Below are 144,179 nucleotides of genomic sequence, written 5' to 3' on the forward strand. Positions count from 1 at the left end.
CAACCACACAGGGTTGTACCTCCCTCTCAGCCTTAGCTGGAGGTGGAGTTACAGGTGTAACTGTGGACAACCAAGGGGAAGTCCTTGTTGGAAGCACTGGAGTGCTTGCTGCTGACTTTTTCCTAGGAGTGTTGGGTTGCCCCTTTGCTCCTGATCGGGCAGTTACTGCAGTGAGTTGCTCCAGTGGTAAAGGAGTGATCTCTGTCATCATCTCCTTAGATAGCCCTCACAGGGTTTTCTCTCTTGCAGGTTTTGTGAGCTCCTGTAACCTTTTACTAGGAGTTCTGGGGGTATGTGACACAACTCCAAGAGCTTTCAGTCATTACCCAACAGAACCCTCCCTGGTACTTCACATTGTACACTGACAGGTATCTTTACAGCCATATCATTACACTGGATGAGAACTGGTAACTGGGGACACATCTGCACAGGCCCTCCAGCTAACTTGGTGAGGCATTTGGGTGCCTTAGCAACATCCTCTGCCTTGTAAAATGATTCATCCACCACAGTTATGCTGGCCCCAATGTCTCTGATGGCAGGAGTCTCCTGACCATTCACCTGGACACTGTCTTTATAATACTCTTTAGTATTATCTGGGATAGAATTATACACATCTAAATTCTGTTGTTCCCACAACCCCAGAGAGACTAAAGAAACACTGGCTGAGACACCAATGGGTTCATCAGCCAGCAGTAGAAAGTTTCCACTTGCCATTGGGACTTCCTCTTCTGGAGCGAAGGCTAAGGAGGCAAGTTGGATCCCTGAAGGTTTACCCTTGCATCTGGGATCTCCTTTCACATGGTCAGTAGAGTCACAAACAAGGCATTTACCGAATGCCTTCTGGAATGGTGGCTTGTTCTGGCCTCCCTCTGGTTTGGCACCAGAGGATACACTATTCTGCTGTGGTTTCCCTTGTGGCTTACCCTTATGGTTTTGTTTGGGGCCCTCTTTGGAATTTGCAGTATTAGAATTCTCTTTGGAGTCCTTTTTAGGCTGTTTCCCCTCATCCTTTTTCTGAGTTACCCCAGAATCCTTGTGAGTGGCCCTGTTGGCAACCCACAATTCAGCAGCCTTAGCTAGTTTTTGGGAATCTAATTCCTTTGAATCAGCCAAGTGCTGCCTGAGCTCAGGAGAGCAGGCATCATAAATTGACTCCAAAATAAAAAGATTCTTCATACCCTCATAAGTGTTCACTTTGTAACCCTTAATCCATCCCTCTAAGTTTTTCAACCCTTCACTCACCCAGGTAGCCCAAGGGGTACCATCATGCTTTTTGAGGGTTTTAAACCTCTTAAGATACTGGGAAGGGGTCTTCCCAAATCTAGCTATCAGAGCTAGTTTCACACATTCATACTCTTTCCTATCCTCCTCTCCCGACTCCATTACCACATCAGTTGCAACAGGGGGAAGCCTAGAGAACAACCAGATGAGTAAGTCATTTCCTGTGATGTTCTGGAGCTCATGATTATATTCAAACAGAGACAACCAATCCAACACATCCAACTTAGGCTCATACATACCAACCAACTCTTTAGGCATCCGGGGTCTTTTAGGACTGGAACTTCTAGAGGAGCCAGAGAGAGAAGTATTTTCAACAGACAATTTCTTCATTTCTAGCTCATGCTTGAGCTACATTTCCCTTAGCCTTAGTTCTTGATTCAGTTCCTGGTGTCTGTGTGCAGCCTGAGTATTCAGTCTCTTGAACTCTAGTTCAAGTTTCATTTTTTCTAGCTCAAGATATTGAGGACTAAGTGTGGGACCTAGCAAAGGTCCAATAGGTACAGCTGGCAGAGCAGACAGAGGCCTAGGGGGGACAGTCACAGCAGCCTCACCCTCCTCTTCTGACTGTTCCTCAAGATTATCAACATTTTGATCAACATCAATTTCTATACTGTTATCTACAGTTTCTGGCATGGTAGGTTCCTCTGAACCATCATCCAGACTTTGGTTAGCTAACAACGTCTCTATCAATTCCATTTTCTTGCCTTTAGTTAGGAGATTCTTATGCTTACAGAGAACTCTTAAGCAATCAGCAGTTTTTGTAGCAAGGGACTCTTGACTATAATTTTCCATAGTTGACATGTTAGAAAGATTACTTTTTCAGTGCTAAGCTTTGTGGTTAGTTGTACTAAAGTATCCTAAAACACTCTAAAATGTATACTCAATACAAATTCCACCGCTGTACACCAGTGTTAGGCAGAAACCTCTGCAGCTCCCTTTGGGAACACTGCAAAAGATTTAGGACTACAGGTGTTAGCAGTAAACCCACTTGGTAGCAGTCTGTACCACCCAGATTTACCTGGTAGCTGTGGCTGAGCAGTCAGACTTCTTTCAAGAAGAGTTAGGCAGTATGCAAAGTATACACAATAGGCACTCGGATACAACAATACAAGCAAACACTGACCAGAGCTTTGGTATCAAAGTATATAATTATTTATTTAAAAACACACTGTTTGAAACACCCCAGCACTCTTATCGTAAAATACTCTAAACACAGTTACTATTATAATATATACAACCCTTGTTCCTTATCAGATAAGTCTTAGTTAACACCACTTATTTTCATACAGAGGTGAGTGCTTAACTATAGATGGCACTCCAACAAGTTCATGAAGAAGGGAGGGAAAAAGACAGAATATGGGAAGGTACACCACTCTAAACTTTAGGAACACTATTAGCAAGGCAGAAGAGCAAAAGTCACTTGTGAGCTACAGTCCATAGGCTGGGCCCACTTTTAGAGAGATAAGAGCACAAATGCGCCCAAGATCACACAGTTACCCTAGGCTTAGAAAGTCTTGCATGGAGTTCGAAAAGAGTTTAGAGAGGCTCAGAAAAGTTTAGCCAGGGTGTCCCAGGCTAACCCAGGTTATAAAGCCGGGGGCTAAATCTACCCCGTACAGTCGGTGGCAAGGGAAGCCGGGCGGGACACGGTACCTTAAGTGGGAAGGATCCTCCAGCGGTGGCAGTTGTTCCTGGCAGTGGGTGCAAGTCTCGTCGTCGTCCAGGGGAAGAGAAGATCTCGACTTGGAGGAAAGATGAAGGTCGTTGCACTGCCAGGGAAGAAAACAGCCGCAGAGTTTTCCGGTTAAAGGTATTACCCTTTAATTCGCGGTTGTGGTAAAACGTGGTATCCCGGTTGCCGGGGTGCTTGGCACAGGCAAGGCGGCCACGAGATACGTTGGGAAGGCGAAAAGACGGTGAAACTGGTTATCCCCACCAGTCAAAGGAAGAAGACTCTCCGGCGGGAGATCTCCTCTGTTGTTGGGAAAAGTGGTGAGACGGTCCAGCAGGGCTCCACCGGTGGTGTCGTTGTGGCAGGTTGGCTCAGCTTCTCCCTTGTCAGATTCTTAGGTCCTGTGGCGACTTCTGAAGTTCCAGTCCCCAAAGCCCTGCTTTTATGCAGAAAACCCCCATTATCTCAGCCTAGCTGTCACTCAAACAAGCTAAGTGGTGAGCCGGCTCACCACTTGGGCCAATCAGGATGGAGTGCGACTTGAGTTGCCTTGGCAACTCAGTCCAGGGTGCCTAAATCCCCCTCCACCCCTCCTAAGTACTCCAGACAGAGTGGCACCACTTTGGAGGGCTTCTGTGGAGAAGCCCGCCAAAAAGTGGAACAAAGGGCTCGACTTGGGTTGGAGTCACAGAAGAGAACACAAACGCCATTTTAGAACCGAGTTTTGGCAAAAAACACCAACCGGAGAATTAATATTAATTAAATAAACCGGCGGTATGTTCGAGGCTATTGTAATTAAATAAATAAAGATAGTAGCCTCGAACAATGGGAAAATCCCATAGAGAAATATTCGCGGTTGAATATAAAAAGTAGTATCCACTGCCACCAGCCAAAACTCGATCAGGGGGGACGGAGACGTGCCCCCTCGACTAACAGACCCCGAGGCAATCGAATTGCCCCAGCCAGTACGTCCACAATATGATGGTTTGTACTGGTTCTGTTCAGAATTTAAGACTAGTAAAGTCAATGGTGACTTTACAGACCCTGGGAGACAGTAGTCAGTCCCAGGGTATGGAGTCTATACTGGGGAGTCACTATGACACCCCTGTGTTACTGCCCGGAGGGTGCTGTGTAACACACATCACAAAAACACATGAAGCCCTATGGAGTAAAAGACCCCATAGCCCATTAAACACATCTAGAATCAAAGAAACACACTCAAATCATGTCCAAGAGTGAGGGTAAAAGAGTCTCACTCTTGGCAGGAGAAGAAAATAAACTCCAAAAATCCAGCAAAGCTGCTGGGGGACTCACTAGGTTAGGAAATTCGGCCTAAACAGAGAATTCTCCCTAACACTATACTGTCAGGCTAGAGAGAGTGATAACATGAAAGATACAAGATCAAAATCTAAAGAATCCTCGGCAACAGTAATGGAGATCAGGTCAGCCAAAATGTCACTTGAGTCTGCTCAAAGTCCAGGCAAAAATAATGTGACACCCGAACAGAGGGGTATTCCACAGTGGTTTCCGCTCTCTGCACAGATGTTTCAGACACATGATCCTAGTAATAGGGAGAGCACATTAGCCCTAGGTATTTTGGAGACAAACCCTGAGCAGGATATCAGCCTGATATGTCAGGTACGAACAATAATCAGAGACAAAATCAGGATCAAAGAAGTAATGGTCCCCACCAGACATTGGGGACACAGAGCAGATTTGACCCCAACACCATGATATATGGTAATCAGGACAGACTCCGGTGTGTGGATCGATTTACTGAAAATGGGAATCAGCATAGGGGACAATACTCACAAAATGAGAGACAGGACATGAGGCAGAATATGAACTATGCACCACATCAATACAATCAATCATCACCACCAGGGGATTTCAACCAAAGAATAGGTACACCCCACTCTCCACCACACTTGAATCAAGAGTTCAGAAACAACTCAAATAGGAATTATTCTCTGAGAGATACCAGAATTGATTTAACCATGGGGAGAATAACCAATATCGGCATAGGCCGCAGAGAGAAGATTCTAGAGGGATGGAAAGATTCCAGTGTCTCAAGGCCCAAGTAAAAATGTTGGCTGAACCAATAGGAAAGCTCTGTACGGCTCAAAAACAGTCATCAAAGTGGGGCAGACGGTCATAGTAGTGACCGGGTGGCGTCTGATAATAAGTGACTAAATATTCATGACACCTGCAATGATAAAAAGACAGATTTCCCTGATCTGGTTTTGCATAATGACTCTGAGCTGTTTAATGATTTAAAAACGAAAATACATGCAAATGACCATGAGGCAGAAATTGCAAATACATCTAATAAAAGGTTTGATTTAACCTGGAGTTAAATCAAATGTTGGAAATTTGCACAAATGAAAAAGGAAAACGAGAAAAACATGAAATTCCAAAAGACCAAAGAGACAGATTTAAGAAATACAACTCATGCATGGATAAAATAATTGATCAAGGAGTAAGTGTGGATGTTAAAAAGTTTTCCCTAGACAATCAAGATGATAATAAAATACAGTCAGAAAGAATAAGTACTAAAAAGGAGGGTACAGATCAATCACCTGAAGAGTTCTTTGAGCAACAGATTTTTGAGGAAGTTAAAAAGATTGGTACCATGTCAAATACCCACACATGCCCACAATACCCTTGAATAAACCTTTCCTTTCTATTCGAATGCCGTCTATGTGCCTGTAGAGAGCCCCAGACTTAGAACACTTTAGAGAACCCAATGAGTTTATTCTAGGCGCCACCTATAGTTTGTGGCTGATATTACTGGCTTATGTACATCCAGTAATCTCTGTGCCGGATTAGGCACCCCTTCCCATCAGCATGCAAGGAAGGAATCACTCATCACACTGCACACAACTTTTTACTTTGTAGATGTCTATTTCTGACTTTCTGGTATTTGCTATTTTAGCTACAGTGATAAATTGGTAAATACACTGCTGCACTGGTATAAACCTCCCCTCTGTACTTCACATAAATAAATAATTCACAGATGCATGAATGACACTAAAGTCTCAGTTGTTTTTTAATATACATGTTGTATTACATGCCATTTACAAGCCAAAAAATCTTACCACTTATTGTTTACAGCCATCACCTGCAAAATATAGAGAACAACAAAACAAGCATGTATTTTGCAGACACAATTTTATGTTCCCACACTTTGAACATAGAGAGAGAAATAAACATGCCATTTTTTCGAACCTCTCTGAACTACAATAAATCCTAGCAACACACATACAGCAGTCTCTTACCAAGGCCAGTAATCTGAGATTCCCGCACAACCTCTCTGTCTTTTGCAGTCCCAGTGTCAGCGCGAAACTCTTCCGTACATGTGTGGGGAGCGCCAACGGATTAGATTCAAAGTCAGCGCTCAACCTTCTGCAATAGCACCGTCCGTCTGTCTCCTGAACCCAGCACAAACTGTCAACTCCCTCTTTGTTCTTCATTAGCAGAACTCTCATTTAGCCCGCTTGTTTACGTGGCTTGTCTGCCTATAATCCCTTCCAATCAGGGTAAAAAGAATGTGCCTTGTGCCAGCCTTCGTTATCAAAACAATGAAGACTTCATGTCCATAGTAACTGTTTCGTTTTGGCTTCCTGTATCTTACATATTTTCTGTTCTCCACAAGCTGAATAAAACGCTAGTGTGCATTTCCTCACGGAAAAAATGAATTTTAAACAGTGCACCCAAAACATGGATTGTACCTCATTGTGCATAGAACACTGCATTATCATGTTAGAAATTAGCACTTTAGTAATGTTAGTAATGTTAATCAGGTATGTATTCCAATGTAAATACAGAGGGCCTCATTACGACCCGGGCGGTAAGGGATTACCGGTACCGGTAAGGGCACCACTACCGGTAATCCCTTACCGCCCTATTAAGAGTTCCCTTTGCGGGTCCTCCCTTAACGCCTGGTTTTACCAGGTTTTACCAGGCGTTAAGGACGGGACCCGCAAAGGAACTTTGGTGCTAATAACGGTACCGCAATTTGCGGTACCGTTATTAGCGCCTTCCCCATTCCCATTGAGCCCTATGGGGGCTTAAATGGGAATGGGGAAGGGCCCTGGTGAATGGGGAATTACCGCCCCGCCAACCTTGGAATGGGGCGGTAATAGCTCCATCCACCAGGGCGGAGTCGGTAAGGATTTGGAGGCAGCCATGGCACTAATAGCGCCATGGTTACCTCCAAACTCCGAATGAGGCCCAGAGTATGGGATTGTATATCAACTGTGCACTAGTGACCACTATCAGATTTTTTTGAATGATTATTGTTCCTAATTGTATTGGTACGAAAGAGAAAAAGGGATGGTTGGCTGCGGACAAAACCCCTCCCACAGAGCTTTCTACAAGGTTCTGTACATTGTAAATGATCAACAGAAACTGGGGTGGTTATCAAGGTCCGCGCTCAAACCTAAAAACATATAAAGTCCAAATAACGGCTTCAGAAATGCCGAGAAATCACTCCGATAAGAGTTCTGATGTCACAAAAGTTCTTTAATATGGTGAAAAGCGACATGTGTTTCGAGCACCGGTCGTTCTCAAGGCTGTATTAAATGTTTGACCATACATGTAGGTGTACAAATTGCATAATCAGATGATAAAATAGTATTCCATTCAGTTATTTCATAAAAAATGTGAAATGATAGTGTCCAAAATATTTTGTATGTGTGTTGGCAGAAATTGGTGGCACAAAAAGTAAGGAATGTAAATCATACCATATTTTGTCACAACACTGGATCAGGGTGAATAGGTGAGTTCAGAGTAGTGGAAGAAAAAGATAAGAAAAAAAGCAAAATAGGAAATATTTCTATGTATCCATTTCAAAAATTGGCTATCTCGAACTGGTGTCATTGAAAGTGAAAATAAATCAAATTCAGTAAATATACATCATTCTCCCGTGATAACTAGATGATTGTGGAGCAATTCCATCAAGTATCAGATATCGTAATTGAAAATCATTCTTGTATGTTCTTTGGACTGTGCTTGTTGTTAATATATATAATTTCCACACCTATAGTTTTTTGGTAATTGAGTAATTGAACTTACCAGGTAACTATTCCGTTTAGTTAAATAAACCGTTATGAATTGGGGAACATTGCTAGTTGTAATAAACTCTGCATATCGGCTTGGTCTTCCAATTAGTCAATGGTTAACTGTAAACAGAAAACCCTAATGTTAATTTAGAAGCCTCTATATTTGTTTAGAGTATCCTAAAGAAAGAGTAAAAATGGTAACCTACCAGATTTCTGTAGCTACCAGAAAAACATTCTGTTAGATAACGATCTCCTCCTTAGACCAGATTATGTGTGGCTCCCCACAGGCAAAAACAAAAATCCCAGCTGTCAATAGCTTCTATGGAAGTGCTACATAGATGATGTTTTGATTGTGTGGAAGGGTACTTTGACGACATTTGATTTGTTTGTAGTGCATACTAATACTAACTGTTTTGGTATCAATTTTACTGGTTCAGCAAGCAAAAATGCTATTGATTTCTTGGATTTACACATTTTTGTAGAAGAAGGTACAATACAGACTAGAACATATCGCAAGCCGACGGAGGTCAATTCCGTACTATATGCACAGAGTAGCCACCAGAGGGCCACAATCAGCAATATTCCAGCAGGAGAGTTCTACAGAGCCAGGAGAAATTGCAGCAAAGATGCTGACTTTCAAAAAGAATCACAGATACTTATTGAGAGGTTTACTAATAGGGGCTATTCTTTGGATGATGTAAACAAGGCAGCACGTAAATATAACGGAAAAAAAGCAGTCAGAACTATTGCAAGAGTGTGCCAAAAACAAACTGGATGAGGGTCACATATCAATCATAACACAGTTTTCACAAGACTCTCCTACCTTGTATCGTATGGTATCCAAAAACTGGCATATTCTAAGACTTGACAATGATCTTTACCCTATTTGTCAGAGAAACCCAAGTTTACATATATCAGAGCAGATACTATTAAACAGAAATTGAGTCCATCTTGAGAATGTTTTTAATGGATACATATTAATATTTCTTATTTTGCTTTTTTTCTTATCTTTATCTTCCACTACCCTGAACTCACCTTACTTTTTGTGCTACCAATTTCTGCCAACACACATACAATATATTTTGGACACTATCATTTCACATGTTTTATGAAATAACTGAATGTAATACTATTTTATCATCTGATTATGCAATTTGTACACCTAGATGTATGGTCAAACATTTAATACATCCTTGAGAACGACCGGTGGTCGAAACACGTGTTGGCTGTTTACCATATTAAAGAAATTTTGTGACCTCAGAACTGTGATCGGAGTGATTTCTCAGCATTTCTGAAGCCGTTATTTGGACTTTTTTATGTTATTAGGTTTGAGCGCAGACCTTGATAACCCCCCCAGTTTCTGTTGATTGTATTCCAATGTAGTCTTCACACATGAAGCATCCAATATAAACAATATAAATTGTGCACCTCATTATTTTAACCTGGCAGTACACTGTTTAGCCAACAGGTTCGAAAGCCGGGTGCTAAATATACCCCGTACAGTCGGTGGCAAGGGAAGCCGGGCGGGACACGGTACCTTAAGTGGGAAGGATCCTCCAGCGGTGGCAGTTGTTCCTGGCAGTGGGTGCAAGTCTCGTCGTCGTCCAGGGGAAGAGAAGATCTCGACTTGGAGGAAAGATGAAGGTCGTTGCACTGCCAGGGAAGAAAACAGCCGCAGAGTTTTCCGGTTAAAGGTATTACCCTTTAATTCGCGGTCGTGGTAAAACGTGGTATCCCGGTTGCCGGGGTGCTTGGCACAGGCAAGGCGGCCACGAGATACGTTGGGAAGGCGAAAAGACGGTGAAACTGGTTATCCCCACCAGTCAAAGGAAGAAGACTCTCCGGCGGGAGATCTCCTCTGTTGTTGGGAAAATTGGTGAGACGGTCCAGCAGGGCTCCACCGGTGGTGTCGTTGTGGCAGGTTGGCTCAGCTTCTCCCTTGTCGGATTCTTAGGTCCTGTGGCGACTTCTGAAGTTCCAGTCCCCAAAGCCCTGCTTTTATGCAGAAAACCCCCATTCACTCAGCCTAGCTGTCACTCAAACAAGCTAAGTGGTGAGCCGGCCGGCTCGCCACTTGGGCCAATCAGGATGGAGTGCGACTTGAGTTGCCTTGGCAACTCAGTCCAGGGTGCCTAAATCCCCCTCCACCCCTCCTAAGTACTCCAGACAGAGTGGCACCACTTTGGAGGGCATCTGTGGAGAAGCCCGCCAAAAAGTGGAACAAAGGGCTCGACTTGGGTTGGAGTCACAGAAGAGAACACAAACGCCATTTTAGAACCGAGTTTTGGCAAAAAACACCAACCGGAGAATTAATATTAATTAAATAAACCGGCGGTATGTTCGAGGCTATTGTAATTAAATAAATAAAGATAGTAGCCTCGAACAATGGGAAAATCCCATAGAGAAATATTCGCGGTTGAATATAAAAAGTAGTATACACTGCCACCAGCCAAAACTCGATCAGGGGGGACGGAGACGTGCCCCCTCGACTAACAGACCCCGGGGCAATCGAATTGCCCCAGCCAGTACGTCCACAATATGATGGTTTGTACTGGTTCTGTTCAGAATTTAAGACTAGTAAAGTCAATGGTGACTTTACAGACCCTGGGAGACAGTAGTCAGTCCCAGGGTATGGATTCTATACTGGGGAGTCACTATGACACCCCTGTGTTACTGCACGGAGGGTGCTGTGTAACACACATCACAAAAACACATGAAGCCCTATGGAGTAAAAGACCCCATAGCCCATTTAACACATCTAGAATCAAAGAAACACACTCAAATCATGTCCAAGAGTGAGGGTAAAAGAGTCTCACTCTTGGCAGGAGAAGAAAATAAACCCCAAAAATCCAGCAAAGCTGCTGGGGGACTCACTAGGTTAGGAAAATCAGCCTAAACAGAGAATTCTCCCTAACACTCCCCCCCCCCCAGACTAAGGGACAGGAGGATTTAATCCACTCCTGGATGAACCTCATACCTCTAGTCGATGACATACATACTAGAGAGTCCATCAGCATTTTGATGGTGACACCCTGACCTGAGCTCAATGGTGAAATCAAACCCTTGCAGGCAGATTGACCATCTCAATAGTTTTGGATTTTCTCCCTTCATTTGCATTAACCATCTCAAGGGTTGGTGGTCAGTCTGAATGACAAAAGTAGAACCATACAAGTATGGCCTAAACTTCTTCAGTGCCCACACAATAGCAAAGCATTCTCTTTCGATTGTTGCCCACCTTGTCTCAGGATCCTTCAGCTTACGGTTGATGAAGCAAATGGGGTGCTCCCTACCCTTCTCATCCAGTTGGCTTAGAACTGCACCTATACCTACATTGGAAGCATCAGTTTGTACCATGAAAGTTTGGTGGTAGTCAGGAGCTCTCAGTACTAGAGCCTGGCAAAGAGCTTTCTTCAGTTTTTCAAAGGCCTGATTGCACTCCTCATTCCATTTGACCTTTTTAGGGAATTTTGGAGAGGAGATTACATTCAGTGGAGAAGCTATGGACCCATAGTTCTCAATGAAATTCCTGTAATACCCAGTGAGGCCTAGGAAGGCTCTCACCTGGGTTTGAGTAGTATGTGTTGTCCAATTTTGCACAGCTTCCATTTTGCTGAGCAAAGGCCTTATTTCTCCACCTCCTACCTCATGCCCAAGGTAGACCACTTTACTTTGACCTATCTGGCATTTACTTGCCTCGATAGTCAAATTGGCCTGCTCGAGAGCCTGCAAAAACATGCCCTAGTTGGTTTACATGTTCCCCCCAGGAGTGGCTGAAATCTGCAATGTCATCCAAGTATGCCATGCAGAAGTCCTCCATCCCAGCTAGAACTTGATTCACCATCCTTTGGAATGTAGCAGGTGCATTTTTTAATCCAAAAGGCATGACCTTAAACTGGTACAAGCCAACTGGGGTTGAAAATGCAGTTTTCTCCTTAGCATGGTCTGTCAAGGCTATTTGCCAATAGCCTGACGTAAGGTCAAATGTGCTGAGGTACTTGGCTGCACCAAGTTTATCCACCAACTCATCTGTCCTTGTCAAAGGGTGGGCATCAGTCTTGATGACTGCATTAAGAGCTCTATAGTCCACACAGAACCTCAAGTCTTTGGATCCTGCCTTTGGTACTAACACAATGGGGCTAGACCATGGACTAGTAGAGGGCTCTATAACCCCGAGATCAAGCATCTTCTTGACCTCCCCCTTGATATGGGTTCTCACATTTTCTGACATTCTGTATCCTCTGCTTTTGACTGGCAGACAGTCACCAGTGAGTATCTCATGCTGTCCCCAAGGGGTCAAGCCTGGGGAGAGTGAGAACAGGGAGGCAAACTGATTTAACATAGATTTGCACTCCTCTTGTTGCTCAGGTGTCAGATCTGAAGAGAGATTGACTCCTTCAATTTTCTCATCTAAAGGTACATCTCTGAGGAGATCAGGGAGAGACTCACTCTCTTCTTCCTCTGCTGCTGAAGCTAGAGGCAAGGCCCCTACTTCAGGTCTGGAGACGTACGCTTTCAGTCGGTTGGTGTGGAAGACCCTAGGAGCTTCCCTGGGTCTGCCCAGATCCACCAGATAGTTGACCTCTACAAGTTTTCCCACAACTTTGAAGGGTCCCATCCATTTGTCTTGCAAGGCCCTCTGCCTTGTTGGGAGCATAACGAGAACTAGCGGGTCTTGAGTGAACTCAGCCATGTTAGCCTTTTGATCATGCCAATGCTTGACCAAAGCTTGTCCAGCTTTCAGGTTATCACTAGCTTCTGCCATCATGTGGGACATTCTCCTTCGGAGACCTATCACATAGTCAGTCACTCTGACTGGCTTGAGGGGAGGAGCACCTTCCAATCCCTCCTTAATCAGGGCCAACGGACCTCTGACTGGATGGCCATAGAGAAGTTCAAAGGGAGAATAACCTACTCCCTCCTGAGGGACTTCTCTATAAGCAAAGAGAAGGCATGGCAGTAGAAGGTCCCACTTTCTTTTCAGGGGTTCCTCTAAAGCACCTATCATGATCTTCATGGTTCGGTTAAACCTTTCTACCAACCCATTGGTCTGGGGGTGGTATGCGGTTGAGAACTTGTAAGTAACTCCGCACGTCTTCCACATGGCTTTCATGGAGTGGGACATAAAGTTTGACCCCCTGTCGGATATTACTTCCTTAGGAAACCCAACCCTGGTAAAAATACCAAGGAGGGCCTTAGCTACAGCCGGAGCTGTGACAGTCCTCATAGGAATTGCCTCAGGGTACCTAGTAGCATAGTCTACTACAACAAGGATAAACCTGTTGCCTGAGGAGGTTGGGGGATCAAGGGGACCAACAATGTCAATCCCTACCCTCTCAAATGGGACTCCCACAACTGGGAGAGGCACTAAAGGTGCCACATTCTTGGAGCCAACCTTACCAGAAGTTTGGCAGGTATGGCAGCTCTTGCAAAACTTATCTACTTCCGCCCCCATTTTTGGCCAATAGAAGTAGAGTGAGAGCCTTTCCTTGGTCTTCTTGAAATGCAAATGACCAGCCAAAGGAATCTCGTGGGCTAAGTGCAAGAACTGTTGTCTGTTTTCTTGAGGTACTACAAGGCGCTTGTAGTCTCCAGGTTCAGACTCAGTTGGTTCACTGTAGAAGAGGCCATCTTCCCAGTGCAACCTATACTTCCCAGGCTCTTGCCCATCAGCCTGAGCAGCTGCCTGGTGGCGGAGACCCTCCAGAGTTGGACATTCTCTTTGTCCCTTACGAAAAGCTGCCCTGCTGGGCCCACCTTCTGCCAGTAAAGACTGCAGCTCAGGATGGTCCTCAGGGTCCAGATCTCCAATAAGTTCTTGGCCTCCCACTAGCTCTTCTTCAGAGTCTAGTTCAACCACACAGGGTTGTACCTCCCTCTCAGCCTTAGCTGGAGGTGGAGTTACAGGTGTAACTGTGGACAACCAAGGGGAAGTCCTTGTTGGAAGCACTGGAGTGCTTGCTGCTGACTTTTTCCTAGGAGTGTTGGGTTGCCCCTTTGCTCCTGATCGGGCAGTTACTGCAGTGAGTTGCTCCAGTGGTAAAGGAGTGATCTCTGTCATCATCTCCTTAGATAGCCCTCACAGGGTTTTCTCTCTTGCAGGTTTTGTGAGCTCCTGTAACCTTTTACTAGGAGGTCTGGGGGTATGTGACACAACTCCAAGAGCTTTCAGTCATTACCCAACAGAACCCTCCCTGGTACTTCACATTGTACACTGACAGGTATCTTTACAGCCATATCATTACACTGGATGAGAACTGGTAACTGGGGACACATCTGCACAGGCCCTCCAGCTAACTTGGTGAGGCATTTGGGTGCCTTAGCAACATCCTCTGCCTTGAAAAATGATTCATCCACCACAGTTATGCTGGCCCCAATGTCTCTGATGGCAGGAGTCTCCTGACCATTCACCTGGACACTGTCTTTATAATACTCTTTAGTATTATCTGGGATAGAATTATACACATCTAAATTCTGTTGTTCCCACAACCCCAGAGAGACTAAAGAAACACTGGCTGAGACACCAATGGGTTCATCAGCCAGCAGTAGAAAGTTTCCACTTGCCATTGGGACTTCCTCTTCTGGAGCGAAGGCTAAGGAGGCAAGTTGGATCCCTGAAGGTTTACCCTTGCATCTGGGATCTCCTTTCACATGGTCAGTAGAGCCACAAACAAGGCATTTACCGAATGCCTTCTGGAATGGTGGCTTGTTCTGGCCTCCCTCTGGTTTGGCACCAGAGGATACACTATTCTGCTGTGGTTTCCCTTGTGGCTTACCCTTATGGTTTTGTTTGGGGCCCTCTTTGGAATTTGCAGTATTAGAATTCTCTTTGGAGTCCTTTTTAGGCTGTTTCCCCTCATCCTTTTTCTGAGTTACCCCAGAATCCTTGTGAGTGACCCTGTTGGCAACCCACAAGTCAGCAGCCTTAGCTAGTTTTTGGGAATCTAATTCCTTTGAATCAGCCAAGTGCTGCCTGAGCTCAGGAGAGCAGGCATCATAAATTGACTCCAACATAAAAAGATTCTTCATACCCTCATAAGTGTTCACTTTGTAACCCTTAATCCATCCCTCTAAGTTTTTCAACCCTTCACTCACCCAGGTAGCCCAAGGGGTACCATCATGCTTTTTGAGGGTTTTAAACCTCTTAAGATACTGGGAAGGGGTCTTCCCAAATCTAGCTATCAGAGCTAGTTTCACACATTCATACTCTTTCCTATCCTCCTCTCCCGACTCCATTACCACATCAGTTGCAACAGGGGGAAGCCTAGAGAACAACCAGATGAGTAAGTCATTTCCTGTGATGTTCTGGAGCTCATGATTATATTCAAACAGAGACAACCAATCCAACACATCCAACTTAGGCTCATACATACCAACCAACTCTTTAGGCATCCGGGGTCTTTTAGGACTGGAACTTCTAGAGGAGCCAGAGAGAGAAGTATTTTCAACAGACAATTTCTTCATTTCTAGCTCATGCTTGAGCTACATTTCCCTTAGCCTTAGTTCTTGATTCAGTTCCTGGTGTCTGTGTGCAGCCTGAGTATTCAGTCTCTTGAACTCTAGTTCAAGTTTCATTTTTTCTAGCTCAAGATATTGAGGACTAAGTGTGGGACCTAGCAAAGGTCCAGTAGGTACAGCTGGCAGAGCAGACAGAGGCCTAGGGGGGACAGTCACAGCAGCCTCACCCTCCTCTTCTGACTGTTCCTCAAGATTATCAACATTTTGATCAACATCAATTTCTATACTGTTATCTACAGTTTCTGGCATGGTAGGTTCCTCTGAACCATCATCCAGACTTTGGTTAGCTAACAACGTCTCTATCAATTCCATTTTCTTGCCTTTAGTTAGGAGATTCTTATGCTTACAGAGAACTCTTAAACAATCAGCAGTTTTTGTAGCAAGGGACTCTTGACTATAATTTTCCATAGTTGACATGTTAGAAAGATTACTTTTTCAGTGCTAAGCTTTGTGGTTAGTTGTACTAAAGTATCCTAAAGCACTCTAAAATGTATACTCAATACAAATCCCACCGCTGTACACCAGTGTTAGGCAGAAACCTCTGCAGCTCCCTTTGGGAACACTGCAAAAGATTTAGGACTACAGGTGTTAGCAGTAAACCCACTTGGTAGCAGTCTGTACCACCCAGATTTACCTGGTAGCTGTGGCTGAGCAGTCAGACTTCTTTCAAGAAGAGTTAGGCAGTATGCAAAGTATACACAATAGGCACTCGGATACAACAATACAAGCAAACACTGACCAGAGCTTTGGTATCAAAGTATATAATTATTTATTTAAAAACACACTGTTTGAAACACCCCAGCACTCTTATCGTAAAATACTCTAAACACAGTTACTATTATAATATATACAACCCTTGTTCCTTATCAGATAAGTCTTAGTTAACACCACTTATTTTCATACAGAGGTGAGTGCTTAACTATAGATGGCACTCCAACAAGTTCGTGAAGAAGGGAGGGAAAAAGACAGAATATGGGAAGGTACACCACTCTAAACTTTAGGAACACTATTAGCAAGGTAGAAGAGCAAAAGTCACTTGTGAGCTACAGTCCATAGGCTGGGCCCACTCTTAGAGAGATAAGAGCACAAATGCGCCCAAGATCACACAGTTACCCTAGGCTTAGAAAGTCTTGCATGGAGTTCGAAAAGAGTTTAGAGAGGCTCAGAAAAGTTTAGCCAGGGTGTCCCAGGCTAACCCAGGTTAGAAAGCCGGGGGCTAAATCTACCCCGTACAGTCGGTGGCAAGGGAAGCCGGGCGGGACACGGTACCTTAAGTGGGAAGGATCCTCCAGCGGTGGCAGTTGTTCCTGGCAGTGGGTGCAAGTCTCGTCGTCGTCCAGGGGAAGAGAAGATCTCGACTTGGAGGAAAGATGAAGGTCGTTGCACTGCCAGGGAAGAAAACAGCCGCAGAGTTTTCCGGTTAAAGGTATTACCCTTTAATTCGCGGTCGTGGTAAAACGTGGTATCCCGGTTGCCGGGGTGCTTGGCACAGGCATGGTGGCCACGAGATACGTTGGGAAGGCGAAAAGACGGTGAAACTGGTTATCCCCACCAGTCAAAGGAAGAAGACTCTCCGGCGGGAGATCTCCTCTGTTGTTGGGAAAAGTGGTGAGACGGTCCAGCAGGGCTCCACCGGTGGTGTCGTTGTGGCAGGTTGGCTCAGCTTCTCCCTTGTCGGATTCTTAGGTCCTGTGGCGACTTCTGAAGTTCCAGTCCCCAAAGCCCTGCTTTTATGCAGAAAACCCCCATTCACTCAGCCTAGCTGTCACTCAAACAAGCTAAGTGGTGAGCCAGCCGGCTCACCACTTGGGCCAATCAGGATGGAGTGCGACTTGAGTTGCCTTGGCAACTCAGTCCAGGGTGCCTAAATCCCCCTCCACCCCTCCTAAGTACTCCAGACAGAGTGGCACCACTTTGGAGGGCTTCTGTGGAGAAGCCCGCCAAAAAGTGGAACAAAGGGCTCGACTTGGGTTGGAGTCACAGAAGAGAACACAAACGCCATTTTAGAACCGAGTTTTGGCAAAAAACACCAACCGGAGAATTAATATTAATTAAATAAACCGGCGGTATGTTCGAGGCTATTGTAATTAAATAAATAAAGATAGTAGCCTCGAATAATGGGAAAATCCCATAGAGAAATATTCGCGGTTGAATATAAAAAGTAGTATCCACTGCCACCAGCCAAAACTCGATCAGGGGGGACGGAGACGTGCCCCCTCGACTAACAGACCCCGGGGCAATCGAATTGCCCCAGCCAGTACGTCCACAATATGATGGTTTGTACTGGTTCTGTTCAGAATTTAAGACTAGTAAAGTCAATGGTGACTTTACAGACCCTGGGAGACAGTAGTCAGTCCCAGGGTATGGAGTCTATACTGGGGAGTCACTATGACACCCCTGTGTTACTGCACGGAGGGTGCTGTGTAACACACATCACAAAAACACATGAAGCCCTATGGAGTAAAAGACCCCATAGCCCATTAAACACATCTAGAATCAAAGAAACACACTCAAATCATGTCCAAGAGTGAGGGTAAAAGAGTCTCACTCTTGGCAGGAGAAGAAAATAAACTCCAAAAATCCAGCAAAGCTGCTGGGGGACTCACTAGGTTAGGAAATTCAGCCTAAACAGAGAATTCTCCCTAACACTATACTGTCAGGCTAGAGAGAGTGATAACATGAAAGATACAAGATCAAAATCTAAAGAATACTCGGCAACAGTAATGGAGATCAGGTCAGCCAAAATGTCACTTGAGTCTGCTCAAAGTCCAGGCAAAAATAATGTGACACCCGAACAGAGGGGTATTCCACAGTGGTTTCCGCTCTCTGCACAGATGTTTCAGACACATGATCCTAGTAATAGGGAGAGCACATTAGCCCTAGGTATTTTGGAGACAAACCCCGAGCAGTATATCAGCCTGATATGTCAGGTACGAACAATAATCAGAGACAAAATCAGGATCAAAGAAGTAATGGTCCCCACCAGACATTGGGGACACAGAGCAGATTTGACCCCAACACCATGATATATGGTAATCAGGACAGACTCCGGTGTGTGGATCGATTTACTGAAAATGGGAATCAGCATAGGGGACAATACTCACAAAATGAGAGACAGGACATGAGGCAGAATATGAACTATGCACCACATCAATACAATCAATTATCACCACCAGGGGATTTCAACCAAAGAATAGGTACACCCCACTCTCCACCACACATGAATCAAGAGTTCAGAAACAACTCAAATAGGAATTATTCTCTGAGAGATACCAGAATTGATTTAACCATGGGGAGAATAACCAATATCGGCATAGGCCGCAGAGAGAAGATTCTAGAGAGATGGAAAGATTCCAGTGTCTCAAGGCCCAAGTAAAAATGTTGGCTGAACCAATAGGAAAGCTCTGTACGGCTCAAAAACAGTCATCAAAGTGGGGCAGAAGGTCATAGTAGTGACCGGGTGGCGTCTGATAATAAGTGACTAAATATTCATGACACCTGCAATGATAAAAAGACAGATTTCCCTGATCTGGTTTTGCATAATGACTCTGAGCTGTTTAATGATTTAAAAACGAAAATACATGCAAATGACCATGAGGCAGAAATTGCAAATACATCTAATAAAAGGTTTGATTTAACCTGGAGTTAAATCAAATGTTGGAAATTTGCACAAATGAAAAAGGAAAACGAGAAAAACATGAAATTCCAAAAGACCAAAGAGACAGATTTAAGAAATACAACTCATGCATGGATAAAATAATTGATCAAGGAGTAAGTGTGGATGTTAAAAAGCTTTCCCTAGACAATCAAGATGATAATAAAATACAGTCAGAAAGAATAAGTACTAAAAAGGAGGGTACAGATCAATCACCTGAAGAGTTCTTTGAGCAACAGATTTTTGAGGAAGTTAAAAAGATTGGTACCATGTCAAATACCCACACATGCCCACAATACCCTTGAATAAACCTTTCCTTTCTATTAGAATGCCGTCTATGTGCCTGTAGAGAGCCCCAGACTTAGAACACTTTAGAGAACCCAATGAGTTTATTCTAGGCGCCACCTATAGTTTGTGGCTGATATTACTGGCTTATGTACATCCAGTAATCTCTGTGCCGGATTAGGCACCCCTTCCCATCAGCATGCAAGGAAGGAATCACTCATCACACTGCACACAACTTTCTACTTTGTAGATGTCTATTACTGACTTTCTGGTATTTGCTATTTTAGCTACAGTGATAAATTGGTAAATACACTGCTGCACTGGTATAAACCTCCCCTCTGTAAGTCTCAGTTGTTTTTTTAATATACATGTTGTATTACATGCCATTTACAAGCCACCAAATCTTACCACTTATTGTTTACAGCCATCACCTGCAAAATATAGAGAACAACAAAACAAGCATGTATTTTGCAGACACAATTTTATGTTCCCACACTTTGAACATAGAGAGAGAAATAAACATGCTATTTTTTCTAACCTCTCTGAACTACAATAAATCCTAGCAACACACGTACAGCAGTCTCTTACCAAGGCCAGTAATCTGAGATTCCCGCACAACCTCGCTGTCTTTTGCAGTCCCAGTGTCAGCGCGAAACTGTTCCGTACATGTGTGGGGAGCGCCAACTGATTAGATTCAAAGTCAGCGCTCAACCTTCTGCAATAGCACCGTCCATCTGTCTCCTGAACCCAGCACAAATTGTCAACTCCCTCTTTTTTCTTCATTAGCAGAACTCTCATTCAGCCCGCTTGTTTACGTGGCTTGTCTGCCTATAATCCCTTCCAATCAGGGTAAAAAGAATGTGCCTTGTGCAAGCCTTCGTTTCCAAAACAATGAAGACTTCATGCCCATAGTAACTGTTTCGTTTTGGCTTCCTGTATCTTACATATTTTCTGTTCTCCACAAGCTGAATAAAACGCTAGTGTGCATTTCCTCATGGAAAAAATGAATTTTAAACAGTGCACTCAAAACATGGATTGTACCTCATTGTGCATAGAACACTGCATTATCATGTTAGAAATTAGCGCTTTAGTAATGTTAGTAATGTTAATCAGGTATCTATTCCAATGTAAATACAGAGGGCCTCATTAGGACCCGGGCGGTAAGGGATTACCGGTACCGGTAAGGGCACCACTACCGGTAATCCCTTACCGCCCTATTAAGAGTTCCCTTTGCGGGTCCTCCCTTAACGCCTGGTTTTACCAGGTTTTACCAGGCGTTAAGGACGGGACCCGCAAAGGGACTTTGGTGCTAATAACGGTACCGCAATTTGCGGTACCGTTATTAGCACCTTCCCCATTCCCATTGAGCCATATGGGGGCTTAAATGGGAATGGGGAAGGGCCCTGGTGAATGGGGAATTACCGCCCCGCCAACCTTGGAATGGGGCGGTTATAGCTCCATCCACCAGGGCGGAGTCGGTAAGGATTTGGAGGCAGCCATGGCACTAATAGCGCCATGGTTACCTCCAAACTCCGAATGAGGCCCAGAGTGTGGGATTGTATATCAACTGTGCACTAGTGACCACTATCAGATTTTTTTGAATGATTATTGTTCCTAATTGTATTGGTACGAAAGAGAAAAAGGGATGGTTGGCTGCGGACAAAACCCCTCCCACAGAGCTTTCTACAAGGTTCTGTAAATTGTAAATGATCAACAGAAACTGGGGGGGGGGTATCAAGGTCCACGCTCAAACCTAATAACATATAAAGTCCAAATAGCGGCTTCAGAAATGCCGAGAAATCACTCCGATAAGAGTTCTGATGTCACAAAAGTTCTTTAATATGGTGAAAAGCGACATGTGTTTCGAGTTTCCAGTTTCTGTTGATTTATTTTCACTGTTAATGACACCAGTTCGAGATTTTTAAAATGGATACATAGAAATATTTCTTATTTTGCTTTTTTTCTTATCTTTTTCTTCCACTACCCTGAACTCACCTATTCATCCTGATCCGGTGTTGTGACACAATATGGTATGATTTACATTCCTTACTTTTTGTGCTACCAATTTCTGCCAACACACATACAATATATTTTGGACACTATCATTTCACATGTTTTATGAAATAACTGAATGTAATACTATTTTATCATCTGATTATGCAATTTGTACACCTACATGTATGGTCAAATATTTAATACAGCCTTGAGACCGACCGGTGGTCGAAACACGTGTTGGCTGTTTACCATATTAAAGAACTTTTGTGACATCAGAACTGTGATCGGAGTGATTTCTCAGCATTTCTGAAGCCGTTATTTGGACTTTTTTATGTTATTAGGTTTGAGCGCAGACCTTGATAACCCCCCCAGTTTCTGTTGATTGTATTCCAATGTAGTCTTCACACATGAAGCATCCAATATAAACAATATAAATTGTGCACCTCATTATTTTAACCTGGCAGTACACTGTTTAGCCAACAGGTTCGAAAGCCGGGTGCTAAATATACCAATATACGACAAGCACAGTCCAAAGAACATACAAGAATGATTTTCAATTACGATATCTGATACTTGATGGCATTGCTCCACAATCATCTAGTTATAAAGGGAGAATGATGTATTTTTACTGAATTTGATTTATTTTCACTGTTAATGACACCAGTTCGAGATTTTTTAAATGGATACATAGAAATATTTCTTATTTTGCTTTTTTTCTTATCTTTTTCTTCCACTACTCTGAACTCACCTATTCACCCTGATCCGGTGTTGTGACAAAGTATGGTGTGATTTACATTCCTTACTTTTTGTGCCACCAATTTCTGCCAACACACATACAATATATTTTGGACACTATCATTTCACATTTTTTATGAAATAACTGAATGGAATACTATTTTATCATCTCATTATGCAATTTGTACACGTACATGTATGGTCAAACATTTAATACAGCCTTGAGAACGACGGGTGCTCGAAACACATGTCGCTTTTCACCATATTAAAGAACTTTTGTGACATCAGAACTCTTATCGGAGTGATTTCTCGGCATTTCTGAAGCCGCTATTTGGACTTTATATGTTATTAGGTTTGAGCGTGAACCTTGATAACCCCCCCAGTTTCTGTTGATTGTATTCCACACATGAAGCATCCAATATAAATTGTGCACCTCATTATTTTAACCTGGCAGTACACTGTTTTTTTTTTATGTGTGCTCTGAATGCCTGCAGTTTCAAACTGGGCCTGGCTGTGTTTTGTATGCTGGCAATAAAAACCCATACATGTTCTTACATTTATCAGTGCCACAAGGGCTCTGTTGTGTCTATTGAGGGTATTACACTGCATGACGTGGATGCTTGGCAATAGAGTGTCCCGCAACTTCAACACCAGAGTAGCCAGTGCCTGCCTATATGGGGGTTCTGCATTTAAACACTGTATGTGTACTTGACTCACTTTGAACTCTCGTAGTCCTCACATATTTCCCAATTAATGATCTGCATGGAGTGAAGCAAAGGTGCATAGCATTGTGAAACCTACATATGCAAAGGCTGCCAACATCGTAACCATCTTCAGATATCCCAAGTACTACACATAAAGCAGTGTAAGTGTGACAAATTCCAGGCTATTGTGATGCTTATAATACCAGAAGGGCTAGCTCAACTCATTATATACTCACCTCATGTAACTAAATACCATACCAATCTCCTACACATTGCTCCGGGTCCAACAGTAGAATCTAACAAGTGAACAAATGACATTGGGCCTCATTACGACCTTGGCGGAGGTCCATGGCGCTATTGGCACCATGGACCATGGCGCTAAGTTGCCAACTCCGCCATGGGGGTTGGCGGACTTACCGCCCCATTCCGACCTTGGCGGGGCGGTAAGTCCCCAATCCCCATTTACCCTTCCCCATTCCCATTTTTGCCCCATAGGGCATAATGGGAGTGGGGAAGGCGTTAATTTCGCCACCGTAAATTACGGTGGCGTAATTAACATCAAGGTCCCTTAGCGCCATGGATTTTTACACCTGCTAAAAGCAGGTGTTAGATCCGCCATGGCGCTAAGGGATCTCGTACTCAGGCGGTAAGGGTCGGCGATGTTTACGCTGGCGTAAACCCCTTACCGCCTGGGTCGTAATGAGGGCCATTGTCAATTAAGGACCAGAAAATGCCAAGCAATAGTTTTACGGCCACCCACAGCTGCAAAGTTGAAACCCACTGTTATGGTTCAAGTTTACTAAGCTATATTACAGGAAGAAGTCAAAACCATCTGAACCCACGAGGAGCCCTTTTAAATCAGTAACATGTCATACAAGGATGGGGATGCAGAATGTCTCTGACACCAAATAATAAGACTGACTCAGGAAGTTGGGAAAATATCTCTCCCAACTATTTTATTTTCAATTGTCTAAAACAGGGAGTTACAACAGACATCAACGGATGTCTCACAGCATAAATCCTGAAGCATTTCATAAAAAAATCACATTTATATAGTAAAAATGAGTCATACGTGACGCCATACTACGTGGCAAACTGAGAAAACCTACGGGGTGTTGTGGTTGGATTAAGCGGAACATCTAAGTATACTTTCTATAAGGGGTTGGGTTGTGATTGGGTTTCTACAATCAGGTGGACAACTTATACCCACCCCTAGTGCAAGTCATCTTCATCAGTTATTAAGTACACAGCATATTATTGGATCTCCAACTATTAGGCCCATTGTTATGTGGCCCTCTACAATTGGTTGGCATGCTCGTGCCCTTCTGGAACATTCTGATTACTAGCTGCACGTAAGCTGGTACCCCAGGTGCCAGTGGGTGGATTTCACTGTGTCTCCCCACTCAATAAGGCTATCATCTCTATTGCCGTCTGCCATTCAGATTGTCTTTGAACTTCACCTTGCAACGTGTCATTGCTCCTGAGAATAAAAGGGAGTATAGCACATCGTTACTGTAGCTCAGGTCTGCACATCCACTCATATTTCCATCCTTGACTCAGTGACAGGAGACCATAATTTGCCCTGGTTTGCAGCATTTAATTGTCTTGAATTAATAAACTTAGCACTCATGGTGTTCTTTTTTGCAACTTAACAAGTGCTGATTCAGCTTTTCATGTCCACTGTTCTTCAAGGATAGATAACTGGTTCTTGGCTGCTCCATCCTTTGACACCAGGCCAGACAGCTATTTCAGGCCTCTCCTCGATCTTCATCTGTTTTGTTACTGTGACACAGAGCCCTCCAATCCTTCTTTCTCCACGGGTGTGAGCTTACTAAATATGTGACACTGATGTCCAGAATTCTATATAATGGCAGCAGTGCCTGTAGTCTATTCACTATGTATAGCTAGTCTTTAAGATTACTTAGTCTACTTGCATTACAGCATACGTACAGTCATAAAACGGCTTGCATTTTCTGCAGTGCTCTTTACACATGCAATCTTTATCCCGCATATGAAAGTCTTCTCGATTCTTGACTTTGTCATAAGATTCTATAAGGTCTATGCATTTTCTTCTTCAGCCACTCGTCTCAGTACATTATGCTTGCTTCTTGTGACGTAACCAGCCTCTCTTTCTCTCATCTTCATATTCCTTTGGGATCTCTTCCAAGAGACTGTCATCTCAATGGATACCTTGTCTCAAAGGCTCTTCGTGGAATAGGCGCCATCACTGGCCTTGCGCATGTTGCAATTCCCAGCTTCCAATATATAGGCAGAATGGGGGCGGGACTTCCTGCAGAGGCATTCAGCTGCTCCTCTACACATCAGATTCAAAACAGAAGCTAATTAGCAAGGCATGGCTGTACTTAGAAGGGACCTCTGAAACTTATCTATATGCATCTCAGATGTCGAGATCAAATTATCTAACTGCGGCAAAGACCTTCAGGAGCCTAAACCTGAAGTACTACAGATTGTGTCTCATAAATGTTAGTGACTCACAACTACCAATATAGTCTACCACTCATGTTCAACAATCTTCCGGAAAGCATTAAGGGAGGCAATTGCAGATGCTTTATAGAGAAACTCATTCCCAGTTACCTGAAAATAAAATTCTCCAATGCTTTTGAGGTTCATAAGGCCTATTGCATTCCACCCAGAAAAGAAACCAATCAATCTCATCTGCCAAACAATATATAAGATGCTGCTGTATTATCAATTCATGCAGATAAAAAAAATCCCTCAAAGACTATTCACAAACATGCCAAGAATTTGTGATAGAAACAGTTTTGATTCAGAAGGGGTTTCTTGAGATAAAATCTATATTTTAGGACTTTGAATTCAAAGAGCATCTTATCAATAATGCCACTTTCAGTGTGTTTAACAAGGTTGGGAAATGTATTCGTTATTAAGAAATTTACATTTTTCACTAAGACTTTTATTTCTATCACTAGAGTTGCATGTGTATGTGTATAATACTTCTCACTTTAGCCTTTATTTGGTGGAACACATGGTTCATCACCAATTTACTGTATCAGTGACCCTCGTTAATTATGTGGATTTATCACTGTGTTATGTATGCTGCCACTGGTTGGAGGTTTTTTAATATTTTGGGTGCAATGGACGTATCACTGTGTTATGTATTCTGCCACTGGTTGGAAGCAGTTTTTATAGTTTGGTGCAATGGACTTATCACTGGGTATACAACTATTGTCAGACTCTCCTAGCACAGACACACATGGGAGGGATGGACCCCAAAAGTACCCCATTAATATATCATCATAGCTCCTTGTTTCAAGCTATGATTATTTGAATATGATTTCCCTAAAAGTGAAGTGCTGCTGGCAACGTTACTGGGTCATTTTTAATGTAACCACAAACAAGTTGAGGTCATCATCCCTCAAGTATCACATATAAGCAAAGAAGATGACCTCAGCCTTAGGGGCTGTTGGCTGGATCTGGTCCTGTCACCTTTGATTCTGGCCTTGAAGTTGATGTGGCTATTTTATTCACCAGGTCAAAACATTCTAAGCTTCTTAGTTTTAGTGTTGATACTGATGGCAGGATTGCTTATTCAAAGAATAAATCAAATGGTCTATTGCAAATTCCTCGAGGGTCGATGTCCTAGATATGGATTGCCCTGGGTTTTGTAATGTTTGACAATGGCATTACTGATGATTTGTAAGGGATTAGTAATTAGTGAGTATTCCAGTGTTATTGCTGACCCTGCCCATGACAGCAAGTCAAACATTTGCAGGTGTGCCTCCAATTCTCATTTAACCTTCACTGTCCTAATTAAGCATATTCATCTGATTCATTTAGACTGCACAATCCTGCCATAAAGGAGTACAACTTTTTATCTGCACCCTATAACCCATACCCTAGTCCAGACGGCCTTCTTGTTTCTTGTGACCTAGTGTAGTTCATTGCTACAAACATCAGATGCACATCAGATCAGTCTTCAACCAAATGGTGGCTGTACGTTCTAATTCAAAATGAAAAAAAGGTCTATCAAGACGTAAAGTTGAAATTGCACTTGCAGATAAGTATATTTATAATTGAGGTGAAAGCAAACACTGGCATTTTTAATCTGAATAACTTTCTTGACATGTATACCTCTACCAAAATGATGCCTATTAAGGCACATCATGAAAGGGGCACTGCAGTTGGAATAATGGTATTTCCTAATATATGAATAAATTAAACATGACAGATAATAAGGTAATACATTAACAGAGTTTAACATCTACAAATTACTTCCATTGCTAAACAACATCAACAGTAGCACACAGATCTGTGCTTTGAACACAGTTTCATTGTAACTAAATTATCAGGATTTAGAAGATGTAAAAAACAGAAAAGGCCTTGACAGGCTTCCAAAGCTTTAAATATGGTGAATCCTAGGTCACAGCCATAGCAAAGAAATAATGAGCCTTACCACATCTTGAGGTGAGACTGTTTAATCAATTTTACCCTTCCACAAGGACATAGAGACAGAAAATTGGTATCCTCTGAACACATTGACCAATTCCTTAAACAGTCCAATCTCTCTCAGCTCTGCCGGGACTCCATTCTTTCAATGAAGGCTCCACTGACTATGATTCCTGGATGAGGATCTATTGTATGCAATCATCAAGCCTGGTCTAGCCTCAATATCCAAAACACATGTTCTATTGTTCACTGGTCTCTTTGGACTTTACCTAAACTGCTCAATGTTAAATTGAATCAGTCCCTAATTTCTACCTACAGTGTTTGCCATATATGAGCATGCTTAGTCCCATTGTGTTTTCCTGATTTAAGATGTATCCTCTCATTCTAGGTTGGCAAAACTATCAAGCGAATCCTTCCAATTGTTGGAGAGATCTCAAAGAATTTTCTTTTTTAAAGTCAGCACAACAGTTTAATGATCTCCTCAAGGGCATGGAACTAGTTGTCTTTTAATAACCTGTCATGATGCCTACCCCCGGGCATCCAGCCCAAGTCCATCAACCCCGGAAGCAGGCATCATGTTACCTGGAGCAAACCCAGCAACCCCTGTTAGAGCCTATCTGGGTACAGTCCTGGCGCCATAGGCGCCAGGCTCATATGGGACATCAGTCCTGGCGCCATAGGCGCCAGGCTCATATGTTAAAACTTACCTGATGCAGACCATGCTGCAAGGGATCCAAGCATCCAAGCCCATGTGAGGCTTGAAGGGACTATTTTATCTTAGGGACTATTTTCTTACTCGGATGTGGCTGTGGAGGAATACTTACCTGGGACTACTTTGAAGGCTATTTAAACCACGCCCGAAGAGCAGCACATGCTTTGCGTTATTCTGCATCCAGCAGCGTAACGCTCACTGTGTCTGTAGTCAGCATCCAGCATTCTGCCACGCCCGCCTCGAATCCAGAGCACCTAGAAAGAAGAGAAAGAAGAAGAAAGTTTAGAACAAGAACTTTACTGGATTTCTTACCTGATTTCGGATTCAGCACATCTTCGAACCAGAAACAGACTTCATTTTAAACACGTCGCATCGTCAGCAGCAGCGCTGCGCCATACTCACCGTTCCTCGCAGCATCTCTACGATCCGGTGCTGTCTCCATCACCTGGTTGCCGCATTCCAGTGCCTAAGGGGGACAAGAAAACAACAAGGTGAGCCAAGGGAACAAACAAGGACAATCTCTTGCCACCATATGCTTACCTGATTTTACCGCAGGATGTATTATCCACCAGCATGCCAAATCTTCCTACGCTGCACCTGCAAGAAAAGAGAAAGCAGTGAGTTAAACCTTGGCATCATTTACCGGACAGTGTTACAAAACACAGACTCTTAACTGAACGCTTTCAGCTGCCACAAGACGATCATCTTTTGGGTCTAAGTTGCAAAAGAAACAAGGAATTTTACAACAGTGATTAATCGGACATTTTGAACTCATTAGAACTATATACTTACAGCCTTTCGCCCGGAGGTTTGGAGCCAAGATTTGTCCAGAACACTTCCAATATCCTCAAGCCAGTGAAGTAACTGGCCATCAACGCGCCCCTGCATTCTTCGCAGGATGGAGAGCTCATCATACAAGACTATAAGGTGAGCTTTGTGAAAGGGAATGTCAGAAGTGATAAGTGGGGACGCAGTGAGGTGTTAATACTTAAATCCACGGGTGGCTAATTCCCTGTCCCCGTCTTTAGGAGACTACTTCTACGGGTCAAGCAGACGAAGCTGGGTGGGCCAGTCCAGTCAGTCATCTCTGCACTACGCATCACGTTGGTGGAGACCGTGGCTGTCCAGTTCCGCTCGACACCCCTGTGGGAGCCAGGTGAGCGTAACATAACCACAACAATTGTAGAAGGGACCACCTGAAAGTTCAACATTCTGGCCAAGATGGCCAATGATGAAATCATCAACCAAGCCAATAAAGAAGTGCATGGGACAATTAAAACACTAAAGATTGTGAATGATATTCATTTGATCACCAGGAGGAATAGCACAAGGGAAGTGAAGGATACACTGACCAGCTTTGGATTTTCAGAAAGCTGTAGTTGTTCTTTTTTGGATTCTTTGAAAACTCCAGTCAATAATGATCCCTACACATATTTGTGCATATATCTTTGTCAATCCTACTTTCTGAGTCTTTAGTTGTTGGTAGATCCTCTGGGCATACTAACAGGGTAAACAAGGGGTGGATGAAATGGCTAAGTCTTTGAAACAAAGATTTGTGTCTAGGTGTTAAGGAGCCAGCTAAAGAGAGTATGACTACAGTGGATGAAAAAGGACAGAGTGCACTTAAGGTAAGATTAGAGCCCAGTAATCTTGTAGAAAGCCTGGCCCAAATACATGTTAGCAGTTAGACTCTTACTGACAGACTCTCTGACTTACTACTGCAGAATGGGCCAGCAAGTACATTTATGAAATGTGGATAATGAAAAGGGCAAAAAGGAATGTGCACTTATTAGGCTCTCATTATGAGTGATGCATGAAAGATAATATTTGTCAATGAGTAGAATATTGGCAATTGTTACTTCCACAATAACATTACAGCTTAACCCCCATCAAAATAGATGTCTGTATTTCCTCGAAGAACTTCATGTTTTACACCGTAAAGGCCCTCGGCCATAATCAAGATGAAACAAGATTGTTGGCTTTGGAAATCACATCACAAAGTCGTTTAGACTCCTAAATTCAAGATTGTTCAAAAGGGATGTCAACAAATGGTGAGGCCAAGTTGCTTAATTGCATAGCTGTTTCCATCGACTCTGACTGCAGAGGGCAGTGATACTGGAGTGTTGTCTTCCTTGCACACGTTTGCATGGCAGAAATCAGCACCAACGGCCCTCACAGCAAACATGGTAGCATTCTTTATCATATTGATTCATACTCGCGTCATCATTATTATTTTAGCTTTTTCCCTAGTGCTGCTAAAGTGGCCACTGGCTAGAGGAATGAAAGCTCTCTGCAGGTTCACAAAACTGATCCCTGAAAACCAATTTTAGGATTCTTTGCACATTGTGGGGGCCAGGCAGAAACTCTGGTTCAGAGTTCCAACAAGTATTTCCACCAACATTCACAGAATCAAAGAAAATGTGCTGCACCAAATTTGTTTTAGCATACTACTTCTTAGTGTCCCCCACGCCTTTACAATGGGGCTGTACAATGTTAATTGTGCTTGCTAAGCTTTTGACAGACAGGAACATTAAAATTAGAGGGATATATGGTTTCAGTAAAGCTTTTTCCCTGCAATGGACTGACAGTTGAATATTGTTGGGTCTTTTATAGATTGAGTTATAACTCTCACTACTCCACATCCCCTAATTTATTGTCCCACGATATACAATCCTACCACACATCTCTAGAACCAGAAGCAGATGTATTAGTAATAAAAAGTGTTCTTATTGACAGGGATCCTGAAACTACCTGGATTGCTACCATAACACTTGCCTGATGAACACGCAATCCCGCAGATCTGAAATATCCAGAAACAAGAAGGGCATATCCCGTGCAGTTCCGTTGACCGGCCTAGCTGATCCTAGCTGATGTGCTGTCCTTTCATGATAGACCCGATCCATTGACCAGAATCTTGACGGGCCAAAAATCTTAAATCCCAGTGGATTGTGAGTATTAACAGGACGCTAGAGAACTATTGTATACCTTACCTTATCTTGTTCTATCCTAATATCTGAACTATCCTTACTTTCATAACCAGTGACAGTGTCAAAAGCTTTAGTGCTATCTTATTCTGTCTATTTGCTAAAGCGTCATTTTCATAGTCATTTTTATTTGTGTAACTCTGATCCAAAAATCCCACTTCGAGTGTTTGGACTGGTTCCGCCGGGGAAGGCACTGGGGTTCTGTCCCTGAAGTCATGAATCAGTCTCAGAGCTTACTTCGTCCCCACCTGGTTGTCTAGCCTGCATGCTCTAGTCTTGAGTAAAAGCATAATCCATAATTTCTGGTTTTAAACTGAAGTTCTTGTCCAAATTCGTGTCTTTATTTCCGAAAAACACCTCCAACAAAAACCTCCATAACTCCCTCAGTTTTAAAGATAGAAACGAAATTTCGACTCCCTCTGATACCTAACATCCTTAGCTACATCCACAACCCTCATTGCAAAACAGAGTAGTTGACCCGTTTTTATCAAAAATCTCATAGTAAAAGTTTGCAGTGAATTTACATTTTGCAAAGGTTTTACATGTGTGAATTGTCTTTAAATTATTTCCCACTTTGCCTTTGAGATTCCAATTGTTTCCTTTTAATTAAATCATTGCTTTTGATTGCTTACATCTCTTCAAAGTGGCTCCCATAGAAATGTATAATAATTTAAGCATTTTTTACCACATTTAGCGTTTTTGCTCAGCTAGTTTCAAAGCCATTCTGACAGTTGATCAGTCAAATCCGTTTTTCTCTTGTGTTTAAGGGGGAGGGTGGTGGTGATATTCTGTTTGGCCTGTATTATTCCTGAGTACCTGCTCTCTCCTCACATCTATTTAAATTGCTATTGGTGGGTCGAGGGGTGTCGCAGGGGGAACCTCTAACCACAGTGCTATCTGTTCCAAACAATCCAAAAGTATTCATTTCTTTTCTGTATTCTTGTTCATTACCTAATTACCAGTGCAATAAAGATATTATTAATTGTCCTTGTCACCCCTGGTGATTGTTGTTACCTATTAAAAATGTATTGTGTTTTAAATTCTCAATCCATAAATAAATATTTACTGTTACAAACTAGTCTGATTCCTGGTTCAGTGTGACCGGGGGTATTTTGAGAAGTGTGTGATATGAGTGGTATATCATTCAGAATATTGAACTTATAGATGAAAATAAATAAGTGTTTCCTTTGCACACTACATGCTGAATGAGACTTGGGTGTGTGCCTGATTGAAATCCCCTTCAGTGTGCATTTCTTTGTTTTTGAATGTGGGCTTGTCTGCAGTTAATGATTAACCTGGGTCAGGTGACAGTGCTTTATTTTGTTTCCAAAACCTTTCATAGCTCCATCTGGATAATTTTATTGGAAGGCTCAGTTCAAAGTTCATATGTTATAGCAATAATCTTGATTTGATGCTGAGTGGCCTTCAGAGCAAGGTTACTTTGTAACCAGTAAGATTATTATCAGCTAAGAATACTGTGCATGAGACATTGTTGTAATTTACGTGTGTATACTTATTAGGAACATCCTCTTAAATGTGCATGGAAGCATGCCATTACCCATGGACCTTTCACAGATGTCTCTTTGTTGTATGAAACTTGAGTGTGTGCAATAACCGATGGACATGCCTGTTATTTCCCAGATGGCCTTTAACTTATTAGAATTCCAACCTTCTCAGCATTCTATCATGTATGCAGGACTCACTGGAGAGCTAATAAAAACAAGCATTGCCAAAGCTGGTTTTAGAAAAGCAATGACTTTCTATGCATTTAAACAATAATGCAAAAGGTGTGTATGTACAAACCAGTGTGTAATCACAATGGATCTCTACATGCATTCTTAAAGGCATCACATTTATTTCAAATACATATGCATTCTTGAAATGAGATGAGCTGTGAGCTGACTTACAACATGATCTTCATTTGAAATTACTTGGCAATATAATGACATTCTAAGATTGTGCACTGATATACTTCATTTTGAAACACATTTTCCAGGCAATGTAAAAATGGCCACTGTTTTTGGGGCTTTTAGTGCATGGTTTACGGTAACATTCTTAATGACTGCAGATGGTGTTATGTTATGTTGTGTTATGTTATTGGGTCCATTATCGCCATTGAGATCAACTACTCAATTCAGTACCCCACCACTGCAAAGAAGTTAATCTGACTGTGCGCACTCATTGTCCACAACTCCTATCTGGCTACCTATATGCATACGTTAAAATTCAGTGACCGACTGCAGACCAGATGGATGATGCCATATTCCTGATACCTTTCATCTGGGCAGTGATGACTTGCTGCAGCATTCTGGCTTGGCAAGTGGTCAGTGTGGTTGTCTGCACCTGTTCAATTAACTGTGCAAAGCCTAAGCTGCCCTCCAGCTAAGGTGCAGTCATAACATGTTTTAGTATTGCTGGGGTTATTGTCTCAGGCAACAGGAGATGCCTTACTGAAATACACACGAGAGATTTTGTTTTCATGTAAATGAACAGCCATTTTATCACAGAAGACTGCATTCGGAGAAAACACCAGCCCAATCACTTGGAAGGCCACACAACATATTCCTTAAATGATTAAGGTATGTGTGTGTGAGCCAGCCACAGTTAGATGGATGGAGCAACATAAGCAAAGGTTGTGGAGACTTAGATTCTGCCAGTAGTGGCTGGGTGTATTACAAAAGTACATTTTTCATTTTCCTACAGTCCTTAATGTATTTGGCACTACCAACCAGTGGAGCCACTCTCAAAGTCCTAGTACCACACTCACACACTGGAGGTTCTGCCTCAATTTATTTGGCTCTACTAACCAGTGAATCCAGTGTCCAGGTTCAAGTAGCATCCTCACAAGCTGGAGTTTCTGCCTACGTTTTTGGCTCTAACAAGCAGCAGAGCCACTAATGTCTTGTTCCATCACTCTCCTTGTGCACCATGCTCCTATTTTAATATCCTCTTGCTAAGTCATCTTGAAGAAAGTAGCATAGTACTGGAGCATGTGCTTCTCTATGGCATCTAACACTAGCTCCCCATCTAGCTGACGTTGCCTGTGTCCTGATCAAGTGGAGTCTCATGTGGCCCAAAGGATGTTGCTCTTGTCCTCATGTCAGCAAGTCTTGCTTCAGTTTGCTCTGGCATATCATTTGCCCCGCAGAAAGTTGCTCTTGTCCTCTGGTCTGCAAGTCATGCTGCTGTTTGTTGTGTTTTAGAAGCTCTTGATATTGATTTTCAATCTTCCTCAGATGGAGCTTTTCCAAGTGATGTTTGTTTTTTGTGTGGCATGTTTCAGTCACTCCATGGCTTCAGCCCATTTGAGAAAATGTCCTAGAAAGATTTTTTTATTGTGCTCTCTTCACGTGAATGAACATAAGTAAACTGTAACCTTGCCATTTAACTTTGTTTAATTCATTTAAAAAATGCTTTAATAAGCACTTTCAAACTATATACAGTAGTAATACATTTCAAAAGAATAACCAACACATCGAACATATTGCTTCAGACAATTTTCCAAATGTTGCCTCCTTCGAGTACCTGCTGTAGTGAATCGGGGTGATCATCAGTAAATGAGGGTGGTTACGGAGTCAATTTGTTGCATCCAAACCTAGACTACAATCTTGCACCAGACAAAAGAGGTATCCATGGAAAATTTGGTAGATGTGGGTTCAACAGTGTGGATTTGTATAGCGGGACAAACATACACAGAAACACACATTCAGCTTTATATATTCACATTCAGCTTCATATAGTAGATAAAATATAGTAATTTCTCAGAGAAAAGTTTATAGAAAATTCCGAAAGTAGCACTGAGTCCTCGTAGATATATTGCTTGTAAAATGTTCATTAATCATGAATGTGCTCTTTGAGATTTGCATATTTAACCGTCGAGTTTAAAGAAACAGAGAGCACAAAGCCTTCATCTTGAAAGTGCACATGACAGGATAAAAGACAACATGTATCAGTAAAAAAAACTATTTGGAGCAACTTCTATTTAATTTCGCTACCCTATTAAAAAAGAAAACACTTTTTAAAACATGTCAACCTCTTGGTATTGGTAAAAAGGGGCAATGAACTTCACATGCAGTGTGTCAATGGCAAATGATCTCCATTCAATGGTCAAAAGAGAACTAGAATTAAAAGATGGGGAACAGTTAGTTATAACGCTTATTGGCCCAAAAGGAGGATCATGTGAAAGGAAAACGTTATTTGCACCCTTGTTTCGCTTAACTATGTGCTCTTTTCCAGGTTTTTTTCTAATAGTCTCATCAGTTGGCAATACGTTTTTAAAACGCTCAAATAAAGTTGGGTTTGAATCAGTTCATTATACAAGGCCTTTATTATTTTCTAGAAAACCCAAATGCTATTACTAATTTGGTATTGGAGAGCATGGTTGCCATGTTATATTACATTAAACTATTTAACAGAAATTAATTCATGTTTAAAACTTTGCATGAGGCAAAATATTTCAAGGTGATCTAGGTGATTCAAGGTGAATTATCACTGTTTCATTAATCCAACCGAATCAAAAATAACTGTATTTGATTAACAATATGTTGAAGAAAAAGACAAGTCAATGTCAAGAAATTCTGAATTCTAGGGAAAAACTTCAATCTGAAATAAAATTAAAACTCACAGCAAAGGTTAATACAGGTGCCCACAGTAAAGCACATGCAACTGACAAGAAAAGATGATGAACCAACTGTACAGTTAGAGGTGCGCTGAGTGCAAAGGGCTGTAAGGTTATTTAGCGTGTTACAACACAGAGTACAACACAGAGTACAGCACAGAGTACAGCACTACTGCACAGGATCAATGTGTAGCATGTTTTTTATGCAGTACCACTGCATGGGTTTGGTGCATTGCTATGATGCAATTGTTTCAAGCTATGTGTTGCCAGTGTAACATGGACATATAAGTGAGGGCAGGTTATTCAGTCAAAAACGATTTTTACATATAAAATGCAAATCATTTTTTTTTCACAGTTAAAAGCACACATTTGTACATTCAAAATGCGCACTATTTTTACCTGAAATTCCTCTGTTGCAGGAGACACATTTGAGGATTAATGAACTAACCTCATTAACAAAAATCTAACACGCTAACTCATTAATAACATAATGTGTTCTCCAGTGCAAAATGAATGGAAAATGACAGGCTCCGAAAGTCATTTAAACGCACATTCAGATTTTTATTTTTTTGCTTCTATCTGCGCTCTGTCCACAGTATTTGCAGGAAGCAAAGACCTCGAATAAGCAGGAAATCAGTTTGGTTACAGTTGCAACTGTATAAGCCAAGCCATTGTGTGCAGAGGGTGGTTAGGGCATGATAGAATTTGTTTGGTTAGGATCCTTTGGTAGGAGGTAACCAGAGTTTTCTTGGATAATCTCGAGGAAGAAGCTGGGGAGAGACATCTTGACACAGCTCGAAGAAGGACTGGGTTGATAGCTGGGGATGCCTGATTTCTAAAGCAGATTCAAATTGATTGCAGAGACTGGGATTTCCAGTCAACAAGTCCAAGTTTGAGTGACAGCAAATGCTTGTCCTTGCTGGGTGAACCCCTCCAGAAGGTGACCAGCCAAAGAAGTTACATGCTGAATAAGCCTGGTAATTATCTCGCTGAAGTGTGGGGGCTGAGTGTGTGCGAAAATATTCAGTCAGTGTAGAAAAGGAGATTCCTGTGCTTTACCCACGTGTTTAATGTTGCAAATTGAATTCTTGTTCCCCGCCACTCTCTTCTCAGTGTATCACAAATAATGCTGTTACTGTGCTATTTCATTTATTTCTGTAAAAGAGTGAGATCGTGTTTAAATGCAACTTTTATAATACACAAAAATATATGAAAGCAGACGGGTGGTGTGTTTTATTTTCTCTTTCCTTTGTGCATTTACCAATACAGTGCTGATGATGTGGGGAGATGTTTAGACAGTGCAATTGTCTTTTGTAAGGTAGCTAAAAATAAGATTTGGCTGCAGCTGTGCGCACAATGTCATTCAGTATGAGCAATTATAACTAACTGTGTGTGTTGTAGTCTGCCGGAGGTCTATGAGTTGGCAGAAAGGGAGGCCCGGGACATAGTTCACTACCGTATATAAGTTAGTGAAAAATACCACATGTAGCTCATTGTTGTAGATAATTCAGTGAGAATTGCCCATGGTGGCACACTAAAAATGAAAATGTGGTGTTCCTGAAATGCAAGCCTGAGGTCTCTCTAGTGATTACACGAAGAATCTAAACAAAAATAAGGGGTTCTGGATATTGGGGCCACAAATAAAACAAAGGAATTATGCTCACCAAAAATACCACCAACCACGCATACCAACCACGCATACCAACCACGCATGTCTGTGTACTGAAATAATGCATATCCACTGTATTATTATTATACATAACCCAATCTGAATACAAGGAGTGATTGTTGCTAAATTATTTTTCGGCGGTAAGAAAATACCGCCAGGCCCCAAATCTACACAAAATACCCAACAGGGCTTTGTAGGAACAAGTAATGTGAATTTGTTAGCGGGACCTCAGACTCCTATGGAAAGTGTTTGCCAGTGTACAATTAACCTTACTAAGTACCAATCCATTAATCATTTATCTTAACCAAACTGATCTAATTTGTGATTAGAGTGGGGATAGCCCAGGCCATAGCCCACGGTGCAAACTGTGGTTGCAAACTGTAGGCACAGACAGTGGATGATGACTTAGAAAATAAAATGCATACATTGCAAACTGATCCACAGTGTGTGGACATGAGACTCAGAATGCAGTGAACTGCAGAATTCATTTTGCAAACACAACTCATTGTTTGAGCAGGAAGCACAGTAAGTTATAAGGAAAGTGTTACACATGTCATCCAGGCCTGGAGAATCCGAGCAGTACAAAGGTGATTCTCGAAGAGCTAAAATAACAGGCTTCTGGAAATGTACTGGGGGTCTGGCCACATGAGAGGAGGTGCCTGATTGATGGGTGACCTCATGGCAGGGAGTAGTGAAATAATATACGTTCTGCATGAAAGTATAAGCAAAGTGGGACTGGACGAAAAAGGCTTTAAAAGGAAGAGAGAGTGAGAAGGGGGGGCCTTCTGCTGAGAAAAGGGAGATCAAGAGGCGATTCGAGAAAGAAGAAGGACAATTGGAGAGTGTGAGGGATTGCTGTGGAAGGCGTGTGCAATGAGCTGGAACTGAGCCAGGCTTCCATGTGTGCTAAGAGTCTGCAGCAGGAAGGAGGGTGTCGGGTGGCTTTCACTGAAGTTCAATGACTGATGGGTGCACAGAGCCCATGTGCTTCGAGGAAGGGGTTTTGTTGTCAGCAGCGCATGCAGAGCACTTCTAAAGCTCCAGGTAATCATAAGTTACAACATTAGAATATAACTAAAAAGAGTGTTCTCATGCTCTTTTCATACAATGCAATATAGATGTGTGTTCTCTGTGTGCAGTTAGTGACTTGATTGCAAAATCGCCCAGATCATTCCAAAGTTGCACAGATAACTGCATTGCATGCCAATTTCTCTTGTGGGAGGTTTGGTGTAAAAGAAAGGGGATTCAGAGTGTCTTTGCATTTGCTGAGCTGTCTAGGAATGTGTAAAGTGTGAAATGTTCCATGTTCTTCTCTGTAGAAAAGAGACATCATGTGTTTTGATAAACTGTATTTTCACCCTGTCCTATTTTGAACAAATCCAGATAAAAGCCAAAAAGTGCTATTATAAAAAAAAGCGTGTGCGGCCTATCATTCTGTGAGTATTCTTTCACTATATTAAGGGGATAGTAACCAAGAGCACCCAAATATAATGGACATAACAAGAAGCTAATTCCACATGTTGCAGGAGGTAAAGGTAACCAGAGATATAAAAGATCCTACAGTTTTAAGTGACATATTGTATACATTGAACAGTTATTGATTTGAACACAGCAGCAAACAGTGAGTTGGAGAAACTGCCTGCTCAGAATGTTCATCTGAATGTGACAGCAAAGTGAACTTCTACTCAGGACCTATGTGTGCAGAGACAGCCGAAAGACAGGAAAAGCCTGGGTGCTTTGCCAAAGGGATGAGGAGCTGCATAGAATTTCATGATCATTCCCAATCCTCACCCGGCATGCTAAATAGCATTGTGTAATGAAATATTAAAAGTGAACTCCTTGAAATACCTATTCATACAAAGGGTAACATCACAAATTTATTTTTACAGGGCCGATTTTAAAGGGATTTGAAAAACAAATCCCCATTTCATGTGATGGATCATTTATGGTGATGCTGTTTGAGTGAGACTATCCTTTCTTCCAAGTTGATCGAAACCTAGAGTATGTCCTATATGAATGTGACCTCCGCACGTTTGTTTCTATAGCCACATAGAATTGCCATTAAGTCAATTATTATATGATTAGAGCAAAACCCGGATGAAATTCCATTGATTTTGGAGGCAATACCTTAATGGCAAATATATATTTGTAGCCACTTATCTTGATAAGTCACCACACACAATTTTACATAGCTTTTGCAGGCATAAGAAATGCATGGAATAATTGTTACAATACAGTCATATTTTTATCACTGGAATCACCAATAAGAGGCCTGTTCTCCTGCCAAGGAAAAGAAAGCAATGACAATCACCACAATCCCTACTCTGCCCAGTTTAAGAGATCTGTATCCAATACTGCATATGTTGCAGTAAATGTGTGATCTTGATCCATTGCATTGGCTTGCTTCCCACCTCTAGGTGAACCTGAATGTTTAAAATCTATCCCATGGGTCTTATGCTGATGTTAAGTGATTGCCTTATTAAAGAGGATCATTTGGAAATGTTGAAGTTGATGAGCTTAGATGTTGTGGTGTGGTTGTTGATTCCGATTTGTTTTCTCTTACTTGAATGAAAGTATTGAGTGCACCAAAGTGCTGAGCCCAATTTGCCTACCCATTTTTTCAGGCAATTCAGTTGCAAATTGTGCTCCATAATATCACATGCTGCCGCCATGTCAAGATGTGTCAGAACGTTATGTTGTCATGTGTTGATTGTTATAATGAGTGCGCAATGACAGTAGCTAGAGCATCTTGCATGCAGCTGAATGCAGTGAACACTTACTGATGATTATCCATCACAGAAGGTTGTAGCTATTGCTGCATTTGCCATGGAACTTTGCCCATCATAAACGTGTTCAAAATTGTTATGTAAGATATGGGGTAGTAGTTGATCATTTCTTTGGTGTTTGCCATTTGTTATTCTGAAGTGATAGTATAATCCCATTTTTCAGGTGGTTGCGAATTGAGGCATATTGAAGGATACATGCATCGTCTTAATGGTGTTAGAAGATATGATGCCTCTGTAGTTTTTAAGAATGTCATTGGAATTGTCTCATCTGAAAAGTTGGACTCGTTAATCTGCCCTACAGGATGGATTTCTTGAGGGAAGATGCATCATCAAAAAATAACTTAAATATATCAGATTCTAGGGATGATTTTATTCTTATCCGCTGGCTTTGATTGTTATGAGATGATTGCATTGACTCGAAGAAGGTTCTCAAGATTATCAACTACTTACTCAAAAATGTGGTGTTATGGTTTATAGTGTTAAAGGTTGTAGATTGGAAAGGAATAGACAGTTGTGACTGGTGGTTTCCCTTAAGAGTGACTTGGGGTGCCTTTCTGATGTTTGCAGCTGTGGTTTCAATTCCCCTCATGTAGATGAATATCTAATTCGAGGTTTTGCAAAAGATTATGATTTCATCATCAACAAGTTTATTTTGGGAATGTGCCCATGAACAACAAATGCACACATCCTTAACCAAAAACATAACCTAAGTATAGCACTGCCTGCCAAGTCCTGGAAATGAATTCGAACATTCATAAATACATACAAAACTCATCAATACATGCTTCACTTAAAATATTGAACTGTCAATATTTACATAAAGTGAAGGCCATGCTTTAAAACATCTTGACTAACACATTAGTTTCACATAATTAGAACAACTAAAATTAAATCATCTGATGGATTTAGATAAAATTATCATCATCATGAAATAGATGTTGCACATAAGGTAGATTACGAAGCAAGAAGGGTGGTCAGTCAAAAGGCCGAAAAAATAATACCGAATGACAAAAATCTCGAAAAAGAAATCTCGAAAAAAAAATCTCGAATTATTTATTTATTTATTTATTTGTGTTTTTAGGGTCAGGTAAGTAAAAAAAAGGGTTAAAATAAAAAAAAAATAGAAAAAAGGGGGGTTGGGGGGAACCCTCCCATTTCGAAAAAAACGTCATAAAAAAAAATTAGATATTTTTTTTTTCGGCCTTTTTTTTCGAGATTTTTTTTTTCGAGATTTTAAAGTTCGGTATTGTCACTATAAACCAGCAAGAAGACATAGCCACAAAGCACTTTCTCATCAGTTCATCCCTTTTGAGTTCTCAAGGATATTTCCTGCCAAACATTTTCTAAATAGAGACTGTAAAAACTGCACTGAGGCTGGAAGAAGACTTGCAAAAGTCTTTGGTTTTAATTAGTGACCAAATCTGGTAATTATTCAAGCAAGTCTTGAAATTCCATCTGCAGTAAAGATGCGGAAATTAGAACATCACATGTTGAAATGTTTCTTTGCCTCATAAAGGGCATACATCACATTTTTCTCAGTTCCATGTTTTTAAAGACAAATGTCAAAATCCCTAGACAGATATTATTAAATAATTCCCATGCAAATAGTGAAGCTATATCATCCATATAACTTTCACCACCAAAGGACGTTGAAAAGGATCTCAGTGAAGAACATCTATGTTTGAGAACCTGATGAGTTTCTTGAGACCTACTCTTATAGTTTGTTTCACCTGAGTAAAATGCTCCACTGATTGGCATGACCAGCACCATAGGGAACCAATTTTGGCTTCTCTATATCGATCTGGTTGTTGGTGCTGGCATGCAGTTTGCATGCTGTGACACCGGAACCCTGGAGCACAAAAGATTGTGCACAAAAGCATGCCAGGCTTCTAGTGCCACAGTATGCAGAGCGCCCAAGGAGGATAGAAGCAGGCAGCTGCAGGCCAGAGGCACCTGCAGGTAATGTGGGGAAGGGTGTACCATTTGGACGGGGGCACAGGGTGCCACATAGCGCCTCAGTGTTGAGAGGCAGAGGGCACTAACAAGGACCAGGAGAAGGCTGCACACAAAATGTTGCACCTGTAGAATGCTGCCTTTTGTGCTCCAATTGCGGGTCCACACTTTTGTGCGTGACCCATATACATAGGACCACTAGGGCTTGCTAAATCTTTAACCAGTATTTAACTGGTTTTAGAACTAGCTCATCCTAAATTTCATCCAAATCAACTTCCCAATGAATGATGGCACAAATGGGAGCCTTGCGTGGAAGACCCAACAGTTGTTTCAGAAATCTGCTCTCAGATATAGCCAGAGGTTTAACATTATGATGGCCCCGGATTTCAGCTCCATTTGCAGAAGCCTGTGCTGCTTTAATATGATATAATTGCAACACCAGGGCCACCAAGCAACTTTTGTGCCTCCCAACGTACCTATCCACGACAGTAAGGTGGTATTGCACATATCCCAAGTTCCTTTTGCTGAAACATGCAGTCCTAAATAATTATATGGATTTATTTCGCCAAGAGAGTGGCTGTTATTTTGCACATGAATTCCTTTACTTCCCCCCCTTTCATATCCTACACATGAAATCACGTTGTCTTACTGTGTTTAAGCCTCGACCATTAGACTCACACAAATTAGTGAATAAGCTAAGTTGTTTTTATAAGCCACGCTGTGTCTTGGCAATTACCACAGCATCATCTGCTGGTAGGAGTATACCCATGTGATCACCATTCTGTGAAGGACCATCAGCAGGCAGGTTTGCAATTGCCTCAGTAATATCATCTTTTATCTTTTACTATGTACACTTTAATTTATTTATTTCTGTCGCAACCAAGGGACCCGGAGGCATACGGGCACCAAGGACAAAGTCCCAATACAGGTGGCAATAACAAGACAGCCAGGCACGAACAAATTATCAGCCAGAGGGGAAATTTTCGGTTCCATGTAATAATGTCGCCACAAAAATCTCGCCATGCAAAAATATCGCCGAAAAAATGGCCCTTTTTTGTGGCAAAATTATTGCATGGAACATACGGGGGACACCCCTGCAACCCCCAAACTTTAAAAAAAAAAAAAAAAAAATGTTTTGCCCCTGTCCCCATATATATGGTCACCCATATAATATCGCCGCAACCTTTTCCCGGCGATATTATTTACGGCGACAATATATATGGGGATAATATTACCTGATACCAAATTTTCCTATCCAAATAGATATGCTTTTAGGTTCTTCTTGAAGATGTTGGAGGACTCACAACTTCTGTGCTCCAAGGTCAAGGCAATGCATTTTGTGGGTGCTGCTACCCAGATCGCACAATTGTTGAAAAAAACAAGTTTGGTGGAGGGAACTTCTGGTAGCTTGAGATTATTGGATGTCAGATCCCTAGCGCCTCTCTTACTGTTCAAATTATCTGCCACATAGGCCGGAAATTGACCAGCTAGGCATTTGGAAGTAATCGTAAGCAAGCAAAATTCAATTCTTGCCTCTATGGGCAGCCAGTGGAAACTTTTCCTGGCATCAGAGACATGATCACATTTCTTCAGACCAAGGATGGTGCTAACTGTACTATTCTGAATCATCTGGAGTCTCGCTGTTTCTTTCTTGGCTATGCCTACCAAGAGACTACCACAATAGTCAATCCTATAGCCAACAATGGCCCTTGCTACAGTTTCACAAGAAATTTGAGAAAGATATGGTCTAACGTGGCACAGTAGTCATATACAATATGCAGAGGCAGATACAAGGCTACTGCCCTGGGCATTCATTGAGAGGCATTGATGAAACATGACCCCAAAGGTCTTTATTTTATTTTTCAACTTAATTACACAATCTCCTATTAAAAATGGTGCATAGTCCATACTCAGCTTTTTCAATCTACGGCTAGAACATATAATCATAAATTCTGTCTTTTCACAGTTGAGTGCCAGGCCATTCAAACAGATCCAACCATGAATCAGAGTGTAGATTTAATTAATCTGATTTGTATCCTCCGCATAATCTCCTGTCGGGAGAATGAGACACTGGGTGCCAAAGGCATAGTTTGAGAAACAAATCTGATTTCTTTGCAGTAGATTGAAAAGGGGGAGTCGTAAATATGTTATACAAAATAGGCGATATACAGGCCCCATGTGGGACTCTGTAATTCAACGGGGTTGATCAGGTTTCTGCCAGATTGCTACAGGCCCTAACATTTCTTTGTCCCAGAAAAGAATCGACCCAGGCTAGAGCTTGGTCACTAAAATTGGCCACTTCCCGAAGTCTTTGACGAAGCAATGGGTGATCTTGTCTGTTAGCTTTGTTTTTGAGAATTTCTCTTGGGTAAGAGAGGTTAGACATTGGCCTGTAGCTAAGACTGCAGGGTAAACTGTCTGCTGGTAGTGAGATAGCGTACTGTCTGGCTGCTTTAGAAATGTAAGAAACCACCCTTTTTTGAGCTATACAATGCAGGGGTCTTTGTTGTCCAGTGAGGGTGTGGGAATGCATTCCTTAATGCATGATGCCAGGAATAGTTCTAGAGGTACATTGCATGCATTGATATTATTTGTTGATTTTGATCTGTTTTTTGAAATGTATAGATTTAGAATGAAGAAAGGGATGCTTTATGCAGAGAAGGATAGATGTCAGATATGTGGAATGGACTAGACAGTTTTATGTGGATCCTGAGTGACCTGGGGTGGCAGATTATGTGTTTTATGACTTCTTCCCTTGATAATTTGTTGTTTGTAGTAGGCTTAGTATTTCATGTGTGCCTTCTTCTATTTTATCCATTTCTGTGTATTTCACTTTTAGTCTAATCTGATATTGGATCTCCACCAAAGGTGTTCAATCATTGTTCGTACTTGCTATAGGGTTATGGGATCTCCTCTATGGCACTTCTTGGTTGCTTTTTTCCCTTATCTTTCATTTTCAATTTTTTAGGGGGGGTTGACTGTGTCAGTTGTCCTAGTAGTATTTTGGTTAGCATTGAGGAAAACATTTGGGTCAGTTGTATCGGTTGGCTTTAGCTTGACAGAACTGCATGTGTTTTGAAAACACATTTATTTGCTTTCCTTAGTAAATTTACTATAATGATTATTGGTTGCTGTTGATTGCAGGGCTGTGAAATTGTTGACATCCCTGGTAGACTGAAAGCTTTGTTGGTGTATTGTGTATGCATGATTTTTCTTTTGCCCCTTTGTTTTTTAAGTGACCTTACATATAGATACCGGGCACTCTACACCATTGCTCCGGCTATAGGAGTTGGAGCATTTCCTACCAGGTCAAGGTTTCTATCGTCTTCCCTCCAGGAATCTGTTTGTGTCTGCTTCAAAGTTCCCTGATGTGACTTAGCTGCTAAGTGTTGAAGGTGTGTTTGATTTTCACTAGGCAGACCTGCATCTGAGATGGTCTACGATGCTTCCCCTCTTGATAGTAATCACCACTATGTGTATGGTTTGTTTTCTCCCCTCTGTTACGTTGTGCTGTTAAGTTATTGTTGGCGGGTGTGGGTTCATGGAACTGTGCAAAGTATATTTTTGCAGTGCAAAGTCTTTGCAAAGTCAGTGTATAGTAATTTTTGCAGTACAAATAGACTTTGTACAGACTTTGCACTACAAAAATACACTTTGCAGAGTTCCATGAATTAGGGTTTGTGTCAGCAGTGCAAAGTCACTTTTCAGAAGTGCAAAGTCATTTTGAACGATGCAAGAAATTCCATGAATCGAGGTCTAAATATCCAGGGTTATTATAATGCCGGTTGATGAAGTGTGCCCAGTGTGCAGTAATTCTGTGGTATTTCCTCTTACTCCACCCACTGTTTGTCAGCCATTCCATGTTTCTGTTTACAGTATAGTGCCTTTTGCCATGAATTAACTTAACTTTAAAACCTATTACAGTCTGACGTGTGCACGCTATGTGTCTGAGAATAAGGGGAAACATTTATAAAAATAATAAAAATATCTGACAGACACACACTCAGAGCCTATAGTATGACTGAGACGACAAAGTCAGTGATGCAATAAAGCAACAAATATATTTGAGGAATGACAAATGTGGAATTTCTCTGAGACTTTGATTCCACCCAAAAAGACTCAGCAAACATTTCTGTATTCTGCAAAGAATGTCTTCTAGTTAAAATGTATGTCGCTGTATCAGATATCACAGTTTATTAATGTTTTATGGTCACCACTTTACCCCTTACAACCATCCCAAACCTCCAGTTTATTTTTTTAAATCCACTAATTTTCCAAAGAAAACTGCATTAGAAGTCTTTCACAAATTAAACGATAATTACCCTCAATCAAGTTACATCCATGAAAGGCAAGGAACAAAATTGTCATTTTTTGGGGCATCACATCTGCAGACTGGCATACCCACGCTGCATTTTTTCAGCCCTCATGCCGATAATCTTGGTAAAATGTCTTAAGTGTGCAAAATATTCATCACAGACTGATTATGACACCATTTTATGACTGATGGGGCCAGAGCACTTAGCTAGAAAAAGCCTTTACTCAATATTCCCATCACCACAATCCAAGCATTTGTAATAACATGCAGAACTTGTTCAACAAGGGCAAGAGCAACAGATCTATAACACTAAACATTAGTTATATAGTGTTATTTAAAAAACCCTGGGATAAACAACAACTAGCCATGATAGCTCACCAGATGTATCCGTCCAAAACACATATTTTATGGAGGCTTTTGAGGATGTGACCAGTAAGCCCTACAGATATCTCCTGGTTGATTTAAAAACAACCATTCTAGAGGATTATAGATTGTGCAACAATATATTCCCGTCGGAGCTACCGCTGTTTATACTCCTAAAAAGACATCTAAAAAACAACATTAATCGCAACACTGCATCAGTAGCCGGCATGTGCTTTCACAATGTCGACACGCATATGGAGAAACATGGTGCTGCTCAAAATGCTTGTATACGCCACCCCTCAACAACACAAGGTCATTCTAGCCACAGCCTTTGATGATCTGATGGCTGCTATTTCAGAGATTGCCTACAACACTTTAAAGGGGTACATGCCCCTAACACACCATCAAATAAATGTGTAGAAAAAGAAAAAAGTTGTCATCAAGAAAATGGTCAATAGACAGATATTACTACGGGCTAAAAGAAAACTGTTCTCTTAGGCCAGCGGATTCATAAAATCTTCGCAAGGCATATTCCTACTGCTAATCACCAGTTTGCTTGGGGGTAGTGATGGAGCACACCCATAAAATGTATGTGATGGACAAGCTGCAGTTAGAAAGTCTGGCGACTTCCACACCACCTGTGGATTGGGATATTGGAAGGTTGCCACCATGTGGCTCGACTCGGAAATGAAGGATTTTTTAAACAGACCTGATTTACCAGTACATGGTAAAGTGGCCTTATATACGGATGTTCTGCATAAATACTTAAACCAAGCCCAGCGCGGTGATGCAGGGACAAACAAATTGACTTTACAAAAGTGGCCTGAAGAATCTAGCAGTGTTCAGGCTCCAGCGAGGGCAGTCCCGGTTGTGGAGGATGTGGTGAATACCCTTATCCAATGATAGAAATGATGCGGCCACATGGTTTGATGGGGGGAGTTTATTTACAGAGGCAGGATTGTAAGGGGGTCAAACCTGCACAATCTAGTATGGAGTGTTATGAGTCAACAGCCCACTTCTATAGTAAATGCCTCGTTGGATAGAACAAGTTCATTTAAATATCCCAGCATCCATTGTGGGTAATATTGTCCAATCTGGAGCGGCTAAAGACTGGGGCCCCTGCTACCCCACATCAACAAAGCAGCCCTCTAGATACCCCTAATAGAAGTCCCGTGTTCCTGCAGCCCTGAAGAGTGGTGAGACACCCGATGGTTTAAACAGTCTTTACCCATCCCCTCGAGCATCTATGACACCCATACCTCCAAACCGTCTAGGACTTGTCGGAGATGTGTCCGGCCTACTTTGTTATCTGATTAATGCTAGCCACCCATTGTCTGAAAGTATATGTTTATGTTCTTTCTGTATTGAAATGTTTATGGTATTATCTTTTTCCTTTCTATATGAAATATGTCTTTTTATTTTTATAACTACATTTTGTTTTCAAATCATAAAGCAGACTGGTTCTTTTATTACGTAGCCCATTTCATTATGCATAATAACACACAACACTTGTTGATTTTTAAAAGGTTATTTTATTGATACATGTATCACTAAATAGACGCACCACATTTACATTTTTGACACACTGTAAAAAATAAAAACATTTTTTAAGATCTATACAGCATAGGTAACGTCATGTTAATGAATCTGGTCACCATTTGATCATTTTGCTTGTGATTGTTCTAATACATTTTCAAAACAACTGATAGGGATCTCCATTCAGATATTTGACTCAAAGAATATACAGTGTTGACCACCGGTAATAGCTTTAGAGTCCTGCACCAAGACAGTTGTATACCATAAATACTGTGTGATGTGTTGCACATACTGTGTTAAAACGCTGGTGTATATGAGGTGTTGCAGGAAGTGTGCCAAATTGTCAAACACTGATAGCACGACCCCCTCAAACCACAAGGCTATCCTGTGTGTTCCTCCATGAGCCTGTGGATCAGTGTTCACCACCATGCTAACTGGTCGATTCCTGGGTAGGCGTTTGTGACCTGTATCACTGGCATGCACACCATGAAATTTTTTCCCAAGCACCTCTATTCTTATGCAGAAATCATCTTATCTGTAGAGTAACCATTAAATATCAAAGAGTATGTTTCCCTATGCGTTGATCTTGAGAACGCTATCGAAAATGCTCCCCACCAGCAACAAGTGTGAAGCGGTTAGGGTTCTTTCAAACTTTACCTCTGTGTGTAGGTTCCCGCTCTTTGGGAGGTTGAAATGACCCACTGATGCGCTGCTTGGTCTTAGATTGAAGGCCAGCAATGTGTAGTCAAGAGCATACTCATTGTGTGCGATTGAAACTGGCGTATCACACATGTGCTTCTCCATGACAGCCACCAGGCCCATGTATTCCCTGCTTATGCCCAGAACTCCAAAGTTAGGCACGTAGGCTTTAGCAGGGATCATGACACCGTCCTTATGCAGTGCTGCATATTTCATGGTACAATGTTTGACCTCAAAGGGATTACGATCGTGTGCACCAATGAGCGCTATTGTTTTCACAACCCACATGAACATTATTTTTGGGAGCTGTCCCAGGAACAGGTTGTCATGATTTGCTAAATAAGGCAAAAAGCATCTGTGTTTCTGGATAGTTTCACTTTAATGTCAATGCTGTTGACCAATAGTTTATCCTGTAAGAAAATGACAGCATGTAGATGGCCTAGTAAATCGAATACACTACTGTCCCTGGCATGAAGGGTTTTCTTCGTGAACCCCTTGTTGTCGCCATCCAGGTCAGTTTTGTCAAAATGTCCATCACTGTCACAGTAAAAGAGACCTGCCGTGAGCTGTCTATTCAGGGTATTGTGGCCATAATTGAATAGGCTCTCTATATAGGCCCTGTAGGCATACATATTATCACTCTGCATTATCAGTTGGTCGCCCAAAATCATGTCCACCTGGCTGAACATACTTGGTAGATGATAGGTGATCTTGGCCATGGGTGCAGTAGCCACGACTTTGGTCCTGTCTGCCTTTGTTATTTTACAGGTTAGAAGCAGCAGATACAGGTCTGTTGACTCTGATACATAGAATTTTATGGGGGCTATCAGTGATGGAGCCACCGGAGGCGAGACCTCCATGAAGAAACTGTTATTGCTGCTGGTCTGGGTTGGGGGTACGGTGAAGAGATCGAGTTCTGATTTCACACACTCCCCTGAGGCTCCATGTGAGGAAGCCATTGTTCTTTAAAAGATATCACTTCCCTTGTGTCTTTTAGGGGTATTTCGCTTTTTATTCTTACTTGGCTGTCCACGTCAGACCCTCAGTTCGCTTTTCTTGGTGAGTTTTGGGGGGCCACGCAGCTGGGATGCTGACTTCTTCCTCTTAAAACTCCTACGTGGTATACAAATGAATCCAGATCCATCCTGGCCCTCCTTTTTCTGTTTGGTGAGACGCACTGCAACCGCCATTCTCACTTTTCCCATGATGCCTTTTACAATATGGATGGCAGCCGTTTTCACGTGCGGTTTAGCTAATTCGAAGCTGTGATATGATATGGTATGATATGATAGTTTATTTATGTAGTGCCTATACACAATGGCCCTCATTCCGCGTTGGGCGCAAAGGGATACCGGGCACCGTTAAGGTCATCGGTGCGGGTAATCCCTTTGTGCCCTATTCTGAGGTCCCTTAGCGGGTCCCTTCCTTAATGCCTGGTTTTACCAGGTGTTATGGACGGGGCCTGTTAAGGGACTTCAGAGCTAATAACGGTACCACAATTTGCGGTACTGTTATTAGCGCCTTCCCATTGATCCCTATGGGGGCTGAAATGGGAATGGGGAATGGCTTTTTCAATGGGGACTTACCGGTCCTGCAAAGGTCGGAATAGACCGGTAAGTGCCCATTGAACCAGGGTGGACTCGGTACCGGTATTGGAGGTAGTCATGGCACAAATAGCGCCATGATTACCTCCAAACTAGGAATGAGGGCCAATGTGTTTCAAAGCGCTTCAAGGCAAGGGAGGGAACAAGGGAAAATACAATGACATTCTTACAGCCATGAACAGTAAGGATGTGAAATTAACTATCGTACTCGGCCTGACGACATTTCAGATAGTGCAAGTGCTAAGACATAGACAAGGAAGGGAGGGGGGAGTCGGAAGGAAAGGGAAACAGACAGGCGACTACCGTGCTAGGCCTGACGACATTTCTGGTGGAGCCGGAGGAAAACAAAAGGTGAGGGAGAGGAGTGCAGAAGGGAGGGGTGGAACAAAACAAGCGACTATCTTACTAGGCCTGACAATGTTTCAGATAGTGCTGGAGGGGGTCAGTAAGGGGATGGGGGAGCGACAGTCGAGGTTGCTATCATACTAGATCAGGGACAATTCTGATAGAGTAAGTGCATAGAAGAAAGTAAGGGGAGGAGGGGAGGAGATAGGAAAAGGGAGAGGGGAGGGAAGGAGAGTACAGAGAGTAAGGAGTCAAAATGAGTGGAGAAGTAAGAGGGGAGAGCGAATACAATTGCAGAAGTCAGTCGTAACACATAATGTTTCAAGCCAGGATACAAGATGAAGATGGGAACAGCATGATTCAGGGCCATCATGAGTACAAGATGCAAAGCAAGTCCAGCATGAGAGTTGAGAAAGGGTGGATGGGGCTTGCTAAGTGGTAAAAAAGAGTGGCAACCAGGAAGGCATCAGGTGGGTGGGGCTTAGGCCAGGTGACCTAGATCCACTTACACCTGCTCCTGATGTAGGAAAGGCATCCCGTGTCTGAAGAGACTTCTTAAGATACCACCGAGCCCTGCTGCGTACATTACAGGGCTTCCACTAAAATATGGTTGATCATCGTAACTGGCCTGGTTCATGTAATATTCTATAAAAGCCCCATGGTCTCCATAGTTCTTGATCACAGACATTGTAACATTGTTTTATTAGTCTTTCAGCTGGAGCGGTCCAAAGCGCAACTGCAGCCAGATTTATCCATATTTAAATAATACAAACTGCCCTTGGCCGTCTCTTATCTGTATGGTGAAGGTGTTGAAATGTTTTCCACACACATGGACGTAATCGGGTTTGTTGTATTGAATGTTCACAATATCATTGTTGCTCTCTTTAATCACCATGGTTCTAAGTAGCGGGGTGTAGCTATCCCCCACCCTTTGATACTCCACAATATTGCTGTAAAACAGTAAACTATAAAGCTACATAGGCTATTAGCATGATTCCCCGGGTTTTCAAGTACATTTGATCAGCAAACACAGTAAATACTGATAGTCTCGCCTACAGCTTGGCACTCCTCACCTCAGCACACAGGGACCAGTTTATCATTATGTCCCCAGGAGGCAGGGTCACTCTCTGGCATCATAGCCGCATCCACCTGCAAAACCATAGATATCTTAAGAGCTCACATCACCCTTGAATGGTCACCCAGGCGCCACGACCAGCTGCTGCTCCATAACCACAACATTGCCATCCCAAAACTCTTCGGGTTCACAGTCAGCCATCAAATCCTGAGCATCTTCCGACCCCTCATACACCATAAGACAATCAGGGGTATATCTATCATTGGAACCCTCTGTGCTTCCGTGGGGAGGGAGGGTGTTTTGACCCCTTCGTAACTGTAGCAGTTCATAATCGTTGTTTCCTTGATGCCACTCCTGATAGCCCCTGGGAAGCTGGAAGAGCACACGTGTTTCCCATGCCTAGCACAGAAGCTATACAGCAGCATTATAAGCCCCTCCCCGGCACCATCATAGCTTTAGAACCCCCCAGACTCATTTATAGTTCAATCATTTTATATCAAACATTCTTGGGATTCTTAAACTATATAAAATGTATATTAAAAATATTGGGGTTCTTATCAAATTTATACCAACTTTATATACAAATAAGTTTATATACAAATTATAGTGGGTCAATAAAATTGATATCAGAACATTTGAGGGGGCTTATCATTTTGCTTATCATTTTGATATGTATTTTATATATATATTTTTTTAAACTTTATATCAAGTCGATATCAACGGGGTGAGTGCAGGAAAGGGGCGGGGCTTAGACTGGAAATGGTGGGAAGGGCACTTGTCAACATTTGTGAATGGAAATTAAGGGTACTCCCTTGTACTACTCACATCACCTTACAGTCCAGCTGTTTATGCTAGCATGCAGTAAATGTATGTCTCTGCCCTGCTTTAGCCTAATTCACAGAGCATTTTCCAATGGGGATTCTGTGAATTAGGCCTTAATTCATTAACTACTCCCACAGCAACATTCATTCCCCCCTCCTTTGCATGGCAGCCGCAGTTTCCATAGTTTCATCCTTGGGGATTTATGTTTTCAAATGTATTCCTCAATTAACTTATCTGTACCTTCAAGTGAGCCTTAAGACATGGTGCGGCTGTCATCTTCAGAACATTCACGTTGCTCCATAGCAATCGGTTCAAGTTAGTCTATCTTACAAATCTAGTTTCATACCCTCTACTGACATGCTCATGTTTCCCTCATCATTCTCTGAACTTTAAGATTGTTTGATACATTAGTTTGCATGCGTGAACAATCCCCCTTTTGCTTATGTGAGCATTTGCTAATTGAGATCAATTTTAGTTGAGGATAGGAGTGCAAAGTACTCACTGTCCCAGCTTCCTTCCTGGCAAGTAGAAGTGATGTAGGCATAATTTCAACACTGAGTGGGCTTGCATCAATATGCACGAGGGCTTGTAACCAGGTCGCCACAAACTAAGCAAGGTATACTTGTTTTCTTGTGTACTGTCCCCACAAGCAGGCCAGTGTTTCAACTGTTATAGCACTAGAAATATCAGATGCTACTATTACTTGACGAAATGGTGTTCATTTTATCGACTAATAGGACAAAAAGCAGAAGCGGCTCTGCCAAAATTAAAACATATGCCCATTAGTTCCATAAAAAAAAGGATATCTATCTATATGTGAATTTGGTCCAACAGTATAATTACTTTAAATGTCCTAGTTCCATCGTTGCATTCTCTGCTTCTCTTTACAATGCTCCATTGCTAGTTAGCTATGTTTGCACTTAACCCCATATACGTATGCATGGGATTTGGTGCATACATGGGATTTATATCCCATATTCAGTAAAAAAAAACTTTGTTAAAGTGTTCCAAGTAAAACCGAAAAACCCCTGAAATTCAACAGTTATGGTAAACTAAGCAACCATAACTCGTGCCACCACCGTGCATTGCTAAGACTAACACCCAGGACATCAAAGAGGACATCACAAATGTCATTGATGACATCACTGATGACATCACATGTATGGTTCCCTCTTTTTTTACTTTAGTGATATATCTTAGCCAGTAATACTTAGGAACAAAGAAATCAAAAAGTACTATATTTGTAGATTTATACTTCAACTATGTTCCTACAGTAATTAATTTGGGGTTCACTCACAGCATATGCAACATATACATAGGGAGAATACACACTTGAAAGATACCAATGCTTTCTGTGTATGAAGACAATCCGTAAAGTTATCAACACTTTCTTATCGTTCTACTGTTTTTTTATTCCTGTACTTTCTCTGGATATGCTCATATTTGTATTCACATTACTTTCTTTAGGGTGCAGTCACATCATGTGATAGTTATTCATAGGGAAGTAGTAGGTTTGAAGCAGAACACTCATTTCGCTGCATAAAGATAATCAGGTAGGTTATGAACAATTTCTGGTTCTACTGCTGCTTTTTGCGTACTTCACTTTCCCTGTATAGACTCATATTTGTATGTGTTGTTGTGTCTTTGTGTTTTGTATGTAATAATGAAATGATATAGGAAGTGGGTTTCATTAGCTATTTATTACATGTTTCACAGTACACAAATCTCTAATAAGAAAGTATTTATCATTTCACTATTCAACATGAGAAGATTATGAATATTGCACCTCCATCCTGTATGCTGCACACAATGCTTACATTTATACATGAGTAGCTTAGTATACTGTAAAGAACTTCATAATAGAATGCTATTTATATCAATGCATTGCCTAATGCACTACATAGCTCAAGACATCTATTCCAATGATCCTTGACACTTTTTTGTCAACATTATAATAAGAATCCATTGTACAGAGTTTTAATGAAAAGTAAATGCACATGTGATGTCATCAATGACTTTTGTGATGTCATCTTTGATGTTCTGGGTGTTAGTCTTAGCAATGCACAGTGGTGGCGCGAGTTAAGGTTGCTTAGCGTACCATAACTGGCGAATTTCAGGGGTTTTCTGTTTTACTTGGAACCATAACGTCCCTTTAAGAAAGTTTTTTTACTGAATTTCATAGGTTTTCTAGTAGCGCAACTTAACCATAACATCCCTTTAACAAAGTTGTTTTTACTGAATTTCATAGGTTTTTAGTAATGCAACTTAACCATAACATCCTTTTATCAAAGTTTTTTTTACTGAATATACATACTGTGAATTTGATAGATGTTTACTAGGATTCCCTTACTTTATATACATATAACATGAACCCCCTGTTAGTGATTTTGATTTCCGTGGACTGTGCGTGTGTCCGTGGATGGACGCGGACAGCATCAACAGTACCTAAAAACTCAGGGGGTATCTTAGATTGTTCTATCATGCCATATAAACACTGAACAAGTTCATAAAGCAGCACATAAACACATTATATGTAACAATAAATAAGACGGGCAACCTATATATGTAACACATCAACCATCCATTTAAATACCAGGGGCCTCATTACAATTTTAGCGGTAGCCATGCTGCTATTAGCGGCATGGCTGCTGCCAAAATCGGGTCCAGTTCCGGGTTCCCAGAATGGGGAATTACCGGGCCATTCCGAGTTCGGAGGGCTCGGTAATTCCTCCCTCCAGGAACCCGGGCCCAGACCTTCCCCATTCCCATTCAGCCCCTATAGGGCTGAATGGGAATGGGGGGGAGCAAACAACGGGCCGATTACGGGCCATTGTTTGCTCCCTCTTCTGCTCGTGGGACCTGGTAAGCACGCCTGGTTTGATAGGCGTTACTTACAGGGTCTTGCGATGAGAGCTTGTAATGAGGCAGAACGGGTTTAACAGGTCCGCCTCCTTTAGCGGGTCCCATTAACCCATTCCGCCTCACTTGTAATGAGGCCCCATGTGTACTAAAATGGAATATACCAAAACAAAAAAGATATGCTTCCAACATCATTATCTCACAGAAACTGCACAGCTAGGAGCAACAGCAGACCTACACAACAGTAAGAACACAATTTAGCAGAAACTAGTAAGTAAACTTCATTTTTCTTATATATTTCTAAACTTTCTGTATTTGGTACACTAAAAGTAATATTTTTTTTTACACAGAAATGTCTAGTACTTTGGAATGGTTTGAAGAACATTTCCCACGTGAGGAAATGTCTGAAGGCAGTGATACTAATGGTAGACACTTCTCTATATAAGAAAATTAATAATCATTACTTAACATGTGTACTTAACATATATATATATATTTAACAGACCATACAAACATTGAAAATAATACAGCAAAAGAGACATTAGAAAATACTCTACTGCACATGGAACAAAAAATGGATATGCTTATGGAAAATTTCAATCTTTTGAAACATTTTGTAGAGGACCACATAAAAGAAAAAATTAAATATCATTGTCCCACATGCACCTGTTCCCCCTCTCCATGTCCCAGTCAACTATCCCCAAACCCTCACCACCAAGAAAAATGTTATGATGAGACTTCCCTCCCTTCATCCCCTCACGTCGATCCTCTCCAAACCCCTAACTCCCCTGTCAGTCCGGAATGTCCGCAATTAACCAAAATGGGGGGTCTTGAGGACACTATACCTGTCCGTACTGTCCGCAGGCAAGATGGAACTGTTCTTAGAACACACTCGGTGTCCGGAATATCCACAACTAACCATAATGGAGGTGTCCTAAGGACACCATACCTGGCTGTACTGTCCGTAGAACATCTACGCACATGCGCACCACACCCATAAGTCCTACGAACATCATGCCAGTCTGTAACTGTCTGTCTCACGTGTGTCACACTTTTAATCAGTTTGAGGACCCGAACACTGTGCGTAGATTACCCGCATGCAGGCACAGGACTGTTCCAACGTATTTGGTGTCCTGCGGACACCCGTCCCATTCGCGGACGTTTTCCATTCATACGTTTTCTGGTTCATACAGCTTTGGTACAACATCCATGAAGCGACACCTAAGGTCGTTCCACGGTGGGGCCGTTCGCAAGGTTGTACCTTGTGATAAATGTAGTAGGTTGAGTTCCTCTACAACATCCTCCGTTTCCACTCCTGTTACCACAAGAGACACTCCTGTGGGATAGTGCATCCCTCCAGCTGCCTCACAGGCCATCCATGATGCTGTTGACCTTTCGAGGGTCACAATATTGTGTATGTACTGTGACGCAGTACTCTGCAGGATGGAGAGTCTTCGGAGTGCTTTCGAGGATATGATCACGGAGCATGAGAAGGTCTGCCCACTACCTAAATAAGGCCCACCCTACATCTTCATCTCTCCACCTGCCCTTTCTTATCCCCGTGGTTGGTGTCCCTTCTTTACCCTCCTTTCCCCTCCTTTCCTTGTGTGTTGTGTGTAAAAAATCAAAAAAAAAATAAAACAACAAAACCCCCCAAAAAAGTCTTTTTTCAGAGCCGCCTTTCACAGTTAAAAAATAGAAGTGGCAAATAAATGGAGCAGGGCCCTGTGCATTTTTTAGAAGTCCGCGGACAGTTCGCAGACATCTAAAATTTTGGGGTGCTCCCCTATCAAAACTATTGCACTTTTCTCTGGGAGGAAGTGGTGGCTCTGAAAAGAGCCTTTTGGTGGTGTTTGTTTGTGTTTGAAAAACTTAAAATGGTCAACACCTACTGCAAAATGGATGGCTGTAATTCCAAAAAAGGTCGCAATGTATTTTTTACATTTCTCAGAAAAATCTGATTGCCAGCATAAGTAAGACGGACTCCATCTCTGCGAAAAATGTATGTGCTACGAAACATAATATTTTCATTGTGAAAGGAGGACATGCCAACATCTCTTAAAAAGGCACAAACAGCCTTATTGACATTGCGCCTCGCTTTCTCCATTTGTGGACCAAATGAAGAAGAACACAGCCACATGTGTCTCTGGGCAATAAGAGAAAAAATTACTTGAGAATTTGGAAACATGTCCATGAGCTTCCCAAGTCCTCCTTTCATTGCAAATTGCAAAGAAATTCCAGGCACATGTCCTAAACTGTTCCCTCCACAATGAATTATAATTAGGTCTGGATGATGCTCTGTCTCCAAAGTAGCACAGAGAGGTACCAAGTCCAGCCACTTCATTCCACACACTCCATACCAATGCACTTCCACATAAGGGAATCCAAGATCTGCAGCTACTCCACAGCGTTCTGCATGCACCTCCAACCAATGTATCCATGAGTCTCCCAAAATCCAGACAATCTGTTTTCTGAAACACACAGCAATAACTATCTGTTCTTCTCTGAGAAAAAAGACTTTCTGACAAACTCTCTCCTTACACAACACACCCAGTAAACTTTATTGACCAATCCCTTGCTCTACTCATTCTCATTTGCATGCCTCTCCTCCCCAAAATCCCCGTATGTAATACGCGGTGTACGTAGACAACTGCCATGTCCGCAGACATATCGAAAATCTGAGCGTGGTGAATGTAAATTAAAATAGTGTGCCCCATTTCCCCTTTGAGGTTGTCTCTGAAAAGAGCAATTTTTGGGGTTTTTTTGCAGATGCTTGACAGACACCTGTTATTTTGTATTTTTATTCTTATCTTTTTTCTTACTTTACTCCTAAAATCTTCACATAACCTTCTCCAAAGCAACCCTTACATTCCAGAACAGCATGGCATTTCCCATAAAATATAACGAAATGCCATTTTCTTTAAAATAGCACACAAATACAAGAATAGCCTTCTAAAATAGTTGTAGCTGAACAAAGCACAATGACACACCACCGAATACATCCTTAACATCATACTCAGACACTCATGCACACAGCACACATACATTGCAGAACTGCCCAACTCATACCTTCTTTTTTTTCAACAGACCCCAAAGAATGCCTACCAAAAAGCAAGTCTTTAGAAAGCAACGAAGAAGTAGAGCAAATTAAAATAAAAGTGTCCAAAAATAAGCATCCATCTCTAGCAGAATTTGTACAAAAAGTTCAAACAAAAGATCTAAAAGAGACATTAAGCGAAACAAAACAAGCTTCCAGTACAAAAACTTTCCCTCCTCTTTCAAAATGTAAAACGAAACAGAAAGTGATTAACAAGAATTCAGCTAACACTACTGCTAACACTGCTGCTATAAATCTTGATGTAGTGGCAAGTAACCATACCAAAAAAAGAAGTATTTTAGAAAAGCCACAGAGTCCTTCAGAATCTTATAAAAACAGGAGAGAAATCACGCACAACCATTAAAACCTACCGTAGAAAATCTTAGAAGCTCTCATAGACAGTGTAATCCTTCTCAAAAGGAAGTTATTTATTTTAGTGTTAAACAGAATGAAACCACTAACAAAATTAACTACTAAATTACAAAAAAGACTTCTCAATAAACGGAATGTCAACAAAAATATCTTCTTAAATATCTGTGGAGGTGAATGGAGTCACACCAAGAGCACAGAACCATATTTCAATGAAAAAGCATACAAACAAAAGCAAACAAACACAATTGTCATACATAGCAGTGGATGAGGGTATGAAAAACTTAATAACACCATAATGCAACAAGAAATATTGCTTACAAAAATATCCCCTCTCGACTCAACTGAACCAGAACGTCAGGTATACAAATGGCCATGCACGTCAATGTGTAACATTGCCAAAAAATCTTTCAAATCTTTACGCCAGTTCCTCAATCAGTTTGTAAAAGTCAAAGACAAAATCAAAATTAAACTACTAAAAAAATATAGATACCTGTCCAGTGCGCAAATACACAGGACTACAAGGACATTCATTAGCCTACATTTCAGGAACTATTTGCAAAAGCACCTTCCATCACATCAAAATGATATCAACACATCATTCGACTATAAGAAATCTAGTCTATAAACTGTACTCTGCTAAAGTCCTGCTTTAGCACTAGCCAATTTAAATAACAATCTTCTACATGGTACAGCCAAAGACCTACTCGAAGAAATAGAGCATATCCAGAGAAAATATTTTGGAAGTGAAAGCCACTTACAAAATGCAATAGCTTTACAACAGACTAGCAACAATTATACAGTTGGCAACCTTCTACTACACACATACCAAAAAGAAATACTGAAACTTAAAAGTACATCCGCTGAAGTACCAAACCATGTGTGTGTGTGTTGCCGCAGAACTTTTTTTATAAAAGTAACACAAAAACTGTAGACGTAACATACAAAATAGAAGACAATGAAGATTCCAAATGGTTTGAATTAGCTCTCTACCTTATAGCAGAAAACAAATACAAAATAACTGACCCCTTAATACTTTGCACTTACTGCACTACAAAACTTGACAACAACCAAACTCCTTCACGTGCTATCACAAATAGCTTGGAATTATTCCCACTACCAAAACCCCTGCAACAACTCAATTTATATGAGAGCATCATCATTCAAACAGTGCACCCATTTCAAGCAATAATACGCCTTCAACCAAAAACAGCAAAATTACCTCCCTCTGAATTAGTGAAAGGCATTCATGGCAAAACAGCGTTTTTACCATTAGATCTGAAAGAAAATGTGCATACTCTGGCAGTGCAACGTCCAATAGAGCAATCTTTAATTGTTTTACTAAATGGTGTACCTATAAAAGACAAAACAATTTGGCAGCACCTCGTAGACTTAGATAAAGTTATACGAGCCATGCAATATCTGTAAGACAATAAAGAATACTACAAAGAAATGAATATTGAAGAAAACTTGAGGGAAACCACTGAAATATTTCAAGAGTCACCAGAAACTGGTCAATTTGAACTTCTAGATCCTGCTACAGTATCCAATATTTAAGACCATTATACAATTCATCCATTACACTCTAAAGACACCATAGATGATGCACTAGAAACGTACCAAATGCGACAAACCAAAGGATCGCCAATCAGCATATGGGAAAAAAGTATAGAAGCACATGCTTTTCCTCTACTCTTTCCTATTGGGAAAGGAGGAAGTTACAATTATAGCCCCATTCAGATAAGAGCATCAGAATACCGCTCGTTACGAATGTATTCTGAAGATCCCAGATTTAGACAAAATGTGGAATATATATTCTACCTACTCTTAGAAAGTGAACTAGCAACCCTATGCTACGGAGTTGCACACACATTGAAATCAGGTACCCACTTTCAAAATATGTCAGCTACGCAATTACTACAAAAAGTGCAAGAAAAATATGAGGTTTTACAATCAAGCATTACAAATCTGTTAGCAATCATGTGTGGTAGTAAAGAGTACTGGTTCCGACATCACAGAGATGTACGTTGCATGATAAGAAACCTTGGCCCGCCCACTTGGTTTGTTACATTAAGTTGTGCAGAATATGCATGGGAAGATTTACATGATTTCCTATGCATATCAAACAAAAACAAAACATAGAGATACTAACACCTGGAGAACTTTGCTCTCTAGATCCTGTTAATGTTTTAAGACATTTCCATCATCGCTTCATTGCTATGCTACACTTTATTTGTAATAAACTGTTCCTCCCCTCGGAGAAGTGCAACAATTCTTTTGGAGAAAAGAATACCAAGCCAGAGGAGCACCACATATCCACAAGCTTTTATGGATTAAAGATGCTCCTAAATTTGGTCAAGACAGTGATGCTACTGTTTTACAGTTTATTGAAAAATATGTCACTTGTGAAATTCCATCAGAAGCAACAAATAGTGATCTTCATGCACAATTTGTACAATTTCAAAGACACAAATGTGGGAAATATTGTTGTTGCAAATACAAAAACAACGGGCAATACTACACCAAATGCTGCTTTGGTTTCCCTAGACCAGTTACAGAAACAGGTGAAGTGAACAACTTCATGTCATCAGTTAGAAATAGTGTTAAAGTTAAATCACCTAAGAACACATATTACATAAAAAGAACAGAAGAAGCAAAATATATCAATGATTACAATGCAATCATTGCCCTCTTATGGAATGCAAACATAGATGTGCTTTACATTGCAGACAATTCCACTGCAGTTGCACGATATGTTACAGCCTACTTAACCAAAGCAGAAAAAACAGAGTTTCAAGACCTCTGGGATGACCTATCATCAGACAAAACACTGTCTCAGAAATTGTACAGCTTAGGCATAAAAAAATGCTCTCTCATAGAGAATGTGGCTGCTATGAAGCTGCAGATCATTAAACCGGTACTGCTTTGTATGGAAAATCTGAAAATATAGTATGGCTAAGTCTTGGTCCTGCTAAATCTAAAAAAAGAGTTCTCAAATCATACGACGACATAGAAACAATAGCCAAAAATGATCCTAACAGCCAAGAAATTTTGAAAAACAATTTACTAGACACATACTACCCAAACAGGAGTACCACTTTGGAAACCATGTGTATATACCACATAGCCCAAAACTTCACATACAAAAATAATATAAAACCCAATGAAAATAAAGGTAGATACAGAGTGATAAATTGTGAAGGCAGCTTAGTGAAACTTAAAAAACGAAGCTCAATTAATCATATCAAATTGTCATTAAAAACTCCTCAACATAAAAAACTATATTACATGTCCCTGCTACAACTTTTTAAACCACAGGGAAAAGTATAAGAGTTACTAGATATCTATGACTCCTATGAAGATGATTTCAAAGCAAATGAAAGCATTATAACCGGTGTAAACTTTACACAGTACAAAACAATGTTGCACAATGAACAGCAACACGAAGAAGAACTCCAGGCCCAAAAAGGTAAGACACTCCTGACAGTAGTCAGCCTTCTGTAACAGGAAGCCAAGAACCACTGGGACAACCACTAATAGCAAATGAGGCAGAATTAGTTATGACAGAAGTAGACAACACCAAACTGAACAATGAGCAGCGTAGAATTTTTCAAGAAGTAACAAAAGAATTTGCACATGGTGTACAGCATGAAAATAAAGAATGTACCTGCCAAAATTACAAACCAAAACTACTATACATCAGTGGTCAAGCTGGTTCAGGCAAAACATTCTTAATCAAAATCATCAGCAAGTTCCTTCAACAATTGACAAACAACAAACTGTCAGCTGTTGTAACTGCCCCCACAGGTTTAGCTGCCTACAAAATAGGCAGTACACCGATTACTACTTCTTCCAGTAGAACACAAAACAAATTAGAATATTACAAACTTTCTACAGAAGCTGCAAAGGAACTACGCACAGTCTTAAAACAAATGAAAATGCTACTAATAGATGAAGTGAGCATGGTCTCCAACCTAATGTTGGCTTTGATTCACCTCAGATTACAAGAAGTACTCAAAACAAACTACGAAGAGCTATTTGGAGGAAAACATATTATTGTTTTCGGAGACCTTCTTCAATTGACACCAGTGAAAGGTCAACCAATTTTTAAAACCTTAGGACACAAGCTCTGCTGTAAAACTGTTGGCAGCATAGGAAATGTTAACCTTTGGCAACATTTCCAATACAAAGAATTAACAGAAAACATGTGCCAGTCTGCAGACCTCACCTACGCCAACATTTTAAAAAGTATTAGAGATGGTGTACTATCTCAAGAAGCACAAGCAATATTAAAAACCCGGCACATGAGGCGTGGCTTGGAGCGCCATCGATGTGGTCGCTCCCTTGAGGCCGCCCGTGGGATGTCCGCCGCCGCCGTCAAATTCAAGCGGTTCTGATCGAGTATCCGAGCCACCAATGCCATCTACAGCGATCAGAACCGATGAGGCACAACCTGGCACACGATGGCCTCCGAACGCAGGAGCGTTCTCCTAGAACTTAGCGACCGAATCGCTCCCCCGTCGCCATTCGAAGAAACCAAGATGGCGGCCGCGCCGGAACTCAACAACATGCTACGAACCCGATGATGACGGGGTTCTGGGGGACCGAAGAAGAGCAGCGGACAGACCCACCAACACGGATTCAGCCGGATCGTATTGGGGTGCCCGGAGAACATGTGAGAACTTTATCGGGGGCTGCATACGGCCAGGTCGACAGGGGAAATACGGAAGCCACGAGATAAGCCCTGAGAGCTGCTCAGAGAAGCCTCGACCTCGCGGGCCATACCGCAGCGACACACCCCTCCCTCCCTCCATGCACAGATGGCCCCCCGGGTCCCTCTGAGATCCTCCATGCACTAGCTCTTCCTGGGGCGCCCCAGCTAGCGACCCAGACTACTGCGGAATCACGGCTACTCCACTGGCTTCTCACTCGCACTCCCATGCTTGAACTCTCCTGGGCGGCTGGCGCCGAAAACACTCGACCTCCCACCCCTACAACGCACTAAACTCTGCAGACCCAGAGGGGGCTGAGTGCCGTCTCCCACAGCTTTGGTCCCGCCGCAACTCTTCCAGCCAAGTCCCCCAAACACGATCATCATGTCCAGGCAAAAAAAGGTCGGCAAGGGCGCAGATATCTCCACCATGCTCACTGCAATAGATAAAAGCAAGAAGCAAGAGCCCCCCAAACTTACCCCACAGAAACAACAGGATGACGGGGGAGCCCTCGCTACCAAAGGGGATCTGATAGCCTTCATGGCGGACATCAAGTCGGAGTTTCGCTCATGCCTCTCAGAACTCACCACCAAAATCAAACAGACAGACCAAAGGGTTACGGAGGTCGAACAGAGGCTCGGAGAAATCGAAGACCACTCTCGGGATCACACTACCACTCTAGGGGAAATGCAAAGAGCCATTGACTCCCTGCATCAGAAATGCGAGATCCTGGAGTTTAAACATGAGGACCTTGAAAATAGGGCGCGCCGCAACAATCTTCGCATTCGGGAGGTCCCAACCTCCGTCCCCGACAACAAGCTAGCGGACTACGTGGGACGCTTCTTCGAGGCCCTCCTCCCGGACCTGGATAAATATCAGCTCTTGCTAGACCGGACCCACAGACTCCGCCACGCCGAGGGGCAGCCTCGGACCCCCCCCCAGATGTCATTACTAGGGTCCACTTCTTTACAACCAAGGAAGCGATTTCGGCGATTAGCCGCCAAGGGGAGGAAATTACTTTTCAGAGCACCCCACTTTAAATTTACCAGGACCTCTCACCACTCACCCTTCAGAAAAGAAGAGCGCTCCGACCCCTGGCATTGTTCCTCCAGGAGCAGCAAGTCCGCTATAGATGGCTGTTTCCAGTGGCTCTACAATTCACATATAAAGGCACCCTACGCCGGATCAGTCACTTGGAGGATGCGGAAAGGATCATGCATCCAACCTTGCCCCAGGAACTCTCGACACCAAACCCGGATGGAGCTGAGGACTCTGGGCCGCTTCTCTCCCCAAAACCTAAACGTACCCATGGTCATCAACCCAGAGGATCAACAGAAAGAGATGAACAATGGCGCCCCCGCACCCCCAGGTTTCAACAGCATCTTTCCCTGGTCTCCTCTAACCCGATCTGAACTCGGATCTGCCACATAACGCTTAGTCTGATGTGCCTTGAGGGCGGAGACGGTGGACCATACCCACGGTTCATACCCACTCCAAGGACACTTTCCAACTTTCGTTCCTTGGAAACCCACAGTACTTGATACGCGATGGGACAACCGGCCAAGGGTACGCCCGTACTTACAATGTCGGTCTACCCACCAGTTAAAGTTGCGGCCCTCCGTTGGGGCTCCGCGTTAAAACCTCAAGTGCAGGATGGTGCCACAAGATCTCACAACAAACATGGCAGCTGAACCACCGACTCATACCCCCCCCAACCCAAGAGATAGAGAATGGGACACCACTGGACCACCAAGTTCTGCGAATCCTCTCCCTAAATGTTAATGGACTGAATTCCCCTAACAAACGAAAGGCAATCTTATTAAAGCTCCAGGACGAAGACGCAGCGATAGCTATGCTTCAAGAGACCCACTTGCTGCCGGCGGACGTGATCCGGCTTCGCTCTCGATTATTCCCGCTTCAATTTTTTGCCTCCGGCCCAAGCAAAAAGGGAGGCACGGCGATCCTCTTTAGAAAAGACTTGAACCCGCAAATCCTGGAAACAAAAACATGCCCGGAAGGCCGATACACAGCAGTCAAATGCCTCCTGTTGGGAGACCTATACACCTTCATCTCAGTGTATGCCCCTAACACTGGACAATCACACTTCTACGACTTCTTAGGCACGACTCTCGCTAGTTTTGTGGAGGGTCAAACAATTGTCGGAGGGGACTTCAATGGGGTTCCCGACCCCACTAAAGACTGGTCACACCCGCGACTCCAATCGATTTCGCCCAAGCACTTAGCCTCCTCCGGCTGTTCAGGTCTTTGGAGATAATAGACACATGGCGGGTGTTTCAACCCGACGAAAGAGACTACTCCTTCTACTCGTTCGTACACCACACCTTCTCAAGGATCGACCTGTTCCTGATCTCCCCGCACACCTTCCCCTCAGTCAAAGAGGTCTCCATTGGCTCGAGAGCCATGTCTGACCACGCTCCAGTGTTCCTGGAACTCCGGGTTCAGGACCCCAACCTCAATAACCCACGCAAATGGTCCCTATATGACCCGATTCTCAATGACATGGCTACGAGAAACAAGATCGCGACGGGAATAAAAAACTTCTTTGACGAAAACCCAGCCTCGGACACTTCACTAGCGAATAACTGGGACGCCATGAAGGCAGTAATCAGGGGCTCCCTAATTGCCCAAGCAGCGGCCTACCACCGGAACAGATGCCAGACCTGGATAGCTCTAGAGGACGAGCTAAGAGAGGCAGAGGCAATCCACAAGGAAAAAGGCTGGTCCCCTAAGACGCAACGGATCATGCGAACAGCGAGGAAAAAGCTTGAAGCCCACTACACGGAACAAACCGCCCTACTGATGGCAAAAGCCAAACAATCATACTACGCGAAGGGCAACAAGGCGAACAGGTTCCTGGTGGCCAAACTAGCCAAACGGAGACGCGTCAACACGATCGCAGGTCTGCGTGATCCTGAGGGGGTCACACGGTACTCGGAGCTCGAAAAATGACAGCTCGCGACGGAATACCTGACCCAAATCATGAAGGCAACCCCTCGGAACCTACCGCAACAGGCGGAATATCTGCAGAGGGCAGCGGTACCCCATCTCGCCAACACAACGAGAGATGAATTGGAGGAGCCCATTACAGGGGAGGAGGTCGAGGAGGCCATTAAGTCGCTTAAAACACGATCCCCAGGTCCGGACGGCTTTTTGACCAGGTTCTATAAACTATTCAGGCCACAACTGACCCCCCATCTGGTGACCCTGTTCAACTCCTTCAGAGAAACAGGCTCTGTCACCCCATCGATGCAGGAATCAACCACCATCCTTCTGCCCAAACCAGGAAAGGACCCAAGGAGTCTAACCTCTTACAGACCGATTGCACTCTTAAACATTGATGCAAATATATACTCAAAAATCCTGGCAAACCGCCTGAACCGCGTCCTCCCGAAGATCAGCCACCCCGACCAAGCAGGCTTCATCCTTCACCGGTCAGCTGGTGACAACATACGGAGAACCTTGAACCTGGTGGACCTTGCTTCCCGGAACTCTCAAAAACTGGTCTTAGTGGCTCTGGACGCAGCCAAGGCATTTGATCGAGTAGATTGGCCCTTTATGAAACTCACCCTAGAGGCCTTCGGCTTTTCGGTCAACTTTTAAGACGATGGTTCTAGCCAACTATAAGAGCCCAAGTACGAGTCTAAGGATTAACGGACACAGCTCAGCTCCGATCCACCTGTCATGTGGAACCTGGCAGGGCTGCCCGCTGTCGCCCTTACTCTTCGCACTCACCATGGAGCCTTTGGCCCAAAGGATTAGGGGAAACGACCAAATCAAAGGGCTGCAGAACGGCCCCACGCAACACAAAATCGCCCTATACGCGGACGATGTCCTACTCACAATCTCAGAAGCCCAATCATCATTGAAACAGGCGATACGAGAACTTACCACCTATGGTGAGGTCTCAGGCTTCACTATAAACTTCGACAAATCCTCGGCCTTGGGCATCGGGCTCTCCCCAGCAGAACGGGAGCCACTGACTGCGATGTGCCCGATGACATGGGTGAAGAAGGCCATCCCCTACCTAGGGGTCCACATCCCGGCTAACCCAAGAGACACATACAAAGCTAACTTCCCCCGGCTACTGAGAGAACTGGAAGGTGACTTGAAATGATGGGAGACCCAAGAGATCTCACTGCTGGGGCGCATCACAGCATGTAAGATGAACCTACTGCTGAGGTTCCTGTACGCCTGCACCTCCCTCCCAGTAGCGATTCCCACACCAACCCTCACGGACATCCAAAGGAAAATGCTGAAATTCATCTGGAAAGGTAAGAGAGCGAGAATCCCTCTCAAAACGATGCTGGGGGGCTCCAAGCTAGGAGGTCTGGGGGTTCTGGACTTGCGGGCCTATAGTGTGGCAGCACAACTAGCACAGATTCAGGCATGGCAAACTATAACAAACCGCCCCAGATGGGTAGAGCTGGAACAATCACAAGTACCCCTCCCTTGCGATTTCTGCCACACATCCCGCCCCCCCTCAGAACACACTGGGGAGACCTCCTTCTATCAACTAAACACACCCTTAGCTCCTGGGACTGGGCACTAAAGCAAAAGGGAGTTCCAAGAGGACTGAGCCCACGTTCCCCGGTCTTCCATAACCCATCCTTCTCACCCGGAGCGGACCCCCGCAATTTTCGGAACTGGATAAAGGGCGGGCTGGAGACCATAGACCAGCTATATATGGGAGGGACACCCCTCACCTTCGCCCAATGTAAGGAGAAGTTCCAACTCCAGGAAAGGGACAGAATCACCTATATCCAGCTACGCCACTGGTGCTCGCACCCCCAAACTCTGCAGGCAGCAACACGTCCGCCCACCGCCCTGGAACTGACACTGGGGGACCTTCCAACCCGGGGCAGGGTATCCACCTTATATAGGCGCTTCTTAAGGGACTTTTTGTCCACAAAGACCCGCTGCATGGCTCAATGGGAGGCGGACTTAGGTCATCCGGTCCAGGACCAAACCTGGGTGGACATATGGACCAGAACACATACCTCTTCCACCTGCGTTACCAATAGGGAATGTGCGTACAAGGTGCTCCTCCGGTGGTATTACCCGCCCCTTCGACTTCACCACATGAACCCACAAGTGGATCATGCCTTCTGGAGAGGATGTGGCCACCCAGGCTCCTTCTTCCATATGTGGTGGGCTTGCCCAAAGATACGACAGTTCTGGAGGACATGCCTGGAGACCATCACACAAATTACGGGAACGGCGATTCCTCTGGAACCTGAACCAGTTTTGCTGGGAGCTCCGATCCCCGCGATCTACCTGCGCTCCGGGACCAGGTCTAAGCTATTGACACACTGCCTTCTGGCGGGGAAAACGGTGTTGGCCAGGGCCTGGAAATCCCCAGAAGGCCCTCACATAGCCCAATGGTGGTCTAAACTCTGGGACATCCTGATTGCGGAGAAGGTGACGGCAGCACAGGCGGGAACGCTCCATCGCTTCCAGAATGTTTGGAGCCCAGTGCTGGAATTCGACCAGCGCTTCCCCGCCCAGACCCGCAAACCGACCAGGGCCCGATGGATCCTGAAACACCAAGAGAACCCTGAGGAAGACATATAGACGCTAAGGCGCGAACTGGATAACCCAGAAGGGCAAATTCCGCCTCCAAACCTGAGGGGTGGAGAGGCCGGAGGGAGGTGAGAGAGAGGAAGCCCGGTGGGGGGAATGAGGACTGGGGATCAAAAACCTGAAAAAGCATTGCTTGTAATATGTTGTGATATGTGTATTTACCATCCTGCCTTGATTTAAAATAAACAAAGTTAAAAAAAAAAAAAAAAAAACGCACATCCATGCACTTTATGGCCATAACTCATGTGCTACTGGTGTCATGGAACAATTAGTACAGAAAAATGTCAATTGTATGTCCTTGATGCCAACTCTTGCAAGCTGTTCCAAATTTAATGAAACAATGTTGAAAAAAGAAATGCAACCAATAATTGAAATTTGCTCCAGAGACAAACTGGACGTACATGGTATGACACTACCCACAAGCCACAACAAGACTAAATACCTTAGAAAACTCTATCTCAAACACAGCTGGTTTAGAGAAAATATTAAAATTATATTTAAACTTTAGAGTAATGCTTAAACGTAACCTTTTTTTTTTAAAAAAGATTTTTATTTTGAAAACAAATAAACAATACAAACCAAACTTGCAGCATTATTTACAATAGACTCGTGAACATCAATTGACGCTCATTACTGCTCCCCAAATCCCCCCCCCCCTCAAGAGCTTATTTGCATTTCTCATTCTGTGTCTGCTGTGTGTGGCTGGGTATCGCTTCCTTCCGAAGCTGCGGAATCCACTACTGTGCCAAACAGTCCTGTTATTAACATTCTCCAAGCCATCAGGTTACCCACATCTTCTTCCCCGCACTTGCTACATGCCTCCTGCCACACCACCGTTTCAGCCTCCGCCCATTTTTGCAAGTCCCGCCACCATACCTCTACCCGTGGCTTGTGGCATTGCTTCCAGCCCATGGCAATCCTTCTTTTAGCAAGCACATATGCCAGGTCCCTCAGTTTCCCAAGGTGTTTAGTATTCCGTGGTCTGGGAAACCCTCCCACAGGCAGGCCCAGGCTGTATCTATGTTGAGCGTGACCCCTTTATCCGCTAGTTTCCGTGCCACTTCACCCCAAAAAGCTTCAATCACTGGGCAAGACCAGAACATGTGTGTCATATCCGCATCTTCCTCATCGCATTTTGGGCATGCTTGTCTTCCTGCATTTGCAAACTTAGATATTCTCTTCGGGGTCATATAGGCTCTATGCGTTATGTATAACTGTATCTGCTGCAATCTAGCATTTCTGGACACTTTCTTGTGGTATCCTATAGCACGTTCCCACATTCCATCGGTGATCTGTGCCCCCACCTCCGCCTCCCAGTCCAGCCTCAAATGAGTCAAATCCTTCCCCACCCGGGTCATCACCATCTCATACAGTCTAGAGATCTCGTGCCCTCCTTCTGATATGTCATATATTGTTCCCATTAGGACGTCTGGCTCCTCCGCCAGTACAATCTCTGGCCAGGTTTTGCGAATAGTCTGCACTAGCCTAAGATACGTGACATATTGGCCTCCATGCAAACCTGTCTCTTCTCCCAATTCTTCGAAATCTTTAATAATCCCTTCTTGCCATATGTCTCCCAATGTGAACAGCCCAACCGATTCCCAATAGGTCCTGATTATCATCCTGAGCTGGTTGTCTCCCCTAGCCAAGGCGACTAGTGGCACCTGTGGGGAACACGGGCATGGGTTCTCCATCAGTTGGCATACTCTGTGCCACATCTTCCACCCAAGCAGCAGCATACCCGGGTGTTCTTTCATTTCAAGTCTAGGCACGCAGATAATCTCCTTTAGGTAAAACGGGGTGCAGTCCTGCCCAAACAGCCTAGATTCAGGAGTTTCTTCCTCAGAGAGCCATTTGGTTACATATTGCAACTGTTAGCTACATAATAGGCCTCAAAGTTCGGCAGCTTAATGCCCCCTCTATCATGGAAGTTCTGCAGCTTCCATAGCGCCACTCTATTGCGAGTGCCGTGCCATAGGAAGTCCCTACACATGCTGTTCAGTTTGACAAAAAACTTTTTGGGTATCAAGTATGGTATATTACTGAAGAAATGCAACAGCCTAGGCATGACCACCATTTTGAGCATCGCCCCTCATCCCATCATCGCCAGCGGCAGCTTCTCCCAAAACTTCATGTTTGTGCGGATTTTTTTCACAGCCACCTCGGTGTTATGCAAGTGTTCCCCCTCCACAGTATGATATACATCTATTCCGAGGTAGCGGAAGGAATCAGCTGCCCAAGGTACGGACAACACTGGCAACCGTTCCAGAGGGGCTCCTATGTAGCTCCCCAATGGGAACATGCTCGATTTTTGGGGATTCACCGCTATGCCGGACAGTTCTGCATACTTTTCCATGACCTCTAGAATATACTGAAGATTTTCTTCCGGATATTTCAAATACAGTAGTAAATCGTCAGCACACAAGGATATTAGGTGTTTCTCTCCCCCTGCTTCAATACCGACCATGTCATATTGTTGTCTGAGGTACACTGCCAGGGGCTCTAGGGCTAGAATGTATACCATCGGGGACCAGGGGCACCCTTGTCTGGTGCCTCTATTGAGTTGCCACTTCTCAGATATCACCGATCCTGTGCGTACTCTGGCCAGTGGTTCACTGTACAATAATTTTGCCCACCTAACATAACCCGGCCCCATCCCGTATTCTTCCAGGGCCGCCAGCAACCATGGCCACCTCACTGAATCAAAAGCTTTGACTGCATCTAGGGACACCACCGCCATTTCCCTATCGCTCCTGTTTCCCTCTTCAATCACCCGGTGGAGTCGCCTGTGGTTGTGGGCTATATTTCTGTTGGGGACATAACCTGTCTGATCCGGGTGTATCAGTTTGCTGATAACCCTTCGCAGCCTATTGGCCAGGACCGCCGTCAAGATCTTGCTGTCCTGGTTCAACATTGACAACGGCCTATAGGAGCCGCAGCTATGCCCTGGCTTGTTGGGCTTAGGGAGCGGCACGATTAGTGCTTCTCTGAGCGATTCCGGTAGCCGACCCTTCTCAAAAGACTCATTGAGCATCTCTAGCATAGGGGGGAGCACTTCTACTTTATATATTTTGTAAAACTCACCAGGGAATCCGTCCGTGCCCGGGGTCTTGCAGGTGGGCAGCTGTTTCACCACCTCTTCTAATTCCTCCAAGGTAATCGGTGCGTCCAGCTCCTCCCTTTCTTCATCACTAATCTTAGGTAATTCCATGTCTTTTAGTGTTTCTCTAATCTCCTCCCGATTGTCCCCTCCTCTGTCCTCATATAATGTTCTATAATAGTCCAAGAATGCCTCGTGGACTCCTTCCTGGGTGTCAACCACCTCCCCGTCTTCTCTAGTTATTGTCCTAATCGGGGGCCTGGGGGTTTCGCTCTTATATAACCACGTCAACAAGCGGCCAGTTTTATCCCCACCTGCATGTTGCCTCTCAACATACTTCTTGTAGTTAAGGTTGCAGAGCCTTTCCCAAAGCTCCGCGCACCTCTGCTGCAACTCGAGTACAAGTTCCGCGTCCCCTCCTGCCCTGTTGCTTTCGCGCTCCAGTTTCTCTTCCGCTTCCTCTAGTTCCGTTAGGACCCCACCCTGTAGGCCTTTTGACTTAGCAATAGCAGCACCCCGCAACACCACCTTAAAGGCTTCCCAGAGTGTGCACGCTGAATCTACGCTGCCTGTGTTTACTTCAAAGTACTGTGAGATCTCATCCCTGATATCTTCCCTGAAGACTGGGTCTCCGAGCGCCTCCGCCCAGAGGCGCCACGTCGGTTTCCGCGCCCTGGGGCGACAGTGCTGCCAGGTCAGCACCAGAGGCGCGTGGTCCGACAGGACCCTCACTCTATATTCTATTTGGGTGGTCTCTATCATCACATCTGGCGTGGCAAAAAAATAATCCAGCCTCGTATGCAGGTGCTGCGGAGCTGAGTAGTGCAAGTACTGTGTTTCATTAGGGTGTTTCAGTCTCCAAACATCCGCCAGCCCAAAGTCATCTAGTAATGTCTGCAATACCCTGGCCGCTGGGGTGGGCCTATCAATTTTCCCATCAGATCTGTCTGCCTTTGGGTTGAGCACACAGTTGAAATCCCCTCCCCAGATAACCGCTCCTCCCATACACGCGCCCAGATGAGTACATAGGGTTCTAAGATACGTCGCAGTGTTTTGGTTGGGGGCATATGTATTTATAATGCACACCTCTTTATTCTCTACCAAAGCCTTTAATATGACCAACCTCCCCTCCGTGTCCACCACCTCTTGTGTAAGTTGGAGCGGAACATGCGGTGCCACCCAGACCAGCACTCCCCTAGCGTAGGCAGAGTACAGAGATCCCACTATAGTACCTCTCCACCTCTTCCCCACCAGTTCCAATTTTTGCTGGGTCAGATGTGTTTCCTGCAGCAACGCAATATCAAACTTCTGTCTTTTTAAGTACATCATGACTTTGTTTCTTTTTAAGTAGCTGTTAAGTCCCCTGACATTCCATGTTGCAATCCTAATGTCTTCCATGGCTCATGAGTGTCTTCTTGCCTCCCATGTAGTGACTCCCCTTTGCCCACGTGATACAGACACAGCCCTCCATCTTTGCTTGTAGCTTCTCGTACCAGCTCAAACTCCCCATAACTATGTACACGGTAAATCTCCAACTTCCCTGCCCTCCCCCCACCCGTCCCTTCCCCAACATCACACACCACAACTGCTGCCCAGCTCCATTCTCGGAACTCAGGCACCCCCACATCTAGCCCTGCAAGCACCAAATGATGCACAGAGCTAAGTAGGGTGAAGTCGCCCTAATGGCCACTTAACTAAAACTGTTGTGGGGTAGAGAGAACCGCTCTGTAAGGTTCCCGTTTATTCAAGATTAACCACAGTGCTTATAACATATAGTGCAATAGTCTGACCTTCTCTACTGAAGGCTGCGCAAGCGACTATATTCAAGTCCCACGTGTCGCGCCATCTTGCGGCACCTTCTACGTGCATCACTTATCTCTTCCGTGCTCTTTCTCCATCCGAACTTCTGACTCCTGGGGACATCCTTGCGCATCGAGCCATCCCATGGCATCCTCCGGTGTCTCAAAAAACAAAGTTTTGTGTTTATGAATGACTTTCAATTTTGCCGGATACAGTAACAAATATTTGTGGCCCGCCTCTCTCAATCTCGGCTTTACCGTCCCAAAGTTCATGCGTCTACGCTGCACAGACAGGGTGTAGTCCGGGTAGGCCGTGATGTTTGCCGCTCCTCGTGTGATCGTTCCTCCCTTACAAAAGTGTTCCAATATCCTCTCCCGATCTCGGTAATTAAGAATTTTGGCTATCACCAGCCTAGGCGAGTTCCCCGGCGGCGGCCTTCTTGTTAGAGCTCTATGTGCCCTTTCCACTGCGAATCCTTGGGATAGGGCTCCTCCGGGTATCTCTTGCAGTAGCATGGATTCAATGAACTCTGTGGGATCGTGGCCCTCAATCCCTCCGGCAGGCCCACGATGCGGATGTTTTTTCATCGGGCTCGTCCTTCCGCCTCCTCCGCTCTGCTCTCCAAGTTGCCCACTCTTTGTATCAGGGCATGCAATTCGGCTTTATGGGAGGCGCAATCCGCAGTATTCGGGCTAACTTCCTTCTCAAGGGACTCCGTGCGCTCCGCCAAGGCCCTGACATCTTGTCAGAGTAGGTTAACGTCCTCCTGCACCACTCCAACCTTGAGGTCCAGTGCCGTTTTCAGTTCAGTGATGGCTAGTTCGAGTTTAGATTCCCAGGCCGCCCTTAGGTCCGCAATCGCAGCTAGGACTTCTTGGTTAGCGCCCAAAGTCGTCATGCCACTTGCAGGCAGCTTGTCCCTGCTCTTGGTAATGTCTTGACCTGGGGACGTCTTAGCGAAGTCGTCTAAGGTGGGCTGTTTCGCCTTCGGCCTCACCGTTCTATTCGACATGACCCAGAGGACCTGTATTTTGCACAAGCGACAAATGTGCACTCAGTACGCCCCTTTCGCTAGGTGACCGTGCGGCCTGCTTCTTCCTTTGTTCCGGACATTGGTCGGCCATTTTGTATCAACTTTCGTCTCCGGCGCTCCTTATCTCTTCTGCACCGATTTCTGCCGCCGTAACTCCTGCACCATCCAGAAGTTCACCACGCGTGGCCCAATCATTCACACACCGGCATGTGTATTTTCAGCGGTCGTCGGCCCATCATCACGCACTTTTTTTGCCCGGATCATTACAGGATCTCGGGAGCTCCTCCAGATCACGTCCTCCCACATGGCCCTCATGCTTAAACGTAACCTTGATGTGGAGCAAGGAATAGTTAATGGAGCACTTGGTACAGTTGTTGGCTTTCAACATACCCACGTGACAACAACATTCAGTTTGTCAATATTCTCTTTGACAAACTATCAGAAGTAAAAAGGATCGGACGCTCAACAGCTCGATTCCTTCTTTTCAAAGACATGTACGTACGCAGAGAACAATTTTCTCTAACTCTAGCATACGCAGTCACCATTCACAAATCACAAGGATTTTACCCCAGATAAAGCATTGATAGATATTGGGAACACAGTCTTTAAAAAAGGCATGAGCTACGTAGCACTATCACGCTTACGTACACTTCACAATCTATTTCTAATCAACTTTGATGCAAGTAAAGTAAACGCTGATATTCATTGCATTTTAGAATACAATAGACTACGTTCACTATACACCCCCATCTAAAAACCTATCCTGTTGCACGAAATGCAAAACATTGTAAAAGAAAACTACTTCAAACAGAAATGCAACAGGATCTCACTGCAAATCCTCCAAAGAGAGTAAAAGGAGCTAATATTTAATCAATTACTGCAACCAAAGAAGAATCTACTACTCAAACTAAATCAGGTACTTCTTCAAAGAAGCAACACACACTCCGAAGAAATGACTTGGACACAGAACTATCTAGTCCATTCAAATTTTCAAATATAAGTGGTGTAAATTGCTATGCAAATGTAGCAAATGCAAATGTAGCAATAAATATTCTTTTTCAATTGCCACCAATTGTTGACAACATTTACTTACACAGTACAGACCAATTGTGTTTGCAAATGTTAGTCGTTCATAGAAATACAAGCAACAATGCTGACGACACATATAGTGTTCATGGAATAAGACTTGGACTACTGTGCTGGAATGGTGAAATTCACTATAAACTCACAAGAAGATCCACAAGAATTTCTACTGTACTTACTACAAATACTGGAAAACAAAAGCATACCTATAAATGAAATCTTCCAAATTTCATACATGTGGAACCATACATGCACTCTGTGCAACAATATGGCACAGGAACAAATCCCTAATGAACGCTTCCTGTATGTATCCATACCTAACTGTGAATCCGTTCCATTTCAGCAACTTGTACAAAATGCAAACCATGGCAGATTATGTATTACCTGCAATTCAGATAATCGCTCCACCTTACATATACAAACACATAGTAAATATGTAATATTAATGCTTCTATGTTACAATTTTTTTAAATTTGTTATAGTTGTATTACAACTTTCAAATTTCATTAACATATAAATAACATTTATATACAAAACAATAATTTTCAATCTTACAATAATTTTCAATCTTACAAGGCTAAAAGATAATACATTCTTACAATACCCATATTATCACATAATTATTAACAGTTCATTTCATACGCATGATCACGCCAATTCATACTATTTGCAAAGCTTCCACTTAGATGGTTACCAACCGGTTACCTAATAGCCTTATAGATAATGCATTACCCATTATACACCTCTAACCCGGGGAGCACAATTTGAAAAAATTGTACTATGGCAATCTGAATTTTCGGGCGGGTACTGGAGAACAGCTCATGCCATCTTTCGTCACTCTCCATTGGTCTTTGGACTACCTGGGTGTGTGAAAAACATCTGGTTCGTACATCGCAGAGTGCTACACATTCTACAAGCAGATGTTGAACTGTCTCTCTTTGTTCAGGCACAATACAATATCTGCAGTAGTTTTGTTCTTTTGCCAGCTTTTTCCTTTTACACAGGACATCCCTTGTGTACCATAGGTTTAACCGGAATCTTAAATATCCCATTCTTACTTTAGGAGAAGGGCTTTTCAGCAAGTAATCTGACATCAACCCATATTTTCTAATGCCAAATAAGAAGATGTCAAAGTCCTTGTATTGGGAGCACCTTGTCATATTTGCAACCCAATCAGCCAGATGTACTTTTTCCTTCGCTCTAACAGGATTTGATAGTAATAACTCTATTGTGATATCAGCATGGGCTAATTCATTATATACATGTTTCCTCCATTTAACAGCAAACGTATTTACAGATTTCAGCAAAAGATGCGCAATCACTTTCAGCATATTGTTACTTCCCTTTTCCAGGAGGCATTTGCGTAACAAGGCACACTGTTTCCAGGATACTTGAGCATACATGGATGTCAATCCCAATTCATAACGCAAAATGGCCATCGGCACAGAGTTAGGCAGGCATAAGATCTGTTTCCAGTAACCTGACTCTAAATGATCCCAGTAGCACTTTTCTCTTGGCAAAAACCCTTCAATACCATACAGCAATATCGGGAGAACTTTCATTTTATAAAATAACACAACATGTTTCATGGAAAACTTCCCATACTTCCTGATCAACAATCGTGATTGCGAAACAAGCTGTTGCATTGTTTGCTTCCTTACTAGGTCTTCAGCTTGTTTGCATACAACATTGTTGATTAACACCCCAAGGTATTTATATTAGGTCGTAGTTTAGATGCTTTCATTCTGAATTTTCCAGGAAAAGATATTACTCCTGGTGGTTTGCTGTTTTCCACACTTTAGAATTTGAGTCTTTGCGATGGTAATTTCCAACCTATTTGCTTGTACATAGAGGCCCAGCTTTGTTAACATATTTTGTAGGCCTTGTGGTGTTTGCGACAATAATACAGGATCGTCGGCATATAACAAATAAGCAATTTTTTGGCCTCCTAGTTTTGGCGGGTCACCAATACAATTATTGAATTCGAGCCCCAGGTCTAAAATAAAAAAGTTGAATAGAAAAGCCGCAAGGGAACACCCTTGCTTTAAGCCTCGCTCTGTTTTAATTACTGGAGTTAATTTGCCATCGAGGGAAATCCTGACTCTCACTGACGTGTTTGAATGAAGTAAGATTACCAATGAGAGGAGGGAGTCTGGGCAATCATGTTTCTTCAATTTTTTGTACAGCAAATTTATATCCACTGAATCAAATGCAGCTCGAAAGTCAATAAAACCCAGGTATAGTGGATTATTTTGATTCGATTGTTGGGCTTGGATCATATTTATCGCAATAATATTTGGGATAGTACCTAGCCCAGCCATGAAACCTGCTTCAAAAGGGTCAATCAGCCCTTTTTCTCTTACCCAAGTCTGTAACTGCTTAAGGATGATCTTAGCAAATAGTTTCCCCGGGATGTCTAAAAGGGAGATGGGTCTATAGCTCGAAGGTGATGCTCTCTCTCCCTTTTTATATATCGGGACTATAATTGCTTTAGTCCAAGACTCGGGTAGGGACTGAGTCGAATTCACTGTGGAAAAGATCTTAAACAGAATTGACGTCCAAATATCCGGATTCTCTTTTAGATGGAAATTGGACAACCAGTCAGGACCACTAGCTCTTGAATTGCTTGCAGATTTAATGAGGTTTAAGATTTCCAACCATTCAAATTCTAGACGGAAAGGAGGGAGTAATTTCATATTATCTATTGATATATCTCCCTTCACTGAAGCATACAGCATGCTAAAATGTTCAGCCCATAGTTGTTACGAAACCGCCGTCGATTGTCTAACTAGCTGTGGGGGAGAGATAGATTGATTTATCATCTCCCACATTCTCGCAATATTCTTGCTGGCTAGCGTTTTTAACATACTAGAACCATCCTCCTGTAACATGGAAGCTTGGTGCGACTTAAGCCAATTTCTGTAGTGCATTTTAAGGGTATTCCTTGATTGCTGATATTGGGGAAAGGCGCATTCCTCAAGTGCCTAAGATCAGCTCTGAGTTGTGCTTTACGGACCTTCATTTCAGGGTCAAAATAGTGTAGATGGACGCGCTTCGGAGTTACCTTAGCTCTGTGCTGTTTTATAGTTTGGATAGCGTCAGTGTATACATATTTCGACCTGCCTGCCCGTGTGTCCGGCTGCTCAGACATATCTCTCAGTTTGCTGTCTAATTGCGCTAACTCTGAATCTGACCATCAAAGGCGGTTCCCCCTCATATTCACCACACTAGTGCAGTGCATTAGATCTATTTTTGCCGGTTCGGCTATGCTCGTCCTCCATTCAGTAATAAACATATTATGGTTGCTTACATTTGTTCTTAATACAGAGAACTTTATCATTAAAGGCCAAAGTTCTCTGCTTACATATATGTAGTCGATAATCGACTTACTGTTACCCTTGTCCCATGTCTCAACTGGTGGTAAGTCCGGAGCTAACGCACCATTAAGCATAAACAACCCTCTCGCTTTAACTAGGGTAACCCATCTCCAATATCTCGTTTGCTTTTTGTTCTCTGGGTGCTCCATACATCTCAAATTTAGGTCACCCGCCAATATTAAGGCGCTAACCCTAAGGTCAGCTGAGACTAAATCTAGCAATGAATTTAGATCAAGGAAAAAATTGTCGTCAGACATGGCAATCGGGTTCAACTAAATGTTTAGAACAGCCACCTCGGTTTTCTCAAATTTCACTTTTGCTAGAAGCATATATTTGTTCGGGGCGGCCCAGAACTGCGAAGTTAAGCCTCTACCCATTTTCACTGCTATTAGTAGACCAGAACTAGGCCGTCCACTAGATGAATTAATGGCAGCATTTGTATGAATTTCATGATTGTCCCAAAGTGGGGTTTCTGAAAGCCACGTCTCCTGTAAGAGTACTATGTCCCAATTATTTAGATTACTTTGATCATTATTAATCAAACGTTTAAACTCTTGTGTGTTCCAACTCACAAGGGATATTTTTCCTTCTATACTTTGTTAATTCTGCATACAATGATTATTGCATACGCATGTAGTATTGTTAGGAATATTCTTTGGACCGATCTTAGTCTGAACAGGAGGCTGGCTTTCAAATCTTACCCTTCGGTTATTCATGGGTAAATCAGTTTTCTTTAATGTTTCCAATATTAGGCTGAACCCCAGTTTGGCAAGCGCTTCTTTATTCTGACAGATTAAATTTTGGACAACTCTGAAGTTAATCCAGAGCCTTACCGAGTTCAAGGACCCTTCTGTTACAAACTCGACCAATGCAAAATCAGCAGCCACAATATCCACTAATTGTGAAATCTCTGAGAATATAGCCATCACAGCTCTCCTATTTAGATCATATTGTGTGGTTGGATGGGGCTTGCAAGCTAATACCAAGGAGTACGGGGCAGGGAGTTTTTTGATTGCACTCTTTTTCATCATCTCAGCCCAATTGGGCAGGCTTATGTTGGGGGTCGGTTGCTTTGATGGCAAGTTCTTTGCTATTGCTTTACCAACAGCATTTTCAATCAAAGCAATAATGGAGTTTGAGAAATTTTTCTGAGACCCTTCACCGTCATCAAGTGAATCAGGGGCTGGTATATTCACAGCCTCATGCATAACAGGAGGTAAACCTGGCCACTGGTTCTCTCTTTCAACCCCATCAGATCTACTCAATATCTCCCTGCTTCCACAGCTTCTTTCGGGTGCAACTGCTCTACCTAGCACCTTTTTTTTATTAGCTATGGAGCATTCTGATATGTTACAATGCATATGGTACCATAAACAACTGAAAGCTGACTGGATTCACACATGGTCAAGTTTCACTTCATAAGAAAACCTTCACAACAATAGGTATAATCTACCACGCAGTAGCCACAACCAATGCAGATCACTACACTGCATATATTTTAAAAAATTGTGGATGGTTTGAATGTAACGATAGTACTATTACTCTAACGCTTATTTAATCTTCTTAAAACCAAATTTAATAACTAATCTGTACATAAATATTAACAAAACTTCAATTAGAAAACTATAAACAGTTAGAATACGCCAACAAGTATCTAACTGCCCCAAGATTCTGCAACAACCAACCAAACAAATAAATCAATACCACTACATTCTAAGAAGAAATACACAGTTAGAATACGCCAACAGGTATCTAACTGCCCCAAGATTTTGTAACAACCAAACAAATAAATCAATACCACTAAAATATAACAAGAAATAAACAGTTAGAATATGCCAACATGTATGTAACTGCCCCAAGAATCTGCAACAACCCAACAGATAAATTAGCAACTTGAGAATATAAATAAAAAAAACTAGAACCAGTTACAATTCGACAAGAGGAATCTGCAACAAGCCAACAGATAGAACATTAGCTAGAAACAAAAAGTAAACACTGAAAACAATGAAAGAAATGTACTGTACCATAACAAAAAAGTTTTTTTTTATCCAACATGGATTTTTTTTTTCACAGACCCAATGACCAACGATTTAAGTAACAAACACAGAAACTGTGCAAATTACACAGTACACTGGTTTGTAAACTACTAAATATGAGGGTCGAAATAAAGCAGAAATGTCTATTATGCAATGTAATAAGTCTTTATAAACTACCTACAGTAACATGATCTTTTCTTTTATCACAGCAATTGAAAAAGAATATCTGCTCCAGTTACCAAAGTCATGAAAAAAATATATCCAATCACAAAAAATCAAACAGTAAGTATTTTATAATACAACTCATAAATACTGCTCCATAACACAACCATTGAAGTAAACATCTAACCATACACCACAATACAAAATGTTTACTTCCATGGATATGTTATTCTGCAGTGCTTGTTACCAGACTCTACAATCTTAATGACATGACGTAGCCAAAACTTCACATACAAACTATACAAATCAAACAATACACAAACTGTAGATTTGCAAATATTTGATAGATGTTTGATTCTATGGGTGTGATCTATGGGTGTGATATGCTGCGGTGGCTGTGGCCAGGGCCTAAGGTCTTGGGTGCATGGCCTATGGCCTATGGCCTTCGGCCATGCACCCAAGACTCTAGGCCCTGGCCACAACCACCGCAGCATATCACACCCATAGTTCACACCCATAGAATCAAACATTTCAACTGGCTATATGTGGTACTGCATTGCATTTTTATGTCCGCGGACAGTCGGGGTGACCGCGGACATGATGAGCACATTAGGGGTGCCTGCCACCTAAACAAATACAGAAGTTGACCCATCTCTTACTCCCCCACCCTCCCCAAGCACTCTTACACACCAAGACACTTGCCAAATGTGTTTTTCTTCCCCATTTGTCGCCACGCTGTCCGCAGATCCAAGATGGCGAGTGCATCAAAACAATGCGACGCACCTCAAGCTTCATTCCAGCCAATCAGCGAACACGTTGCATGGCCGCGGACATGACGCAAGACGGATAGCCAATAGGTGTCCTGTCCGCGGAGCGAACAGGGAAGTGTGTCCGCGAAGCGGACATAGATATGACTAATTTTTTGTGACCTACTTTTTGGTCACTTCAAAAATAACTACTAGACGGATTTTCACCAAATTTACAAAAGCACGCTTTCGGGACCAAGTCGCTGCTCCTGCCGCAAATTTGGTGAAAATCCATCCAGCGGTTTACGGCCTTCAGCCATGCACCCAAGACTCTAGGCCCTGGCCACAACCACTGCAGCATATCACACCCATAGATCACACCCATAGAATCAAACATTTTAACTAGCTATATGGGCTACTGGATTGCATTTTTTATGTCCGCGGACAGCCGCAGTGACCACGGACACATCAGGGGTGCCTGCCACCTAAACAAATACAGCATTTGACCCATCTCTTTCTCCCCCACCCTCCCCAAGCACTCTTACACACCAACACACTTGCCAAATTTGTATTTCTTCCCCATTTGTCGCCACGCTGTCCGCGGATGTCCATGGACCCAAGATGGCAGGCGCATCAAAACAATGCAACGAACCTCACGCTTCATTCCAGCCAATCAGCGAACACGTTGCATGTCCACGGACATGACGCAAGCCGATTAGCCAATAGGTGTCCTGTCCGCGGACATAGCTATCACTAATTTTTTGTGACCTACTTTTTGGTGGGTCTAAAAAAAACTACTGGACTGATTTTCACCAAATTTACAGAAGCACACTTTCGGGACCAAGCCGCTGCTCCTGCTTTTGGTGACAATCCGTCCAGCGGTTTGGGCTGCAGGCTTGAGCAAACTTTTTTCCCCATTCAGTCTATGGGAATAAAAGACATTTTGGGCCCCCTCCTATAACTTTGCACCCCCTGGACCAAACCTCACCAAACTTTGCAAAACGAACCAGAATGGGCCATATACTTTTTTTTTGCAAAGTTTGCTGAGGATTTGTCCAGGGAAAGCGAAGTTATAAGCCACCCAAAAAGTGCTCTTCCTATGGGATTAGCAACTTAACCATAACTACACAGCCACTTTAGTGGCTGTGTAATATGCCTACATGCATGCACACATGATTTTTCTCCAGTCTCCTGTAATGGCTTCCTCAATGGATTATATTTACATGTCTAGTCTTTGATAACTTTTACAGAGAATCATTAGTTATCTAATGTCCCACACCAATCCCATCCTACGGTTTTGGACAAGAAACCGCATGTTTTAACATGCATATACAGTTTTATTAAACAATAAATCAAGAAATTAAAGGTGGTTCCCTGAATTCTAATGCTGGGGAAGCAACTCACAATATTCAACCTACATAATAGCCGGTAATCTACAGCAAAGCATATGCAACTTCCCCACTTTTGTCTCACATGTTTACAATCATAGAACACACAAACATCCATACATATAAAAAGAAACTATGAATGACTATTCTAGGAAAAATTCAGATCCTCATGACAGGGGCATGGATATCCAGGGTGTTGATGATAGAAAGGTGAAGATTTGCAAAGGCAGAGTCAGCATGGGCATCAGTGGCAGGAGGGCAATGATGTCCCAAGTGCTAATACACAAGGGCTACAATATAAATGTACACATTGACATTTATTGTTTAATTTAAAAAGACAGGACCATTCTTAAAATAGTGTTTGCAACAAAACAATTAACTTTGTTTTCACTAAAACCGTCATTAAATGTTGGCTTAAGAGAAAAATATTGGCCTAACATATGATTTACTCATTCTAGTTTTCTAAATGTTGCACCCTACTGGTTTCTAGCTAGGGCATAAATGCAAGATTGTTTTGTGGGGTCCCTGACTACAAAGTTTCTAAAGGATTGAGCTCAGGAATTATATTCCTTTCTTTCAGAAACCTGGGACAGTAATCCATAACTCCCTCACTATTCTCTAGGAATCATGTCCATCCTCTCAAACACCCAATTCAGTATGCCGATTAAGGAATACATTTAAATTACTTTATTGGTGTGCCTTGGACAGACACCAATCACACATCACACATGCACGTGATTCCACATTTCAATTTGGGATGCCTCATGCATCTCAAAATCCAATGTTGCTGGAGGCAAGCCTTATCAAAGTGAAACAAACCAGGATTTTAATTGTAATTACCAACCACAAAGCACATACTCTTCCCCCTTTCAGTGATATAGCTTATGAACAGGGATGCCTCAAAATTATTTTAATTGAATTGTACTCACTGCTAGGTTGCCTTTCAAATGCCTAGGACATGTATGGACATGAACAGACTCCCAACATAACTAACCGAATGCTGTGTCTTTCAGTCTATCCACCTGCACACAACATCTCTGTCAGGTAAGCTAGTTCTGTCTTGGGAAAAGCCTCTGCATTCACCATCATCTGTTTCTGTTTCAGTTTATTTTATTTCTAGAGTGCCTGTGCCAAGGTGCTTTACAATATATTTATGAGATGGTTCAATAAATGAAGAAGATGGCATACCAGAACAGGATACAAAAGAAAGAGAAAGAACAACAAAGAACAAACAAGATGAACAGTAATGCTGAACCAGAACACAGTCAATGTGAAGATCCAGCAAAAATGAGTTGATGCAAGACACCACAGCCTTTCCCCAACCAAAAATGTCTATGGGGAGGCAAATATTAAAAGTCAAGTCCCAGGTTCAGATTAAAAGAAAGCGGGCTTGAAAAAATAAGAAAATATTCAATTTTCTAACACACATGCCCAATCTGGTAAATCAAACTCAGGGGACCAATCTCCAGGCTACGATCTGCCAGCCCCCACCTCGGGAGGCTCCAACATCAGAGGAATGATTCCTCAGTCCATCAAGCCTCCTCTGTCGAGTCAAATGGCCCAGACAACCATCCAGTAGCAAGGGAAATGCTCCAGAAATTCCGAGGGACAATAGCATGCAGCAACCCCCCACAGAGTCCTGATCAAGGTCACACAGAAGATGCCACAAAACCCAGGCACAGACGACCCAGGCATGACCGCTCTTCCTCTGCCTCCACCTAGCCATTCCAAATTCCGATAGCGACCATCCTCAGCAGCTTAATCTAGGCACAGTGGCCAGACAGACAATAATTCCCCTACAGCTCGGTCTGGACACATCCCAGATGCAACTGCCAAACTGACATACAGCCCCAGGCTGTGGTGCCCACCATCATCGGCACCCACAGCTGCCTTCTGACAGCCCTCTGGCAGCACTCACAGCGAACATGTTTGGTTAGTTGTTATGGAAAAGACTCCCTTAAGGAGAGTCTACTTCAGCTAAAACCAGGTGAAACCGCAATCCTCTTTTCTCTTGTCAAACAGACCTTCTTTTTCTGCGTTCGTAAAACTCTCTTCCTATGTGTTTTATTTGAAACACCCAGCAAACTCCAATCATCCAGCATCATTTGACACAGATTTCTCGTATTTACGTCCCTAATAATTTTTTTTGCTATGATCCTGGCCATTACAAGAAATTACATATTTAGATAGGCATGAATATTCTGAACTTAGAGACACCCTTTATGCTTTGGTGGCTCTGTGCATAATAGCGTGATTAAATATGTGAATGAATGAATCATTCATACATTTTAATATATACTTTTATACATATGTTGTTCTAATTTTTCCCTGAATTCAGATCTATTTTTAGTTTACAAGTCAGACAAATGGTTCTAAAACTAGAGCCAATAAGGTATTTCCTTTTTGTCATTTTCAAATGCATTTTTTCAGTGCACATTTTCCTATACAATCCAGCTTCAATTCTGTGTGTGTGTGTGTGTGTGTGTGTGTTTATGAGCTTGTGGGTGTGCCTTTATCCATTTATATCAACTGAATCCATCTGCTGAGACAGATATTCTCTGAAACAAAGGGGTCATCTTAAAAAGCTGCTTTAATGAAAATGATGCATTCTACTTGTGGCTTTACTGTTCTTACAGGATGAAAGGCCAGGGCCCATTTGAGCCCTTTGCTATTAGGTATGCGCTTTACTGATCCACCAGACACTACCATTGTTGTTCTTCCAATCAGCCTTAAAAACAAGAGGACCATAAAAACTCTGGATTTCAAATTCACTTTGAATTTGTTTTGTATTTTACACACAGCTCTTTGTCATGGACACATGCAGCTGTGACAATAAATTGGATTAAATGAATGCAATGAGCCTGTGAATTAATTGTCCCAAGAAATCATACAGTTTAAATGGGTATCCAGTTAATATGTCGAAAACATTTTGTCGATTTTTTTTATATTTCACGAGTAAAAGAAAAGGGTTAAAAAGGGGGGGTTGGAGGGAACCCCCCATTGCAAATAAAAAATAACAAAAAAAAGACATTCCATTTTTTTTTTCGGTAAAATGTTTTCGAAATAGTCACTAGGAACCGTTTAAATGAATCAAAGATTACAGCTTTAGATTCATAGTATATAAACCTACATGAAATATTCTGTTAAATGTAACAGATATGTGCTATTTACCTTGTCCTTATTTACCATAAGATATAAATAATGAATTGTTCATGAATGAATGTACTAAACCTCTCATGTGATCTGCAATTTACATTGTCTATCTATATCATCTTCTGGCAGAAAACTAAAATACAAATCACACAATGTAATGTATTCTCTTGTACACAGCAGCATAAATACAGATCTCCTTTGAATTGGCTAATTTCATTTTTGAAAAACACACTTGTTATTTTTAACGTTATTTTAACATTAGTTAACATGATATATTAATGCAAAGCCATTCAAAATGCTGATTGTTTTATGAAAAGCATTACTTTCATATCCTGTGGTGCGGGTATGTTACGTATGTCCTAGCATTATTGGCACATTTCATCATAGTTTCCAAATCAATCTGTAGTTGAGTATCCAATCCTGTTTTTTGTTTTTGCCTGCTTGGGCTTGTAGTCCGAGTTTTATAATGGGAAAAGTGGAACTACAAGTCCCGGAATGCAAAGAAAAAAAACCTGGACTGGATAAGAATCTACAGATTGGAATGGGTCATGTTGGCAACTATGTTTCGTTCTGTGTTCCTGATCCGTTTATAAACATCGAACCAGAAGAACCTGCATGCAATATGATATGAGCCTAAAAGCTAAAACTCAACCCAAGAACCTTCTCACTGGGCTGCACATCTTGATAAAGTAAAATACTTGTGGTCATGTTTAAACAAAGGCATGCTACTTGCATAATGTTCATAACATGTTCAGCTCCACAAAATGGCTAAACACATTTTTGCATCAAATAAACATCTCCTGTTTCTTCTACTATTACTTACCTGTGCCAAGATCTTGGATGCTTTGACCCCTGCCCATTTATCACTGCTCGCTCTTCATCCGTTTCCATCCTTTAACTTCTGTTCTTCTCTTCCCACAGACATTGCAGATTCACTTATATCCTTGTCCTTACAAGACACATTTTTTATCTCTTTATCCTAACTACCCTTTCAGTCCTACACGCAAACCCCCACAACTGTTTTTGTGAGTTAGGGAGGAGACACTTTTCACATCTTCGTAATCACAATTGTCTCTTTTGTGCTGTTTCCTAGATCTTGCCTGTATGTCCCAGCAACATTTGGAGCTAGCCTTATTTGCTCAAATCGATATTTTGCTGGCATAAAAATCTTTATAAAATATGGATGAGACAACATGTGTTTTCTCCATTTTGTGTTACACAAGCAGCACAACTGATGCATTAGCTCGATATTTAGCACTGATCCAAGTAAAATTTTGCATAATATTAGCACTTGGGACATCATTGCCCTCCTGCCACTGATGCCCATGCTGACTCTGCCTTTGCAAATCTTCACCTTTCTATCATCAACACCCTGGATATCCATGCCCCTGTCATGAGGATCTGAATGAAGCCTGCCTCCAAGCTTAACACCTGGTATGATTCCAACCTAGTCTCTCTGAAATGCAAGTGCAGAGTGGCTGAGCGAAAGTGGTAAGCACCAGATGCATCCTCTGACAAACTGGCCTGTCACCTGCTCCAAAGGCAATACAGACTCTAAATTTGTTCGAAGAAGAGGGCTCACATCCACGCCCATATCCCCGGGGCTACTAAGAACTCTCACAAACTGTTTAAAATATGCAAGGAACTCACCAATCCTTCTGCGGTGTCCACATCTCCCTTGCCATCCTAGATCCTTGTACCTCTCTGGCCTCCCACTGCCTTTCTAAAACCAATGTCATTCTGTCCTCAATCTCCTATACTCTACTCCCTTCTCCCTCCCCAGCTGTCATGCCTCCCTTGATTCACCTCTCCCTTTCCCTACTTCTCACCTCCTTCTCTCCCATAGTACCGGATGAGGTCTCTAGACTAGTATCTCCTCCAAACAGGTACCCCACTGATCTTCCAGAACTATTAAGGACAAAATTGCCTCATTTGCACCCTCCCTGGCAAGTTTCTGTTACCACACCTTTGCCATAGGATCCTCCAATCAACCCCCTCAAGCACCCACTTGTGCAACCCCTCCTTAAATCGCCCTCTTCTGACCCCTCCTGCCCTGCTATCACCCTATCTCCATTCGCCCCTTCCGCTTGTGAGGCAAAAAGCCTTGCTGTCATCTTCGATTCCTCTCACTCCTTCTCTCCTCACATTGCGGACCTTGCCAAGAAGGACACTATTAGCGCCCCTCCTCAGAGGTATTGTCCCCTTACCTACCCCCAGAAACTCAGGTCCTAATTCACAGAGGTGTTTTATAATGGCAAACCCCCATTGGGAAACGCTCTGTGAATGAGGGCCTCAATGTCTCCAGAGCTCTTGTCCTCTCTAGGCTTGAATACTGTAACAGTCTCTTCCTCAATCTTCCTTCACCCTCCCGTCGTTCCCTTCAACTAATCCAGAATATGACTGTGAGACTTATTATTGGCCTCAAGCCCAGAGACCACATCCGTCCAGCCCTAATTTCTGTCCACTGGTTCCTGGTTGCTGTTAGGATCACATTCAAGACCCGCTGCATCATCCAAAGGCTTTTTTGGGACCCCCTAAATCCAACTCTCTCTCCCTAAATACCTCCCTGCTAGGGCCCTTTGGTTTGCTAGACCCAACTCTCTTTGAGCAAAGAATGCGGTACTGATGCCGCTCCTCCACAGGAGCCTCCCTCTGGAATGGTCTCCCTGCCCCACTCAGGCTTGAGACGGATCTCCTTAAGTTCCGGAAGCTCACTGCACTTGCGCGATTTCAAAGTCACTAGGCCTAGTACGATCGTTGTCTTTGCCGGCCCTTTGTTTCCCCTCCCTTGCCTTGTTAAACCTTGAAACACTTGTATATAGGTGCGTTATAAATATCATATAATATCCTCAATAGCCTCCTTTTCTCCTCCTCCTTCACTCTCCCCCTCCCATGCTAACACCTTCCTCTGCCTCAGTGACCGGCTGCCATGTTGCCTAGGAGTACGACAGAGCCCCAGGCGCCCAGCCCAGTCGATCCCCTTCCCTTCACTTACCTGCATTCCCTTTCACTTGCCTTCTGCCTCCCCTTCGCACTTGCACTTCACCCCTTCACCCTTTTGCCTTCCCACCTTAGCACTTTGTTTTTGAACAGACCGGCACTTCCCCCCTCACCCCTTGCGCTTCTTGTTATGCACTTGCACGATCTGAATATCACATGGCCTATTAGGACCATTATTCTATCTTTCTCCCTTGCCCATCCCCTTTTTTGGTCTTGTGGCACCTTGATACACCACGTGTTGTATAGGCGCCATTCAAATATCCAACAAATAAATAAAATAAATACATAATTTGCTGTGACATACAATTATTCATTGCAATATTTCAACTAGGGCAATGTTTTCTCCAGTGTTAATACCAAGCCAAATTGCAATTTCTCCAGAGGTAAGCACCTGCCATGAGGTCCCCGAAGGATAAAACTTCAGTAGGCAAGACGGCAGCTTGTCAAATGCTTCCGGAACAACCAGGGCTATATTCATGATATGCCCATTTTGCTATCCTCCCTGGCACGTAATATACTATATTCAGTATGATGTATTGTTCATATTACATATTACAAATGAGCATCAAGCCTACGATAGCAAATGACCTATGGAGTTTTATGCATAACATATATATCTAAGCCATGATCTCAGCATTTCAGATTGTACTCAATCGCATGAGATTAATGCTAACGAAAATTACAAAATTAGAATTAGAAAATAAAATATTCAATTTTAACGTTGCTTTGAAATAAAGCCTTAATAAACCTTATCGTACAAAACACCATAAATATATAACAGATAGGAGAAACGTTTTTCGCTTAAATAACAGGGGCTATTATTGATGTGTTATTAATACTCTGGGCAGCTCGTTGACCATACCACCAAGGTTAAGTTCCGAGCAAAGCGAGAGTCCCTTAACACATACGGCCGTGCTGTTGTCGCTCCGCCGTCCCGTTAGAATACCATTAGCCTCCGATATGACAAGGAGCAGGGGCTGCAGGCTTTGAAAACTGAAAAAAAGAAAACTTGCCTTAATGATCTGCAAAGCTGTTCATTTCAGCAGATGCCTGGTGTTGGTTAGGTTGAGGTAACAACAACTGAAAAGGGACTTTCCCTAAACAGGAGTGGTTATGCAAATAACTAAGGTGAGTTTCATTTTCTTTTCTTCTTAAAAGTGCTGTAGCACCTGCATCTTGTCATTGAGAGTACTGGCTTGACAGCAACAATGTTGGGCAAGGGCAGATATTGGTACACCGCCCCCCAGGCTGCTCAGAAGGCAGGCTTCCCTAGTGAATACAGACCACCTTCTCGCTCTGTGTGCCCATTTCAGTGTGCTAATAACCAGTTCAAAGGGGACACATTTATCAACCTTTGAATTGAAAAAGGCTGATGCAAGCCTGCTGGTTACATTGAAATCTCTACAGCAGGTACCTACTGAATTACTTAATTCAAATTCCTTGCAAATTGGGTGAGAAGGGTGGGGGCCGATGGGCATTCAAACAGGAATGCAAACACTGCTGATGGACAAGTACCCTGGGTTTGAACAAGTGTGATTGCAAAGTCTCTATTTTGGTTTTCACAGCAGAGAAGAAATGTACACACAATAAATGCATATCATTTATAGTGTACCCCTCTAGTCGGACCAATGTCTGTCTTCTGTTCTCTTGTCCTCGTGATTTCGCTTATCTTCGAAATATAGAATGGTGAGGCACATGCACTGACCTTTAGAGAGGGCTGTTCTGCCACTGCTCCCTGGCAGAGGGCGGCTTCCGAGGAGAGGAAACAGCTTGTAAACTCGGGCAATGCATTACAAGTGCCAGTGCTGTAAATTAAGTTAATAAAGCACTGGCCCAACCTGACTCACCAATGAGACACTAGAAGGCTGATGAGGTTCCAGAAGTTGGCCTGGTACCATCAGAATTTACTGCTTTAGAAAGTAGGCAGTTGTGGGTCCTCACTCCTGGTGCTGGTGGGCCGTACCCTCACTGCAGAAGCCCGTCAGAAGCACCATCGTAACCTGCAGGAGATGGTCTTATCACTAGTAGTGCCATCACCACCTGCAGCCACCACACTGATTGTGTTACCTAGCAAAGATCACAGCACCATGACAGGCTAAAGGCCTTGCTAATGTAATGACAAAATCCTCTCTTGAAACTGACACACCACAGTCCTTCCTTAGTGGATGTCTGGGGACCACAGAAGGTACCGGGATTTAACCTAAAAAGCTTTGCTTAACGGGAAAGTATGACAATTATATTGTGGCTACCTACTCACGTCTCAAACATAGTCTGGTCATTATAAAAGATGAGGTATACATCATGAAACAGTGTTAAAAATGATAATCTCATTTAATGAGTGTTACACTCTGATAGGCAGGAAATCCCTTGATTGCTTTTGACTATACATGTCATGTCATGACTTGATAAGCTGGAGCTTCTAAAACAGGATAACACTATCAATCCTAAGAGCCCACTTTGCAACAGCAATGCCAATTATAATTCTGTGAGCAAAACGTTAGGGAAAAGCAAACACAACTTCAACAACTTCCTTCCTGGCTCCTGCTATTTAAGATATACCATTTGCAACACGGTTACCGCAGTTATTGATTTATTTATAGTGTTCATGTTATATAAATTGTGGCAACACAATCTATTTTTAAATTTGCATGAGTTGCATAGACAGTACGCTGGTTATTCTCGCACCACGACGAAATCCTAAAAACTCTCCTGGTCCAACAAATCAGAACAAGAGCCTTGCTTACTTGCTTGACATGCAGCTCAATGCATAGCCACACATTCTTTTTTCTATTGTTCACTTGCCGGAGGGCATTTGATAATTAGGCAATGCTGGGTACACTGCTGCAAGCAAGAAGCTCAAATCAAGCATACAGAAATCGGTTCTTGTTCACCAGATTGAAGATACGTGTGGGATATCGCTGGCATTTGATAGGCTCCAGGTGACCTACATTGTGGCAGGCATCACCCCCGATTAGGGGATCGTAGTTTCTCAAGCTTCCTTGCTAAATAGTTTACATTGTTTACCCACCGATGCCTGAGTACGTACCCCTTAATTTATCAGCATGTCCGTGCTTAGTGCCGCTTCGTGCAGATACACGAGGCACACTTGCAAAGTCGATTATAAAGCAGAGGATTGACGCTTTGGCCAGATCAAGGCAATGCTACTGATATACTTCGTGGAGCAAAAGCAAGTGCATTACATAACACGATTGCTAAAAAGTGTTCATGCATCATAGCAAGGAATATCGCAACCATTTACCTATATGAAGAATGCTCGTGGTAATCGGAGTTGCTCTTCGTATCCAAGTTATTAAGTTAATGTTCTGCTTTTGGGTATTTCGTAATCCCACATCCGCCATTGATATGACTCTGATACCTGTTGGGCAACTGCAGAGGTTGTTGCATGTCATGGTGTAGGTCTGTAGTTAGTCCAAGTGAATAGTTCTGTAGTGCATGGGGTCTGCAACCTGCGGCTGTCCAAATGTTTTGGACCACGATTCCCAGGATCCCCCACCAACGACTATGCTGGCTTGGACTGATGGAATTTGTAGTCCAAAACATCTGGAGGGCCAAAGGTTGCAGGCCCCTGTTATAGCGGGACGGCTTCCTCTAGGCCTGCCCATCTCCTACCTCTCGTGATAGGTTGATGAGACATTTGAGCATTTGTGTGATTCCTTCTAGTTCTGTTGGGCAGGGGGTTGGGTGCCTATAGCCCCCCCTTCTTTCCTAACTTTAGGATTGTTGTGTAGATCAATGCGGGGGTGAGGTGCGTAGACTAGGCAGGATGGTCTGGTAACAAGTGGCTCAGCATATGTCTCATTCTAAATCTATGCTTTTGGCCAGGGGTGCTGTGCCCACATAGGCCTTTCTATTCCTTTTCCACATAATGTTCATGGTTTGGGCCTTTGTTGATTGAAGGTATTAGTGCAGGCAGAAAGGTTGTGCAGCCACAGGCATTCTCCCATCCTCTAACTGACTGAGTTTGATGACGTGACTGCTGCCCATGTGTGTGTGATCCTTAAAATGGACTGCCTGGCAAAGGGCTTCTCTATCCATTGGCCTCCCCCATCTACTTACTGTAGGAGTGCGTTGGTACCGTTCGGTGGTTGGTTGAGGGGAGCAGTGTGGGCAGGGGAGTTAGCTAGACATAGGTCCTTCCACGTTCCCACATGCCCCAGTGATGTATTATGATGTATGAATGCCATTCCGTATCCGAGCTCACAGAAGGGATGACCTGTGTCTAGAGGTGGTCCCATATACTGCTTGTAAGTGTGTCATAGTTTAGTCCTTAAGTGGTGTGATGGGGGTCCCTGTGGTTAGTTGTCATTGTATGGCTTCTTCGTAGACGTCATTCTTCTAGTTGTGTGTTTTAAGTGCATGCCCGTTCCCCGGGCACAGGCAGAGGGTTTTCTTTGGCCCTTGTCGTGGTGTGTTGTTGTGAATGGGTATTTGGAGCAGTGCTTGATTATTACCTTGTGTGGCAGCCTTTTTGAATGTTTTCAACAAATAATGTTGCTGTGCCAAATAGGAGCATTACACGTTTGTCCTTGAAGAAGAAAAACGTTGCATGAGTAAACCTTGTGTCAGTCAGTAATTGTTAGCAGTGAGATGGAGTTAAGAAGAACCAAATGTATTCTATCTTTGTTTTCTTTTGTAATCACATTACATTGAACCATAACAAAGAGGGCAGTTCTGTTGTATAAATATAAACAGAACAATGTGCAGCTCAGTAAAGTCAACTACATAACTGAAGCTACAAGGGCATCCATCGTTCTAAGACTTCCCAAGGAATTAGGCGACCCAACGTGAGTTTATTCTGTGTCCAGGACATTATGCACTGCATTATTAGTATTGTTATTAGGTTATTTATTTAGTATGGACCTAGCTTCAGGAAGCAACAGAGTGTTTTAAAAGCCAGAAGGGGAAGTACACAAGGAGGGAATCTGAGATAAAAGGGAGCGGGAACTAACAATGGAGAGGCGGGCGATGGGCAATTTGGCAGCAAGTGATCTACAAGCTGAAAGGGGAGAGAACAGGCCAGAGGGAATCACCCATTGTCAGATTAAGTGGGGAGTGTGCGTATAAATCTGATGGGGAGGAGTAATAGGCGGAGAAAGAGATGTTGGTGTAAAATCGCAGGGGCTCACATAACAAGAGAAAGGTGTGCCACTCAAGGATAAAACTTGTGAAGCACACATCAGATTTCATTGTATCTCTCCAGATCATTCGTTTTGGTCTTTGTAATGTTTTAGCTCTACAAAAGGATGGCAAAGCTCTGGATCCAGCCCTCCCCGGATGGTCCAGTTGTTGACTTCCAGGACTTTGAGGTCTTTCCCTTGCCCATGGTTAGTGCATGTCACCAGCAGATTCTGAAATCTTATGTGAACCTTCATCTCCAATTGGATTTACTTGGGGTCGAGCAGCAGGCTGTATCCTGAAATGATGTCCATGCAAGCAAAGATGCCAGAAATTGTGCAGGATATTGATAACCAGAAGATGGTCACTTTGGTTCCCAAGCAATCCTTACAATGGCAGAATGCATTCCACTCTAACAGTTTACATAGGAATGTCTAGGTCAACAAACAATTCAGTTGAAAGTCCAACCTCTACTGGGATCAAGGCTCAGCTGTGCACATTGTAAGTCTGAGCAGACCGTGGTCCATGTTAGTAGGCTGAAGTCGTGACCCAGTTCCCCAGATGATGAAGCATGTCGATTCTCAGAGTTGAATTACCCACAATAGTTTGGACAAGGGTGATGCAGGCAGAGATCAAGAAACTGACAAGGAAAAAAGAGTGGAGGTCCTACCAAGTGAAAAGTTGTGCCCAAAGAGAAGGACCCAAAATGTGACTGACAGCATGGCATAACATTCGTCCTCTAAGTCCCCTAGCTTACACTGAAACCTAAGGAAGTTAAAGGATAGCAAGAGCTCGTCAACCCAAGCATTTTTATAAATAAAATGCCTAGACACAAAGAGAATTTGAAAAGATATTTTTGTTATGAATCTTGAGAGCCCCCGTTTTGCCACAAAGTTATACCCATGTGAAGTATGTAATCCTCTCCCATACCTTGGAGGTCCTTGCTGCACAATCTCACACTGGAAGAAGGTGAGAAAATAAATGTGGATGGGACAGCATCCTCATGTATCATGTGAAGCCAGTTTGGCCCTTCCCCCTCAAAAGGGCATCCCCTCCCCCATAGCCACATGTTGAGACAATGCAGCATGAAAACGCTGTGATGCAGGCCACGCAGGCCACGCAAACCAAACCCCCCTTTGGTGACCTTCTTCAAAATCACTATATGTCCTGCCTTCAACCACAACACGATCTTATATCATGTTTCAATAACCTTACAAGATCTAAGTTCAATAGGCAGTGGCAAAATGCTGAAAACATAGAAAAAATAGGGATCATTTATCGGCCCCACACGCTAAGGTTCAGCCTCTCCCAAAGCCGACCCTCTGGGGCACATGTATGAAGGATCAACCGCAGAAAGGATCTTACATTCTTACAAGACTATAGATGCTCATAATCACCTGGATCTCCAGGTTCATGAAGGATTCTGTCTCCAACTTAACTAGGTTACAAGGAAGGCTTGTATCCCTTGGATCTGTTACTCACTAATGGATCAGTCCTGTGGTATACTAATATAAACCCAGGACTCGAGATGTATTTGGAAGTATACAGCTGAAAACCATCTGTTAGACAAAACTAACAAAACATCACATGTTGAGAATTTGAGTTACCCAACCAAATGTTCATTTAGGAGCACAGACTTACAATTACTGCCCTGATAAATACCCTTCAGGGCTCAAAACGCATGTTGGCTTAATAGGAAAATAACACTGAATAGTTCTAGTAGAGAAATACCTGTTTTTGATTTATATATGAAATCATTTTTTTTTACAGTTTTTTCTATGTAGAGATTGAGCAAATTGGGCCACATTCATTTCTGTTTGGATTGCAGTTGATAATGTATTGATAATGTATTCATGTAAGTGTATTATGCCCTGCCAAATTGGCAAAGAGTTTCACCGCCCATAGAATGTCACTATTCTATTTCCCACCAGAGTAGTCAGTGAAGACATTATCTGAGTCCATCGTGGGGTTGGGTTTTCATCAGATTCCCAGTAGCTCCGGCAACACCACTCCAAAGAAGTGCGAAAAGGTGAACACATGTGTATTAAAAATACCCAACAATGGCTATTGGACTGCAGGACAGGATAGAACAAGATAGAAAACACCAGGCATGGAATGGCACATACAAAAAAATGTATAACAAACAATACAGGGCAGATGCCAGTCCCCACCTGTAATTAAATAAATATGAACAAGGCAAAAAGGGAGAACTCACAAACTGGTCAACAAGAAGAGAACCTACTCCCACCTCCTCCCCCTGACCCAATATACATAAACACAGATCCAGGCCACTACACTGCATCAAGCGGCACAGACCTGATATGGTCGTTGACAGCAAATAGTTATAAAAGCCAGCGTCTAGCACTGCAACTCACTTTGCATTCATTACTGAATTTATCACCACTACCTGGAAAGTGCTAGACTTGCCTGTTTAAATTTGGCATTTAAACATTTGCAGCAATCTCTATTTGCGGTTGTCAGTGAAGTGTATCGTTTGGTTGCGTTTGTCAGATTTCCACAAGAGCGCATATGTTCATGCACAGATGTGTGGCTGTATATTGCAGTAAAGTATTGCAAAATGGTCTTGTGTTGTACAACCTCAGTGAGTTTGTGATCCCTGTGATTTTGATTGTATCTGTATGTGTTTTTTGTTTTGTGATGCTAAGATGTTTGAGCTTTGATGTGTTAATTGATGATTGGTGTGTACAGTTTCGCTATGGAGTGTGAGAGATGTGGTGAGGAGTGGGTGGCAGCGTTTTTGTACCTTTATGTGAAGTGGTGAGTGGGGAATACTGATGGTTATTGGGCTACAAGATATCTGGTGAGCATTGATTGTGATTACTTGTGTGCTTGTTGTCCAATTGTTCTCAGGTGCCAGGGCAGTGTGTGCCTGTGAAGAATGGACATATGGCAAGGGTGTAGAAGCCCTGGCCTTTTTTATAATTAATTCATAAAATGATGCAGGTAATTCCATCTCTGAAAGGGTAGTCTGCTAATCTGATTCTCCTCTCGTAAAAGCCTTTCCAAAAGCATAGTGTATACTTGTGCCATGCTGCATCAGTAGCCAGATTGTTAAAATGTAGGTTGATAGGAAATAAATGTCCATCTGACAGCTGCAGTGACAGACATGTCTCTGCATCACAGGGGCTACATTTAAGTTGTGCGCACCTATTCTGAAAACGACATAACTGTGAGAATGTTGTCCTAGTGGCACACCAAACTGTAAATATGAGCCATACCTGAGTTTACCGTATGGTGGCAAGAATCTTTCATACCTATCACAGCCACAGCAAGTTGATATCAGAAATGTGTCGGCCCTCTGAGCCCAGCTCAACTGTGAAAGGACTATAGGCCTGATTCACAGAAACATTTTATAATGGTGCAGTCCCATAGGAAAACGTTCAGTGAATCAGGCTCCATGTGTATTACTGCTTCCAGGCTGTCCCACCCACTTCCTGTATCACACAGCACTTTCAGTGTGAAATGAGAAGGCAAGGTACACTTGTTTCAAGGACAGGTGTTGACTCCTACAGCAGGCTTGCTTTTGGTCAACCACCTGTAGACTTTTGCATTCCAAAAAAAGTTTTTCCCACCACTCCTTCAATTCACTTTTGGACAAACACTTAAGGAAGTATTTACTGGACCGCTGTTGGGCAAGCTGATCTTTTCGAAGTCAGTGATGTGAAGACTGAGTGCCCAGGGCAGATTCAAGCTTTGCCCCTAGCCATCCCCAAGGACCATTGGGGGAACTGTTGCTAGGACAAGACCTGCATCTCTGCCAGACCCAATAGTACCCAAGGCCTCACCATGATAAGGGATGCCTGCAGTTATGTGCCAGCCTCTCCCGTGTCTTGGAGCCCATAAAGAAGGAATAATTTGCTACTTCAGTCCCTAGATTGTTGTTCACAACATCCTGAGAGCCAAGACAGCCAGGAGCCATGTTTCCATTGCCTCAACCCAGTCAGCCTGCTTTCAAACCGGCTTCACCATATTTCGAAACACAGGACCTGCAAGTGCTGCCTTTGGCACTCAAAAGAATTCTTCGAACCAGCATGCTTGCATCTCAAACCAGCTTGATGCCGCATTGTACCTCGTAGAGCCTGTGACCTGCTTGAATCAACTGCTGTTCTCCGGATCCCAACTCAAAAAGAGAGGGTGTCACTTGTCAACTGAAACTAGCAGTTACAGAATGATTTACCAGGCTCAACCTCGAACTGCTGTTTCGTCGAACTGCACACAGAAGAATCAGGATCACCTCTTCCAATCATGATCCACCTTCCACGCGAACCACTGGAGTGTCACTCACTGGCCCTAACCAGCAGTTACCACACATCTCAAACTCACTTGACACCGAACCGATCCTGGTGAGTGCTCCAACCTACATCACTCAAACACTGCTTTCAAACCAGCTCACCGCTTGGATCAACATGACTGGCTGCACTCAAACTTGGCTTGACTGGCTGCACTCAAACCTGGCTCAAACTACTCACGCAACCGCTCAAAGACACATTTGAACGGCAACAAACAAGATATTATTGACTGCTAATTGCCCCCATTGTCCACTTTTGAGCCTAGAGAGCTGGTTGGGTCACTTTGATCCTTTTGAACCACAGAACATTTCCTTTTAAAGAACATTGTGGTTTTCACTTGACTTTCACCCCTGATTATTTAACCTAGAGTGCTGCATCTTGCTTATTCTGTGTTCTTTCTGAAGGGGTTGGTTTTTCCAGTGTTTTCTATTGTGGTACACCAGAAGTAGGACATAATTTTCATGGATTTTATTATCATGCTTTACAATTAGTCTGTCCTCTTGGCCAGCTTCAGAACAAAAACAAACTAAAATAATGAAAGTTGGTTGATTTGAAATGCCAGGTTTCCTATTCTAAAACTAAATTTTGTCAAAAAAAAAAAGGGTATTCAAGTTAGGATTAATCAACACATAGGGCCTCATTACACGGATGGCGGAGAACCATGGCCCTATTAGCGCCATGGTTCATGCCGGTAAAATACCGGCACCGCCTTGGCGGAAAGGGGAATTACCGCCCCATTCCAAGGTTGGCGGGGCGGTAATTCCCCCTTCCACCATTGCCCTTCCCCATTCCCATTTTTGCCCCATAGGGCTCAATGGGAATGGGAAAGGCGCTAATTACGGTACCGCAAATTGCGGTACCGTAATTAGCTCCCTGGGTCCCTTTGCGGGTTGGTTTTTAATGCCTGCAAAAAGCAGGCGTTAAATCCCCCAACCTGCAAAGGGACCTCGTAGTAGGGCGGTAAGGATTTACCGGTACCGGTATTTTACCGGTACCGATCCTTACGGCCATCCGTGTAATGAGGCCCATAAAGTCCCTAGCCTAAATCCTGTACTAGCATACCACATTTAAAAATCTAACACACATAAATCTAAAGGGTTTAAGAACAAAAAAGTTGCTTGGTTGCTGCTTCTTTTCCAGGTTTTCTTCCCTGGATATAAAGTTCTTCAGGTGCCACTGTAATGGTGAAATGTTCCAAATGTAGCTCCAAATAAAATCTCTAGGTATTTCTGTCTCTTGACACCACTGCGTGCCATTTTCACTTGTTTTCCCCACTTTGGAGTGATTATGTTCCTCTCCCTGATTTCCCACACTCTTTCACTTCACTCAGGGTATTACACTCCTTCATCCGTGTTCCAGGGTGTCTTCACTCTCTTCCCCTTTTCTGGGGACTCTTGATGGCTGCTTCCCTCTCTCAGGGTATCCTCACTATCACCCCCTCTCTTGGGGTATCTTCACTCTCTTATGTTAAATCACTCACAGTAAGGGACACGTCTCTTGTGTGACTCACCCCTTTTTGCCTCTTTACTTGGAACAAAGGCAATGAGTCTTTCACGTGACTCCTCGAACTGGGCTCAACTCTTGCTGTCAAAGAGTCATCTGGCTGCCCACATTCCCTTGTTCACTGGAGAACTTTAGGTTGTCCAGTCCCTTTCACAGGTTAGCATGGGCTGCCTTTCTTCCAGCCCCTCTGGGCTCCTGGGTCAGAGGGGTGCAGGCCTCTTCTCCCGCTCTGAGTTCAGCTGAGCTCTCTCAGGTTTCCAGACTCCAGTGGAGACAACTTGCAACTGAACTGCCTCTCCTTTTATTCAGTCCTTTCTCCCCCTAGCCGACTACTGATTGGCTGACGTGTCCTACTTCACCACTTGTGGAAGTAGTGCTTAAATCATAGCTCCAGGGTAGTTCATCCCCTATTGGTCAGTTTAAATAACAGTTTTGTCAAATAGGAGTTCCAATTATCTCTACTATATAAGAGCTCTACTCCAGTTTATCTGGTTTGCTGCTCCTGGGTAGATAGTAGGTATGGCTCTCTATGTTCTTCTTGCTTTATGAAAGGTTTTATTTTGTTTGCCCATGCCTGTGTGGTTTTGTAGATATGTCATTCATTTAGATTAAGTTTACCAATGGTCCTTAATGGGAAATGAATGCAGGTCTTCTACATGTGAGGTACCAGTTCTACCACTATGCTATTTCAGCGGTGCTGCTATTATATTGTGAGGGAAGCTGAAGTCTTTTGCTTGCAGCTGATGAATGATTTTCCTCTCTCCATGCTGATAGCGCATCTCGCTGCATGTTGCTGGCTTGACCAGTCCCTCCTCTCCCTTTGCCACCACTCTGATTCTGAATTGACTGGAAGAATCCTTGCACACGCAGCTCCTAGGCATCTTCTACTGGATCCAACAGCGGCAAAACCTGCCTCCGGCAATTCCCAGTTGACGTGCGTAGTCACTTTGGAATATCGGAGTCAGGCGGTAGGTAATTGCAATGCATTCACCACCCCCTGTTCCCCTTAGAATAAACCTTGCAATATACGTTGGTTATTCCATTCCATCACTGTATGATCTAAAAGCTGTACCTGTAACATTGTTAAAGTGTCTTCTGGAACATTTTGCACCAACACAAGAACTCTTCCTACATCTGACCCCTCTCCTAAGAAGGGGTTTTGTGACTTTTGGGCGTAAGGCCCCATATGTCATAGGGAATCTGACCGGACCACTGTTAAAGGGATTCTCATTAATTCCTGATTGGATTATGGAAATGCTCTATTAACAGGAATCCTATCATTCCAATTACAAAGAATGTAAGTAACACATAATGCAGCAGTCAGACTGGTGTTTAGGATGGCAAAATCTTCCCCCATCTCTAATTTAAGGCGGGTATTAAACTGGCTAGCTGTGAAGGAACACATTGATTTTCAAATGTTCTGTTTTATGTTTAAATGCATAAACCAGCTAGCACCAAGGTATTTGTTGGACAACAAAGATTTATACCCCGGGCTGTCAATTATGCTCATCGGATGAGTTGCTGTTGCAAGTACCTCTGTCTAAATACCTGAACAAAGGGAACCAGAGGTTTAGAGTCTATGGTCCAAAACATTGGAAGAGCCTCCCGAGGGCTGAAGTGATAACACATTGAAAGATATCTGATTTATTGCTATGTGATACACCTGCGCCCAGATACGATCAACTTCATCAGGAGCACATTTACAAATAAATCAAATCAAATCAAGCATGGATATTATTCTTGTGAACTGGTTTCATTCTACTTCATCACTACTTACCTTCTTTCTAGTTGTCTAAGTTATTGTATGCATTCCTACATGCCTAAAGGTTACTGTATATATGTTTGATAAGTGAGTGTTGTGTGATATTATAACTTGCTTATTTTTATTTTTCCAGTTTGTGTTTTTGGGCATGTGTGCTTCACTTTTTGGACTCATTGTGGGCCCCTTACTAAACTCCCTTTCTCCTGAGACCTCACCACTCTGCACGCTTACCTTGATTGGGTTTCGCTAACCTCTCAGAGTTCACCTGTTCACTATAACTAGGGTGACCTCCTAAAATCAGTCAAACGGGCCAGATTCTAGAGGTCCATCTTAACAGAGGCTTAGATTAGTGGAGGTAATGGGATGAAGGTGGACTTGTGGCTGCTGCCTTAATGTAAGGGATTGGAGCACAGATTCATGGAGATACTGGGATGTGGGCGGACTTGTGGGTGGTGCCTTATTGCAGGGTATTGGGCCACAGATTAGTGGAGGTACAGGGGCAAGGATTTTTCAGTCACAGGAAAGGAGCTAAAGTAATGGAGATTGCTCCCCTGGGTCCGTGTGCAAATGTTGTTTGACAGCGATATGTTCTGTTTGCCATAGGGGATATAATGTCTTGCCTGTCTTGCCTCATGGGCAACAGACACATACCAACAATAAAGACATCCACACTGGTTGGTGTTATGGCATGATCTGCCCTTTCTTACAGTATCCTGTTACCTCGTTAACTGTGTTAACATGACCAGCCATTTGCCCCATGTTGGCTGATGTCACATGCAGCCTTTGGTCTGATGTTACATCTCCCCCAGAATAACAATTTGCTACCCCATTTCTTCTATCCATCTCCTTTGTTGTTTTATGATCCTGTGGGAACATTCCCCATTTCTTGGGCTTCCTGCTCCCTGTTCTCCTTCTCGATCAACGTTTCCCTCATTCTCCAATTATCCATCATCTCCTGTGTATCCTGATTCTTCATGTCTATATTCCTCATATTTACTTCTCTCTGTCTCATCTTGTGGGTCATTTCGTGTTACTCATGTGTCTGTATGCATAGTGATGACCATGGATCCCCTTTTTCTCATCACAATCAGTGTTAGCAGGTCAAACAGTATTGTACCTTTGTGAGTGATGGTTTGTTTGACCAGGACGCTTTCTCCTACTTGAATGTCTGACACATGGGATCTGTGATGATGGTCTGGGTACAATCTAGTTTTTTTTCGCTTCTTCATCATTTCTCCTTATGTCCTTATCGTTCTCGTCAATCTTTTGCACTGGGTGTGTTGAGCGTGAGCTTTGTGCAAATGGAACAATCAACCATTAGCTTGGCCGGAAATTCCCCTTGGAGATGTGTTGCAGTGGTTGCATACTAGCTGCTAAGTTGTCTGCTCTAAGGGCATGTGTGTAGTGTTGGATACACTCACTGCTGTCTTAATGTTGGCCATAAAACATTGAATAACTTCATTCGCTTGAGGCCACAGCGGGGTGACCTTCCTCTGGTGGAATACCATGTATTGTGCAATGTCTTTGAAGTCAGGGCTTGTGAAAGAGGGCCCATTGTCTGACTTCACTATTTTCTGGATACCATAAATTGAGAAAATCCAGTCTAGAGAGCAGAATGTCAATCTCCAGGTACCTGGAGTGTTCGTCCAGCGCCACCAGAATGTAGCTGCTTAATCAAAGGGGGCCGAAAAAGTCTACGGCCACTCTTTCTCCCAGACCTGATCTGGGAGAAAGATCTCTGCAGGGGCTATGGGAATTTGTGTGGTTGTAGTCTGAGGCAGATATGACAGGGCTTGAGAATGCCCTCGATCATGCTGTCCATGACAGGGAACCAAACATTCCCTCTTAGATGTCGTTTGGTGGAAATTACTCCTTGGTGGCCTTTGTGCACCACATCGACTGCTTGCTGCTTGCTTGCTGATGTAGGGGTAGTGGCACTACTATTCTATCCACTTTGAGGATTAGGTTGGATGGGGAGCTGGAGAGCGCGTCTTTAACTCGTGTTAACATCCTCAGGAATCTCACATCTATTGCTGGATTTGAAGATGCTGTACCTTTCGTATATCTCCCGTTCTGAATGTTGGATGCAACCAGCTCTAACGTTGGATCCTCTAATGTTCTCAGCATCAGTTGTTCTAGTGTAATCGTCGGTGGCCTTGTTTGATGGACGACATAGTTGATAAAGCCCTTGGCACGATCACTGGATGATTGAGGGCCCATGAGCGGGTCGCAGGACAAGTAGTCTTCTGGGTTGACTTCCTTACCTGGTTTGTGGATGATATTTAACCAGTATATTTGCAGGCGCAGGCCCCACTGGGCTATGCGGGGTGACATCTGAGCAGTCGGTTTGCCATAAATTGTGGCGCAGGCTTGGTGGTCTGTAATGATGATGAATGGTTTGCCATACAAGAATACGTGAACATTTTTGCAAGCTCACACAACAAGTGAACACACAAGCAAATCCCAAATGGCTACCCTTCGATGTTACAACAGCTAGGGACTTGTAATTGACCAAACAAAGTGAGATATCATCTTTATAAGCATATATCAAAAGATGAGGAAGGGTCGGGATATACAGAAATATGAAATGTATTGAAAAAACATAATAAAAACCTCAGACTACTTAGTCATAAGAATTATCAAACACAAACTCTTAAACAATCAAAAATCAACAATACATTGCATGTGTGATCATGACTCAAGCCTACCATTTATAGAGGAGAAAAATAATTTCTCTATAAATGATGGGTTATGACACTTTAGTATTTACTCCTTAATGCTGGCAATAATGACAGTGGGTTATACATATTAGAAATGTAAACCGGGAGGAGATTCAAACACTAATATTTGAATATCCCATTCTTGCTTCCCATAGCTGTCCGTTTGATGGTGAGAACTCATGGATTGATAAATGGAACCTCATTGACAGTGGATCCCTAGAAAGAAAATTTGATAGGAAGACAAACACAATTGTACATCGAAATGAAATGTGGTATAAAAAAGTTTTTACCCCTGAAGAATTTCCTTGTGAGCTGTATGAAAGTGTATTAGGAATGAAACATGTCGGGTATGGTTTGAATGCGGTATGAAAGTAAGCATAGGTGATGTTAATACAGAGTGAAATGTTTTATGGACTGTGTTGCACTGCTCTATGAGAGAGGGGAGCAAATAACAGATCCCTATGAAATTTTTATGTCAATAAAATTGTTAAAAAGTGTATTACTACATGCTATTAGATGTGCATTGTGAATTTCAAAATCATTTAGATTAATGTATGTTTGTAAAAAAAATTTGCATGGAGAACCCCTGCAATTATAAAAAAGTAAATTGAAAAAAAGTGTTTTAATAACAATGTATTCTAAAAATAATAAATGACTATTTTTGATACAAATTGGTGTTGTATATGACAATATAATGATGGTGAATCATATGTAAAAAGAGAATAATAACCAAAAAACAGCAGTGGGGAAGCAAGTGACCTTATAAACATATTGTATTGTTTAAGTACCAGTTTGTTGGAGGGCTGTTTATAAGTGGTCGGTAAATGAAGTACCTCCGGTCTCTTGAAGTTAGATCAAGTTAAAAAAGAAACAACAATTAGACCAGTACTTTTTCAGATGGTGAAAGCTCTAGTCAAATATTCAACCTGGTCCATCATAGTCCACAATCTTACATGTACATAGGTACATGAAGAGAAAAATGTAAAAAAAGAACACCTATGGCATATAATCAGCAATCTATCGCAGGTACATAGTAATGTAATAGCCCATAGACTTACTAAGTTTTCTCATACTGTCCACTTTTAGATAAGCGCCACACCAGCGCTGTCTAGTACTAGATACCAGTAGGACGCTATAGTGAGAAAATGGCTCTATCCTTGTGTCTTTCTGACAACCCTAGTCCCCTTCGGCCACTAAGAGATTGAGGCATCTTTTTGCTGTAGGAAAACTATATACAGTTTTGCCCATTTTTGTGTTATGTCACTGATGAGTTAGGGCAATACCCTGTGCAATCAATGACTGTGCCCTTCAGTTTGTTTGTTCTCTCAGTATGACCTGGTTGTGGACCCACATGTCTTTTTAGATTTGTATCTGACCTTCAGGAACTTTCTTTGGTACTAGTACTATGGGCGAGACCCATGGGGTGGGTCAGGTGGCTGGTTCAATCACATCGGCCTCAATGAGTGTTTACAATTCCCTTTTGACACTTTGTTGGATATTGAAGGAAATGCTCTTATGGTGCTGGGCCATTGGCTTGATTGTTGGCTCATTGTGCAGCCGTATCTTGCACCTTTTTAGTTATCCAATCCCTCTAAATAGTGATGGGAATGTGGCTTTGATTTTTTGCGGCCGGTTAGATGTATTTGTCGGTCATGTGACAGCAGAAAATGCAATATTGAAAGCTTAAAATGCATCCAACCAGCTGCTTTCGCATCAATAACGTGGATGGTGATTTTATCAGACTTATCTTTGTGTGTGCAGGTTGTGATGAAAGCCCCTTTGCACGGCAGTAGCTCCATAGGCATATATGTCTGCCTGGGTTTTCTTTATTCGAGGTGTCTTTGTCAGTTTTCAAAATCCGCTTTCTGGCACTACATTCATACATTCATACATTTACTCTTGCTCCTGTGTCTATCAGTAAGTAGTAGGCTCTTCTCTGTATTGTAAGTGGCGGCATTGGGCTGTGTGCAGTATCTGTGGGGTTGCCTATCATAACAGGGATCCTCTTCTTCTTTTGGAGCATGGCAGAGTCTCCAATTCACTTGTTAATGGAGAAGTTATGCGCAGGTGGTGTATCTGCCGTCTTCCTTTGGAACTTGCATCTGGGGACCGTTAGCGCTTTGATCTGGTGTTGAGTCTTTCTCAAGTGTACTACTTTCTTTCTGATTGCCTGTGTTGCTCATCTCTAGATTGTTGAGAGGGCGATTTGTGCCTGTGGGTTTTGGATTGTGCGTGATTCGACTGGGTTGCCTTGAGAGCGTGGAACATGTGCACATTCTTGGTTTATCGCTTGGCATGTGCCCTCATGCGGAAAGTCATATCCACAACAGAAACATTGCCGTTCTTCAGTCTTTTGCTCCTTTGCCAGTGTACATTGTGTCACAATGTATGCAGCGATTCCTCTATGTTTGTGGCCCCTGGTATGATGTGGAGATTGCTCATTGTGGGAACCTGGTGTTATAGTGCTGTAGTTGTCCTTGATAGGAGCAGGATCTCAGCAACGGTGTGAGTTTTCTGCAGAAGTTTTTTTCTTGAAAGTCACCGATTCACAACCTGTGATGATCCTGATTACATGGCCTGCTTCAAGTATAGGTGGACATCACAATTGTTTACCTTGGCCCTCAGTCACGTCACAAACTTGTCCATTGTTTTGTCTTGTAGTGGCATGGTGGTCTGAAAGATATGACGTTCATAGTCTATATTTTTGTGGATTGCAAAAGTATTCGTTCAGGATACGCTTTAATTCCAGGAATGCGTAGTCAACATCCTTGAGCAGTTCAAATTTGATCCCTCTCACTTCTGGGCCAGCTGTCAGTGTTAGCAGCCCTTTCATACCCTTGTCATCTTGCGGGCCTATAGCGTCTAGGTATACGTTACATTCTCTGATGCACTGGGACCATCCGGGTCCCAGGTTTGTTGTATCCATCATGTCAAATGAAAATTGTGGGTATGTGGAAGGATTATCCCAATTGCTGTTGTCGGGGGGGAATTCTCCCGGGGTCGGCTGGGCCGTCCGCGGACCTCCGGGCAGGGAGGCCCCAACTCCTCCCGTATATCCCAAAAAATGAGTATGAGACACACGCAAGAAGCAAAGTGATTCTGCTGTTTATTAAACAAAACGGCAGGGATGGGTCAAGGATCGTACGCATCCGTCCTGACACTCTCTCTCCAATCGTGGGGCTCGCAGGCCCTTTTTACCTTAGTATGACGCGCTACTTGCGTCACCTGGGAAAGTTAGCAAAAAACCTATCGCCACTCTGGATTGGTTCCTCGAGTGGTAGGGTTAGTATAGCATACGTATAGAGAGCGTTATTAGTGGTTGAGGGTTAGTCAGGTGGTATACTTGGGTTGTCCCTTCAATTTGATACATGAAAATTGTTACATGAAGACCCCTGAGGATTGGCTAATGTTAATGGCGTCAGTTATAAGAGCCCCATGTTCTGATTGGTCCACTCGCGAGCCCCCCAGTCTGGGACCATCGCTGTTCCCAGCTCGCGGTGCACCTGTCATTTGCAACAATGTATCACTAAGGGTATGTGCAGACAATGTGAGGATTTATTCATATGCTGGAAGGCAGACTACTCCCACCGCCGCAGATGTCCATTGAGTCGCTTAATTGTATCTGCCTTGTGTCTTGAAACGTGAGATCCAGGCGCCTCCCTCCTCCAGGGCCTGCCACCCTGTCAGGTTCGGCTTGGTCACGTGAGGTGAGACCGTGGTTGAGGCAGAATTCTGCACAATTAATATTGCATTTTCCACTGTGTGCCTGGCTTAATTTGCAGGTGTGACCTTGGCGTCGGCTTGCGGCATGCAAGTTTGCAACATTGTGCCCTTGACTGTCTGCTCTCGCCGGGCTCATTCTGCAGGGTCAGCAACTGTACTCTTGCTCATTCAATGTTCATGGAAGCTCTTGCTTGCGGCCTACTTGGGCCTGGTGCATAGATGGAAACGTTTGATACACAGCGCTTTAGGTTATGGTATCATATTGCTTTATCCCCAGTATCATGTCTTCGTTATATTCCTCATTGTAATGCATGGGTTTAGGAGAAGCGTGAGCAAGCATTTTAGATGAGTTCATTATGCGTCTTGTGTTTCTGCATTTTGAAAAGCCTATGTGAAAAATAATAAAGATGCGCGTCAGTGGGTGTGTCCGTCACCTGCGTCATAGCACTGAATATGTTCTTCGTGTGGATTGGTGTGGGAGTGTCCAGTGTGCATGTTTGCACGGGTGTGCTGACCGTTGGCTAGGTCGTCATGGCATCTCTAACGATGTGTTGATTTAGTGTTGGATGGTTCAGTCGAGTTCATCCATGCCGCAGGTGTCGGCATGGGCAGGGCAGGCTGGTGGGCAGGCGGGTGGGCACGCGGGTGGGCACATCCGTATGTTCCTGTACCAGGGTATTTGGTCGTCTGGTAGATGGGCAAACTCCTCTCGTGGTGGGTGCCTGGGCTGTGATCCTCTAGGCCAGGGGTGTGAGGGGATTGGTGGGAGCCTTTTGTTCCATTCTCCCACTTCACTGTGCTAGAGCTGCAGGGGCTGAGTCTGGTGCCTGGTCAGCCATCTTATGAAACACCTATGTCCCCTTTTATTTGTTTCTGCAATCCCGGGTCACTTGGAAGCTAGCTGCGTGGGAGCCACTGTGTTGCACTGGAGTCACTAATGATTGCTCTGGAAGTGAGTGTTTAGCTCTTTCTGGCCTGGTGGGATGTATGACAGCTTACTCATATACAGTTATCTAGCAGGCCGGAGCTCCTGTGATATATTATTATTGCCATGCGGGGACATGTTTGCTCTCGCCGCACTCTCCTCACCTCATGCATGCGTGGTGGTCCTGGTGGTGGGACGTGTAACTGTCCTTCCAGGTGCACTCCAGCAGTGGAGGCAAGCTCACTGTTCCTTGGAGTATGAACAGTTTGGAATGCGTGGCTGGTCCATGTGCTTATCAAGGCAAATAGCAGGCCATCGAATGTTCACGGCAAACAGTATCCTGTGCTGCAGTGCCGCTGCAGACTTAGTGAGTTGCAGCATGCAGACGACCTCTGCACCATGGCTTCACTCTTGCTGGTGGGCAGTTGTTATCGCTTCTGCGACTCCTCCGGAGGCAACCTCGTTCACGGAATGATCCATGCTCCATGCCAGAGTGACTCAGGATGTCACGCTGCGTTAGGCACACACCGCCTGTGTAATGTCTCACCTCATGGACGACACACACAAACCAACAATAAAGACACTCACACTGGTTGGCGTTAAGGCATGTTCTGCCCTTTATTACAGTATCCTGTTACCTAGTTAAATCTGGTATCATGGCCAGCTATTTACCACACGTGCAGCCTTTGTTACGATGTTACCGGGGCATGCTGTACGCTACTCATTTTTCTTTGCACTGCATGTTTCTGGACAGTTTTCCATGAATCGGCTCCCACCGTAGAACATTCGGTCCGTGCAATGTTCTTGCTCACGCGAACTACTTAGCCCAGACTTTGTGTTTTTTATGTAAATTAGGCCCACAGTAGCTCCTATCACATCTTTTAATTTCTACCTAAACACCTTGGAGCAATAGTAATTTAACAAGAACTGCAGAGGAGATTGAAAACAAACGCTCCTCTGTCTATATTTTATAAAAGGTATGAAAGACTTGTTTTTATCACAATCTTTCCCATGTGTAACAGGAGAAAGTTTAAACTGCAGTCATTGAAACCATGTTGTGTGTGCTTCAGTCAAGTCACAGCAGTTCAATAAATAATAAATTGGACAGGCGGCTATGGCTCACAACATGACTATCTATTACTCTGCTTCAATGTTTATCCTGTCAAAATTGCACATATTGAAAAAGATACCAGAGCTGCATGTCTTTGGGGACAAGAACCTCATGTGCTTTCCCACTATTTACCTTTAAACTAGGGGTGTCTAAAGTAGCAGGACTTTGCTTTTGCACAATTTGTGAAGCATGAAGTTTCTCGCATGTGTTTTTAAATACCCACGAACTGGATTGTGTTGCTATTGAAATATGCATATGCTATATTACTGGGATAACTTGTGCTCTGGAAGTGCTGGATTTTTCCAAACCAAAAACAAACTATGCTAACGTATACCTGTCGAACCCAGGAGGTCTCTGCAGAAAAATATTCAAGCAACACTCTATCTGCTGAAAGAATTTCCAGCAAATGATTGAACATGTATTTCAGGCAGGCCCAGTATCGGGCTAGACAGTATATCTCTTCCCCTTCCCATGATTACCGAATACGTTATGTTATTGTGATTTATCCCAAACACCAGTGCCATTCTCATGGTCTCTAGGCACTCTGGCAGGGCTTGCGAGGGTTAGTTAGTGGTATATAGAGGGAGCGCACAAGAGAGCTTTACTTTGCTGTTGTTAGCTTCAGTTTGGGAAGAATATGTCACTGTGTGATGTGTTTGCTTTTAGTTGCTATGGGTATGGTACTGTTTTGATGTATGAGCATGTATGGGGTTGTTTGCATTTCTGTGGTTTAGCTTTCTGTAGTGTGTTGGGTGGAGTCAGTGTTGCAGAGTGTGTGCCGTTTGCTGTGATTTCGAGTTTGTGTTGCCATAGAGGTAAGTCTGGCTTTTATTTGGTGGTTGAAGGGTTCAGTTTGTAGGAAAATAGGAGATTTTTAACAGGGTTAGTGATGGGAGTTGTCTGGGGGTTTGCCATACAAGAATGCGTGAACATTTTTGCAAGCTCACACAACAAGTGAACACACAAGCAAATCCCAAATGGCTACCCTTCGATGTTACAACAGCTAGGGACTTGTAATTGACCAAACAAAGTGAGATATCATCTTTATAAGCATATATCAAAAGATGAGGAAGGGTCGGGATATACAAAAATATGAAATGTATTGAAAAAACATAATAAAAACCTTAGACTACTTAGTCATGAGAATGATCAAACACAAACTCTTAAACAATCAAAAATCAACAATACATTTCATGTGTGATCATGACTCAAGCCTACCATTTATAGAGGAGAAAAATAATTTCTCTATAAATGATGGGTTATGACACAGAGTGGAAGTGATGTTAGTAACCTGTGGGTGGCTTATCCATATGCATTTGTTTGAATTTCATCTGTACATAAGTCCCCACACATATACAGGTGTCCACAGAACAGCAAGGTTTTCATTTTCAACCTCGAAATAGCGTTGTTCAGAGTGAGTCAAGCTTTTGCTGGCATATGATACGATCCTTGTCAGGGCATGGTCACTTTCAGAGTGTTGCACTGGGATGGCACTTAGCCCAACATGACTTTTATCAATGGTCCCTTTGGTGTGCAGTTTGGGGTCCAAGTACGACATGCATACGACCAACACGATTCGCCTCCAGATCTTGTCAAAGGCTTCTTGGCATGTTGACGCCCATACAAACTTGTGGTTCTTTTTTTTCGTCAGGGTCCTCAGTGGGGCACTGGTCGAGGTGAAGTCAGGTAGGTAACATGTGCAATAGCTCACTAACCCAAGGAATGAGCAGATCTGACCACGTTGGAGGGGCGTGGGGCTTCAGTTAGGGCTTTAAGTATGTCAGGGTCCAGTTCTATGCCTTGTTCCAAAAATATGTGTCCAACAAATGCCTGTGTCGATCTTTTAATTGTGCACTTCTCCTTATTGAATGTCAGGTTGGCCTTATATTAAGGTTTGCAAACTCTCAGCAGGGTGGTATCATGGGATTCTGTTCATCTTCCGAATATGAGGATATTGTTGCGGTAGTTGATACAGTGCAGTATGTGGCATATTACTTTCCTGATCTTTTATTGGAAAATGTCTGCTGCTGAAGAAATAGAAAAATGCAGTCTCTTATATCGGAATAGCCCTATTGTAACGACTCTTTGCTCAGTTCAACTTGGTGGTTTTCTTGGTGCAAGTCTCAAAAAGACTTTGGGTCCATTTAAAAGGTGCATCATGTCAGTGATGTGTGGAGACTGGTGGTGTTCTGTCAGTATGTTATAACACAAAAATGGGCAAAACGCTATTATATATAGTTTACCTACAGCAAAAAGACACTGGCCCTCATTACGACCCTGGCGGAGTGGGTTTACGCCAGCGTTATTCGCGGCGGACCCGTCCGCCCTACTACGAGTTCCCGTAGTGCCATGGAACGTTTTCCGCCTGGTTTTTCCGGGCGGAGAAATCCATGGCGCTACGGGACCTTGATGTTAATTACGCCACCGTATTTTGCGGTGGCGCAATTAACGCCTTCCCCACTCCCATTATACCCTATGGGGCAAAAATGGGAATGGGGAAGGGTAAAATGGGGATTGGGGATTTACCGCCCCGCCAAGGTCGGCATGGGGCGGAAAATCCGCCAACCTCCATGGCGCTATCGGCAGCTTTCCGCCGTGCTCCGCGGTGCATTTAGCACCGCGATTTCCGCCAGGGTCGTAATGAGGGCCACTCTCTTAGTGTCCTAAGGGGACTAGCGTTGTCACAAAGACACAAGGATAGAGCGATTTTCTCACTATACCTGCAACTGGTATCTAATACTAGAAAGCGCTATTGTGCCACTTATCTAAAAGTGGACAGTATAAGAAAAGAAAGAGCTTTAAACAACAATTAGTCCAGTGCTTTTTAAGATGGTCAAAGCTCTAGTCAAATATTCAACCTGGTCCATCATAGTCCACAATCTTACATGTACATAGGTACAAGAAGAGAAAAATGTAAAAAAAACACCTATGGCATATAATCAGTAATCTATCGCAGGTTCATAGGAATGTAATAGCCCATAGACTTACTAAGTTTTCTCATACTGTCTACTTTTAGATAAGCGCAACACCAGCGCTGTCTAGTACTAGATACCAGTAGGACGCTATAGTGAGAAAATGGCTCTATCCTTGTGTCTTTCTGACAACCCTAGTCCCCTTCGGCCACTAAGAGATTGAGGCATCTTTTTGCTGTAGGAAAACTATATACAGTAGCATTTTGCACATTTTTGTGTTATGTCACTGATGAGTTAGGGGAATACCATGTGCAATCAATGACTGTGCCATTCAGTTTATTTGTTTTCTCAGTATGACCTGGTTGTGGACCCACATGTCTTTTTAGATTTGTATCTGACCTTCAGGAACTTTCTTTGGTACTAGTACTATGGGCGAGACCCATGGGGTGGGTCAGGTGGCTGGTTCAATCACATCGGCCTCAATGAGTGTTTACAATTCCCTTTTGACACTTTGTTGGATATTGAAGGAAATGCTCTTATGGTGCTGGGCCATTGGCTTGATTGTTGGCTCATTGTGCAGCCGTATCTTGCCCCCTTTTAGTTATCCAATCCCTCTGAATAGTGATGGGAATGTGGCTTTGATTTTTGGCGTCCGGTTAGATGTATTTGTCGGTCATGTGACAGCAGAAAATGCAATATTGAAAGCTTAAAATGTATCCAACAAGCTGCTTTCTCATCAATAACGTGGATAGTGATTTTATCAGACTTATCTTTGTGTGTGCAGGTTGTGATGAAAGCCCCTTTGCACGGCAGTAGCTCCATAGGCATATATGTCTGCCTGGGTTTTCTTTATTCTAGGTGTCTTTGTCAGTTTTCAAAATCCGCTTTCTGGCACTACATTCATACATTCACTCTTGCTCCTGTGTCTATCAGTAAGTAGTAGGCTCTTCTCTGTATTGTAAGTGGTGGCATTGGGCTGTGTGCAGTATCTGTGGGGTTGCCTATCATAACAGGGATCCTCTTCTTCTTTCGGAGCATGGCAGAGTCTCCAATTCACTTGTTAATGGAGAAGTTATGCGCAGGTGGTGTATCTGCCGTCTTCCTTTGGAACTTGCATCTGGGGACGGTTAGCGCTTTGATCTGGTGTTGAGTCTTTCTCAAGTGTACTAATTTCTTTCTGATTGCCTGTGTCGCTCATCTCTAGATTGTTGAGAGGGCGATTTGTGCCTGTGGGTTTTGGATTGTGCGTGATTCGACTGGGTTGCCTTGAGAGCGTGGAACATGTGCACATTCTTGGTCTATCGCTTGGCATGTGCCCTCATGCGGAAAGTCATATCCACAACAGAAACATTGGCGTTCTTCAGTCTTTTGCTCCTTTGCCAGTGTACATTGTGTCACGATTTTATGCAGCGATTCCTCTATGTTTGTGGCCCCTGGTATGATGTGGAGATTGCTCATGGTGGGAACCTGGTGTTATAGTGCTGTAGTTGTCCTTGACAGGAGCAGGATCTCGGCAACGGTGTGAGTTTTCTGCAGAAGTTTTTTTCTTGAAAGTCACCGATTCACAGCCTGTGATGATCCTGATTACATGGCCTGCTTCAAGTATAGGTGGACATCACAATTGTTTACCTTGGCCCTCAGTCACGTCACAAATTTGGCCATTGTTTTGTCTTGTAGTGGCATGGTGGTCTGAAAGATATGACGTTCATAGTCTATATTTTTGTGGATTGCAAAAGTATTAGTTCAGGATACGCTTTAATTCCAGGAATGCCTAGTCAACATCCTTGAGCAGTTCAAATTTGATCCCTCTCACTTCTGGGCCAGCTGTCAGTGTTAGCAGCCCTTTCATACCCTTGTCATCTTGCGGACCTATAGTGTCTAGGTATATGTTAAATTCTCTGATACACTGGGACCATCCAGGTCCCAGGTTTGTTGTATCCATCATGTCAAATGAAAATGGTGGGTATGTGGAAGGATTATCCCACTTGCTGTGCCAGAGCTGCAGGGGATGAGTCTGGTGCCTGGTCAGCCATCTTATGAAACACCTATGTCCCCTTTTATTTGTTTCTGCAATCCCGGGTCACTTGGAAGCTAGCTGCGTGGGGGCCACTGTGTTGCACTGGAGTCACTAATGATTGCTCTGGAAGTGAGTGTTTAGCTCTTTCTGGCCTGGTGGGATGTATGACAGCGTATTCATATACAGTTATCTAGCAGGCCGGAGCTCCTGTGATATATTATTATTGCCATGCGGGGACCTGTTTGCTCTTGCCGCACTCTCCTCACCTCATGCATGCGTGGTGGTCCTGGTGGTGGGACGTGTAACTGTTCTTCCAGGTGCACTCCAGCAGTGGAGGCAAGCTCACTGTTCCTTGAAGTACGAACAGTGTTGGAATGCGTGGCTGGTCCATGTGCTTATCAAGGCAAATAGCAGGCCATCGAATGTTCATGGCAAACAGTATCCTGTGCTGCAGTGCCGCTGCAGACTTAATGAGTTGCAGCATGCAGACGACCTCTGCACCATGGTTTCACTCTTGCTGGTGGGCAGTTGTTATCGCTTCTGCGACTCCTCCGGAGGCAACCTCGTTCACGGAATGATCCGTGCTCCATGCTCCATGCCAGAGTGACTCAGGATGTCACGCTGTGTTAGGCACACACCGCCTGTGTAATGTCTTACCTCATGGGTGACACACACAAACCAACAATAAAGACACTCACACTGGTTGGCGTTAAGGCATGTTCTGCCCTTTATTACAGTATCCTGTTACCTAGTTAAATCTGGTATCATGGCCAGCTATTTACCACACGTGCAGCCTTTGTTACGATGTTACAGGGGCATGCTGTACGCTACTCATTTTTCTTTGCACTGCATGTTTCTGGACAGTTTTCCATGAATCGGCTCCCACCGTAGAACATTTGGTCCGTGCAATGTTCTTGCTCACGCGAACTACTTAGCCCAGACTTTGTGTTTTTTATGTAAATTAGGCCCACAGTATCTCCTATCACATCTTTTAATTTCTACCTAAACACCTTGGAGCAATAGTAATTTAACAAGAACTGCAGAGGAGATTGAAAACGAACGCTCCTCTGTCTATATTTTATAAAAGGTATGAAAGACTTGTTTTTATCACAATCTTTCCCATGTGTAACAGGAGAAAGTTTAAACTGCAGTCATTGAAACCATGTTGTGTGTGCTTCAGTCAAGTCACAGCAGTTCAATAAATAATAAATTGGACAGGCGGCTATGGCTCACAACATGACTATCTATTACTCTGCTTCAATGTTTACCCTGTCAAAATTGCACATATTGAAAAAGATACCAGAGCTGCATGTCTTTGGGGACAAGAACCTCATGTGCTTTCCCACTATTTACCTTTAAACTAGGGGTGTCTAAAGTAGCAGGACTTTGCTTTTGCACAATTTGTGAAGTCATGAAGTTTCTCGCATGTGTTTTTAAATACCCACGAACTGGATTGTGTTGCTATTGAAATATGCATATGCTATATTGCTGGGATAACTTGTGCTCTGGAAGTGCTGGATTTTTCCAAACCAAAAACAAACTATGCTAACGTATACCTGTCGAACCCAGGAGGTCTCTGCAGAAAAATATTCAAGCAACACTCTATCTGCTGAAAGAATTTCCAGCAAATGATTGAACATGTATTTCAGGCAGGCCGAGTATCGGGCTAGACAGTATATCTCTTCCCCTTCCTGTTTTCTTTTTCTTAAAACTGCCCAGGGAGTGATTACTGAATGCGTTATGTTATTGTGATTTATCCCAAACACCAGTGCCATTCTCATGGTCTCTAGGCACTCTGGCAGGGCTTGCGAGGGTTAGTTAGTGGTATGTAGAGGGAGCGCACAAGAGAGCTTTACTTTGCTGTTGGTAGCTTCAGTTTGGGAAGAATATGTCACTGTGTGATGTGTTTGCTTTTAGTTGCTATGGGTATGGTACTGTTTTGATGTATGAGCATGTATGCGGTTGTTTGCATTTCTGTGGTTTAGCTTTCTGTAGTGTGTTTGGTGGAGTCAGTGTTGCAGAGTGTGTGCAGTTTGCTGTGATTTCGAGTTTGTGTTGCCATAGAGGTAAGTGTGGCTTTTATTTGGTGATTGAGGGTTCAGTTTGTAAAACAAAAATAGAAGGTTTTTAAGAGGGTTAGTGATGGGAGTTGTCTGCACGCTTCTCTGTGTTGGTTATGTTGGTTTGGCTGGGTTCATATTATTGTATGGTGGTTAGCATTAATATGATTTATTTTGTTAAGGCAGCCCAGTTTCGGTTTGTTCGATTTTGATTGTTTTTGGTTTCCTTGTCTTGTGGTTGGATGTTTTTCTTCACTTGTACTTCCTGTTTAGCTTGTTGAATTAAAATGCAACGCTTTTAGTAATTTTCAGAATTGTAGGTGTTCTTCTGTTGTTTGAATAACTTTGGGTAGTGAGTTTCAAAGTTTGTCGACATGCTGGAGAATGCTGATCCACTAAATTCCAACAGTGAGAATTGTTTACGTTCGAGGCAGATGCTAGTCCTCAATGTTGGGTTTTGTTTGTAGATGTATATTTTTTTCCTGTATGAATTCCACTCCTTTGTCCTGTATTGCTCTGTGGATTATGCAGAGCATTTTGAAAACATTATTTTTTGACTGGTGACCTGTCTAATGTTCTCAGTGCTTGTGTGATGTTTTCTCTGTCAGTGAATTTTAGGAGTAGTCTTGCTGCTGCAATCTGTATTCACTGTAGTTGTGTGGTGACGTTATGTGGCATTCCAAGATAGATGCTATTGGAGTAGTGTATTCTTAACATGAAGAGGGAGATGGCAGTGAGAGTTCTGTGCAAGAAGGTGAGGAAAGGTAGCACCCTTTTAATTGTGTACTTTACTACTGTGTTGACTTAAGGTTCAAGTGTTAAGTCATTTTCCATTAAAATGCCCAGGTTCCTAGCTACTTTAGAAGGTGCTGGTTGATTTCCCATAGAGTTTGGCGATGGAATGTGATGTTATTTTGAGAGGTTGTTGGGCATGATCATGATTTCTGTTTTGTCCAGGCTGAATTTAAGACTGTTGGTGCTCATCCATTTGTTTATTTCTTTGAGAAAATTGATAAAAGGATTGGTCTGGTTCTCCTGTAGTGTTGATTTTATAGATGATTTGTTTGTTGTCTGTGTAGTTGTAGCAGGTGTCTTTTGATGAGATTGGTGATGTTGAAGAGTAGTTGCAAGAGTGATGAGCCTTGTGTAAGTCCGCAGGTTGGAGTGTGTGATGCTAAATTGAATGGTTCTGCTCGATCTTGTAGGAAGGACTTTAACCATAGAAGAGCCATGATTTTTACTCCTATTTCTCTGAGATTTTTCATGAGGGTTTTGTGGTGGACTGTGTTAAAGGCTGCTGATAGGTCTAGTATTATTAGCATTGAGGTGATGTTGGAGTCAGGCTCACTTTTAGTTGATCCCAGATGGATAGTAGTGCTGTTTCCATTCCTCTCATGGGTCTAAAATCGACTTGTGCCTGGTCTACTATCCAATTGCTTTCTACATGGTCCAGGATTTGTTCTTATACATAGCTTTCTAGGTATTTCACCGGGTGATGTTTGATATAGTTCGGTAGTTTGTTAGGTCTTCTGTGTTTCTCAAGGGCTCTTTGAGGAGTGGTTTAATGAATTCCATTGTGAAGCTTTGTGGCAGTTCTCCTGTTGCTAGTGAATAGTTAAAACACTCCAAAAGTATTCTGAAGGCTTTTTTGAGTGAGGATAATCATGTACATGTTGGTGAGCTTACTCTATTCCTTTGTTTCACAAAGCTGGCAAAGTTTTCTGTTGAGATTGTGAGAAGTACTTTAGTCTTGTGGTTGGTTTCAGAAATGGCTGGTTAGAGGTGTTCTAAGAGGTCTTGATGACTTGCTATTATATGACAAATTATTATTATGCCAATTAAATGTGTTATCTTGACTGGAAGAAACTAGTACCATCCATCGTTCTACTGTGAACCTCACTGTTTTCATGCACTTATTACAACTAATGTGTTTGTTTTTGCTGAACATTTAGCTTTTATGGAAGGAACGGATGGTGGGGGTGGAAACAACAATGTTTCTATGTTTGATATGTTTATGGCTGCCCAGTGCACTGCATAGATAGAACCACGGAGATGGCGGGTGGTGGCACAGGCAGGCTGGGAATTTGGCCTGGGTTTGCAGGAGGAGAAATAGGCAGAGGGTGCATGTACAGGAGTTTGTGGAACTAAAGGCCATTTTGTATATGCAGCCATTTCGTTTGTTCAGTGTGCTGGAAGGCTAGCTCAGGTCCATGGTGACTCTGGAGGGAAGGTTTGTTGAAGGGAAGGGGTAGTAATGTCTGAAATTATTAAAGTAGTAAAGTTTAAACTTTCATGAAGAGGAAAATCAAGGATAAGGGGGTGTTTTGCTTTGGGTACTGCTGGGAGTTTTAAAGTCTGAACATTTCTTGAAGAGGAAGAACGTGGATATGGGTGTTAGTCTTAGCAGTGCACGGTGGTGGCGCGAGTTATGGTTGCTTAGCTTACCATAACTGGCGAATTTCAGGGGTTTTTTTCGGTTTTACTTGGAACCATAATGTCCCTTTAACAACGTTTTTTTTACTGAATCTGATAGTTTTTAGTAGCGCAACTTAAACATAACGTCCCTTTAACAAAGTTTTTTTACTGAATTTCATAGGTTTTTAGTAGCGCACCTTAACCATAACGTCCCTTTAACAAAGTTTTTACTGAATATCATAGGTTTTTGTAGCGCAACTGAACCATAACGTCCCTTTAACAAAGTTTTTTTACTGAATTTCATCGTTTTTTAGTAGCACAAATTAACAATAATAACTTTGACTTTATGTACATATAATATGGAACATACTGAACCCTTTCTACTGAATTTGACTGTCCGCGGACATGTTCGGACAACAGTACCACCACCTAAAAACTCTGGGGGGGTATGTGTAATTGTTATATCATAACATAGGAACATTTAACAAATTCACAAAGCAGCACACATACAAAGTATATGTAGTAATACTTAAGAAATGTAACCCATATATGTAACACACTAACCATTCATTTAAATACAATATGTTCTAAAATGGAATATACCAAAAGAAGATAAAGTGGCTTCCAACATAATTACCTCACAGACACTCCACAACTAAGAGCAAGACCGGACGTACAGACTACTCATCACATATTTTACCTGAAATAGTAAGTGCACTTCATTTTACTCATATATTTATAAACTTTCTGTATTAGATAAAAAAAAATATTACTTTTTTGTTTTCTCACAGAAATGTGTAGTACTCTGAAGTGGCTAGAGGAGCATTTCCCACGAGAGGAAATGTCAGAAGATAGTGCACCTAATGGTACACACTTTACTATATAAACCAATTAATAAATATTATTTTGTATACATTTAACATATACATTTTTTTGTACAGACCATACAAAAATTGAAACTACTACAGAAAAAGAAGCGGTGGATAACACTCTGGAACACATAAACGAAAAAAATGGACCAATTTATGGCAAATTTTACCAATTTAAAAAACTTTGTGGAAGATCACTTAAAACTAACAACAAGATACCATTGTACCATCTGTACTTGTCCCCCCTCACCATATCCCACTCATTTAACCCCAAACCCTCTCCATGGACCAAAACGTTTTGATGACATTTCCATCCCTTCTTCACCTGATCCCAATTATGTTGAAATCCCTAATTCTCCTGTCTTTGTTTCCGTTTCTGCCCCACCTTCTCAGTCATAAATTGTTAATATATGTCAAATAAAGTTACTTTTTTATATTGTGTTGTAATTAGTTTCAGTTCTTTTTGTTAAAACCAATTTAGGTGTCCATGGACAGCGCGGTTGTCCTGAAATGTTCGTAAATAAACGAAAATGGAGGTGTCCTTAAGAACACTATGCCTGTTTGTAGTGTTCGCTAGCAAGTTGAAACTGTTCTAAGAACACTCGTGGTGTCCTGAATTGTTCGTAAATAAACGAAAATGGAGGTGTGCTGGGGACGCTATGTCTGTCCATATTGTTCGCAAGTAAGTTAAAATGTGCTAAGAACAAACGGCTGTCCGTAACTGTTTGTTTTATGTGTGATGCACTTTTAATTAGTTCAGGACCCGAACACTGTCCGTAGAACATCAACGCGCATGCGCAAAACAATGTCCATACATTGGGTGTCCTGCGGACGGCCGCTTCCTTAGCGAACATGCTCACGAAGCAATCATGTGACCGTGCCCACGCTGATCGCGTGTTCTGAATGCGGACACTGTTCGTGTCCCCGAACAGTTTAAAAGTACATTTCCAAGTAATCCACAATATTTCTCATTAAAAACTCACCATACCACAAATCCCACATAGTAATCCGAAGTTCCCACATATCTCCCCAAGGGCCTGAAGAGGGGAACAGGAGTGAGGATACAGAGGAGGAAGAAGAGGATGACGAGAATGAGGTAGAGGAAATCCCTACTACCCGCCCTCGGCGTGATTCTTGGGTGTGGCGGTTGTTTACCGTTCATGGGAATGGTCCTAAGGCTCGTGCGAACCGTGTCACCTGCAATGAGTGCCAAATGGTACTCAGTCGCGGGAGGCATGGTTCGTACAGCTTTGGGACCACTACCATGAAGCGACATCTCAACTCATTCCACACTGGGGCCATTCACCAGGTTGTACCTTGCGAAGAGCGTAGTAAGTTGATTGCCTCTACTTCATCCTCCGTTTCTGATCCTGTCACCACAAGGAACACTCAAGCTGCCTCACAGGTCATACAGAATTCTGCTGACCCTTACCTTTCAAGGGTCACAGTTGTATGTATGTACTGTGACACAGTACTCTGCAGGGGGGAGCGACTTCGGAGTGCTTTTGAGACAATCGTCTCACAGCACGAGAAGACCTGCTCACTACCCAAATAAAACCCACTCTACATCTTCCTCTCTCAGCTCGCCCTTTCTTATCCCTGTGATTGGTGTCCACCCCTTTACCCTCTTTTCCCCTCCTCTCCTAGTGTGTCGTGTATAAAAAACCAAAATAAAATACAAAATAACAAAAATCAAAAAAAATAAGGCTCTTTTCAGAGCCGCCTTTCACAGTTAAAAAATAGAAGTGAAGATAAATAAAGCAGGGCCCTTTGTATTTCTTGAAAGTCCGCGGACAGTTCGAGAACATAAAACAATTGGGGTGCTACCCTATTGTAACCATTGCATTTTTCTCGGGGAGGAAGTGGTGGCTCTGAAAAGAGCCTTTGGGAGGTGTTTGTATGTCAAAAATTATAAATACTTAACACCCACATCAAAATGGATGCTGTATTTCAAAAAAAGGTTGTAATGCATTTTGTACATTTCTCAGAAAAATCTGATTGCCAGCATAAGTAAGATGGACTCCATCTCTGCGAAAAATGTATGTACTACGAAACATAATATTTTCATTGTGAAAAGAGGACATGCCAAAATCTCTCAAAGGCACAAACAGCCTTATTAGCATTACGCCTTGCTTTCTCCATTTGTGGACCACATGAGAAAGAGCGAAGCCACATTTGTCTCTGCGCAATCCATGAAAAAATTACTTTTGAGTTTGGAAACATGTTCATGATCTTCTGAAGTCCTTATTTCATTGCAAATTGCAAAAAAATTCCAGGCACATGTCCTAAACTGTTCCCTCCACAATTAATTACAATTATGTCTGGATGTTCCTCTATCTTCAAAATTGCACAGAGAGGTAGCAAGTCCAACCACTTCATTCCACGCACTCCATGCCAGTGCACTTCCACATGTGTGAATCCAAGATCTATAGATACTCCACAGCTTTCTGCATGCACCTTCAACCAATGTATCCACAAGTCTCCCAAAATCCACACAATCTGTTTTTTGAAACACTCAGCCATAGCTACCTGTTCTTCTCTCAGCAAAAAGAATATATGAGAAAACCTCTCCTAGCACAACACACTCACTAAACTTTACTGACCAATCCCTTGCTACATTCAATCTCATCTGCATGCCTCCCCACCCCAAATTCCCCGGATGTAATACGCGGTGTCGTAGAACTACCGCCATGTCCGCGAACATATCGTAATATGGGCAGCCCTTCTACCATTTCCACTTCACTCTCTGTGCCATTCCCTCATTGGATGTAGCTAAGAAATCACATGACCATCCACCAATCAAATCCAAGACCTCTACATGTAACTACATCATCATAGATCAGCACTGCAAATGTACAGTGAATCTCTCGGAGGACAAGTCTCATACCATTCGCAAGCACAATCTACGAGAAATGCTATACAAGTCTCCAAGATTTCTACTTGCAGCTTCGTCCATATGCATATGCATGAACACAAACTACAGGTATGCATATTTTCTATACAGTACATGAACACATTTTCTAACCGAGTTTTACCTTGTATAATCTGTAAAAAGAATCTACGATCATTTTTTCATTGTCCTAAAATGAACTTTGACTTACAAACCTTTATACTGTTTAATTTCTTCATACACACACACACGCAAACAATGTTAAACTAACATTTTTGAAATAAAATATATAGACTACATATAATCAAACAAAATTACATGCACACTCTATGATCAAATCTCAAAGAATAATATGTGTACAAACACATAATTGGTTTTAATTTTTTAAATATATATAATTACTAACATTTATATAGGACAAGCAGGCTATGACATTGGCTCACTATTACGTGGAAAAGCAGGCTATGACATTGATTCACTATTACGTGGAAAAGCTTAGTTACAGGAATAGTGGTATACAGTGGTACATTATGAATTTCACAAACCATAGTAAAGATATTTTCTTTCCTACAGTTAGTCATAAGATAGTTTTAATGGTTTTGAGGAAGGCACTGAGCATTTCAATTTAAAAAATCTATGTCTAAATTAAAAACAGTGCTATATACAAACCAAATTACTAATTTCTTTCTTTTACAATTGCAGTGAATACCATTCTCCTGAAATGAAGCAGCCAAATTTTAAGCACAAAGAACTACTAAGAAGCAAACTGCTCATTTTAGAAAAAAAGTAAGTAGAATGTTAACATAATATTTGGATTATTACTCAAACACACTGTAATGCTATTTCTGTGCCTAAAAATAGAGATTCTGCACCATTCTGACCAAAAATCTGCCGTCTTAAACAGTGATTTACTGGCAGAATGGCCCACAAATTCCTATTTTTCGACACACAAATTACCCAACTCAGCCGCTAGAATTTAGATGTTGTAGAACAAACAACTGTTTTAATTGTATAGCTTTAGATATACTATTTATACTTCTCCACACCACTGGCTTACTTTTTTCTGTCATCGGAACGCCAGTTTAGTAACACATTAATTCAAGAATACCCATCCCTAGTAGTTGTACTTCCCAATGCACAATCACACATCATTACATACATCTTTATCATCTTACTCAAACACTCATGCATACAACACACATGCATTGCAGAACACCGCAACCCATACCTTCAGTATTTTTTTCAACAGACCCTAAAGAATGCCTACCAAAAAGCAACTCTGTAGAAAGGAATGCAGAAGTAGAGCAAATGAAAAGAAAAGTCTCCAACATAAACATCCATCTATAGCAGAATTTGTAAAAAAAAGTTGAAACACAATAGCTAATACAGTCATGTAGTGAAACAGAAGATGTTTCTAGTACAAAAACATTGCCTCCTCTATCAAAAAGTAAAACAACCCAAAAAACAATTAACAGAAAATCAACAATCACTACAAATAAAACTTCTTCTATAAATCTTGATATAGTACAAAGTAAGCATAACAAGAAAAGTATTTTAGCCAAAATGTTCTGTCACAAAGTCCTTCAAAATCTTATAAAAACAGGAGAGAAACCAGGTTCAGCACTTCAAACCTATCGTAGGAATGTAATCTTAGAAGCGTTGATAGACAGTGCAATTCTTCTCAAAAGAAAGTTATTTATTTTAGTGTTAAACAGAATGAAACCACTAACAAAACTAATAACTAAATTACAAAAAAGACTTCTCAGTAACCGAAATGTCAACAGAAATAACTTCTTAAATATCTGTGGAGGTGAATGGAGTCACACTACAAGCACAGTACCATACATTAATGAAGAAGCGTACATACAAAAGCAAACAAATACAATTGCCATACATAGCAGTGGTCGAAGTTATGAAAAAGTTAATAATACCATAATGGAACAAGAAGTACTCCTTACAAAAATATGCCCTGAAAACATAGATTTACCCCTCCATTCAACTGAATCAGAACATCTAGTGTACAAATGGCCATGCCCGTCAATGTGTAACATTCCCAAAAAAAATGTTCAAGTCTTTACGCCAATTCCTCAATCAATATGTGAAAAAGCAAAGACAAAATCAAAATTAAACTACTGCAAAATATGGATGCTTGTCCAGTACGCAAGTACACAGGACTACAAGGACATTCACTGGCCTGCATTACAGGACCTACTTGCAAAACAACCTTCCATGATATCAAAAGGATATCAACACATCATGCAAGTATAAGAAATCTAGTTTATAAACTGTACTATGCTAAAAGTCCTGCTTTAGCACTAGCCAATTTAAACAACATTCTTCTACCTGGTAGAGCAAAATACCTACTAGAAGAAATCAACTATATCCAGACAAAATATTTTGGAAGTGAAACCCACTTACAAGATGAATTAGCTGTAAACCAACTTCGTAACAATTCTGCACATGGCAACCTTTCACTACACACATACAAAAAAGAAATACTAAAATTTGAAAGTACTTCAGCTGAAGTACTAAACCAAGTGTGTGTATGTTGCCGCAGAACTTTTAATAAAAGTAACACAAAAACTGTAGACCTATCATACAAAATAGAAGACAATGAAGATTCTAAATGGTTTGAATTAGCTCTCTACCTTATAGCAGAAAACAAATACGAAATAACTGACCCCATAATACTTTGCAGTTACTGCACTACAAAACTTGACAACAACCAAACTCCTTCACGTGCTATCACAAATAACTTGGAATTATATCCTCTACCAAAACCCCTTCAACAACTTAATTTATATGAGAGCATCATAATTCAAACAGTGCATCCATTTCAAGCATTAATACGCCTTCAACCATAAACTGCAAAATTACCTCCCTCTGAATTAGTGAAAGGTATTCGTGGAAAAGTAGTGTATTTACCACTTGATCTAAAAGAAAATGTGCACACTCTAGGAGTGCAACGTCCAATGCAACAATCTTTAATTATCCTGGTAAATGGAGTACCTACAAAAGACAAAAAAAATTGGCAACAACTGGTAGATTTACATAAAGTTAGAGAAGCCCTGCAATATCTTAAAGAGAATAATGAATATTACAAAGAAACTAATATTGAAGAAAACTTGAAAGATACAACTGAAATAATTCAAGAGACAGAAGAAGCTGGTCAATTTGAGCTCCTAGATCCTGCTACAATATCAAACACTTTAGACCATTATACAATTCATCCATTGCACTCTAATGACACCATAGAAGATGCACTGGAAACGTACGAAATGCGTCAAACAAAAGGATCACCAATCAGCATATAGGAAAAAAGTATGGAAGCACGTGCTTTTCCTCTACTCTTTCCTACTGGCAAAGGAGGAAGATACGATGATAGTCCTATTCAAATATCAGCATCAGAATATCGCTCATTACGAATGTATTCTGAAGATCCCAGATTTCGAAAAATGTGGAATACATATTCCACCTACTCTTTGAAAGTGAACTAGCAACTTTATGTTATGGAGTTGCACACATATTAAAATCAGGATCACACTTTCAAAATATGACAGCTACACAATCATTACAAAAAGTTCAACAAAAAGATGAGGTTTTACAAGCAAATCTTACAAATCTATTAGCAAATATGCATGGTACTAAAGAGTACTGGTTTCGACGTCATGGAGATGTATGTTGTATGATCAGAAACCTTGGCCCACCCACTTTGTTTGTTACATTAAGTTGTGCAGAATATGCATGGGAAGATTTACATGCTTTCCTACGCATATCAAATGAAAACAAAACAAACATAGATATACTAACACCTGGAGAACTTTGTTCTCAGGATCCTGTTAATGTTTCAAGATATGTTCACCATCGCTTCATTGCTATGCTACATTTTATTTGTAATAAAACTGTTCCTCCCCTTGGAGAAGTGCAACACTTCTTTTGGAGAAAAGAATACCAAGCCAGAGGAGCACCACATGTCCACATGCTTTTATGGATTAAAGATGCTCCTAAATTTGGTCAAGACAGTGATGCCACTGTTTTACAGTTTATTGAAAAATATGTCACTTGTGAAATTCCATCAGGATCCACAAATAGTGATCTTCATGCAAAGATTTTACAATTCCAAAGACACAAATGTGGCAAATACTGTCGTCGCAAATACAAAAACAAAGGGAAATACTACACCAAATGCCGATTTGGTTTCCCTAGACCAGTTACAAATACAGGTCAAGTGAACATCCTCATGTCTTCAGTTAGACATAGTGTTAAAGGTACGTCACCTAAAAAAACATATTGCATAAAAAGAAAAGAAGAAGAAAAATATATCAATGATTACAATGCAATCATTGCCCACTTATGGAATGCAAACATAGATGTGCAGTACATTGCAGACAATTCTACTGCAGTTGCACGATATGTCACAGCATACTTAACCAAATCAGAAAAGACAGTGCTCCAAGACCTCTGGAATGACCTGTCATCAGATAAAACAGTGTCTCAGAAATTATACAGCTTGGGCATAAAATTGCTGTCCCATAGAGAATGTGGATCCTATGAAGCAGCTGATCGATTAACTGGTACTGCATTGTATGATAAATCTGAAAATGGCTAAGTCTTGGTCCAGCCAAATCTAGAAAAAGAGTTCTAAAATCATACGAAGATATAGAAACAATAGCCAAACATGATCCCAACAGCCAAGACATTTTAAAAAACAATTTATTGGACACATACTACCCAAACAGGAGTACCACTTTGGAAACCATGTGTCTATACCACATAGCCCAAAACTACACATACAAAAATAACATAAAACCTGATGAAAAAAACGTAAATACAAAGTGACAAACTGTGAAGGCAGCTTAGTAAAACTCACCAAACCAAATTTAATTAATCATATCAAATTGTCATTAAATACTCCTCAACATAAAGAAGTATATTACATGTTCCAGCTACAACTCTTTAAACCATGGAGAAAAGAAGAAGAAATACTAGATAACTATGACTCATATGACGACGCTTTCAAAGCAAATGAAAGCAGTATAACTGATGTAAACTTTGCACAGTACAAAACAATGTTGCACAATGAACAGCAACACGAAGAAGAACTCCAGGCCCAACTAGATAAGGACACTCCTGACAGTAGTTAACCTTCTGTCACAGGAAGCCAAGAACCGCTGGGAGACCCACTAATAACATATGAGGCAGAATTAGCTATGATAGAAGTAGAAAACACCATGTGTCAGTATGAAGATAAAGAAGACTTAATTATACTACAATCAAAGCTAAACAATGAGCAACGTAGCATTTTTCAAGAAGTAACAAAAGGAATTGCACAAGGTGTACAACATGAAAACAAAGAATGCACCTGTCAAAATTACAAACCTATACTATTGTATGTCAGTGGTGAAGCTGGTTCTGGCAAATCATTCCTAATCAAAATCATTAGTAAGTTCCTTCAACAATTGACAAAACAACAAACTGTCAGCTGTTGTCACTGCCCCCACAAGTTTAGCTGCCTACAACATAGGTGGTGTCACTTTACACCGATTACTACTCCTGCCAGTAAAACACCAAAACAAATTAGATTATTACAAACTTTCTGCAGAAGCTGCAATGGAACTATGCAGAGTATTGAAACAAATGAAAATGCTACTAATAGATGAAGTGAGCATGGTGTCCAACCTAATGTTGTCTTTGATTCACCTCAGATTACAAGAAGTACTCAAAACAAACTATGAAGAGCTCTTTGCAGGAAAACACATTATTGTTTTCGGAGATCTTCTTCAATTGACACCAGTAAAAGGTAAGCCTATTTTTAAAACATTAGGACACAAACTCTGCTGTAAAACTGTTGGCAGCATTGGCAATGTCAACCTTTGGCAACATTTCAACAGAAAACATGCGCCAATCTGCAGATCTCACTTATGCCAACATCTTAAAAAGTATCAGAGTTGGTATACTTTCTAAAGAAACAGAAGCAATATTGAAAACCCGGCAATTTCATGCACTTTATGGTGATAATGCAGGTGCTACAGATGTTATGCAACAATTAGCCCACAAAAATGTCAATTGTATTGCCTTAATGCCAACTCTTGCAAACTGTTTCAAATTCAATGAAATAATGTTAAGTAAATAAATGCAACCAATAATGGAAATTAGCGCCACAGACAAACTAGATGTATATGGAATGACACTACCCATGTGTGACCAAGCCACAACAAGACTAAATAGTTTAGAAAAATCAATCTCAAACTCAGCAGGCTTGGAAAAGATATTAAAATTATCCTTAAATTGCAGAGTAATGCTGAAACGTAATCTTGACGTGGACCAAGGACTAGTTAATGGAGCACTGGGTACAGTTGTTGGCTTTCAAACATACCCACGTGACAACAAAATTCAGTTTGTCAATATTCTCTTTGACAAACTTTCAGAAGTAAAAAGAATAGGACGCTCAACAGCTTGATTCCTTCTCTTCAAAGAAATGTATGTACGCAGAGAAAAATTTTCTCTAACTCTTGCATGCGCAGTCACCATTCATAAATCACAAGGTCTTACCCTAGACGAAGCAATGATAGACATTGGTAACACAGTCTTTAAAGAAGGCATGAGCTACATAGCACTATCACGCTTACATACACTTGACGGTCTATTTCTAATTAACGTTGATGCAAGTAAAATAAACGCTGATATTCCTTGCATTTTAGAATACAATAGATTTTGTTCACTATACACTCCCCATCTAAACACATATTCTGTTCCACAAAAAGTAAAACATTATAAAAGAAAAATAAATCAAACAGAAAAGCAACAGGATGTCACTGCAAATCCCCCCAAAGAGAGTAAAAGAAAGTAACACTTCATCAAGTGCCACAAGCAAAAAAGAATCAATTAGGGAAAGTAAACCAGGTACTTCTTCAAAGAAGGAAGACAAACTCCAAAAAAAGCAGTCAGATACAGAACTACCTGGTCCATTTAAACTCTCAAATATAGTTGGTGTAAGTTGCTACGCAAATGTAGCAATGAATATTCTATTTCAATTACCACCAATTGTTGAGAACATTTACTTACACAGTACAGACCCATTGTGTTTGCAAATGTTAGTACTTCACAGAAATGCAGCAAACAATCCTGACAACACGTATAGTGTTTATGGAATAAGACAACAATTGGACTACTGTGCTGGAATGGTGAAATTCACTATAAACTCACAGGAAGATCCACAAGAATTTCTAATATACTTAGTATTAGTACTGGAAAACAAAAACATACCTATAAATGAAATCTTACAGATTTCATACATGTGGAAACATACATGCACTCCCTGCAACAATGTGACACAAGAACAAATCCCCAATGAACACTTTCTGTATATATCAATACCTAATTGTGAATCCGTTCCATTTCAGCAACTTGTACAAAATGCAAACCATGGTAGATTATGTTCGACCTGCAATTCAGATAATCGCTCCACGTTAGTAATACAAACACATAGTAAATAGGTAATACTAATGCTTCTACGTTACAATGCAGATGGTACCAAAAACAACTGCAAGCTGACTGGATTCACACATGGTTAAATATCACTTGGTAGGAAAACCGTCACAACAATAGGTATAATCTACCACGCAGGAGCCACAACCAATTCAGGGCACTAGACTGCATATATAAAAAAGAAATGTGGATGGTTTGAATGTAATGATAGTACCATTACTCTAAAGCAGAGATTACCAGCATATCTTACAAACGCTTATTTAATGTTCTTAAAACCAAAATTTTATAACTAAACTGTACTTAAACCTTAAGTACATTTGTAGTAAAAAAATATAAACTGTCACAATATTCCAAAAGCTATCTAACTGCCCAAAGATGCTACAACTAATCAGATAAATTAATACCACTCAAATAGAGAAAGAAATAGACAGTTAGACTACGCCAATTGGTATCTAACTGTCCCAAAATTTTGAAATATCCAAACAGATAAATCAATACCACAAAATTATATAAAAAAATAAACAGTTAGAATACGCCTACTGGTATCTAACTGCTCCAAAATTTTACAATATCCAAACAAATACCTAATATCTTACTGCTCCCAAAAACTAGAATAATCCAATGTATAAAGCATTAGCCAGAAACAACAAGTAAACACTGAAAACAAACAAACAAATAAACTGTAGCATAACAGAAAAAGGTTTTTTTTAATTCACCATGGATTTTTTTTCTCCCACAGACCCAATGATTTTAGCAACAAACACAGAAACTGATCAAATTGCACAGTACTCTGGTTTGTCATCTACTAAATATGAGGGTCAAAACAAGAAGAAAATGTTGATTGTACAATGTAATAAGTCTTTATAAAATACTAACATTAACATGCTATTTTCTTTTTTCACAGAAATGAACAAGAAAAACATGGACTCCGTAACTAAACCAAATAGTAAGTATAACATGATACATACAACCATCGCAGCATATCACACTCATACTGGCTTATAACATTGTTCCTTATAAATTCGTTTTTGACCCAAAGTTATAAGCCACTATGAGTGTGATATGCTGCGGTGCTCTTGGCCAGGACATAGACTCTTGGGCGCATGGCATATGAGTGTGATATGCTGCGGTGGTTGTGGCCATGGCATAGAGTCTTCGGTGCATGGCCATTCTATACCCTGGCCACAACCACCGCAGCATATCACACCCATAGATTAAAGCATTGCAACCATTTTAATGTCCACAGACACAAGGAAGTTCCTAGAACACATTCAACTTGCCAGAGGACGATACGGACAGCGTCTTCAGGACACCCCCATTTTCTTTATGTACGAACATTTCAAGACACCGCGAGTGTTCTTAGAACACTTTCATCTTGCCAACGAACAATACAGACAACGTCTTCAGGACACCCCCTGCGAACATTCCAGGACCCCACGAGTGTTCTTAGAACACTTTCAACTTGACACCGAATCCATTCTGTTTATTTACGAACATTTCAGAACAGCCGTGTTGTCCGCAGACAAATTGAACACAACAAAAGCGTCTAGCACATAAAAAAATACAACATTGCACCTATATCAAACTCCCCCACCCTCCCCAAACACTCTTACACACCAACACACTCCACTAAATACAATTTTTAAACCAAGTTTCACCTCGCTGTCCGTAGTCGTCCGCAAATGCAAGATGTCGGGCGCACCAAAAATCTGACACGCTCCACTACCCACGCCATCCAATCAGCGAACATGTCGGATGTCCGCGGACAACGCGCAAGCCGCTCGACCAATCAGGGCACTGTCTGCGGAGCGAACCAGGAAGTCCGTCCGCGGAGCGAACAGAGATATCACTAATTTTTTTGCCTTACATTTTAGTCGTTTTTAAAAAAAATACTGGACGGATTTACACCAAATTTGCAAAAGCACACTTTCGGGACCAAGCCCCCGCTCCTGCTGCAAATTTGGTGTAAATCCGTCCAACGGTTTGGGCTGTAGGCGTGCGCAAAGTTTTTTCCCATTATGTCTATGAGAAAAAACAAAAGTTTTGGGACCCCCCTATAACTTTGCCCCCCCTGGAGCAAACCTCTCCAAACTTTGCAAAGAAATTCAGAGTGGGCCATATGCAAAGTTTGGTGAGGATTCGTCCAGAGGGAGCGAAGTTATAAGCCACCCAAAAAATGCTCTTCCTATGGAAACACCAACTTAACCATAATTACATGGACGCTACCGCGTCCATGTAATATACTTAAGAATAACGATGTAACTGGAGTATTAAGAAAATAATTTGCTCTATGATGCAGTATGTATGAACACAAAGAAGAATGAAGTGGCCCACTGGTCAATAACTTTAACTATGCTGAAAAGCAAGGTATAAAGAATACATAGAAGTTTGCTTTTGAGAGCTAATTATTCAATGTTTAGGACGACCATTAGAAGAAGATGAACGGCGGCTTATGTCAATCAACCCAGCTACCTCAAAATACGAGCGCAGGATCTTAACCTGGAAAGATGATGAAGAAGCTGTTTTACTGTGAAAAATAAAGGAGTACACTGGCTTGGAACCATGGATGCTATTTCGAGAGATAAAGGAAAAGCACAAAGGGAGTCTACAAGCAGACCATGCACAAGGAAATATTTCCCAAAGATTATGAGGAACAAGAACACTTACTGATGCCAAATATTGGACAATTAAAAGGGGGGCATGAAGCTAATATGGGATAGAGTCAGCAAGTCTATAAAGTCCAATAGGAGCAACCGCACCCAGCATAATTAAATCAAATGGTGTTAAACGTTAAAAGCACAATCGATACGGACTAATTCATGTTCTTGTTACAAGTGACGAAAAGCTTGCAAACAAGGGCTATTCATTAAGTCTGAAGTTAAGATAATGATGTGCCTACACTCCCTCAAATGTCTTGAGACATTGCAGACTGGCAAGGTCAGCCTTCAAACAGAATACACTGGCATGAGGCCTACCAATGAGAGAGGGTAGACTTATTGGGTAAACAAGGGAAAACTGACATATCCCCAAGTACCTGAGTTTTGTTTCTATGTACATGCTGCTAGCAAAGCGAATGTCTAAGGTTGGAGTTGGGTTGCTAACCAATTAGAATAGCCTGCCATGCACTTTTACATACAATGTTGCAAAATATTATTCCACTGCCACATTCTCTGCTATGACAAGTGTCTTACACCATGTGTATAGAAGTAGCTCAGGGTATGTCTTACACGTATGAGACTCCCAAAGAGGGACTTAAGTGCGTATATTCTAGAGGTAGACATATTCCCCAAATTCATTCCCATCCCTCCATAGCTTTTTGCAACTTGCCACGTAGGATGACATCATAGCTGATGCATCTGGCATTATATAAACTAAGTATGATCGAAAGAACATTGTGATCCTGCATGAATCGACTTGATGAATCTTTATTCACCCTGCTTTACTTCATTGAGATTAAAGCAGTATTTTAGCATCTCCTTTGAGTATGTTGGGTTCTTTGGTCTGAGATATGTTATTGGTAATTTCATCTAGCACACAGATGCTTCAAGGTGCTAGAGCACATTTGGTAGCAGAGGATGGCTCAGGTCTAATCGACCGAGAGCCCAGACCTAGAATGCAGTCCTAGATTCCCGGATGATTGAGACTCCTATCATAATCCAGATGAATGAGCAAGGAATTTCCTGCGGTGAGCAGTGCGCAAAAGTATCACGTGATCAACATATGGTGGACAGATCCCCCTTTGAAGAAATTCCTGTACGGTCCCCACAGCTGCTCCGCAGATGAAAGTTGAACTGGTTGATTGTGGGAGAGTCCATGCCATGGGACTCGAGCTGAGTATCATACATAAGTAGATCATTGTATTTGGTAAAAGCATATGGGCAGGGGTGGTTGTAATTGTGTTATGTTGAAAATAAGAGAGACATAAAGAGTAACTGTATTTTTGGGGATTAGAAAAGGAAGAGAGATACGGATACCTCAAATATGTGGGCTCAAGAGAGAGGGAAAGAGTACACACTACAATTCAATTTCCGAGCATTAAGCACTCCTTAGGGCAGAAACTGTTAGAAGAGCGTATATCAAACTCCAAGTGGAGATAACAAAAAGAGAGGAGAATACACCCAGTATGTAAAGGGGAAAATATATGTATTGGAAGTGCACATATATAAAGGGTATAACATGATTGTTAAAAATATAACTTGTTTAAAATGAACAACAAAAAACAAAGAAAGAAAAGTGCAAATAAATAAATAAATAACAATTTTTACACATTTTTGACAAAGGATCGTCATCGACCAAAAAGCTAGAATTAGACAAAACCAAAATAAAAGTAAAAGAGACAGTTTGAAGACATTAAAAAACTAAGAACAGTATGAAAATTATTAGCAGAAAAAAGGAGCTAGAAAAAATGTCAAATACATTTTCTTTTAAAAAAATAACAAACAAAGGTAGGGAGCATATCCTGATCTGGAATACAAAATGCGATAGATGGTGCCGACTCAAATATATTGAAATTATATATTTAATTCATTTGGAAGTATGAGAAAAATTTGAGTACGTATTGCAACTCAGAATAGGCTTGTCATTATGGAAGAAATACCTCTCACACATCTATACAAAACAAGATCTACAGCAAGATTATGCAGTACCATTCCAAACGGCTTAAGGGCATGACCAATAAGAATTGTCTGCCCTGACCTCCAGGAAGCTCATTGTCAAATGCGTTATTACGAAACCAGGTGACATATTTACATGCAACGCATAAGGATAAGGAGCTAGAGAAAAGATTGGCAGTATTAGAACTTTGGAAAATGTACCTGAATGAAAAAGAAGGCCCCAGTCTGTAGAGAGTGGATGCTTAGTCAGCATAAAGGGGAAGATGTAGCACCTTTTTCTCGACTTTTGCTTTTTGAAAATGAAAACATTGAAGACAAAGAGAAGGGATTTTAACCTATAAAGGAATTGAAAGCAGCAGCTGGTTATGTTAATCCACCATACAATCCCCCTGCCTAAACTAGCGAAGAGACAGATATACAGATGAAAGTAAACAGCATGATGAGAAAAAGGAATTAACAGATAGAGACAGAAAAAGATGCACAGAAACCAAGGAGAATAACAGATACAGCTAAGGGTACGACAATAGTACAGAATGAATGGATGGAAGGACACATATTGCTCAAAATAGATGACAAAGGTATTGGTCGAGTTCAAGAAGGAGAGGCTAGAAGAGGAGAAACGAGAAGAAGTAGAAGCCCAAAGATTGACAGCAGGAAGGTTACAAATAAGGCAAGAGGAAGTGGCATTAAGGGAAATAAGTAGAAGGGAGAAAGTAATGAACAGAAGTAGGAGATTTAAAGAGGAAGAGATTGAATATTTATGATATAGAAGCATGATAACCTTAGAAACGCAATCGTGAACCGGAGAAGAGAGAGGGTCACAACCGTCCTGTGGACGGTGGCAAGGACCATTAGATATGCCAACATGGAGAGAAGAAGATACAGAGACTATAGGAACAAGGATGGGGAAACTATATAGACAAATGAGAGATAATGAAGGATATAGAACTAAAGTGGGCAAATAAGGAGCATCCTTTAGAGGAACATGAGGAAGTTTAGATGGCATCAGAATTAATGATCGTAGAACTATATCCTTATGTGGGTTAGATCGCGAGAACGTGGAAAAGGACAATAGTCGTACGAGTTGGGGCATAATAATTTCAGATGAGGAAAGGAAACAAAATAAGAAGACGTAATAATTGGGCGCATATGTATTGTCAAGAGTTTCAAGCGCTAGCTAAAGGGGTAAACTGGCTAGATCTAGAAGACCCTATAAGAAAAACACTGGAACCAATACCACATACTGAACAACCACAAATACATTTGCATAGTACTGGGGATGCGTCCCTGCCCTATGTGAGCAGAGTAAGGGGATTGCAAGGGAGAAAACAAGCAGGCAATGATAATGCTGCCTGGAAGACAATGAGTGTGGGTAAGTATGACAAAGGATCAGGGTTTTCGCAGTTCCCACTATTAGAGAAAGGATGGGTGGACTACAATATATGGCATAGCCCCAGATGGATAAGGATCATTTGAAATACACACTGCTAAGTTTCACTTCCGCTGCAGGAAAATGGATTAAGGAATTGGAGAAAAAGACGTCAGGATTGACGTTTTTTATAGGCAATATAAAGGCCTATTGTCAGCCATTCTGGGGGAGGGATCTGATGACATTTGGAAAAGAGCACAATATACAAAAGTAACTGCGCAAAATACAGTGCATAATGGGGCACCATTCAAAAACTGTAGAGCAGACCTATGGCGAGTGCTTAGAGTACAATATCCAGATAGATCGGATATTGGGGCGATAATGACTAGGAAGATTAGGGAGAATGAAGACCCCATTGCTTTTATTCAGGATATTCAAGATAAATGCAGCGCAGAGAGGCATGAACCATGGGATAAAACGATAGTGCTATTTTATCACATATTATGTCAGGAACTGCCAGAACCAGAACAGAGGCAGTTAAAGAAATAGATAGGAATGGAAGCAAAACTATGACCAGAGATACAATTGGCAATTGTGCATTATAAAGAATGCTGAAAGAGAAAGGCAAGAAGAAAGTCAAGGGTAGAAATCAAGAAGAGGTGAAGTTGCTGCAGAAAAAAAAATCATTAAAGTTCAACATAGAGGGAAACCCGGCGCAAATAGTACAATTCCCACAGAAAAATAACATAGCCAATGCCCAAGATCAGAATGGATATAATTATATGCCCAGAGGCCGAGAAAGTAGGGCCCGAGGAAGAGGACGAGGAGAATTTCAAAACCCTCAAGTAAGAGAAGGATTTAATGCCGGACAGCACTTAACATCTTGGAATTGTGGGAAAATAGGACATGTGGCCAGAATATGCAGAAGTAGAGGAGGCATGCAGCAACAGAATTGGCAATCTTCAAGAGGGGGGACAGGATATGTTCCACAATATAATACAGATTCACAAGGATATTATGCCCAAGATCACACACAGAATCAGGTATATGCGCGGCAGCCACAAAAGTTTCAGCAAGTGCCAATTCAGACACAATAGCCACAACTGCAGCAATTTCAACAAGCACCAATGCAGACACAATCATTACAGGGGCAGGAACAGCAAACTCCTATGGAAATGCAACAGGCACCAACTCAACAAATACACCATATCCCAATTCAACAGACAGGTGCATCACAATGGCAAATGGACAAGGTAGCTACACAAATAGTAAAACCCAAATTGGGGAGTGTGACTGTGGTGGGAGGGAATCTTTTCATAGGTACAGGAATTAATTTATACCTACAACAGGATAGCCCACAGGATGACTTGAAGTGTTCAGTATTATCTGTAACACCCCCAAGAGGAACCAAGGGTCAAGATGACAATAGGAGGCAAGACATTTCATGTCTTGTAGACACTGGAGCAACGTGTTCCTGTCTTCATGAGGGAAAATATCCAAAGTCAGGCATTGCCATGAATGCTCAGGGATTATACTAGGTCAATGAGCTTAGTTCCATTTACAGACAAATTACCCATTTATATAGGAGAACATGACATGTCTATGCCATTGCTATACTCTAAACAGACACCAGTGAATATACTAGTATGCAATTTAATGACAAAACTTAACATGATGATATTTTTACTGATGAAGGCATAGTGTGCTCAACCCCAGTGATACATTATATACCTGTGAGGGAATTTATATTAGCCTTTGCAGGAAAGAAAGCCTTAAGCGGAGTCCCTATAGACGAGGAGGTGTTATTATATGGAGTAAATGTTGTATTATCGTGGTTACCCAAATTGACAGGTAAAATTATAAGGATAGCTGATATAATTTTGTTCAGGCCAGAAAAGTCCCATGGATGATGAGGAAGGACAAGTTATTCCTCTGGAATTAGAAGCAGCAGTGGTAAGAGAAGAAAGTGTGATGCTTCATGGGGCAGACGATGAGGGAAGAGGATGGAGAACAGTGATAGCTTTCAAAGAAGGATATAGACTGACAGAGTTGACAGATGAGGAACTATTTAGGGATGACTATTCAGATGACGAATTCATATTTTTATTAGAAGTCTCACTTATTCGATTAAAGTTGAGAGCATAGAGGTACCACAGAGAATGGCGTTGGTAAAAACGAAGCCATCATTTTTCCAGGAAGACATGGATAAAGTGCCAAGTATTCTACAGACCGCAAGTCCATAAGATGTGGGCCGATTGAAAGGAGTAAGAGCAGTGAAATTAAACTTAAACCAGGATCTATTTTGCCACGTGCAAAACATTATCCGATGTCTAGAGAAGCAGATGACAGGAAATTCTAAACCATATCCGCTTTAATGAAGCAAGGCATTCTAGTACCATCAGATTCTCAATGCAATAGAGCTTTATATCCTGACAAGAAATTGAAGGGGGAGTTGTGGAGATTTATCCCGGACCTTCCCCTCTAAACCATATAGTCGAGGCAGAGTTTCCTTTCGTTCCAAACCCTGCGTAATATTGTGCAATATCCCGTGAACAGCCAGGTAGTTTAATGTTGTCGGTTTGAAAAATGCATTTTTCTCAATTCCCTTACACATAGACTCATAGGATTTTACTTCCTTTTCACATAGAACAATATGCCTAAAACATACTCGTGCCTCAGGGGTACTGTGAAACACCTTCTAGTTTCAATAGAGTCCTTCAGCTGGACTTGGGAAAGGTTGAACTCGAGAGCACTACAATTCGATACATGGATAACAATTTAGTGTACAGAGAGACGGAAGAAAAATGCAGAGAAGACTGTCAAACCTTAGACGATACTTGCAGAGAAAGGGTACAAAGTAGACAAGGAGAAATTAGAGTATTGTCAAGAAGAAGTATTATATATAGGACAGTAAATCTCACATGAAAGGGAAAGTGTTACACCTGAAAGAGCAGAAGCCATTATGAGAACCGTGCAGCCAAACACAGTTAGACAAATGCAGCAATTTTTAGGTATATGCAATTTTTGCAGGGCCTGGGTCTTTAACTTCAGTACATATATTAAACCACTTTTAAAAGTGCTTAAAGAGGCACACGTGGTTCAAACTCAAATATTGTGGACAGAATACATGACTGAAGTATTTTATGAATTCAGAAATGTGATTAGTACAGTTCCTGTATTAGGAATTCTAAATTACAGTGAAGAATTTTACTTGTTTTCCCATTCAAATGGAGAAGTCATGACAGCCGTCCTTACACAGAAAATGACATTAGGACACGGTCATAAATGATTATCTTATTACAGTGAGATTTTAGACCCAGTTATGAAAGGACACTATCATTGCAAACTATCTTTGGCAGCTGCTGCATTTGCCATAGAAAAGGCTTCAAGTATATATATGGGGTGTTGCCTAACTTTATTTGTAGAGCTTGCATTATTTGCAACTCTAGAGAAACAAAAAGTATGTTGACCTCTCTAAGGGCATTAGGGTATGATGTAATTATCTCAAACCCTGTGATCAAAATTGTGAGATATAGTATAGTGAATCCAGCAACGTTCATAGCTGAACCAGTGGGAGCAGATAATGATGTGCATGATTGTGTTACATCTACCGAATGTTATAAAGATATTCCCCATGTTAGAGAGAACTCTCTAAGGAGAGGGGAAGTGGTTTTCATTGATGTTTCATCTAAAATTGACCAATAGACTGGGGTGAGACATTCGGGATTGGCAATAGTAAGGGTGTCCCGAGAGGGCACCTTTGAAGTATTAATGAGCATATGATTACCGTTAACCTATTCAGGACAGGCTGCAGAATTAGCCGTACTAATTGATGCACTAGAAAGTTTTGAGTAATGAATAAGTGATGGTGTACTCTGACTCTGCCTATGTGATGTCAACAGTACATGCCGGCCTAGCACGTTGGAAAAGGAGGGGCTTCCTGCACACTGACAATAACAGACTTAGGGCCTCATTACACGGATGGCGGTAAGGGTTTACCCGTACCAGTATTTTACCGGTACTGGTAAATTCTTAGCGCCTTACTACGAGGTCCCTTTGCGGGTTGGGGAATTTAACGCCTGCTTTTTGCAGGCGTTAAAAACCAACCCGCAAAGGGACCATGGAGCTAATTACGGTACCGCAATTTGCGGTACCGTAATTAGCGCCTTCCCCATTCCCATAGAGCCCTATGGGGCAAAAATGGGAATGGGGAAGGGCAATGGTGGAAGGGGGAATTACCGCCCAGCCAACCTTGGAATAGGGTGGTAATTCCCCTTTCCACCAAGGCGGTGCCGATATTTTACCGGCATGAACCATGGCGCTAAACGCGCCATGGTTCACCGCCATCCGTGTAATGAGGCCCTTAATCTCTTGCAGGAACAAAGCCGCATATATAGAGGCCAAACCTGCCGTATAATATTCAACCATGTATGAAGATGAGTTAAAAGGATTGATTATGATGTCCATTGTACAGTTAATTGAAATATAACGACAAGCATCACAAGAAGAAACAGAGTTATGGAAAAAGAAGTGGTGTTCTTTAACCCCCAGTGTTGCAATTTGGAGATTGGACCATACAGGAATGCCAATTATGCTTCTAGCATTGTTGAGAGTAGCATTGGAGCAGCTTCACTATCCCATGCATGTGACTTGAGAGAGTCTATCTGCTGCAATAGCAGAAGACTGTTTTGTACCAAAACTCAGACAACATGTGGCACAGTTTTGAAAACTGTATTGTGTGCCAGATAACTACGGCAGGGCACACTCTCTGAAAGGTGAGAGGAGCAATCCCCAGACCTAATGGCCCTTTCCAACAAGACAGAATGTAATATGATGTCCATTGTACAGTTAATTGAAATATAACGACAAGCATCGCAAGAAGAAAAGGAGATATGGAAAAAGTAGCAGTGTTCTTTATCCCCCAGTGAAGCAATTTGCAGATTGGACCATACATAAAAGCCAATTATGTCTCTAGCATTGTTGAGAGTAGCATTGGAGCAGCTTCACTATCCTATGCATGTGACTCGAGAGAGTCTGGCTACTGCAATAGCAGAATACTGTTTTGTACCAAAACTCAGACAACATGTAGCACAGTTTATTGTAAACTGTATTGTGTGCCAGAAAGCTATGGCAGGGCACACTCTGTCAAAGGTGAGAGGAGTAAACCCCAGACCTAATGGCCCCTTCCAACATTTGCACATAGACTGTGGATTTGTTGCAAACATGTAATGGCTATCGGTAGATGATAGTTGCAGATTTTCCTTTTTCCAGATGGATTGAAGCAGGTCCATGCAAGTATCCTGATGCTGCATGCACTGCAAAGCTTTTAGTCCATGAGGTATTTCCATGTTGGGGTGTGTGTGAAGTTTTGCGGTCTGATAATGTACCGCACTTTGTGAATGAACTCTTTGAAAATATAGTCTCACTTTTAGGCATTAAGCATAGGTTTAGTTCGGCCTATCACCCATAAGCAACAGGATATGTGAGGAATTGAATGGCCTTCTTAAAGAGAGAATAACCAAACTCAAAATCACATTGAAGGGATGGCGACATTTCCTACCCTTTGCATTATTTGCACTACAATTTCAAACTGGTTTAGATCACCATTTAATGCCCCACGAGCTGGTGAGTGGATGCTGAATGGGGACTCCTCTCACCACCCCAAAGGCAAATACAGATGCCGACAATGTAGCAAGAGTCTTAGACGATGAGATGCATGATTATTTGACTCAAAGTATTTTTTTTTATTTCTCAGCAGATCACACGTCAACAGGAGGAGTGAAATGTAAATAAAGAAGATAATTTGCCCAATAATTTGGAAAACACTTTAAAGACATTGCCACTATATATAGGAGACCAGGTGTTAGTATGTAAGTTTGTGCATAACTGGAGAACCGCTCGATATGAAGGCCCACATGAAGTGGAGGACATAAACCCTACTGCAGTTAAACTGAAGGGAAGAAGGGCATGGATCCACCTGCATAACATCAAACCCTATAAAGGTGATGCAACATTGACCTCTCCTGCAC

Source organism: Ambystoma mexicanum, chromosome 7q (assembly GCF_040938575.1).
Source record: "Ambystoma mexicanum isolate Mex_15411 chromosome 7q, UKY_AmexF1_1, whole genome shotgun sequence".
Lineage (NCBI taxonomy): Eukaryota > Metazoa > Chordata > Amphibia > Caudata > Ambystomatidae > Ambystoma > Ambystoma mexicanum.